Here is a 125,624-nt window from a genome sequence, read left to right as displayed (position 1 = left end):
CTCTGGCTGAAATCCGCCTGAACTTGCTTACTCTGGGTATGTCGGTTCCAAAAGACCGGATATGAGTTGGCGTAATTACGCTCGATTTGGTAACCCTGGGTTAACGCACGGTACATAAAGACATTCTGAATAGATCGCCGATTTCTGGAATCACCATGGAAACGCGTGGAGAAAAAAAAAAGCGCGACATTTGAGACGGAAGTGAGACGGAGTCTGAGATTTTAATGACGGCGGATAGAAATTATAAATCCATCAAAAAAGTAACACAGCTGAAAGATAATTTAGTTAAATTTATTCAAACTCAATAATTGTTTATACAACTCAAATTTACGTATTTATCTAACTAAATGTCACATTACTTCATTAATCTTTTTTTCCATCTTAATTACTTATATTTCTTGAACTTTCATATGTCTAAGTTTGAGCCGGCAGATATGCTCATTTTTATAACAATAAAAAGAACGGAAAGTTTGAGCCGGCAGATATGCTCATTTTTATAACAATAAAAAGAACGGAAAGTTTGAGCCGGCAGATATGCTCATTTTTATAACAAAAAAAAGAACGGAAAAAAATGCACGGAGTGCAAAAATTCATCACAGAATATTCCATCACTGTCATAACAGATATAGGTGGTAGAGGTGCTATTTAAACTCATCATCCTCTCCTTTACTCTCACTCATGGTGCATCTCCTTTACTCTCACTCATGGTGCAGAGACTTAAGCATAGTAGGACAAAATAGCTCGGCAAAACACAGTGAAACACGGTAAAACAGCTATACAACCAAACACATTTTGTAAAAAACCCACACTTAAACCCAAATCCGTCCAGACAGGCAAAGGGAATGATATCCCAGAATCCCTTGCGGTGCCGCTCTAACAGCAGCATCAAAGTTACACCTACTTAATTGAATTAATTTGAACGAAAGGAAAATAATTGTCTGAAAACTACCTGTTATTTTTAAGGTGACCTAACAAAAAAAATGATTTATCTTAACTGAAGCAAATAATTAAGTTAGATCAAAGTAAAAAAGTTTATCTTTCCAACATCCATATGTGGTCTTATCACCCTCTCATGGTGGAAAAAGTATTATCTGAGCTTTTTCATCCACTAAATCATCTTCAAATGGACACGCCATGCTGTTTCACCTCTCTGTAAACAAACTAATCTTCAACTAAACCTGCTCCAGACCAGGTTATGTTCAGAGCATGAGTTGCCATGGTAACTTGACCTACCCTGAAACATACCTCCATTTCTGGAACCGAAAGCTGAGGTTATCAACTTCCTTAGCCTCAAACTTATCGTGGGAGCTAGCATAACCTGCTTTCTGGAATACCCCCCTGGAATACCCCCCTGGTCTGTATTCAGACTGCCATCACGTGGACTTTCCTGTTTTGAACTAAAGCTTGGAAACAAAACCATATGACTAAAGATCTCTTCACTCGTTGGTCAGGAATTACGAGGGCAGGGCTAAGCAACTGGAGGCAGAAATGATTGGAGTTTTGCTTTTTTAGTTCCTTCAAACTTTACATTTCGCTCAGAGGTTTTGAACGTAGGTACAAACTTCAGGCTCAACACCGTTTACTCGCTTTTTTGGTCCGGTGGAGGCGTGCTACAAGGCGGTTAGTGGCAGGAAGACAGCTAAGAAGGTTCACTGATAAGTGTTTGTGACATATAGATTGTTGGGAAAACAGTCAAAAGCAACGTTCATGTTAAAAACTGTTTGGATGAGTCTGAATTCATCCGATCACATTTCAGTGAGATGCTGTGTCTCGTCGTCATGGCATTATTTTAGAATATTCTGTTGGGAACTAAAAGGTAGTTTTTAGAATGACGTCACAGCAGCGGCTAACGACGCTTGTCGCATAACGAGACACAGAAAAGCATGTAAGAAGTGTTTTCAGGGGTGTTAAAATAAACGTTCAAACTGTGACGAAGCAGCGTCACAGGTTGCAGGACAGCGCCTGAACACCAGCCTAAACTGTTTTGTCTCTTTTCTCAAAGCTCATTAGGAGTTTATAGACTTCACAAGTGTTTGGTTGATTGGTCTGTGGGAGGGGCTAAACTTTTATGATGGGTGAACTTTTCCCAGTTGAGAGAGAGCAGTCTTGGTTGCAGTGGTGGCAACAGGCTCTCCCAGAATCAGTTGAATTTACTCTTTGGGATCAATATAATCCCATTGTTTTAAATTTGAAGTCTGCTGGCTTGGTCATCTTATTTTAGAGTGATTTATTTATTCGCTGCTAAGAAGAATCCCGTCGCACTAACAGATTAACAGTTAGACTCTTTTTTTCTGTCTGACAACACGTCAATCGTTGCTTTGCATTTGTCTGTGGCTCATCTGTTGCTTCATTCCTACTCTGTTTACGTTGACTATGGTGGCCGTTTTGGTCCAGTTGTTCTTCTCCGAGAACGGATTTATTCAGACAGCGAACAGAAGTTGAACTAAGACCACCTTAAAAGATGTTCATGGTCCTGGACAAGTTCCGTTTGGGTGTATTCAGACCGAACATTTGTTCCAGATTATTGGGGAAAAAACTGGTTCACTTTAAGCGAACCAAATGTGTCCAGTCTGAATGTACTCTTAGATTAGGATTTCTATATCTCAAGTGTCTTTCTGACTCTGTGTTAAAGCTTCAAACTAACTGTGTTGTATTTATGTCTGTTGTTAAAAAAAATCTTAATCTTAAGACAATCTATATACATATTTTTTTGGGGGAACAAAGGTTGAGACAAACACAAATACGGAGAGGTAGTTTTCATATTTTTGGAGAATCCAGTTGTGAAACATTGGAAGAGCGTAAAGCTGATTGGAACATGAGAACCAGAGAAACAAAGAACTCTACAGACCAGGGGGGTATTCCAGAAAGCACGTTTAAACTACCCTGACTTTAACCCTGAACTCTGGCTGAAGTCCGCCTGAACTTGCTTACTTGGGTATGTCGGTTCCAAAAGACCGGATATAATTTAGCCTAACTACGCTCGACTTGGTAACCCTGGGTTTATGCGCGTGCATGGCAAGTAAACTAACTAACAACAAACTTACCTTCAACTAAACCTGCTCCAGACCAGGTTATGTTCAGAGCATAAGTTGCCATGGCAACTTGCCATACCCTGAAACATACCTCCATTTCTGGAACCGAAAGCTGAGGTTATCCACTTCCTTAGCCTCAAGCTTACCGTGGGAGCTAGCATAACCTGCTTTCTGGAATACCCCCCAGGACAGCCTGGGGACTATGTTCTCATGCTTGTACAAGCCTGTGTTTGATTCTGATGAAAGAGTATTGGGGTTCACTGAAACAGAACTACAGACCTGAGTGGGACAGCATCCCACGGTGACTGCACATACCTGTTAAAAGATCGCAGGGCCTTCTAAATTCAGCCTTTCCTGTAAAAATACACTCTTATTGGTTATTTTTTGCTAAACATCTGCTATGTTCTACTTTAATTTAATCATTTGACACCAGCTTTGCACGCTAATTGGAGCAAAAGAAAGGTGAAAAGTGCAGCTGCACGAATATCTTTTCATGGCCAGGAGGAGATGGACCTCCTGGGCGTTTTACCGAGTCATTCCTGCAGATTCACTGACAAACATGAAGCACAATGAGTTACCAACATATATTGTGTGTTGTAATCAATGCATTTCTGGTATCCGTCTGATGTAATGAACTGAAGAGGTATTTTATTGACATGTTATGTCGGACAGAAGCCTGGCAGCAGCAGCAGGAGCAGGAAGATTATGCTAGTGTCACCTCCTTCCAGTTATTTAAATCTTAACAAGTCCAGAAATACCAGTCGAGGAGGAGGTGTTGCTGTAGTTTACCGCTCAGATCTTCTTCTCAGTCACCGAGCAGCATGAGGTCTAGATCATCTGAATGTCTCACATTCACTTTCTCACTCCAAAGAGAAAAAACAAATCAAAAACATCATGCTTTCTTTGTGTACCATCCTCCTGGTCCTTAATCTGAATTTTTGCGTGATGTATCAGATAAACATTTAGTGTTAAACACATATATAATCATTGACATTTGATATTTAGAATTTAAAATTGAACACATAGCACCACACAGAACTCTTCAATCGTTGGACAGGAATTACAAGGGTGGGGGAAAGCGATGAGAGAAAGAGTAATGGAAGTCCTATACGCTTTGCAATCCTTGTCGAGATAGTTTACTTATTCTAACTTTATAATTCTCTGACCAGTTTTGAACGTCTGTAGCAACGTCAGGTACAACAATATTTAACTGCTACTTTGGCATCAGAGATTCACTTGGTAACGATATAATCCCACTGGAAGTAATGAATTTAGTCTCCAGTCCTTTGGCCTCTGAGTGATTCAGCTTTGTTACTTTAGGCTTAGACTAGTGGGGGGGTGTCAAGAGTATTCCTTACCTTGCAGTGACTGATAAGTATCTCCTTTCTCTTGACAAATGTGTCATTGATTCTGTGTTTGCTTTGGCTTCCAACTCGTAAGAGATGTTCCAGTATGTCTGAACACTTCTGTCTCGTTCCTGTCCTCTCGGACCATAAAACTTCACAGCAGATGGTCGTCAGGTATTGCTGGATGTTTCTTGCTTTTTTTTTTGGTTTCTCCGTTGGTTACATGTACGCTCCAAATAGAAATAAGTCAAAAATGCTTGACGCATTATTTTGTTACTGAATAATGTTCTTGATAAGATTATTTTTCTTGCAAGACAGAAAATAAGACAATTTTTCTTGAAATGATGATCTTTTTACCTTTTTAGGATTGTTTTTGCAGTGTAGTGTAGCATTATAATCTAATCCACAACATTACAATCTGCTAATCTGTCAGGCGATTGCTCACTCTGACATTTCGTTCTTTAGTGTACAGCAGTGAGACAACTGGTGTTTAATGAACAAACTGAATTGAAAAACTAAATGAGTATAACAAAACCTGCAGGGAGAAGTTTTCAGACCTCCTGTAATCCAAATGCAGTTTGTTTGCTGCCCAGAATCTCCGAGGTTCACCGAGACTTGAACAAACACAGGAACCTTTCAGAGAAGCCAGCAGGAGTTGATGCTCACTTGATCGGTGAACACAGACAACAATGCATTGCGTCTAAACGATTTTTTGATGGAAAAAAAAACGTTTTAAGTAATTTCTTATAAAGCATTTCATTTTCAGAACACAGTACATTCAAAAATGTTCATAAAATGCTCATATTTAGTACGTTGGGAAATTGGTGACGTCTAATTTGCTGCTAAAACCCCCCAAAAACAAGTGAAATTGTTTTTAAACTCCAGGGTACTGGTCAGTCTTGCACTCTAGTTTTTTTGTGGTCAGGGAGTAGTGAGGAAATTTCACCTTTCAGCATATCCTTCATGGGTCGCCTAAGCCAATCAGCTTCCTCCATCTGTCTTTTGCTTCCTCTCCTTTAACACCAGCCGCCATCATGTCTTCCTTCACTGCATCCAGAAACCTCCTCTTTGGTCTTCCTCTGTAGACCAATCCTTTTTTTACGGGTCATAATTTGGCAAAAATGTATCAAATCTGTGGTTGTGCCAGAATTCCTTCAATACTCACTACTTTGTGCACTGTATAGTCCGTTCCCCATTTTCTAGAACTGTCCCAATCTACAATTTCAAAATTCAGTGCCCTAGAAATTTCCCAGAAGTCTCTGCGAAAAACCAGTGTGCATCCGTTTGCCATAAGTCTGACTCGTTTCGGGTGAGATTGGACTTCAAAACAAAACCGGTGAAGTTCAACCCCACCAGAAACGGTAATAATTTGTAATCAAAAGGCAAATGCTGTGGCTTCTGGAGCCTTTGCATTCTCCTGGAATCAGTTTGCTCCAATTTTAGGCCTTGATTCTTAGCCAGAAATAGGTGGGATGCCCCCTTTGGGATCAGAAAGGTCATTCCACTCGTTAGTGGATGATAGGTTTCTTGGTGTTGTAATGCAGACTTTGCACAAACCCATGGTGGTAAAAAGTCAGATGAAAAGAGTTCTTTGTTCCTACCCTCACCTCCGGCCACCATGACTGTCTTGTAAAGAAATGCATAGATACTTGCGGGGGAACTGAGATTCCTACAGCTTGGCTGCGGTCTCCTTTAGAGATAAGGTGTGAAATTCAAATATCGGAGAGGAATTCGAAGAAGAAGTTCTACTCCTCCACATCCAGAGGATCCTGCTCTAGTGGTTTAGACGTCTGGCGAGAATGCCATCCGGACATTCTGCTAGTGAGGCGTCATGGGCATGTCCAACCTTGTGGGAGACCCACAACACCCTGCATGGACGTCATATCTCTCTGCCAGGCTGGGAATGCTTTGGAATCCTCCCGGAATAACAGAAAGAAGTGGGAGAGGGATGTGTGGGCATCCAGACAGAGACTGCAGTCACTGCGACCCGAACAAGCAGGGAAAAATAGATGGTAAAGAGCTTCACGAGCCTTTAGTTAATTCAGCTGGATCTCCGAACTGGACTCTGGTTCTCAAACATGGATCATGTATAGAGAAAACCGAAAATCTGTGCTAACAATTAGCTTAATAATATACACATAAATAGATTCTGGCACAAGGTTTGATTGAAAGGTCATTGATGTAAGCTGTCATTTTAAAACAAGAACTTCTTCTTTGTCTGTGTCCCGTACTGACTGACACTCCAGCTATGATGTTCCCTCAAGCTTTGCTTTTTAACAGATAAGCTGCATTTTCTTCCTGTTTTATCTGCCTCTATCAAACCCTCTCATCTCTTTCTCACTGTCATCATCGCCCTCATGTCCTCCTTCTCCACATCCATGAACCTCCTCTTTGGTCCTCCTCGTTCCTGGTAGCTCCAGCCTCAGCATCCTTTTGCCAGCATCATCACTGTTCCTCCTCTCAATGTGTTCAAACATCTCCATCTGCTTCACTGCATTGATCTCCAGAACATCTACCATGATCTGGTGTTCAGGACAAACGTCCTCCACCATGAGGGTCTCAGTGCTGGATGCTCTTCCTTCTCAGTGGTAGATTGTATCAGCTCAAAGGTTTTACAACACACAAATGATCAAAGTTACTTTTTCCAGTCAGGGATCAGTCTATGCCCCCATCCTGGACACCAGACCATCTTTACCCGTTTTTGACTCCTGCAGGTCCACAAACCAGCACAGTGCTGCACCAAACAGGATGCAATGTCCTTGCAGAACATTTTGAGCTGCAGATGTGCACTACGGTTGTTGTGTTTCTATTTGAGATGTTAAAATGTTGAAAGAACTGTTTGTTTATATTGCATATGTACAGAAAAAGTCAAAAGCTTTAAAACAACCCAACTATGCAAGTTCAAGTGTTAAAGCCCAATGAATAGTTTGACATTGAACAAAAGTAAGTTCTGAATTGCCAGAAGCAAGAATCTTTCCATGGAACATGACATGGATTGAAAATGTAAAGCTGTTTATGTGCAACAGAGGTTGATTGAGCTTTAAGTCATTCTTCCCGGTGTTCTGACTTTTGTAGACGACTAAGGCCGTGACACACAGCCACTCCGGTCATTTTGGCATTTTGAGGGAAGGAAAATTGGTCATATGTGAAAATATGTGGGAAAAGTGATAAAGTCGTGGTCTTTACGTTAAATTTTCACAGATGTACAGTGGGGCAAAAACACATTCAATCAGCCACCAATTCCCCATTTAAAAAGATGAGGGAGGCCATTACCACCATATTTTGCTAAATAAATCAGACAATGTGTTTTTCTGGATTATTTTTTCCATTTTGTCTGTCATAGTTGAAGTATTCCTATGATGAAAATTACAGGCCTCTCTCCTCTTTTTAAGTGGGAAACTTGCACCATTGGTGGCTGACTACATTTTTTCCCCCACTGCATCACGAATGAACCACGTTAAAACCACGGAAGAAGTACGTATAAACCACGCAAAGAACATGCAAATCAATGTAGAACACGAACCTTGCGTGATTATTGCGCTCTTTATATGCAATTTATTAATGATTTCTGCATCAATTATGTAATTTTAATGTGATATGTGCGCAGTACACGCCATATAAGTTATACATTGGTGATACATGCATGAAGTCTGTCAGACATACGTGGAACGGTCATGGAAAGCCACAAATTTGTGTATGCATGCCACAAAAATCACACACAATTGGATACGATTTACGTAATAATTGCGTTAAAAACTACATAAAATACGTGTAAACGGCATAATTCTCAATCAATTTTGAACAGCTTGAAACCAAATTCCTGTAAAGACCCCTTTGCCGAAACCTTCGAGAGACATCGACGAAAGACGAACGCAAGAAACACTTATAAATTACGTATGTCATGCATGTATCACAAAAGACAGACATTTAATATGTGGAAAAAGAGTAAAATGTACATGGTGGCTGTGTGACACGGCCTTCAAATCCTTCTCTGTCTGCGTGAAGCAATGAAGCAGTGCTTTAAACTCTACGGTACCAAACCCTCCTCAGCTTTAGTGGAACAATGTTCTCTGGCTGAAAAGCGACAAACACCAGAAGAGACACAGGAAAATCCATCCATCCATCCATCCATCCATCCATCCATCCATCCATCCATCCATCCATCCATCCATCCATCCATCCATCCATCCATCCATCCATCCATCCATCCATCCACAAAACCAGCTGAATCCCTTTTGGGGTCACTGAGTTGCTGGAGCCTATCCCAGCTACTGTTGGGCAAACACGGGGTACACCCTGAACAGGTCGCCGGTCCATTCCAAGGCCACACAACAACACACCCTCGCATTCACAATAGGGACAATTGCAGCGACCAGTTGACCAACAGACTGTAGGAGGAAGGTGGAGAAAACCCATGTGCAAATCACACAGAAAAGTCCAGCCGGGATTTGAACCATAGTGAGGCAAAAGTACTAACCACTACATCACCATGCAGCCCTCTTCAACAAGACAATGGCCGAAAACACACTTTCAGCTATGCCAGAACTACTAGATGACAAAAGAACAAGATGGTGGTTGTTAAAAACATGGATAGTCCCCAAAACGGAACCCTAGGAAGTTGGTTTGGCGTGAACTGAACCCAAGAGCGAAAGCAAAACGTCAAAGTTCTGCAGGAAACCTGGAACCGACTTTTCAAAGAAGATTCCAATTCTTTTATGGAAGAGATGCAGCAACTGTTTTCTGTTACACCTGTAAAAAGGTGGATCCTTTGATGAATAAAAGCTTAAAAAAGTGATTTGACTGGATTACAGGATTTCTCTATCTTCCGGTAGTTGTTCTATCCCTACACTTTAGAGCAAAACAAGACACTAAACTGAATAATTTTCAATGATAGGAATGAATAAGACAAACCAAAAACTGCAGAAACTCTGAAAGAATGACAAAGGAACGTAGTCCGGAAGTGAAAATAAATAGATTTTAATAAATCTATCATGCCTCACTCACAAACTGCATGTGAGGACTTTGCTGACCACTTCAGGAGTAAAGTCAATGCTATTAGATCCAACCTTCAACCGGTACATGACAGTAATCCTAGCAGGTCAGTGGCATTGTCTTTACCTGAGGAAACACTGGAGAGTTTTGTCCTGGTTGATGCAGAGATGCTTGGTCGAGTTTTTTCCCAAGCAAACACTACAACCTGCCTTTTAGACCCTATTCCCACTTCTCTTTTTAAAACATTTTATAAATTCTTTGAGTCCGAGATTTTAAACATAGCTAACTGCTCTCTTCAGACAGGGGTCTTCCCCTCTGCCTGTAAGACGGCGGTGGTGAGGCCCCTTCTGAAGAAGAGTAACTTGGACCCAAAGATCATGGACAATTACAGACCTGTATCCAACTAACCATTTTTAGGAAAAATTATTGAAAAACTTGTTTTTATTCAATCACATGATTTTTTAAATGAAAAGTGTCAGTCTGGTTTTAGGACAAATCACAGTACTGAGACGGCCCTTTTAAAAATTTTAAATGATCTCAGAAATACTTATGACTCGCAGAAACTTTCTGTTCTGGTGCTGCAAGATCTTAGTGCCGCCTTTGATACGGTAGATCACCAGATTTTACTTGACAGACTAAGGAGTCAGGTCGGCCTCTCAGGAACTGCTCTTAACTGGTTTCACTCCTATCTCACAGATCGCCATTTTTTTGTAAGTATGGATACTCGGTCCTCAGGAGTCTATGAAATAAGTTGCGGGGTTCCCCAGGGTTCAATCTTGGGTCCAATACTTTTTAACTTGTATATGTTGCCTCTTGGGGATGTCATCAGGAGACACGGCGTTGACTTTCACAGCTATGCTGATGATACAAAGCTTTACATCGCCGTGTCTCCTGATGACCTTGTACCTGTCAAGACTCTTTTAAAATGCATTTTAGATATAAGGCTGTGGATGGCAGAAAACTTCTTACAGCTCAACCAGGACAAAACTGAAGTTTTAATCATTGGTCCTGAAGACAAGAGAGAGATGATTTTACCCAAACTTAGGAATTTTAAATCTTCTCAATGTGTGAGAAACCTGGGCGTTCTTTTTGACTCTGAGCTGAATTTTATTCCCCACATCAGAAACGTTGTGAAAACAGGATTTTACCATCTTAAAAACATTGCCAGAGTCCGCCTGTTCCTCTCTCTTGCCAGCACAGAGGTGCTAATGCATGCTTTTATTTTTAGTCGTTTAGATTATTGTAATGCCCTGCTCTCTGGTTTACCGAAAAAGTCGATCTCAAATCTGCAACTATTACAGAACTCTGCGGCACGAGTTCTGACGAGGACCAGAGGGCGGGAACACATTACACCGATTTTAAAATCGCTGCATTGGCTCCCTGTGCGTTTCAGGATTGATTTCAAAATTCTTTTAATGGTTTATAAATGTTTTAATGGTCTTGGGCCTTCTTTTTTAAATGATGTTATTTTAAAATACCAACCCTCGCGGACCCTGAGGTCCCCTGGCACTGGCCTCTTGGTTGTCCCTAAGGTGAGGACCAAGACACACGGTGAGGCTTCGTTCCACCATTACGGCCCTCGCCTGTGGAACGGCCTGCCAGGGAGCCTCAGGGCCGCAGAGACTGTAGAGGTTTTTAAGAAGAGGCTCAAGACCCACCTTTTTAGTCTGGCTTTTAAATGACTTTGAACATTTCCTATGTCTTTTTATTTTTTATCTATCTATTTATTGATTTATTTATTTATTTACGTATTTATTCATTTATTTATTTGTAAGGACTATTATTATCTCTGTTTTTAATATGCTATTCTTTTTATTGTTATTTTACCAATGATACGTAGGTTATGCTTTAATCAGTTTACGTATTTTATTTTTTAATTACTAAAATTGTTAAATCTTATTTTATTTATTTATTTATCTTTTTTTCTATTTTTTTTGTTGTTATTTTATGATAATTTTTATTCTGATATTTTACTCCAGTGTTTCCTCTTGGGGATCAATTTTTCTGGGGCACCACCAGCTTGACCTGTAGGGGGTGCTGTTGCTGCAGTGCCCGTTCTGCCGTTTTGCCCCGTTGGGCGGGCTGAGGTCCCGCTCTGTGGTCTGATAGCCATGGAGTGGGCCCTGGGCTGCCCTGTGTTGGATGGGCGCTGTGGTACTGACCCCTGTGGTCGGGCTGGGCCTTGGAATAAATGGATCCCCATCATATCGTTTCCTCGCAGCAGTACCAAGCCAGACCTTCTTTAAGCTGCAGTTCTTTGGTTCTATTCAGGGTTCTACAGGGGGAACTGGGTAGGTGGGGTGTGGGTGGGTGGGTTGGGGGGTTGGGGGGTGAGGGAGGGGTACCATCTTTGTGTGATTGTCCTTTGGCTGCTGTTTTTAACTATCTTCGGTTTTTATGACTGTTTTATCTGCTTTTATGTGAAGCGCTTTGTGTTTTTAATTGAAATGAAAGGCGCTATATAAATAAATAAAGTTTGAGTTTGAGTTTGAGATGGACAGAGAAGAGCTGAGTCATTAACACCAGAGTTATTATTAAAAGTACACAAACATATGCTCCAATAAATACATTTTGTACATTTAGAATTGGATTTATTGCTTCTTCTGTCTCCTTTTTATTTCCCTTTTTTCCTGTCATTTATTGCTATCCATCCAATCCACTTCAGATGGGAGGGGGGGCAGTTTACTGGGTCAGCGAGGTGATACAGCTGGAACAAACACGTACAATCCTGCAGGAGAGTCCAGACAGCTCACAATGAGGCCTGAGGATGGATGGATCTCCGTCATCCTGATGGAGGCGTGGTCTTCTTGGCTGTCTTCTTCATCAGTCTCTCTGACTTTCAGTGTCTGTGCTGAGAGGCTGAAGTTGAAGCTCATGTTGGTTTGGAAACGTGGGTGGTTTCAGGAACTTCAGTTTAACCCAGAAAAGCAGGAAAGTGAAAACATCCCAGGCAAGTGAGACGTCAGATCGTTCATGTCCTTCACAGCCAGCCGTGCTGGAGCTCCAGACTCAGTGGGCCGACTGTACACGACAAAGACCCATGGGGCTGCTGCAGTCTTTGGTCGCAGCGAAACCTTACAGGCTGGAGTCTGTCACTGAGGCATCAAGAACGCTCAAGCTCTTTGCCAAGCGTGCGCCGCTAAATGATAGTCCTGCAGCTTTTTCCTGCAACAGAGAAGGGCATGTCAAATGTTTTTGTCTTTGCACACTCTGACACCATTCGCAGGCAGACGGAGGAGCAACAGCCTTGATTTTCCTTGTTTAATGAACCTGACTCAAGCTGGCTTCTCACTTTGTAACAGACAACGCTGGATTTCATAAACAGACAACGCGGGGTTTCACCTGACCACAATTTGGAGGTGAATTTCTAGTGATCTTTTGCCGCTCTGCAGAAATTATGTCCTAGAAAACAACCCAGGTTTTTTACCCCTTTAAAAATCAAACAAAAAAACAGCATAATCTCAGTTAAAAGACCACCGGGAAAGTTTTTACAGTAGAGCAAAAGAGGATCGGAAAGGGACAAACAATCGTATTCGTCATAACCTTTAAAAAAGGAAAGATTTGGTTTTAAATTTCAGGTATAAAACAAAAGGCAGTGGTTGTTAAATCTGTTGGCACATTGGATGTTGACAAAAGTTCCATGTTATATTTTTTTCACACATTTTCCCAGTTTCACAGAAATACAACCGTCTATCTTTGAAGTAATTCTGGGAAAACCTGTCCTAAGCTGGTTTAAGATGAGATAGGATAAGATATGCCTTTATTGTCCCTGTGATATTGAATGAAATTACATTCAATTTCAGTTAAATGAATTAATCTGACTGTTTCCAGTTAGTTTAAGTAAATGATGAGTCTTTCTCACACCAGAGTGGATTGTGCTGAACCACAGAACTCAAGGCTTAGTTCAATCATTTTAGTCCTTACGTTAGCATCCAATTAAACATGTTTTTATTGATTCCTTTTAATCCTTTAGTTATTCATTTTTTCCCTATGTATTTTTGCACACCTTGGAGGCGTGATTACGATAATGGACATTATCACTGCTTATGCCATGCTCACTTACAAAGGATATGAATATAAAATCCATTAATAGAACTTTAATCTTGCTCATTTTTAGTATTTAACTCACAAGAAGCAAACAATTTTTTAAGGCTCTGTGATGCGTTGTCATGGTAACAACTGCAGGACCTGCAGCTCGTTCTACTGCAGCTGTTGTATGTTGGGGTACTAGCCAGCGGCGGAAAGTGGTATAAGGGCCGTGTTCAGTCATGTAGACTATCATTTTAGAGGGAAAGTTTACCTCATGCTGCTTTTTTCTTATCCAAACGGTGAAGCAAAAAAATTTCCAAAGTAGTTTCCTACATCGCTTTGACTGAAGAAACATCCTCCATTAATTCTGGTAATTCAATAAGCAATAAGTGAAGCGAGACAGAAATAAAGACAGCAACTTGTTTAACCCTTGTGCTATCCTAGGCACGTTAACATTGGGAGTTGGGTCATCTAGACCCACTAGACAGTGCTCTGAAGCTTTTTTTCTTCAATGATTTGTGATCTTCACTGGTGTCCATGGATTACATGAAATCTTTCCACCTTTATCCACCTTTGTCATGGTAGGGAGAACACGTCAATGTAAGGGCGGGGGGGGGGGGGTCATCTAAGATAGCACAAGGGTTAAAACGAAAGCCAACATTGCTGTTGATGGTAGAATTTGATTGACATCCCGGTAAGTCCGTCATAGAGACATTTGAAGGAGAGAGGGCGACCCGTCCAGGATGTCCCCCAGCTTTGCCAACGAGTGGCCAGGATTGGCTCCGGCAGCCCAGTGACCCCAAAAGGGACAAATCGGAGTTCCAAGATGAATGAATGAAGATCTTTTCCACTGTTTTGCTGCTACGATTAACTTTGGAACATCGTAGTTCCAGATGTGTTTTCGATGTTCCATTTACCAACTGCTGTTTTGGTCAGAGAAGTAACGTGGAACAGTCAGGCTATGTGACCGGAACTTCTCTCTAGGTGTCCATTATGAATGTTTAATGAACACCCCGCAGCCAATCAGAATTGAGAATTCACCCAGACAATGTTATGAAGAAATAATAAAATGACCTGATTGTACATTCAGGATGTTTCTGTCTAAATTACTTGCTTTACATATTTGGGACTGACTTGGCGGTTGTGTTTAGTTTGAACGATGGAACTGCTGGATTCATCATGATTTCACCTGAAAAAGTTGAAGGCAACGAGCATCCCCGCCCCCAGAACAGCACCAACTATGACTCCGGTCAAAGCCGACACTCCAAGTCCACCTGTGAGGGACAGAGGAACCAGGACAGCATGTGCTCTGTTATTTTTAGTCCAGGTTCCAGTCTCTGCTTTAATCTGACAGTTAGAACCATTTACATGACTTTTCCGGCGGCAGAGGGCTCGCTTCATGTCGTTCTTTCAGGGTGAAGTGCTCAGCTCTGAAGGACGGCAGCAGCTCCAGAGTTCTGTTCACGCCAAAGTAGTTGGCGACCACCTGAAAATCAGAGCAGCTCCTCAGCACATGTTTTGGTTAGGAAGGATGCTGACGCCAAAGCTGGTTTACCTCAAAGGTTCCTGTTTCCACGTCGGTCATGGCCATCACAGAGAAATCGCCGTTTCTGTCACCATTGGTGTCAATGGATATCTGACCCGCAATTCCTGCATCAAACACAACAGCTTCCTGCGTTATCGGTCACATGCTTTGTATGCTCTGCTGCAGCATTTTCAGCAGAACACATAGACATTTTTGTGTTGTGCATTGACTTTTTAAATATAAAAAAGTAGATCTGATAATGTAATGCAATGAAAATGGTGTTTTTGACATGTTTCCTGTCATTTTTCTGATGATGGAGGACAGAGAGACAGACAGACAGATAGACAGATAGACAGACAGACAGACGGACGGACGGACGGACGGACGGACGGACGGACGGACGGACAGACAGACAGACAGACAGACAGACAGACAGATAGATAGATAGATAGATAGATAGATAGATAGATAGATAGATAGATAGATAGATAGATAGATAGATAGATAGATAGATAGATAGATAGATAGATAGATAGATAGACATTGAGTTGTTACAGCAGCCAAACAGGAACTATGACAGTTACAGAAACAAATTGCAAGAGTAAGAATAAAAATAGCAGTAAAACTAGTAGGAAAGTACACGTCATAACTAAATAAGTAAATACAGCAGCAGTTTTAGCATTCCTATACCTTGTTATTGTACAGTCTAACTGCCTTTGGGACAAAGGACCTCCTGTAGCATTCCTTTTTCCGCTGAGGGTGCAGCAGTCTGCCTCACCGTCTCACACAGAGGGTTAGAGGGGTTGTTCCGGATGGCTGACAGCATGGTCAGCATCCTCCTCTCACCCTCAGAGTCCACTGAGTCCAGGGGACAGCCCAGGACAGAGCTAACCCTCTTGACCAGCTTGTCCAGTTTCTTCTTGTCCCTGTCTATTATCCCACCAGTCCAGCAGACCACTGCATAGAAAGTTGCTGATGCAACCACAGTTTTATAAAAGGTCCTGAGCAGTGACCTACACACACCAAAGGACCTGTGTCTCCTCAGGAGAGGGAGGCGCCTCTGACCCTTTTTGTGTAGGACCCTTGTGTTGACTGACTAGTCCAGTTTCTTATTCATGTGAACACCCATGCAGGTACCTGTACACATCCACCCTCTCAGTGTCCAGTCCCTGGACGACCACTGGTGGAGAATAAGAGGCCTTTTTTCGACAGTCCACCACCATCTCCTTAGTTTCGTTGGCATTGATAAATATACACAGAAAATTAACATCTAAACTGTGCTTTCAAGTATTTCTTTATTCAATTGTGATAAATCAGGAGTAAAGGGAACAAATGCAATTTTACAAAGGTTGTGGTTGTTATGGAAAAACTTCAGTCAGCGCGCCACAAGCTCCCTGCTCTGCACCTTTCTGATGCATCCACCTGCAGACAAACGGATCCATGAACGTCTTTGTTTTCCTATTCTGAGCTGGAATCTGGATCTAAACTGCACGACTGGATAGCTCCAAATTTGATCGCCATTTTTCTGCACTGCTAATGTTGGTTTGGGGTTGTGAGGGGTTGTAAGGTAGCAGGAACCAGTGTAAACAAAGGAATGACGGGAAATGAGTGCAGGCTTACCGCCAGCAAACAGTCCCGCCCACAGAGGTGATTTTATTATGAATTCTTGCAGAAACTATGATCTAGAAAACGACACAGGTATTTTGAGTTTGTCTGAAAACAGCATAACCATAGTTAAAAGACCACTGTCTACTTTGAAAATAGATCAAAAGATGATCAGAGCCAGACTTTACTAATTACTGAACTCCTCAGAGCTGTTTTGGAACATCACTTTATGACACTTCCTGTTTGCACTGAATGGCACTGGATGACTGTCATCACCTACATGTCAATGACAGCGTGAAATTTGACTGGACCAAAGCAAAGAAATTTAATTACAGTCAGAGGAAACATCAGTGGTTAAATATGAGCTTTGTAATGATTTTACAACTGTCATCAAAGCCATGAAAATTTGGGTTAAAGGGCCTATATCATGCAAAATCCTTTTTTAAGTGTATTAGTATGTTAGTTCCTTACAAAAAAACAACAAGTCCCATAGCGGCGTGTCACATTGTGACATCACCAAGTGAGAACCAGCCCCTTGTAGGAAGAGTCTGTGCTGCCAGCTCCGCCCCCAGGCTAACAGACACACCCACTTTCTCAGTGGAGCTAGCATTTTATTTTATATGAATGTGCACATCCATCTGTGCAAAAGTTCAGATGTTTGTTTTTGTGGGCGAAAAGCAGACAAGCTGCAGAGGTCGACTCTAGGTTGACGTCATAATATAGGCGGCACCCACACAAAGCAAAAGGCGGGGCCTCAGAGATGAAGTCGTCTTACTTCTGAGTAGGAATAAGAGCTGAGAAAGTCAGTAATATTTCATTAATTAAAAATCATTCTTCAGTGTGCCAGAGGTAATATCTTGTCATATACATGCATATCTGAAAGGCTTAGAAAAAAAAAGCATGATACAAGCGCTTTATAGTCAAAGAAGAGAGATGGAGACTCTTTCAGCTTGTGCCGATTGCTGGAATTAGTTGGTCAACCGTTCCTACACTATACAATGTCACTGTGGGGGGCAGATAATACCACAGGGGGAATAACTGAATGAGAAGCAGCTCACTGGCATTTTGTTGAAACTAGTGGACCGATGTCTGAGTGTGTGAACATTGGGGTGGGAAAAAGAAAACAGAAGAGTGCTCCCCCCCCAAAAATAAAGATAGCTTATTCACTCCACCCATGGAAGTTGATGTTTGTTTAGTGCCTTTAAGCTGAATGTGATCTGCTGACATCGTAACGCACTTTAAATAAGACAAGCAGCTCTTCACATCAAGGTTGATGAAATCAATGTAAAAGTTGTAAAGGACTTTGTAAAACTGTTTTCTTCCATCATTAGAAAAATGGCTCAAGAACAAGGTCAAAACACCAAAAACACTTGGAGTGGGTCAAATGTTTGTTGAGACACTTGTACCATGCCAACTGCTTAGCTCAGCGCATACCGGCTGCAAAGTTGGAGCCTGCTGGGTTCTGGTCTTACCTTCAATGGTTCTGTTCCACATGCGTGACGTCACCTCTGTCCCGTTCTTCTTGCTGTAGCCGTGTTTCATGGCCTCGTGTAAGGCAATGGCGTACAGCAGCATGGCATCGTGGAACCCCTCCACAAACATGTTGACCTGCAACAGACAGACTCGGCTGTCACCTTCTTCAAAGTTTTAGGTTAAAGAGTAACATGCATACAAACATCCAGTACATGGAACCATACTTCAAAAGTGATGGATGCATAAATAGATCTATAGATCTGTTATGTGGGCGGAGCTACGTACACTTCCACAGTCTTTGCAGTCGTAGATGCCCTCCTTCTCTGCAGAACTCTTCATCTCCAAGGAGAAGTTTTCAAACTCCGGTTTGACCGTCCTCAGCAGCGTGATGGTGTTCAGAGAAGCGTAGGCTTGCTTTGCCTCACTGTCATGCTCATCATCTCTTCTCCACGAACCATCGCCTGGAACCATGATTTTGCAACGAAAATGTGAGTCCATCCAAATTATTTTGATTCAATGTGTCAGAAATTCAAAGGTCCACATAGAGGAAGAGTACAAAGCTTAAAGTTTACAATACGTTTTTGTTTATTAGTTCTCAGTGGATGTGAGTTCTAGGTTTTCTGTCAGTCATTTTCAGACCATCGATATTTTTGCTCTCGTCACCCAGTAGGGATGCAGAATCAATGAATGAGTTCTGACAGCTCCTAATGACCAAAGCCTGAAAGAGCCGAGAGACAGCCAGCTGTCTGACGGAAGAACCCCAGCATCAGCACCAGAAGCAGACGTCCTGTCCTTCCAGGTAAACAACAGCTATCTGGAACCTCCAGCTTCCTCTTGTTCTTTTGCAACTGTTAACTCCGCATGTCCGCCACAGTTGAAGTGTCAAAGTGGTGTAAATGTCAGGACTCTTGCTTCAGGCTTTGGCTTTCACAGCTCTATTCCGCTATAGTAAAGAACTGAAAGGGACACCGCTCATACATCACAACCAAAACTGAGTCTGCGATTAGTCAAAGCTTGACCTGGTTTGACTTTCAAGGTGCGTTCAGTGTCTGCTTATTTTGTATGTAGAGCCCGAAAACAGTCTTAGAAGGGTTAGGGTGAATGCAAGAGTTTTGAATGAAGAAGCCTTAAACGCGCATCTACGCATGTTTACATAGACTTTTCCTTCAGTGTGGCTGGAAATGGGGATGGAAACACTTTAAAGGGACTATGGAATCTGTTCGTGACCCATCCTGAAGAAAGAACGTCATGTAAAGCCCCAAACTTTAGACAGAGCTGAACCATAAATTCCCAGGATAAGATGCTGAAGTCAGCTGTGTAAAGGTTCTATGCATGGTCCAGCTGGAACAGAACAAGAACCGTTGTACTGCTGGCGATGCAAACACTTCTAAACTAACACGCAGAGTCTTCTGCCTCCAAACGTAACTCTGCTAAACAAAGTCAAATATAGAAGAAAAAGTGTTGTTACCCCCCAGTTAAAGAAAAATCCAGAAAGATCAGAGGGCTTACAACTAAAAGTCAATCTGCAGATGAGCTCTTGGATGTGGCTTGAAGAAGAGGATGTGCTCCATAATTTCAAAATCCTGTCTGAGGAGCAGGTCTCTCCACAAAATAATGACACAAAATACAAAAAATAGAAACAACAGGGAATGGCAAAGTGTCCTGAAATACTCTGTCTGTCTGAAAACCGTCTGTGGAGGAAACACGTCGTCCGGAAAAGACGAGCTTCAAATGTCAGGCAGAGGATGAAGATTGTTCTTAAGGACTGAGCATTCATACCTGCTGACGTCTGCAGAAGCCTCCCTACACCTACAGAAACTACTGCAGTAATACACATTACGTCGTGTCACACAGTCACTATGTACACTTGACACTTTTTCTATGTATGACATTTTGGTCTTTCGTGGTCCATGCATGACAGACGTAATTCATAAGTGTTTCTTGCGTTCGTCATTTGTCGTCGAGGGTTTCGTTGGATTGGGTCTGTTGTTGGATTGGGTTTTGTGCTGTTCAAAAATTTTAATTGGTTCAGGATTATGTAGTTTATGCGTATTTTACGTAGTTTATACACAAATATTATGTAAACCTTACGCAACTGTGCGTAATTTTTGCAAGATAAAAATTGTTGGTTTTCCATGACCATTCCACGTATTTCTAACAGACTTTTAACACATGAACCAGCAATCTTGTATGTCACCAAATGAATGCACACATTTTGGGTCAGATTTAGGTTTCACAGTGATTCACATGTTCTTTACGCTGTATATTCTTAATTCTTCTATGGTTTTGGTTCATTCATGATACACCTGTGAAAATTCACGTGAAAAGCACAAATTTTCTCTCCTTTACCTCGTATATTCACATACAACCAATTTACACATACAACCAATTTTCATTCGACACAGTGACTGTGTGACACGGTCTTCTCAAAGGTTTTCCAACATAAACACAAGCTAAGGGTTACGGTATTTTGGTCTGGATAGTTCACTTTTTAAAATAATTTTGTTGAACATTTCAAAAACGTCTGATTGTCAGTAAACTTTCATTCATCATCATTTTTCATCAACAGAAAGAAAACCAAATCCTTTTGTTCTTGTCCGTACATTTCTGGAGAATACTTACCATAACTGGAAGCGTTGAAAAGTTCAATGCTAAAAAAGATCTTCCTGCCCCTGGTCAGCTGGTGTCTGTGTGCGGCCAGCATGATGCCTCGGATTCGCTCTGCTCCCATGCACATGATCACCACTGCGGAGGAGAGCATCAGTCATCAGCTGGAGGCCACACTCGCAGACACGTGAGCAAACAACGCCGAAACACTCACAGCCGAGACTACAGGAAAACACAACCGGAGATTTCAAGGGTTACGTTGCACCTCACAAGAAACATAGCTGTTCAAGAAAAAATAAAAAACAAATGTTGGAAAGGAGATTTAAAGCACAGCTGAAACGGCTACGAATGTCAAGAGGAAACCTTTAGAACACTGAGGTGGAAGAACCGTGCATGTTCTTGTATTCTTGTATGTGAGGCATTTTGAGGGTTAGGGTTAGGTTTGACTTAAACTGCCTAAAACTGATCAACATCGACTGAATTCCACCAAAATCAAACGTTCAGCTTTACCGTCAACATCAGCACTTTGTTCTGGATAGATTTAGTCTCCAGAATTCCTCTTTGTCTCCGCAAGCCCATTAGGGCAAAGTGCATTTGCAGCCCTGACCCTCTCCGTGTTTGAAAATTGGGATGGATGGATGGATGGATGGATGAATGGATGCATGGATGGATGGATGGATGGATGGATGCATGGATGGATGGATGGATGCATGGATGGATGGATGGATGGATGGATAGGATTCAGGACTGAGATGACATTAGGAGGTTAGCTGTCCTTCATGGAGGGGTTTGGTCTCACAGTGATTTAAAAACCTGCAGAAACTTCTTGTTGAATCAGTTATCGAGCAACTTTAAATCGAACAAACAAAACAAAACGAGAAAAGTTTGAAAGTTCTTGACTTTGAACAAAGGTGTTTTCTAGTTCCTGTAATAAGTTCAGCCTCGGCTGGCCTCTTGTTTCATTTGGCTATTCTGACCTCGAGTCACGCAGTGATGGGGAAGCAATCGACACAAAAAACTATCTATCTTTATAGTGTGTTCCAAAATTTCTAATCATTTCTTTATTCTAATCATGGTGTATCAGGAACAGACGAACAGAAGCGTTTTGTTAAGTAGGAGCTACAATCGGCAGACCACAAGCTCCCCGCTCCGCTCCATTCTCATGCACCCACCTGCAGACCCATAGATCCATGAACATCTTTGTTTTCCTCGTCTGACCTGTAATCTGGGTCCAAACTGTACGGCTGATAGCTTCAATAATTTTGTTGCACCGGTGATGTTAGCTTGGGATTGTGAGGAGTTGTAGGCTAAACAGAGAGCTGTCAGCTACGGGTGACAATAAAGAGGGGCGGGGTTGCTCTGCACCAACAGTCCCACTCTTAACTCAGAAGTGATTTTCTGATAAACTCCCGCTGCTCTGCAGAAACTATGTCCAAGAAAACGACTCTGAATTTTTGATTTTGTCTAAAATCGGCATAGTCGCAATTAAAAGAAAACTGGGAACGCTTTGACAATACATCAAAAGATGATCGAAGTGGGGTTTTAAAGACAGCCAGAAGTCCAAGAGTTTGAGGGTAAAACTGTCCTAATGGAGGAAAATGTCTCATTTGGGATTTCTATGGTGTCCATCGTACTCAGAGCGTGTGACAAATGCAGAATCTCTGGGAGATTGAAAGGTCCTCATGAAAAGCAGGACCCGCGTCACACCAAACGAGGAAGAATGAACCAGACTTTCATTGTTTCTGGGTTTCAGTTTCCGGTCCCTGTCGCTCTTACCGACTCTGGCTTTGCAGATTCTCTCCCCATCCTTTTCCACAATCCCATAATCGCATGCAAGACAAAACAAAATCCAGACTGACATGGACAAACACAAATGATTTTTGCTTCAATTCAATTCAGTTTTGTTTATATAGCCCAATATTATAACAATAGTCGTCTCAGTGGGCTTCATACAGGTAATTGTATGATAAACATGAATCATAAAGAACATAAAGTCATAGAATTCAATAGATTTTGGCTAAACTAAACTAAACAGACTAATCTAAACTGTGCATTCCTGTCTTTAGACCCTCCTTCTTGTTAAGGGAAAACTCTTAAAAAAAAACCATAATAAACCTCAGGGGTGTCCACATGAAGGAGGGATCCTCCCCAAGGATGGACAGGCGATGTACCAGAACTCATAGAGAGTAATTCGCTTATCTAACGCTACAACTGCATGTTTGAATAGTCCAGCAGATGGGCTTCATCCAGATGGAGTGGGGGGACGGCTGGGGGCGCGAGACGAGCCTGAGGTAAGGATCCACAACCTGTTTGGTTTGTTGTAGCTCTTGACTTAAGGGAACTGGTGAATTAGTGCCTCCTAAACTGAACTAAGTCATATTGGAGGAACTCGGTAGGAATTTCAACACACTTGCAATAAAAAAATTGCCAGCACTGGGCTGTTTGTTGGATCTCAGTTGTGTTTTGTCATCCTCTGTTCTCAGGTTTTGAGTTTTTCCTCCTGTAACAACCTCATTTATTTACTAAGTATCCACAGCTGTCTTCATTAAAGTCAATCCTCAGCAGTATATTTAACGTTGGAATTCCCTCACTACTTAGTGCACTATATAGGGCGTTCGCCATCTTTTTGGGGTGTCTGAATCCACAATTCCAAAATCCAGAACCCTGAAAATTTCCAATAACTTTCTGCCAAAAAAACAAGTATGCATCAAGGATCACTAGATTGCCAAATATAGACCACAATGCACTTGGTCTGAACAATTTTCATGTGAAAAAAACGTGTGTACATTTATTTTTATGAATCATTGAAGTTTTCCTCATCAGACCACAGAAGTTCATATTTTTAGGTTTTTACTCTAAACGGGTGACGTCATATTTAGTGTTTATCCCTTGTGCTATCCTAAAGGCACTTTAACATTGGGAGTTGGGTCATCTAGACCCACTAGACAGTGCTCTGAACCTTTTTTCTTCAATGATTTGTGATCTTCACTGGTGTCCATGGATTACATGAAATCTTTCCACCTTTATCCACCTTTGTCATGGCAGGGAGAACACGTCAATGGAAGGGGGGGGGGGGTCATCTAAGATAGCACAAGGGATAAAAATAAACTAAAAGTGGTGAAATGCATTTAAATCCAGGGCTCTGGACAGTCTTTCACAGGAATTCTTACAACGCTTTCGTGTCAGATGTTCACTTCAGTCTGATCAGGTCATCTGCTGCTTTGTTTCTCGGTTGTTTCCACTTGAGTGACTTTATTTAAATTTCCCGTCCCGAGCCTGATCTCCTGCATTTTTGGCCCTGACTCTTGGTAAAACCCACCAACCACACATCAGGGCAGATGTTCTTAAGGATTGGGGCAGCGTGTGATGGAGGTGATACATGGAATCACCTCAAGCGGTAAGGTTTTAGAAGACCGACCTCCAGAGGGAGGTTCGATTCCTGCTCCACCTGGCTATCTGGACTTCTCACCGAACCTGATGTTGGGCCTTGGTGGTTTTGTGAGCACGCTGTACACATTTTTGGGAGGGTGGGAGAAGGTTTTGTGAAGGCAGGAAAATAGGATTTACCATTCCTGTAGACACACAAACACATCTTTGCACAGAAAAGAAAAAGACAGGATTGTGGTCTATGGACAGATGCTGGGCTTTAAGCTGTCAAATATCTCCCTGAATTATATATTTCTTGAACAGAAGCCGCAGTGAGACACTCAGCATTCCTGAGAGAAAGCTGAGGTGAGAACTGTCATTGCAGCACACAACGTTCTTCAGTCAAAGCCACACACATGCATACTGGACCGATGCTCTCTGGGCTCACTCTCAAGAAGTGAGGCCAGAGATCACCCACAGTGAAAATGAAATCTAGAGCGGAACCTTTCAGCCCACCTCAACATTGTCCCAAAAAAGGGCGATTGGGCGTGAACATCTCTTTTTTGGCTGACCTACCGCCCACTCATTGGTCCAGCTGCCTGTCAATTAAAATGATGCATCTACAAATTTTCACTCTAAGTTAAAAAACAACCAATCAGCTGCTTTCATCCCCCTCCCACACACACATACACATTGCCATAGATGTTATTTTTGACAGTAGGCTGTAAATGAGCTTTTTTTACGTTAGATAACAGTTCAACATGGGAGTCTGTGTGAAACTGAATCCTTTTTGAAACCTGCCTCTTCACGTCTTTTGCACTTTAAACTTTAAAATCAGGGGATCGGAAGAGCCCGAAGAGCTCTGGCATCTTTGAAATGTGGCATTTCCAGAAAACCACAGAATATACATGCACCTCTACGGGGGTTGACCTGTACGGATCCTGCAGATTTTTGGGTTGTCCAGGCCCATGGAGGGTTGTAGAGAGGTGTGTCTTGCTTGAGGCTTGAGCGGCTATATGTCACAAGAACAGGTTCCAATGGCAGCAGGTTTATTAACCCAGCTAAAAGTCCACAAGGCTAAATCAGGGTCAGGCAGGCAGGGGTCAATAGCGAACAAGAGAACATTAGAGGGGAAACAGGGTAGTCAGGATCCAGGCCAGATTCAGGGCAAGCGGCAGGCAAACGGAGTCAGAGACAAAACGGGGTCAGGAAACACCAGATCAGGTCCTAAATTAACGCTCGGTAATAGAATGGCAAAAACAATCCTTAACTATGAGTGAGGCTCAGTGCAGTGCTTAAGTGTACATTGAGTGAATGCACATAAGAGTACGGCATCCAGGAACTGTGCGCCGGGGTTGCTGGAAGATGTAGTGTGTTTATCCCTTGTGCTATCTTAGTTGACCCCCCCCCCCCCCTTCCATTGACGTGTTCTCCCTACCATGACAAAGGTGGATAAAGGTGGAAAGATTTCATGTAATCCATGGACACCAGTGAAGATCACAAATCATTGAAGAAAAAAGGTTCAGAGCACTGTCTAGTGGGTCTAGATGACCCAACTCCCAACGTTAACGTGCCTAGGATAGAACAAGGGTTAAAACTCTGGAGATGGCTCCCGTCGATGACCAGAGGCCGAAGACAGAGCTCTGACTTCTGACACTATCTGTGTGCCCCCGTATAGGTTTGCCCATTTTTCCTCCTGTATCCACCCGTGACCAGGGTAGTTGAGACGCACCCCCCCCCCCACACACACACACACTGCCACAGAAAGTACTCATTCTGTTCTAATGCAGGAGATAAGGACACTTCATGCAGGGTTCTGTTCACAAATCAAACATCTGACTTTCATTCGCTGTCTGTAGTCTGACTCTTAGCAGCATCCAGACCGAAGAGCGCCTCCGGCGGAGACTGGTTTGAGTCTAATCTTTAGAGACACGCGTTTGTTCAGGGACTGGAAAACATCCCAAAAGGAGCGGAATGGAAACGCCAGGAGAATTCTGACAAATGAACATCTGAGATCACAGGACAGAAGGATCTTCCAGCTTCATGCTGTCAGCCTGGAGGAACACTCCTCTCACTGGTTCTGCTTGGGACTGGGGTCGCTATAGCTGCTTCAAACATGCTCCGAAGGCAGGAGAGCAGGGAAGTTCAGAACCATTTTGGACCTGCAGTTCCATGAGCTGATGAGGAGGCCTGAGGCTTCTGAGAACTGCTGCTCCTTAAACACGTGTCTTAGATCCCGCTGGGCCTCACGGTTTCTCCTCTTTGGTGTCTTTTGGTTTCAGCTTCCTCCACAGCCGCAAGCATGTCTGATGTGATGACTCATCACAGGTGTACTGCTGAGTCAGCACAGAAATCATTTCTAAATACCAAAATCCTGAATGACAAAGACATCAAAGATGAAACTAATGAAAGTATACATTTTTTTAAATGCTGATTTTCTTTCATTTTACCTCACAAGGGAAGAAGAAATGACAACCTGTGCTTAAGCGGTGACTGCAATCCTTTCTAGAACTACTACTAAAAATAATGAATTATAATATATTATAATTCATTGATACTATAGTATCAATGAATTATAATATATTATAATTCATTGATACTATAGTATCAATAATAATGAGGAAGCAGAGGTCGGGAATGTTGGCTGCAGCGTTTGCCCGGCATCCCTGTGATGTAACAAAACCAAACAAGGCAGCATTTAAAGTGGGGGCTTCTGTTTGCAGGTCTCCCTGGAACATTCCTCACAGCTCTGTCACCTCTACGCCCCCCAGAGAACTCCCCCGGGTCAGAGGGACAAACTTGGGCTCAGTCCTGCAGCACTGTAGCCGCCTTTAATTGCAGCGATCTGCACACACTGCTGGCTGTGTGCTGGGGGAGCCGCTCGGCGGGGCAGAACTCGCAGCCAGTGGCTTTCAGAAAGTCTGGGTTTTCCTTTCTGCTGCTGGTGGTGGTGGTGGTGGTGGTGGTGGTGGTGGTGGGGGGGGGGGTCCAAAGTAATGGGGGGAGGCACCCTTGGTGACCAGTTCAGAGTGGGAGCTGCTGCAAACGGGTTCACGGACTGACCAAGAGAATTAACTCTGCAGACTTTCACCAAAACTTTGAAATAAGTCCCTGCTGAGTCTCCTGCTGTGAGGGAGGGGGGCTCTGCTTCAGGATCGGCTCGCTGAAGCCTCCTGCTCCTTCCTTCCGTGGTTTGTGTTTTTGTTCTGCATGTGCTCCCGTGCAAACACTGAAACCTTCTCCCACGTTTGTTTGCATGTTTAGCTCCTGGACTGATCCGCTTCTTATTAGGGCAAATTTTAACGTCTGTTCTATTGTTAGTGTTGTCTCAAAAAAAAGGATAAAAAACGGTCTGATTGTAGTAGAGGTTGAAGGAAAACACAGCGTTGCTTTGATATAGATGAACAAGAGAATAAAATTCTCTAAAGTTTCTATTATTTTAAAGACTTAACTATAGCTTCATCTGTTTTCAAAGTGTTCCCAGTTGTCTTTTATTCATAATTTTACTGTTTCTAGCCAAAATCAAAAAAACTTTTTGTAGGACATAGTCTCTACTATATAGTCTCGCTATGAAGCATGTTTTTGGACAGTGGGAGGAAGCCCCAGAGAAAACCCACAAATGCACGGGGAGAACATGCAAACCCCACACAGAAAGGCCCCCCATTGATGTTCTGTTTCAGGTCCCCAAGCTGGGACTTGAACCGGGGGGCCTTCTTGCTGTGAGGCAACCAATGCACCACCGTGCAGCCCGCGCAACAATTTAAATAAAGAAATATTCAGAAGTGCAGTTTGAAGCGTAATTTTTATGTGTGTCCTCTATCATTAGACAAATGTCACTAGAACATAGTAAAAGACACCAAAACACAATTTTTCTTTTGACTTTAAAAGGCCAGTATTTAACCCTGAACTGAAAGAATAATCTCCTTTGCAGTCAGAGTTTTGTAAAGTGAATCTGTGTACATCTGCAGCTTAGATGAGCTGACACACAGACAACCCCGTAAAGGAACTAACAAATACTTCTGTCACATAGCGGACCCTTTCAAAGAAGGATAATATTGGGAAAATATCACAGTTTTGAGTGAAGATCCAGTTTTGGGCGTCTATCTTTCTGCTTACTCATGAACAGTCATCTTCCTTAAAACCAAACTTCCAAACATCCTCTTGACTCTGAAGCACGTTGGTGGCAGCATCATACTGTGGGGGAGATTTGATGTCATGGTGGGCGGGTCTCACAGACTCACACCTCCAGGTTAGCAGAAAGTCCAGAGAAGGAGGGGTAGTCTTCATCGGACACTGCAGCAGCCCCATATGAGCGTAGCGTGCCTCGTGCTGGAGTTTGATCTCCGTCTCTGAGTGATTGACAGCTGTGATGAACGCAGAAAGCATTGCTCCTGAACTTCAGAGGCTGCTGTGCATCAAATTAGGTTTGCAGAGCGGCTGCTCTGCCACTAAATGCTGCTGTTTTGTATTATGGTGTTTATTCAACAGGCCTTTCATGTGTAACACGATTATACCTGCAGAGCCTCGGGCGTGTGTTGGGTCAGAGCGTCCTCGGCGGTGCCTGCTGTTGGCTGTGAGCGTGCTCAGTGGAGCCCATGTGTGTCCATCTCCATCCTTGGAGAGCTTCTCAAATTGACATGGAGGCCCTGAGAACAGCTCGCATGCCTCGACGCCCCTCAACCTGACACCTTCTGCATTCCTCCTCTTGGCCGGAGGATCCTCTCATGCGTGCTAACATCCATTTCCAAATCCAGCACCACATTCTTTTCCACTGGTAACATCTTTCTTTTGTCTTTTCCTCTGCGTGCTGGAACACTTTCTTCTGTCTTCAGGATGTTGATGGCATCCACATTTGTTTTGGGGTTACCTCATCTTGGTCTGCTTTCAGACTCCTTCTAGGTGTTTTTGTGGCCACTTTGACTCTTCTGTTCTGTGTTCCAGTTTTTGGTTGTTCCTTTTAAAAAAAATAAAAATTAAGAAAAGGTCTGATGAGGGGCTAAATTTCTTATTCAAGGTGGCAAAATTCACACTCAAACTATTCCACTGGTATAGTGGTGCCCAGGTCAAGCTCTGGGCGGCCGTGGTGCAGCGGTAGGGCGGTCGACCCATGATCATAATATTGCAGGTTCGATTCCCGCCTTGCATGCCCATGTGTCAAAGTGCCCTTGGGCAAGACACTGAACCCCACCTTGCCTCTGGTGGGGGGTTGGCACCAGTGTTCGGCAGCAGAGCCGCCACCAGTGTGTGAATGGGACTGTGACTATAAAGCGCTTTGGGCCTCCATAAGAAGGTAAAAAGGGCTATATAAGTATACGCCATTTACCATTTAGATCCTGTGAGTCTAAACCTGGGGATCCTCTAAAGCACATGTGTCAAACTTAAGGCCCGGGGGCCAAATGTGGCCCGCGAGAACATAAAGGTTTTTAATTTCTAAAAATTAAAAATTGGTGTGTATTTATTTATATATAGGGGAAATCAAACTTGAAATATCCGATTGGGCAACTATACATTAGGACTTAAACACTGTCCATATAACCTAACCTGACAGAATAGAATTTTAAAGGATTTATGCTAGAGTAAACAAATGTTTTCCATGCAACTGTCACTTCAAAAAAGTTATAATAAATAAATAACGAGTTATGAAACATTAAGAAGTAGTTGCATTTATTTTTCATTAAATTTAGTTACATGTATAAGTTATATCTAGCCCTTTGAGGACAGACACTATGCTGATGTGGCCCTCGGTGAAAATGAGTTTGACACCCCTGATCTAAAGCAAAGAAAACATCAAACACAGAGAGCAGATCAACAGTCAATCACACTACTCTAATGACTTGTGGGGATTAAGTATTCAAGACTGACAACAAAAACACATTGTTTGTTTTGTAATGCTTAGATATCCCTTGTGCTATCCTATGGGGTCAATATGACCACTGACATGTTCTCCCTACCATGACAAAGGTGGATAAAGGTGGAAAGATTTCATTTAATCCACGGACACCAGTGAAGATCACAAATCATTGAAGAAAAAAGGTTCAGAGCACTGTCTAGTGGGTCTAGATGACCCCACTCCCAATGTTAAAGTGCCTAGTACAAGGGTTAAGGTGGCCTTACGAGCCTTGAGGGAACTGCAAGACACACCTTTAAGATGCAGTCTCTCCCCTCTACGGCCCTCCACAGACCCAAGCAACCCAAAAACCCATGGCACCTGAATGAGTCAAACCCCACTCAGGTGCCTGTGACCGAGGCTTTCATTTACCTCCTTAGGTTAATCCTTTCCAGGGCCAATTCGTTGGTCTTTACCTGCCCGTTAAAATTCACTACATGTTATATCAATTATGTTTCTGTCTTCTACCATCTGTTCACATCACTGATCCGGTTTCTGTCCCAGAACACATTCCAAGGGAAGTCCGAGCACCGGAAAAGTATTCATCTCAAGCTCTGAGTGTTCTGACATGCTTTTATGTGTATCTCTGTAAGACCTAAACTATTTAGAATTAATGTTTGGATTATCTTTTTAAACCGTTGGTCACCACTGAACTATGGGGTGGATATGAGCTGTCTGCGGGCGGAAAATGGGTAAATCTGTGCGGGGCAGGAACTTTTAAGATCTTAAACAACCCAGTGACTCCTAAAGATGGAAATGTTCATTTTCAACAGTTTTTTTCTTCTGTTGGTTCTCTTCACGGTCATTCTGCGGGTGACAGGTTGTAGTTAAATCTGCTCACTGAGCACGGGTCTCGTTAGTGCTGTTCAAGTGACAGGTGTGACATGCCTGACTGTTAGAAAAGCAGATATTAGACATAGTGTAGTTTCTGTGGGCATCCTATTGGCACTTTCATCTTGTGAAAAGCACTTGTGGAGTAAGGAGCCAGTATTTGCACCTAACTAATGACTAAAGGGTAGGATATGGGAACCATATGACAGCATCACCCATCCGTCATAAGTGCGTTTTCATTGTCCTTACAAATACTGATCCCCTTACCACACATGACAATGGTTCCAATTTTCTCAACGTCCCTTAAGGTGGCCGCGCCACCCAAAGGGGACCTACACCTGCATTCTCTCCTCGGACAACCTCAAAACTCACAGCAGCCACACGGGCGACTGTGACTAAGGCTTAGCATTGCCTCCCTGCATGGTTGAAGACCAGCTTCTGTCTAATTTTTTTTTTACACTTCTTGCAGGTTCTTTTAGTTAAGTCCTTAAAGTCTTAGAATTTTTCTCATGGATTGCATCTTTTGGTTATGTTTTGCAGACACAGTAAGTTGTTTGTCTTATAAAATATTCAAAATGAGTTTGAACACTTGAACACAAATGAGTAGAGATACAACATATAGTTCAGTTCAGGCTGAAGTTTCAAACATCACTGTCAGACAGATCCATGCCTGCAACAGTTCTATAAAGAGTCTCCAAACAGCTTCAAAGTAGTTCTTTTTTTCTTTTTACCAAAAATGTTCTACGTTCCATCGGTAGTACAGTTAACATTTTTTGATTTGATTTGAAATGGTTTATTTCAAGCAATCAAATAGGAGTAATACACACAAAAGCAATATAATCATCAGTTATACATTCATACAGTAACTAATCAAACTTAGGATAATTAGACATAATTAATAAAAATTGCTTGAAAGGGAGTGGAAAGAAGCGAACTTATATAATCCCACCCCGTTATACTATAACCATTTTATTACATGATTTATCAATATCCGGTTCCTAGGTTTTATCAGACAGAATTAATAATCATAAGGTATCAATAAAGCAGATGCCAAAGATGAAATTACTTAAGTACTACGTCAAAAATAACTTTAGAAATCAACATGGCAAATGCAGCATCTGAAATATATGCAAATTATGTTACTTTTAAAAGTCATTCATATGCTTTAAAACATAATACTATATCAGTAAAATAGACACAACACTGTTTCAGGAATTTTCATAGCAAAATTTCATCAAGTATCAAAAGTTAAAAACATGTGCAAAATTATGCTACATTAGGAAAGATTTTTGAATCAATTTATCAATTTTAGGAGCTAGTGAAGTACTATCATCAAAAGTCAATCAATTTAACAATTTTCAATAAGTGATTAATCATTTGTTTTACTTTTTTAATTTTTTTTTTCTTTTTTTTTTTATAATAAGGTAATGCTTTAAGGAAAAAAATTTAAAAGGGTCCACAATCTGTCGATTGTCCAAGGTTGGTATTTCTTCTTTTACTGATAACAGCTGATCTTCTGGGTTCAAAACAGTTAATAGTTCTCTTCGATATTATGTCTGCAGACATTAGATTCAGGTCCATATCCTTCTTCAGCTGATATCAGCTGCGGTGAAAGTTGAGGTCAAATTGTCTGCAGGTCAGAACTCTCTGCTGTTATTCAGGTGACGTCAGACTTATGGAGAAAGTGAAGATTCCAGGTGTCATATTTCTTGAAATTATTTGGCTCTTTGATTTATTACTCCACGTTGATTCAGACGACCGTGATCAAACACTTCTCAAAGTCCTTCATGGTGTTCACAACCATAACCTTGGCTCGGTCCTCTGGACCGAGCGGTTTGACATAAATCCTGCAGCCTTTAACCCAAGTGTTCTCAATCTGCTTACGCTTCCTGAGAAGCCGTGCATGTTTTGAGATTTCAGCATTCCTTCTTGTCAGATGGTCGTTCAGATAAGCAGCCGAACCTTTCAGGTTTTTGCGTTGATTCATCAGAGCTAGCTTGTGTTTGTGATTCACAAACCTGATGAGGATCGCTGGTTTATCCGTCTCCTTTCTCCTGGGGAGCAGGTGGCAGGTCTCGATGGTATTGAGATCCAGGGAAATCCCTTTAGATGTGAGAAATGAATGTATTTGCTGCTCCAGCGACGCGTCGATCTCCGTATTAGCACTGCTAGCTACGCTAGCGCTAGCATTAGCAGTGCTAGCTCCTGCTGAATTCAGCTTCGCTCGAGGCTTGATTGGTACTCCAGTGAGAATGACATTATTCATCCTTACTTGCTGTTCCACATCGTCCAGTCTTTTCTCCAGAATCTCGACCCGGTTTTCTCCCTGCTCGTTTTGAGCCCGAAATCTTCGGAACTCTTCCATCATCTCCCAGAGTGGCGTTAGTTTAGCCGACACTTGATCCATAAAACTTTTCAGCGTTTCTTGAATAATGTCAAGAGATTTTTTGAGCTCTTCATATTCCTGGGGTTTCTTCGGGGGCATGGTCAGCTCTCTTTTTGGAGAAAATCAACTTCTTAAGTAATTTGAAGATAGTATCCGCAGAGAGCCGCGACCACGCGTCCTGCCTTAACCCCGGAACCGGAAGTTAACATCAGTTAAGTCCATTGTTTTAGTGTTGGTCCTGTGCAGTTTTTCCAGGTAATTGCTATTGACCTTTTAGCCTGCAATAAACACATGTCTATAAGTGATTTTTCTGTTCTAGTATATCTATTATTTTTGGCATAGATTGCCAAAATAAAAAAGACTGGTTCCAGTGTTATTTCTGTTGAGATAATTTGTTTGATAGTTTCTCTGATTACAGACCAGAACTGTCTTATTATTCTACAGTCCCATATAAAGTGAAAAAGTGTTCCCTTTTCCTCATTGCATTTTGAGCAAGTATCTGGAATGTTGACATTGAATTTATTTAATTTAATAGGCGTAATGTAAACTCACATCAACCACTTAGACTGTAAAAGCCTCAATCTTGAGTTAATTGTTTGTTTTTGTGCCTTTGTGCAGGCTACTCGCCATTCTTCTACTGATATGTCTGTTCCTAGGTCTTTTCTCCATGCATCAAGTTTTATATTTGCATTTTCTTTTGAGTTTGTAAGTAACAAATTATAGAATTCGGAAATAGCTCCTCTCCTACTGTCTTTGGTAACCAGTTCTTCAAGACTTTTGTGGTTTTAAAAGAGATTTTTTGTTGTGTTTTTAATAAAGTTTCTTAATTGTAGGTATTTGTAAAATTGTTTTCTGTTAATGTATTATCTTGATTGTAGCATTTAGAAAGACATCATGTCTGAGGCTCTTACTGGATACAGATCTTGAATTTTTTCCAAACCATTCATTGCCCATTGTTTGAACACTGCACCAAACGGCATTATGGAAATGCGTTAGCTGGAGCGGGTGCTGGTGTGTAGCACAGAAGAGAACCTACAAAAAATTAAAGAGACTTAAGAAAATAGAAAGTCAGTTCTAGTCAGCTTTAACTACCATGACAGGCTCCATATCCCTCCCAAGGGTACGCCAGTCTGGATAAGGGTCTAAATAATCTCTGGTGATCCAATCACATCTACAGGAGCAGAAAGGGCGCACTCTCTCTATTGTAACGTTTCCTCGTGAACACAAAGCCTCTAGTCCTTTGTGTGTTTGTTAACCCCTTTAACAGTTCCCTACCTCATGTGTGATAATTAACACTGAGTGAGTTATGTTGTTTAACTTGCTTGCACTCATCCTGATTTAATTGCATTTTGCATTGAAGACAAACTGAATGGAATGAGCGTAACGTTCTGTTAGTTTAGCAACAAAGTCCTTGATCATCGTGGTTTTATCAAGTGGATCAGGTTTTTGTGGATGGGAAGGTTGGACTTTCTACTCAAGCTGTTCCTAAAACTACTTCAGATTTTATTCAAATTATATTGGATCGTTTTCTTAAACAATCAAGGAGACATTATTTGTGTTATCCCTTGTCCAGTATGTTCTTATATCACTGAAACAGGTTTAAAACACCATGTTCTAAAGATTACACCCAGAGGAACCTCACATGAAAACAGACGTGGTTAACAGTAGCAGATGCCTGCTCTTATTGTGTGGTTTCTGGTGCAGAATCTAAGGTTTGATTCTCCCTTTGCCCGAGTTTCAAAGTGTCCTTTGGCAGGACCCTGATCCCTTCATTACATTCATGTACAGCCATTGCTGTAAAGGGTTTCAAGCTTGAAGGAGGTGGAAATGGGCTTTTAAAGTAGATGTCTTCTATTGCAGAAGCATCTCAATCGAACTCTTTCAACCTGCATTAAGCCAGGGAACGGCAGCACCAAGCTGAGAGGAAACGAAGGGAGGAGACTGCTCTTCCTCAGGAAACAGCTTTCCTTCAGAGCGGGAGACTCCTGCAGGATGTCTTATCTGCACCGAGGCGCTGATGCAGCCTGGGCACCGGTGAGGAGTGAAGCCTGACAGCCTGAAAGCTCTGGACGGGGCTGAGGTGTGTGGTTATTGTTTCTGCTTTCATGATGATGATATGAATCTCCCACTTTGGACAGGGGGGGAGCAGAAAGCAGCAGATGGACCGACACAGGTGGAAACACTGAAAAACTAGAGATTTGTTTTCCAACAGCAGAATTTCTGTGAATTGAAAAAGCAGCATCAGTGACGTGAGAAACAAGATGGAAAGTTCCAAAACTCTCCTCTAGAACTGAGATTTCTCAGAGGTTTTCCCTCAGCCAGAGGAGCAGCAGCCTGACGCTCAGACTGCAAACCGTCCCTTCTGCGGGTGTCAACTGAGAATAAAACTGACGTTTCATGCTTCGGTCTTGAGATAGAAGCTCCAGAGCAGCTTTGATGAATTATTAGGACTTTCAGCTTCACTGAGATGCTGGTTCTTCTGATTTTGGCTTCTGACTAGAAAATTCCACATTTATCAGAGGTCTCAAACAGAGGCTGGTGTGCGTACATGTTTGTGTGTGAGTCTGTGTGTCTGTGTTTGCATGTATGCGTGTGTGCTTGTGTGTGTCTATATGTGTACTGGTGTTCTTCAGCTGTAAGAACATCATTTTGTATAGACGGTCACAGCACAGGGACCTCAAACAATACAGGGACAAAACAATCGCGTTTGCATGTGGGTGTGCATTGGGGTGTGCGCCTATGTGTGTGTGGGTGTGTGTGTGTTTGTGTGTGTGTGAACTGGTGTCTGACAGCTGTGAGAACATAGTTTTGTATACACAGTCACAGCACGGGGACCTCAAACAGTACGGGGACAAAAAATGTGTGTTTGAACACATTTGTACGTGGGTGTGCATTGGTGTGTGTCTATGCATGTGTGCAGTAAGTTGGCGCTTCATTAGTACTCAAACTGAATCTGAAAGGTTCAGGTTTGAAACGTTCTGAGGAGGAAGAGGAAGAGGAGGAGGAGGAGGAGGAGGAGGAGGAGGAGGAGGTCTACAAAAAAGGAGAGTTTGATGCAAAACATGAAAAAGATCAGAAAGGCAGAACGACTGAAACACACTTGCAGCTCCATCAAGAACAGATCAGCTGATGGTTGGCTGAGTGAAATTGAAAAATCTTTCTGGAAACAGCGGAAAATTCTCATCAAAAGAACAAAACAAGAAACAGATTTCTTAGAAAGAGATATTTGAAGGCTGGCTGATCCACTTTAGTGAGGATGGAGGGGGAGGTGAGGTGGGAGGGTAAAATAATGATTAAAGCACGTGAAGAGCAAAGATCAACAATTCAAAATAAAACAGAATAAAAGAATAAAGAAAAACCAAACAACTTAGATCAAGAAAACAGAAAAATAAGTAAAAGAGGTGAAAAATAAACAAATAGAACAAACAACAGAAAAGACAAAATATTTGAAAAACCAAGAATGAAAAAAAGCAAAAGAAATAAAGTGAAGAAATAATAAAAAATAAATTTGTATACTAAAAGAATACATAAGAACAAACGAGAGGTTAATTTTTTCTAATTATTTCAAAGAAATCGAATATAAATTGGATAAAGAGATTAAAAAGAATGACGCAGAAAACAAAAATTCAACATGAAAACTAAGAAATAAAAACGTATTAGAATAATTGAAAATATATGTGATACTAAAAATACGATGAAAAAAATAAAAAGGTGTAAAAGTAGTACATTAATAATGTACAAAAGACCCCCAGAAAAATAATAAATAAAGTAAATAAAGTATTAAGAAAAGAACAAGGAAAGAGAAAAATATGAAAAGAAACTCCGTCTTCAGTCGGACACCATCTAACATTTTCATCGGTGCGTTTGGAGGCTGCAGAGTCTGGTTTCCACACATTAACCAGATCTGACTGATATCTGTGTCTTGTGAGGGGACTCTGGATGGACTAATCTGGTCTGTTTGAGCCGACAAGACTAGAAACAGTCCGGGGGGGGGGGGGGGGGGGGTGTTCAGGACTGCATCAAATAATGTCTGATTGGACCTAAATGCGCCTTCAGTCCTAAAAGACACCTAAAAGACAGATCCTCTCATTCCAGCTGCTGCGTTCAGTCACCTGGACTGCACCTGTCCGACAGGTGAGGGGGGCCGACACAGCAGAGGACAAAGGAAGCGACAGTAGCTGGAAACAAAGACAACATGTGACCACGTCCTCTTCTGGGAGACCTCCAAATCAAGATCCCAGGCTCGGGGAGTCAGGGAAGGACAGACTTTGAAAGGATCGAGGATCTGAGGTTGATGCTGAAGCTAAGCTCCTGATGGGAATGGAGATACTTCTAGAGCTCTTCCTCTGACCACTTCACACTCCTGTTTTCCTCCTTTGGTCAGTGCTGAATGTGCAGATCAGAGTGTTCTTCGTCGTTTTGAAGTCCTCACTGACTGATTTCTATCTCAGGACAGACATGAGGCCCCCCAAGCTCCCTGAGTGTTTCTGGTGTGAGAGCAGAAGCTGAAGCTGCTGCAAACACGCGTGTCGGCGGGCTCTCGCAAGGTAAATGTTAGAGTCACCTGAGGAGACTCGTTCCCCACGAGTCCATCCTCTGTTGCCCTCCATCAGCTCAGATGGACCTGTACTTCAAAGCTCAAAAACATCAGAACCATAACATTAATTCAGCCTACTTTGTGATGACAGCAGCCGCTAATCACTGACCCACAGCGCCCACTGCAGGCCAGATGGAGTAAAGACATCTCTATTTGCATGTAATGCTCATTCTGATCATTAAAATGTGACTCCAATCATCCTGACTTCTTTGTTTCTTTGCTCTTCATCTTTTCCTCTTATATACCCCCCTCCATCTAGATCTTTATGAACTGCCCCTTCTCAGTGATTTGGATTTTTTAATTCATTTATAAATTTAATTTATTTATAAATTTAATGTATAAATTTACTTATAATTTACTTACTATTATCCCAATACATCCTATTGTTTATTGCCCTTTTGGGTTTAATTTTTATTTGTATAACTACAGCAATATTTGTTTCTAACTTGCGATGTGATGATTAAAAGGGATTGATGGTTTAGGAGAGATATTTTGGGGATTCACTGTTAAAGCTTAAATGTCAGTTTGTTTTGTTTGTATAGGAACTGGAGTGGGCAGGATCACACAGTGTATTGTTTTCTGTTTGTTTTATTACCAGAATAAAGGGAGGCTTCTCTCCAAGAGGTAACACTGTCATACCATATATTAACCAGCACAACCGGTTACACTCAGATCAGCGAGGAGGCTGAAAAGAATCTGCTTCATGCAGAGGACTGATGAAAGTCCTTCAGAGAGTTTGGAGAAGTGGAGGTGTGGAGCTCTGCCGAGGAAGATAGGAGTCTGGAGGAGAGAAGAAAACTGAGACCACCGAGAACAGAAATGTCTCATCTGTGGATTCTGGTTGGATTCCAGCTCAGGTTCCTGTCTGACTGACAGACTGAGCATGAAATGATGGAGTGTGTGTGTGTGTGTGTGGTCCCTCCACAGGACACGGTTTCTCCCTCAGCATCTGATGGTGAACTTTGTAAAAACCTTTCTTTTTTAAACACCAACACCTGTGCCACTGAAGCTGCTCAAATGGGTGGAGGTGGGACGCGTCAGGGAGTGAGGATGGGGGTGAGTAGGGGGCACGGTACCTTCAGAGTCGTTCATGCTGTGGATGATCTCGTCCACGTGAAGGGGATCCCCCTCCAGGACGGGGTACTGACTGACGGGGTAGTCGGACATCAGGTGGTAGACCCCCTCCAGAGTGAAGTAGCAGTTCCGCTCCTGCTTGTCCTCCTCGTACAGCAGCAGCGCGCTCCTCCAGCCGAAGCGCTCGAACAGCGCGCTGAAGGTCTCTGCCATCTTCACGTAGTGCGGGGCGATGCGGGTCAGCTGCGAGAACTCGGAGTTCTTGTTCCCGAAGCCGGCCGCCAGCGCACCTGCCGAAATCATCGGGATGTCCCAGTGGGACGCCAGCCGCGCCACCCCCGCCGCCTCGTACTCGCGCACGGGACCGAGAATCAAGTCCGGCTTCCGCGCGCAGGACCGGTCCACCAGCGCGAACAGGGCTTCGTTCGGAGAGTCGGAGCTCTGGAAGTGAAGGTTGAAGTGAAAGCCCGAGAAGTTGCCCTCCCCCGCCTGCAGCCTCCGCTGCGCGTAACGGAGGGCTGGAGCCACTCTGGCGGAGGAGAAGAGAAAGGAGTTGTTCTGTGGCAGGAACACCAGAACATCGATGTCCTCCGTTCTGCCGGACAGAACCGGGTCCAAGAGTGTCAGCAGGAGCGCGCACAGCCGCGTGCAGATCGGCATGGTGTCGGGGGAGTCTCTTCTCCTCAAGTTGGAGCGCAGCTCTGGAAGTGGAAAAAGGCTCCGCGAGTTTGATTCTGCGCACAGACCTGCTGCACGAGCGGATCCAGGCTGCAGAGTGCGCAGCCCGCACGCGCGCTCAGCCTGGAGTTTGAAGCATCTTTCAGGCTCGCTCCTGCGTCATCGAAGACCCCCACCCACCCACACACCCCCAGTCTTAAAGCTACACCGCCGCGAGCGCACAATGAGTTACTTCAGCGCGGCGCGTGGCTCAGGCGCGAGCCGCTTACCCAACTTTCCTGGGTAACTTCCAAACGTGCGCTTGGCGCGCATGCACGTGCGCTGTTGCACGATGAGAGGTGATAGATGGTGAGTTGGACTTTGGGTTTTTTTTTTTCTGGAGGCTCCCCAGACAGAAATTGTTCACAAGTTCATGTCAAATATGTCAAACGTGCGTGAAGACGCACAGACCTTTACCTGCACAGGCTGCTCTGACAGGAACCTAGCGGGGGCATAGCGGGGGCCCCTGGAACCATGAACATGATTGATAGAGCGTCGCAAGTTAAAACCTCCAGAAATTATAAATGAGAGCAAAATGGAGCTCATAACATAAACGTAGAAGACATAAAGGGTTGCAGAGAAATCATAAAATATTTGCTTATATTTAATTAAAAACTATTTACTTGTTATTAACATTGTTTAAAACTAACACCCAGCCTAACCGTGACCCACACACAGCACGACCCCAGTCTCAGAAAAGCAGGAAAAGCAGAGGTGAGCAGAGAGGCAACGTCTCCTTATCAGCATCAACGTCCATTTATTGGAACACACACAAACAGCCAAACACCATGGACACGTGTGTCATCCAAACACTCCAACTCTGACTATAGAGTCAACCCATCAGAAATACCATTCATGTTTTCAATATCTGCGAGCTGTTGGCATCTTTTTCTTTTGACAAACCACAGATCTCACTCAGCTTTCTGTGTTCATGCTCTCCCACCAGCTTACAGCCCCTCACAGAGCCAACATTACAGAAATGGCGAGCAATAATGGAGCTGTTCAGCCGTACAGACGAGCAAAACCAATTTGTCGGTCGGTTGATGCATCAGAATGGAGCAGGAAGCTTGTGGCCCCGCCCAGCGTATTTTCTATGTGACAAATAAGCTCTGCATTCAAAATTATTTCAATAAAGAAATACGCAGAGATGCAATTTTAGGTGTAATTCTATCCTCTTTCATCAGAAATAGGCAACAAAAACACATTTAAAACACAATTTTCAGTAGAGCGGGTCATTCCACTGTGCTTTCTCTGCACAATACTGTTAAAAAACAAGAGGTCATTTCTGTGAATGTAAAACAAAGAGAAGTAATATTACAGAAATATAGATGTTAGAAAAAAATCACCTCATTCATGGTTTAACCCTCAGTTGGAAACGTTTTAACCTAAACCTCTATATTTCAAGGCATTTCATTTCGTTATTATGCCACAAAGGCTTTACTTCTGCAACCGCTTCTTTTCTGTGCACAGCGATCCCAGTCTGTCCAAGCCCATCAGCTTCCTGTTTCCAGAAAGGCCAAAGCATTTGAACCTACGGCAGCGGCGCTGACAGCAGACGGCGCCTCTCCAGCAGGAGACAGGAGCTTTGACAACAGGACATCAGCAGCTGCAGCCTCAGCTTCTGCAGGACAGAACCTGCATGGAGGTCCTCTGCTGTTCCTCAGGGCCAAACCTCAGCTGCTCTCCTCTGTGCAGCAGAACAGCTTTTTCCAGCAGATGCTGCACAAAAACATTCTCCCCACCTGTTGATGGTCAGGCCAAGCCCTCATGCTGACCGAGGAGTTCGGAGACCTGCTGTGATGGAGATGATCCACAGCTGTTCCTCGTCACTCATCCTGCAGAGAGGTGAGGTCAAACAGACATCCAGACTCCTGTCCACATCCAGAAATAAAACACAAACAAGCGTCCTCGCTCAGAAATGGAGGATTTTCACGTCTCTGATGATTCTCCTGTAAAGGAAATCTGTTCTGTGGCTCCTGCTCACACTGGAGCCCCTGTTCCTGTAATCGCTCCATCGTTCCAGCAGAGCCTTAGACTCAAAGTGAACCGTGGTTTTGTGCTATCTTCATCGGACACGCATGAGCTCTGCCAGACTGCAGCCCCCACAGTGGGGGGGGGGTCTGGGCCCTGCTGATTCTCAGACCCTTTCTTTTTAATCAGCTTACAGTTTGATGAGAGGGTGCCCAGACCCCCCCCCCCCCCATTCCAAGGCACGTATCAGAGCAAATGACTGCAGAAAACATCATTTTGTTTCTTCTCTATGGTTTAGTCAGGATTAAGGACCCCTAATAGAAGCGCTCAGAGCAGAAACCTTTGGCTTTGCTGCCTCCTGCTGGTCACTCTCAGTTCCGGCGTCAACAACGCCATCTCAGTGATGTTTTGAAGGTGGATCTAATGAGCTTCTGTGTGAGGCAATCTGTCATTCATGGCTGCAGAGTTCTGTTTTAACTCCACACCTGCTGATGTGCCCCTGAGCAAGACGCAAACCCCCCCAAGCTCAGAGGCTTTCATCAGTGCAACCAATCAGATGTTCAGCCTTTCCTTAGGTAAACCAGCAAAACACTTCAGCGCCCTGAATGATTCATAAAAACGGATCAAAAGCAAAAGGGGAAGAATGAACCCTTTAAAAGGGATTGTGCAAAAATAAGAACGACCAAAGCCGAATCGTTTTGTCTAGATCACTTCAGTCAAGCTCTGAATCACTACACAGTCAGAATTATTGTATCGTCTGGATCCTTTTAGCGAAAGTCTACACAATTTACTCCCAAAATCTGGATAATCTCAGTGAAAGTCTGGATTATTTTAGTAAAGGTCTGGATTATTCCAATAAAGGTCTGGATCGTTTCAGTCTATATTATTCTTAAATCTGGACCATTGCAGCTAAAACCTGGATTATATCAATGAAGGTCTGGATTGATTCAGTCTATATTATTCTAAAATCTAGATCTGAAGTCTGGATTATTTTAGTAAAGCTCAGAATTACTCCAATCAAGGTCTGGATTGATTCAGTCAAGAGTTTTCTAAAACCTAGATTATAAATATCAGTGAAAGTTCAGATTTTTTAAAGTAAAAGTCTGGATTATTTTAGTGTAAATCTGGATTTACACGGGTCCGACGGACGGCTGGTCGTATAGCTGCAGACCCCGCCCACCCGGGACATCAACTGTTTGTACCGCTTCCCTCTGGAAAGAGATACAGGAGCATCAGAACCCAACCGAGTAAACTGAGAAACAGCTTCTTCCCTAGAGCTGTGAGATCCCCCCCCCCCCCCCCCCCGCCACACACAGTCTTAACATAGGCATCTGATCCCCTGTCACCACACAGTTGACAGTTGACTATGCTCTGGTTGCACTTTTAATCATGTATGCAATACTCATTCCATGTGTACAATGTTCATCTTTTTCTTACTGTACAGTCTTCTGTATTATTTATGTTTAATATTAATTAGAAAAGAGCTGCTGGGAAAATGTCATTGTGCACTGCATGATGACAATAAAAGATTCTGATTCTGATCATTTCAAAGTCTAGATTACTCTTAAATCTGGACTAATGCAATTGAAGCCTGAATTATATCAGTGAAAGTCTGGATTGTTTCAAAGTTTATATTAATCTGAAAACTTGATTATTGTAGCTAAAGCCTGGATTACTTGAGCAGAGGTTGTACTTCCTGCGACAAGAAGTTCAACCTGCCTCAGGAGCTGCTGACCATCTTCTACACGGCAATAATCCAGTCTGTCGTGACCGCATCCATCACGGTCTGGTTTGGTTCAGCTTCCAGACACGACAGGAACAGACTACAGAGAATCATCAGATCCGCTGAGAGGATTATTGGTTCCAGCCTTCCCTCCATTCAGGACCTGTACCGATCCAGAGCCTGGAAGCGGGCTCTGGATCGTAAAAGACCCCTCTCATCCTGGACACTGCCTTTTCAGCCTCCTCCCATCAGGACGGCGCTTTAGGACACTGCGAACCAAAACCACTCACCACAAAGACAGCTTCTTCCCCCGAGCTGTCACTCTGATGAACTCCTGACTCCGGACTGCTCAGGGACACTGTACAACCACAAACTGGAACTACTGCTGCTGCATTTTTTGGACTTTTTTAATTTAATCCATTCCTTTATTTAGTTATGTTTATTTATTCATACAGCTACCTTACATCTACCTTCTTTTTATCATTTATCTTTTTATTATTTATCCTTTCACCTTGCTAGTTTGCACGAAAGCACAAGTAACCGAAGACAAATTCCCTGTACATGCGCTCGCTTGGCAAATAAAGTGATTCTGATTCTTCAGTGACAGTCTGGATTACTTCAGTCAGCTGCTGCATGTTTTCTCAGAAGTCGTTTATTTAAAAAAAAAAGTCCTTTGTGTGTACATGCTTGTCACACAGACCTGTCAGGCAGGATCCACACAGCACAGTTCAACATAAGTCCTTTATCAGAAGGTGCAGAGCCCCCCCCTCTGCTGCTGGCTCATGTCGTGTTGTGGGGGGGGCTTTACAGAGGATCCTCTGAGCAGGGGCGTCTTTCATGGGTCTGCGGAGGAGAAGCTGGCTGAGACCTTCGTCTGCGTTTTTGATGATCTTCCAGGCGTCGTGGTGCATGAGCCCCTCCAGAGAGCAGCCGTTGATGGACAGAACCTCATCCCCCACGGAAATGAGCCCAGACTGCTCTGCAGCGCCCCCTGAGGTGGAGGAATGCAACGGTTCAGAGTCACAAAGGAATTTTGTTGGGGAGTAAATCACACACGTGTTGTAACGTCCCGGTCAACAGCTGAATGGACGAAGCTCCTCCTACTAACACGGCCGTGTGGGAGAGTTTTCCACACCAAACAGCTGAAACAACCAGTCATGTTTAGCATGTTGAAGCGTCAGCGTTCTGTAGCTTTGGGTTTGTAATGCCGTCTGTGTGTGATGACAGAGACGCTGAGGTCAGCCTTGTTTACGAGGTCAAAATAATCCCAAAAACCATATGGAAAGGAAAGCCAAGGTGGGAGAATGTTGTGAGAATGTTTGACAGCGTTTCCTCGTTTAAGCATTCAAGATTTAGACCATGTGAATGCTTGTGTGTGTAGATGTGTGCGAGTGGAATTGTATGGGAAGTGAGGGAATGAATGTGTCACTAGCTGTGTTTCCATGACACGTATGCCCAAAACGTTATCGACATTCTAGAAATGTCAAAAAACACAATTTTGCAATGACACTGTTTCCGTTAAATCCTGATTATGCAAATAAACCCAAACCAACACACACGATAAGTCACTTTGATTGACAGCAGATACATTCACATTTCTGCCACGGCACTAGCGCCCAAAGTAGATGTCGGCGTCTTATTCAGGCCGTGGAGCGGTGAGCTCCTCACACGTAGGAGGGCCTACAGATGAAGCCATGTTGGGAAATGGTGGTCGGTGATTTTCCAGAGGAGCTGTGGATCCAACAACTCCACATGACACATGACACGCCTAACAAAGGTGACCTGAGTGTGCACGTGTTAACATCTCTGTAAACATTTGTGTAACTGTGTCACTGTTTGAGTGTGAATGTTATTGTGTAACGTATTGCTTGGTGTATAAGTCATACATAGTTTGGCTGGGGGTGCAACTTATACTCAGGTGCGACTTATATGTGATTTTTAAAAATAAATTGCCACAACCACTAGAGGGCAACACAGAGATTAAGGGATTTCAAGTGATATACCGACCAAGGGAGCCGGTTTAGCTCGTGCTGGTTTGCGGCGCCTTCCGTCCGTGAAACCAGGGTTTGACTCCGGGCTGCTCCCTGTTCCTTTCTCTACCCCTGTGCCAGTTCCAAGCCCGGCTTGAGAAGGTTGCGTCAGGAAGGGCATCCGGCGTAAAACATTGCCAAATTTACCATGCGACTTGTTCGCTGTGGCGACCCCTGATGGGAGAAGCCGAAAGAGGAAGAAGTGATATACCGACGAGGCACAGGATCTCAATTAGATGCCTGGTATACATCTACTGTAGATGTCTACAGGACTTCTCTGACATCCCTATTTTGTTACTATATTAGTTGTCTACCAATGGCGTTCTGCATATAGAGGTCTCCTACACATCTATCTGAAGACCTCTAATCTTGGGATGGCAGTTAGTTTCAGAAAACTTTCGGTAGACATCTAATAGAGTAACAAAATAGAGTTGTCTAAGATGTCCAGTAGACCTCTACAATAGATGTCTATTAGTTATCTAATAGACGTCTAGTCTAAAGATATCAAATGATTAGATGTCTACAGATAGATGTTTAGGAGACCTCTATATGCAGATTTCATGTAGAACACTAAACACTATTGGTACACAACTAGAGTAACAAAATAGAGATGTTCTGTAGACATCTACAGTAGATGTATATCAGGTCTCTAATAGAGATCCTGTGCCTGGTGGGTATATCACTTGAAATCCCTAAATCTGTCAAATTTAGGGATTTCATATATTTTGTAACTCTATTTTGTTACTCTAATCTAATAGAGTAACAAAATAGAGTTGCCTAAGACGTCCAGTAGACATCTACAATAAATGCCTGTTAGAAAACTCATAGACATCCAGTGTCCGGTGGGCAGAAACTACCCAAATGGCTTGTTTACAACGCGCAAGGCTTGATGGCACAACAACGCAATTAACTGTAGGAAAGTTGTTTGCTAGAGATCTAAACCCCAATATGCAATAGACCTCTATGAATAAATGTCTATCAGATGCATAATGCATATCTACAGCTGTAAGCTTTGAATTAGTCATGGTTTAGATATCTAATAGATGTGTCCATGCCCAGTGGGTAAAGAGTTAATCTAGTTTTATCTGAATAACTGTTCATATGTTGCACTTATACACTAGATTCCTGTTTCCAAGCGTCAATGGTTTACTGCATATACTCAGTCTATTAATGCTATTTATTTCATTAATATCTTTTTTCCCCCTGAAATTTCTCCCAAAAGTACAGTGTGATTTTTCTTATTTATGCATTTGGACTTATAGTCTGAAAAAGACGGTATGTGTGAGGTTCTGATGTGTAAATGTTTGAGAGTGTTTAAAGTTCAGCCTGAACTCAACAGACCGGCGGTCACCTGGAAAGATGCGTTTGATGGTGAGGGGCCTGTCCCCCTGGCAGGAAGACTTGCCCCCCTCCAGACTGAAGCCCAGGCCGGCACTGCTCTTCTGAAGCTCCACGGTAAACGCACCGTCGGCTCCTGTGAGACAAAAGGCTTAATGTCAGCTCGCTGGACTGAACAGGACTAACGAGACGCAGGAATAAAAAACACAAAATAAGATATCATCTAAGTGGAAAAATGGCAAAAAGCTGTGGTTATGATTAAGTCATAACTTTTTGGTGTAGGTGTACACCGACAGGCCTTCATTTGCCCATCTGTGATTGTCATTCTGTCATTCTAGTGTAACTCTACTGATATTATAGTCTCATTCTACTGTCAATTGGAAGAAGATCTCCCAAATGAGACTGGTTGTAATTTTCTAAATTTTTATGCACAACCCGGGTTAGACTTAAGCAGCAGCACACTTACGGTCCGGCCAGATCACGGTGTGGCGAGCCGGCTCCACGTTGTTCCTCCAAATAACGACCACAGCTTGGCTGGACGGTTTGGCTTGATGAAGGCACGACACCGCCTCCCGATGGGTTTTCCCCTCCAGACTTGTTCCATTGATGGACAATACGCTGTCGCCTCTTTGGATCGAGCCCTCCAGGCTGGCTGCCCCCTTGGAGAAGACCCTGTGAACCTGGACACACAGCACATCTAAAGGCCGCGTCACACTGCCGCTACCTACATTTTTGCCCAGAGGAAAATTGAACACGTGAACATACGGGGAATAAAATGAGAAAAGTTGAGGTCTTTACATGAACCGTTCACAGATCTATCATAAATGAACCGCGTCAAAACCACGGAAGAAGTTTGAATAAAACATGCAGAGAACACATAAATCCGCGCTTTGTTGAATTTCTTTACTTTGACATTCAGAGCATTGAACAGAAATCACATCTCGCCAGCACCATGGTCAGCCCCCGCCGTGGGCCCTCGCCATGCTGTGTTTTAAGTCAACAGTCAGATTCTCCTGGTCCGCACCAGTTCTAAGTCGGCCGCTGAGATCGGGGACCTCCAGCAGGAGCATCAGCCGGGGAGATCAGTGAGAAGGGCCAAGCAAGCGTCCACAGTCGCATCGGCGCCCGCTGTACTCGGCCACCTCCCTTGCGGCGTTGGAGACCCCATGAGAGACCCCCACTCGGTATAGACTGCTGGAGGGGTGAAAGTTCGGACGATTTATATACCTGTCACACAAAATGCCAATCGTGCAAGAACCGTGTGTGATTATTGCTCTGTTTCTATGCAATTTGTTAGTGTTTTGAATGTCAATTACGCATTTTAACCGTGATATGTGCACCACCGTATGCATGATGTAAAGGTTACCCATCAATGGTACATGACTGAAAAGTCCGTTACATTTCCGTGGATCGGTCATGCAAAGACACAAATTAGCATCTCGCAAAATCAAGCACAATTGTGTGAGATTTACATAATAATTGTGCATAAACTACGTAAAACAGGGATAATCGGCGTAATTGTCATCCGACCACAAATTTTGAACAGCTCAAAACTAAAGTCACGTGATCGGCTGAAACCCTCGACGGACATCTGCACACATCGACCAATGATCGCAAGAAACACTTGAGAATTATGTATATCACAGACGTATGATGAAAGACCGAAATTACACACGTGGACAATGCACAGATTGTACATAAAGCCTGTGTGACACGGCCTTTACATTCTGTAGAAGCATCATCTCCACATTTTCAGCTTTTTCTTGTCTCTTTTTAAAGCCAGAAATGTTAAGGTGCATTTCTCAGCTTTCGGTTTGAATGTTCTGGAACATCAACCACAGTTTTTACTCACAATGACTTTCTTTTGCTCCAGGTCGGCGCCACCGGCAATACTGAACCCGAGTCCGGAGCCTTCGCCTTTGTTGAGGACGACAAGCAGCGAGCCGCGGTCAGCCTGCAGAGTTTAGCGACCACAGTGGGAAGAAAAGTCAAGGCAGCGTGACGGAGACCATGTGTCCATGGAAATGCTTTGTAACATCCAATTCTCTGCTTGCAGCCAAAAATAATCCTGTAAATGTTTCAGCACATTTAAAAACGATTGTTGTACTTCTGAACAATTCAGATGAAGTTTATTACAGAAAAAACTCTGAATAATAATTTGAAGAAAAAGACAAAATAAAATGGAAAGACACGTCTCTGATTCCATCATCACTGCCAAATGTCACCCGATGGTGGCGCCACTAACAAAGATGAAAAATCCATTTTGACCCGATTTCTGTGTTTTAAATGTCACTTCAGATGATCATGAACCGGGCAGAACCTCAGACCTTTACCTGGGCTAGGCTCTGGTGCAGCGGGCTCGCCACCGAGGATCCGCTGGAGGGCGAGGACAGCAGCGCCCGCAGCTTCTGCTGCTTCACAGAGGAGGCTGCCAGCTCGTCCAGCCTGCAGGTGACAGACAGACCTGCACAGGTGAGTCAAGAAACGTGATCTTTTTGATCCTCGCTCTGAAGCTTCACTGGATAAACCTCCGATTGAGGGGGAGTTCAGCACAGCGCCTCCTAGTGGCCGTCGGGGGTTATGCTTCTCATGCATTCTCTGGTTCTGACTGAACCCCGATGACAGAGAACTTCTCTAATTTTACATCTAAGCCTAATCTGATTACAGTTGAAAAGCTGCAGATTAGGATGCAGTGGCCCCCACCTGATGGACCATCCAGGGTCTTTGCTGTTTGTGGTCTCTGGGGGGGCGTGCACGGGGGATCCAGGGTCTGCATGGATGATCCGGATCACCTTGGTCAGACTCACAGATGGAGGGGGGCGCTCAGTCCCTCCGGCTTTGGCGGGAATCACAGCAGCGTCACCCCCCCTGGAGGTCACTGTGCACAGCTGGTCCAGCTCAGGCATGCTCAGGGCTTGGAGCTGCCGCAGCCTGCCAGGGGGGGGTCTGCCGTGTCTGCGCCGCAGAAATGCTTGGGTGTGCGCTGTGGGTCCATCCGGAGAGCCGTTATTAGCAATGTGAGCGTGGTTAGGGAGGGGGGAGCAGGTCTGGGGAGCGAGCACACCCCCCTCTTGAGATCTGGTGCTGTTGGGACCCCCGCAGGCAGATTCCTTGTGGTGAAGCGAGGGGAACGTCAGGGCGAAGCTTCTGCTCACAGGTCTGTCCAGACTAGCCAGGCTTTCAAACGACTTGATTCGGTGGCGGACCGAGAAGGGGCGGCAGTCTGAGAGGACATTTGTGGGGGGGCCGTGACACTCCCAGCTCCTCGTGGACTTCAAGCCCCCCCCTGTCCCTACAGCAGCACTTATCACGGAGCCGCTCTTTGCTCCCGTTTGCTCGGCTGCAGAAGAAACGCCCCCCGCCTTACCTTCTGCTGCAGAGGAGCCGGGGGAGATCAGCTCGGACACTCTGGTGTCTTCAGGCGGAGCCGCTCCGGTTCTGGTTCCTGACAAATGTCCAGGTTCCGATTTCTGGGAGGCCGATGGAGGAGGTGTTGCAGACCGAGAGGCATTTTCCTTCTCAAAATGTGAGGCCCGTGGGGAGGGCCCCGGAGGCCCTTGTTCAGAGCCGTTCATGTTCTCGTTCATGTTGGAATCCTGACAGGAGTTCAGGAAACTGGACTCCAGCGTCACCGGCTGAAACCAACGCTTCATCCGAGCCGTGGAGTGTGAAAAGGCTCCAGCGTCATTTCTGAATCCTGCATGCATGTCAGCATGGCCCCCATTGTGCACGTCATTATGGGCATCAGCGTGACAGTCATTGTGCACAACAGCGTGCACGTCTGCAGAAACCCCCTGACTGACGCTGTCCGTCGGGGGGCGGCAGATGTTTCCATGGATGGGCTCTGGACTCTCCTCAGTTCTGGTTCCGTTCCTGGGACTCTCCTGGTCTGGGACCGTCATGCTGGAGGCTGGGCGGGGTGGGGCTGCGGGGGGCTGCTGACAGAAGTTCGTTACAGAATTGTCTGTGCTCATCTGAGAAGCAGCAGAAGAAACCTGGGGGGTGTGGGGAAGTGAAGACGGCCCTCCCCTCACAGACGGATGAAGAGCACAGGAACCGAACTCCTCATCCTCCCGACTAGAGGCAGAATTCTGAAAGACGCTCGTTTCTCCCATCGCCCGGCTGAGGTCAGTGCTCAAGTCCTCATCAGGTAGTCCAGCACCAGAACTCGTGGACTGACTCTGGATCTGGCCTGCAGCCTCAGAGAGAGCCACAGTTGACGGGTCCAGACGGCAGGACGCAGGGTCAGGGGGGCACGCCGGTAAAGGTGACTCCACATTCAAACCAACATCGTCATCTGTTTGCGGGTGGACGGTTTCACAGTCAAAGTTTGATGGTTGGTTGTCATGGAGATCCTCCAAATCTGAACTTCGTCCTTCAGGGATTGACTTCAGGACAGCCCCCTCCAGGTTTGGTCCACCCCTGCTGCCCGAGACTGTCCTCGGGGATGACCGGTCTTGAGGGTCCATCTTTGGAGCGGACTGTTCCTCTACAGCTGTGGGAGAAAAGAGAAGAGGCCAAGGAGGTTGATGAAGGCGAGTGAAGGACGGCACTAAAGCTACCCCTAAGATCATACTGCTGCTCAGCCTGGGCTTTAAAGTCCCACTCCAAAGCATTCCCAGGGGTCTTTAATGACCATGATGATGTCGTTTTTAGCTCAAATCTAAAAGCCTGTGTCGTTTTTTAGGACATAGTTTCTGCAGAGCGGCAGGAGTTCTTCAGAAATTCACCTCTGAGTTGTGGGCGGGAACTGTTGGGGCGGAGCAACCCCGCCCCTTCTTTCCTGTCACCCATAACTGAGAGATCTCTGTTTACACTCTCTTCTTGAATAAAGAATATAAAACTGTTCAAAACACCTTTTTTTTAGCGGAATGGGTCTTTAACTGAAGGTACCTAAACAAAACACGCAGGAGAAATTCTACAATCTAAACATGACTATGCCTTTCTGGGGAACTAAAACCACTGAGAGAGGTCAACCAATCCCAGCGGGCCCCTCGTTTGTGTCAGGGGTCATCTGAGGACGTCAGGGTCGTCGGAGACATTCAGACATGTTGGGGAATCTGAAGGTGTTCAGTCTGAGCGACAGGGAGAACGCTACGACTACCAGGAGAGACTGACGAATAATCACCATGGAGAGGAAGCCAGCCGCCTGCAGGTTACTGTGGGGGGGCGGGCGGGGGCGGGCTGAGCCTGCATCTGAGCCCAGCATGAAGGGAGCAGACGGGGGGGGGTTAAACAGCTGGTGGTTTATGTCTCACGATGAAGCATGAAATCAAACACAGCTGACATCACAACTACACAAAGTTTGCTGAAGCAAAACCGTTCAGAGTCAAAGTTTCTCCAGAACCAGAACCTTGGGTCAGAACAGAAACCTCAGAGACATTCTGACTGAAACATCTTCTATCATGGGGGGGCGCGGGTCTCACCTGCGGCTCGCCTGACCTCCAGCTCCAGAGTCAGAGGAAGGGTGTGCATGAGCTCACAGACCTCCTGGTAGCTGCAGGAGTGGACCCAGGTGTCCCCCACCCTCAGCACCTGATCTCCGGCACGGAGCCTCCCTGCAGACTCCTGGAAAAACACAAAGGCGGGGCTCAGCATGTGGATGTGCCCCCCCACACAACGCGGGGCAAAGGTCTTAAAGCGCACCCATGCTGCTGCACTGCCAGGCTTTATTCCTGCCACCGTGACGATCAGGGGGGACGATGTGATCTCCAGGTCTAAGCCGAAGGACTCTTCCTCACTTCTCCTCAGAGTCACACGTTCCGACGGCTGCTCCTCCTCGGCTCTCCCGTCTGCAGCTCCCGGTACGGACCTGAGGAGCACCTGGAAGGGGCCTACAGCCGGCTGATCACATGCAGGCATGAACGGCCCTGGGGAGGCAGCACCCGCTGCCTTCTCCTCATCCTCACTTAGCTCTTCGTCCAAGCACAGAACCCGGAGCTGGCGCAGGAGTGGGCTTCTCGCCGAGGCGGGGCTGGAGGAGGGCAGAGTTCGGATCAGGGGCTCTCTGTGATGGTTGGGGCAGGGAGGGGGGTCCTCTGCTGCTGACAGGGAGCGGCTGATTGCTGCAGGCAGACACGCAGAGGTCACCAGCAGGTCACGGACACTTTCCTGCATCAACGTCCTAATGTTACCATGAGGGGAGTCCCCATCGGCACAGGGGGAGGCGCTCCGCCGGTGCAACACCTCCTCACTGTTGGAGCTCCTCAGGATGAACTCAGAGTGGAAGGAGGAGTCCTGGGACAGAAACTGGGACAGCTCCACCTCCGAACTGAGCGATCCCTACAAACGACACGAGTGAGGGGCCAGTTCAGACGGATGAACTCTGGACAAGTCCACTACTGCCAGCAAGAAGAACCAAACCCTGCCGAACCAATCCAGTGGTTCTGGCTCAAGTTTTACCTGGTTTGAATCAGTGCTTTAAACCCGAGTAGGCAATCTATGGCCCGGGTGGCATAGGCAGCCAATTGAACTTTTGAATCTGACCCACCAAACTGAAATATATTGTAGTGATAATCCTTACAAATGGTTTATTGTCCCTGAAATTCTGGTGTGTCACCATTGATAAAAGGATAAAACATTTAGTACATATAAAAGCCACACTTGTCTATAAGCCGCATGTGCCCACATTGAAACATGTGTTGTAGAATGAGGATGTGCTGAAACCTTGCGCTGCGTGTGTAAGAAAGAGGAGGGAGCGGGTGCAGCGGAGGGAGGGGAGAGCGGGTGCAGCGCAAAGGGAGGCTCTCACTCACTGTTGCTCTGCTCCGGCCCCTTCCTCCTACATACACAGCTCGCCGACACACACACACATAGTTATTCTACAACACTTATAGTTAGTTCATTAGTTAGATAGGTAGTAGTTAGTTATTACTGTTATTTGTTAATAAAGAATACTGCGTTGTAATTATTACTTGTACCGGTATTCATTTGCGGGATTTTGTGTGTGTGTGTGTGTGTGTGTGTGTGTGGGGTTAAACCGTGACACCACAACTCGTGCTGCTTCATCACAGCGGTGATCAAAAATCCCACACCGTCACAGCTCTATTCCAAACAGTGCATGTGACGCGGCAGTAATATGGTAGTAACAGGGCTGGTTAAAAAAACATGAACGTAAAGGTCAATGAGAGCTTTCTTCATCTTCCTCATGTGCACTGAAACCATGGAAGTCTTCCTCCTCAGTGTTGGATTGGACTAGCGTCAGATATTCTTCAACATTTTCTCTCAGTTTCTCCTTCGTTATCGCTGTCAGAGTCACCCTGAGGTAAATTCTCTCCTGAGCTTGCGCTGTCCTCTCCGTCACGCAGCAGACCGGCTTTTCCAAACCCGTTGGTGATGGTGGATTTTTTCACACTGCTTTTAACCTGAAAGCTGTCATCTGCATTTCTTCCTGCATTTCCCATGATGAGGGTCTGTTCCTGCTATTCATTCACAAAGCAGGAATTTACATTAAACTTGCATCTTCCTCGACACATTTACCGTATTCCCCCTGTCTCACTCTTACCCTTTCTGCTCGAGCGCCCCTAGCGGTTGTTAGAAAAAATGAAATCAAAAAAGAAAAAAATGCATGAATTAGCCGCATCATTGAAAATGCCGCAGGGTTGAAGGCGTGTGACAAAAGTAGCAGCTTATAATCCGGAAATTACGGTATGTTTTCTGAGTTGGACAGTCATTTTTCATATCATTCATTCAACACCACATGAACGCAGCATTTCTCTAAGTTTGCGTTTTTCCCTCAGGGACACCCATCTGCGTCTGAACAATTTATGCCAAAAAACTGTATTTAAATGTATTTTTGGCATAAATTGTCAACAATTTTATCTTCAGAAGACAGAGGCAAAACGCTCATATTATCAGGTTTTAACTCTGTGAAATCCATGACGTTATATCCGCCATTTAAAAAAAAAGAAAAGTAGTGAGCATGGCGTCTGATTTGCTTTTAAAATTCAGGGCACTACATAGTTTTTCAGTTGTTAGTGGTTAGGACGGGCACAGCATTAGACAGCGGAAAGCCAGAGAACTGTTGCTAATTGACGCTCCGGTTCCAAACCAGCATCGGAAACAAAGTTATAGGTAAAAGAGTTTTAGGAGAGACCCTTCATGCAGGAGGAACAGTGGTCGGGGTCTGTGAAGTCTGAGATACAGCTTCTGGTATTTCACACTGAAACAAGGTGCCTCAGACAGACACGTCTTTTTGGCATTTTATTCTTTCATAAATGAAAAAACAAATTAAAAGATGGTGTTATCTTAAGGCTAATTTCAAATCCTTCAGATGTTTTTAATTGCACACGATTGCACAGTAAAAACAAAATGCCTAAAAATCCCATCTTTGTTTCTAAATCTTGACTATGAGAGCATCATTACAGATGAACAAGTACGCACCCTGCTGGCAGGCTCCAGGAACCTCTTCATGGTCCAGCTGAGAAGCGGGGATGTTTCTCCTTGCTGGTCCCTTCCAGTCGGGTGGGGGCTTGTCCGGGATGCACCTTGAGATAGCAAGGCAGTTAACGTTTAAGCAAGATCAAATACTCCTACTCCATGGCGGTAATTGTAATTAATTAAATGCATTAATGACCTCTACGAAAAAAAGAAAAGGAAAGAAACCATCAGACCTGGGGAGGACAGTCGGCCTCGATTCAGTTTGTCCTTGGATGTGGATCTGGAGATGGTCTGATCCATCTCTTGTTCGGATATCTAAAATGTTGACGCAGTCATGAGTAGAGCACTAGAGCAAAGACCCGCCCTGCGACAGAATGCTTCATCTTTCCCGTCAGCGGGGGGCGCTGCTCTCACCTTGGGGTCAGGGTGTCTGCTGATGATGAGACTGACGGGTCCCGGGCCGCACTCGCTGAGGATGGCGTAGGCCTCGCTGAGAGCAGCATGACGGAGGCTGACAGAGTCCACTTCCAGGATCTGGTCACCACGGCTGCGCAGACAGGGTGGGGGTGGGGTCAGATCAAAGATCACCTGTGAACGGATCCAGCTGATACGGTTCTTTACCTGAGCCTGCCGTCCATCCGAGCCACTGATCCCAGAGCCAGACTGTGGATGTAGATCCCAGAGGGGGCGTTCTCCGGGCTCAGACAGCAGACCCCGACCCCCAGGCCGACGCCGGGCTCTGAAGCAGCAGATCCCTCAGTCAGCATGGCGTGTTCTCCTCTGGTGAGGAGGCCGCCCTGAGCCAGCTCACCTTTATCCAGGGTCACCTCCATGATGATGCAGTCCTTTGGACCCAGACCCGGTCCAGGAACCTGGCCCAGACCACGACTCCTAAAGACGTCACAATCTGCTGGGCTTGAGGGAGGGGGCACGCCTGCGTTGGCATTAGAGTTGGGGGAGCCAGAGCGGCTCGGGAGGGTGGGGGTGGGACATGGCGTGAGGCTGGGACTGCGCAAGCGAGTCCTGATGGTGAGGGTCACCACCCCTTTTTTGAGTTGCTGACGGAGGAAGAAGAAATGAAAATGACGAATACGGAGTCAGGCTTGTTAGAAAATGTGGTCAACACTGACGCGTTTTGACATCTTTAATGTCTGACTGAGGGACGGGGTCCACCTTGAAGGTGTGGATGGCCTGCTGGTGGGTCAGTCCCTGCAGAGACTCTCCGTTCACCTCCAGGATCTCATCCCCTACAAAGACAAAACCATTGTTGGTCCTCCCCGTTTACAGGCTCTTTGGCGTCCAGCCCCCCCCCCCCGAGACACAGAAACCCCACACCTGGCTAAGGTGAAAGACTGTCTGACTCAGACACACGCTGAGCATGCTGGGATCATTTCACTGAGATGAGAGGACTTGTTAGAAAAGACACTCGGTACAAACGATTTCCAGTTGTTCTGTTAGGAAGTATTATTATCGTCTTACAAGAAAAATATTCACCAAACTTAATTTCTATTTTAAAACAAGTATTTTGATATTATTGACATGTTCCCATAAATGGTCTTTGTGTTTCTAATAAGTCATTTGAACTAGAAATTGGACAAATTGACTTTGTATGATCTCAATTTTCTGCAGTTCAGGACTATGAAAACTGCAAAAACTGAATGTTAAGGAAGTAAAAAGACCCTGGTATTTAGGAAATAGTGTTTTATTTTCTGTCACAATTCTTATCTAGAAAGATTAGTATTGGATCAAATTAGGATAAAGTGAAGGAAAAACTGAAACATTTGAAAACTTCAAAAGTTAACTTGAAGGGAAATAAAATTGTAGATTAGAAATAAAGTTACACTTGATAGAAATATTTAAAAAAGTAATTAAACCTTAGATCAAACAAAAAATGTTTATGTATTTTCAACTTTTTCTCGCATTTCTCCCTCTTTGTTTTCAGTTCTCAGTTTTAATTCCGTTTTCGCTGCAGCAATGATCCTGTTATTTACGTGGGGGCGGAGCTTTGAGCTGATTGGCTACCAGGACATGATTTCCTATCTGGTGACAGAGGAGACTCCGCCCCACTACACGATTTCTACACATTTCTCAGACAGATTTGAACATCGTCACACTTTTCTTTCTTGTTTAAACTCTGAAAGTGAATAGAAAAATAAGTCCAGCATTAGCATGAAAACAGGAATAACAAAAATCGTTTCCTGAATTAAAAACTGTACACGGCGGCCTTAATTTCATCAGCCCAGGAAACTATTTATTTAGTATCATCAGATCCAAATTTGCAAAATAATCTTAGCTTGATAAGTGTGACTAGAATTTTTTTCTAAAAATAATAATTTTACTCTTCTGCCACCAATCTGCGACCAAGGTGGTAAACATTTTGGACTTCTTTTGGACGGGGGGGGGGACTCACCCTCCTGCAGCCGGCCGTCCGCTGCTGCTGCACCGTTAGAGAAGATGGTTTTTACAAATATTCCCATTTGTCCTCGAGCGGAGTCCTGCCCCCCCACAATGCTGAATCCGAGACCCTGCAGACGCCACAGTCAGTATAGATTTAAACTTCATAAACCCCCCCCCCCCACACACACACACACATCTATACATCCAGCCCCCCAGGTCTGTTATCTACTAGCTAAGAACTTCTCCGGTCTGCAGATCTTTTTACTGTTTTCCTGTCAGAACCATTTTAAACAGAAAGTTTGTTTTACAGAAAATTAGAACGAAAGCTCATTATGTTCAGCTTTTTTCAGACAGAAAAAGAAGAAAACCTTTTCATTTAAAATCCAAAAAGAAAAAAATGTTTGTTTGTTTGGTTTTTTTGAGAATGTGAGCTGAAAATATTTATACACTCTGTTCCCAAAAGTATTCAGTCACACATCCAAACGATCAGAATCAGGTGTCCTAATCACTTCACCTGGCTACAGGTGTATAAAATCCAGCTCTCCGCCACAAACATTTGTGAAAGAATGGGAATGAATGGGAAAGAATGGGTTTTCAGGAGCTCAGTGAATTCCAGCGTGGAACAGTCACAGGACGCCACCTGTGCAACAAATCCAGTCCTGAATATTCCAGTCAACTGTCAGCTCTAAGAGGTCGCCGACTTTCTGTACAGTCAATTGCTGCAGAGCTCCAAATGTCATGTGACCTTCAGATTAGTCCAAGTACAGAACATAGAGCTTCATGGAATGGCTTTCCATGGCCGAGCAGCTGCATCCAAGACACACATCACCAAGTGCAATGCAAAGCGTCGGATGCAGCCGTGTAAAGCACTGGACCGCCACTGGACTCTAGAGCAGTGGAGACGCCTTCTCTGAAGTGATGAATCACACTTTTCCATCAGGAAATCTGATGGATGAGTCTATGTTTGGAGGTTGCAAGAGAACAGTACATTTGGGACGGCATTGTGCAGAGTGTGAAAATTGGTAGAGGAGGAATCATGGTGTGGGTCTGTTTTTCAGGACTTGGCCCCTTATTTCCAGTGAAAGGAACTCTGAATGCTTCAGGGCACCAAAACATTTTGGAAAATCCATGCTCCCAAGCGGCCCCTTCCTCTTCCAACGTGACTGAGCACCAGAGCACAAAGTCAAAGTCCATGAAGACATGAATGACAGAGTCTGGTGTGGATGGACTGGACTGGCCTGCTCAGAGTCCTGACCTGAACCCCATAGAACACCTTTGGGATGAATTAGAGCGCAGACTGAGACCCAGGCCTTCTCCACCAACATCAGTGTGAGACATCATTGATGCACTTTTGGAAGAATGGTCCAAAATTCCTAAAAACACTCCTGAACCTTGTGGACAGCCTTCCCAGAAGAGTTGAAGCTGTAACAGCTGCACAACTCCATCATATTGAAGTCTATGGGTTTGGAATGGGACGACACTTCAGTTTATATGTGAGTCAAGGCAGATGAGCCAATACTTTTGGGAATATAGTGTATACATTTCCTCTGTTTATGTTATATCCATGTTAGATGAGGTTGCTAACAACACGTTTTTTTACTTTTTAAATTCCAATCTTTCAGGATTTGACGCCGTTTTCCAGGTCTAACTTGCATGTATTAAGAAATGACGAAAAAATGTAAATTTAGTTCTGCTGGTGTTTTTAGTTTTAACCTGAGGTCAAATATAATGTACCTTTTTATTTTTAAATATCATGTTGACAAAACAAAAAACAGTGATTTTTTTTTTAAAGTATTGAGTAAATAAATAAATCTTGAGCCGATTGAGGTCCTGTGACAAAGATAAAGTGATTGAGATCATGACAAAGTGCATCTTTGACAGAAATAACCGTTTTGTTTTTTGCTCTGAACCCTCCAGAGTACAGGATGGAGACGGAAACCGTACGAGGATCAAACCTCCCTGTCCGAGCTTTGTTGGTGCACGTGAGTCGGGAGAGCGCCCACCTTTCCTCGGCCTTTCATCAGCACGATGGTGGAAATAATGGACGGCTGAGCTAGTCGCCATGGAGACTCCACTTGAACGGTGCTCAGGGAGCGTGCTGCTTTCTTAATGAGCGGATAATCCTGAGAGGGGATGAAGAAGAAAGACCAGAACTTTCTGATTCATATTTACAGCGCTTACACAGCTTTCTTTGTTCTGAAGAGACACTTGTGCTTTCAGGAACACATCTGTGCTCCTCCGCTGGAGAGAGGAGCATAAAGGAGAGCTGAGGGCTTTAAGGAAGCCCACGTTCACCTGCCTCGTCCTCAAGCGAGCGTCTGCGCAACTTTCAGACCCATGATGAAGGCCAGCTCTAGAGAATCAAGCTGAGTTTAAACTGAATCACCTGAGAGTCCATCCTTCTGCAGCAGGTTTATGTTCTGCTGCAGATCAAAGACGTTTTACAGCTTCATGGTTTGGATCACTTCAGACAGAAACAGAGAATGTCTGCCAGCACCGATACAAATGAGAAAAACCCTCAAGCTGCTTCTCTGACTTCAGTTTCTTCAGAGGAGATGAAGACATCCAGGAGCATCTTTGGACTTTTCCGGACATCGGAATCTGAACTCTATTCCAGATTAATGACTAAGATGGGAGGCTTTTTAATCCCTCATGAAGGAGAACCGTGGAGGCTGAAAATCATCAGACGAGGAAAACAAAGACGTCCGTAGATCAATTTGCCTAACGTGGATGCATCAGAATGGAGCGCAGCAGGGAGCCCATGGCCCCCCCCCAGTGTATTTTCTACTTAACAAATACAATATTGTACCTGATTCACAACAATATGAATACATAAATCCTCAGAATGATTTTCTTTATCGTGAGTGAAGGCAGAACACATCCTGGACAGGTCGCCAGTTTTTCGCAGGGCTACAAATCACAGACCCATGCACACTCACATTCATACGGGACAATTTAGAGTAACCAATTCACCTGTGAAGCATGGTTTTGGACAGTGGGTGGACGCTGGAGAAAACCCACGCATGCAGGGGGAGAACATGCAAACTCCACACAGAAAGGTCCCCCATTGATGCTCTGATTCAGTTCCCCCTGCCGGGACTTGAACCTTCTTGCTGTGAGGCAAGAGTGCTAACCACTGTGCCACTGGGCAGCCCCGTCGTAGCCGGGATAGGCTCCGGCACCCTCGTGACCCCGAAAGGGATAAAACGAGTTTAGAAGATGAGTGAATGGATTTTCTTTATATCTGTCCTCCATCACAAAGACCTGACTTTTATCAGAAAGAGTCTTCACAGATATTTGGCGGTGAGACGTTCACTGACCTGCCTGACTCCAGCGGCGTACAGCTGTTGAGGTAGTGAGTGTTTACGGCGACCGGCCAGGGGCTTTGCTGCCACTTCAACCCCCCCGCCGTCCATAAACAGCTCGTCATCCTCGCCCACTGACTCCAGGCGGGTGCCGCCCCCTGAGCCACAACACACAGTTACTGCAGACGTGAAGTTCACCTTTGACTCGTTCAACTCAAATTATTAACAGGATTTACTCTAAACTGCAGCAGCATTCAGGAAGAAGACTCAGCAGGAGCATTCAAACAGTTGGAACTTAAAAATGGTGTCATTCTTTTATAAAATCTAAAACTTTTCCAAAAAGAGTATTTGACAGTTTGAAGCGTGTAGAGTTTAACACCAACATCTACCAGCTCCTCTGAAATAGAGTTTGCATCGAAGTGTGGTCGGATTCCTGGGTTTTGTTCTGGTCCTGGGTCTTTTGCAGCAGAACATCTGTGAACCTGAGTCTTTGGATGCTTTTTTTTTTTACCATCTTCTACACCAACCTTGAGATTGGCTGCACAGCTTCATGGGCGGGGGGCTACATTTCCATGTTTTTAAGTCCTCCTCACTGTGTTTGTCAAGTTTCTCCAAACTCTCAGCCTGAAATGACATTTTTTAATCTTTATTACTCATCCATCCAGAGACAGCTGCCATTCTGAATTGAGTCACGTTTCCACATCGCAAATCACAGTTTTAGAAAAATGACGGAAACATGCAACAAAAATGCTGCTGATTTAAAAAAACAAAACACAGCAACAACTTGAACTGAACCGTCAACACCTCAACGCACAGATTAAGCCTGTGTACCGTTCTCTGGTTCTCCAGAGCGGAGCAGCTGCTGGGGGGCTGGAAGAAGCTCGCTGGAGACGCTAAGGACAAGGAGGAGGAGGATCTGCAGGTGCTGGAGATGTCCGGAAGACTGGTGGATGGGAAGTGTTTGAAATCTACGTCTGACTCCTCCTGCAGGAACAACAGAGGCTCATGTTTGTGTCGCCAGGGGGCTGGGAGTTACTCCCCACCCTCTCTTAGGGTCTGAAATAGAGGAGTGTGATGAAAGACGGCCTCAGAAGCTGCTCTAAAAGCCAAATGTTGTTGTTCTCTGCACTCCATTTGAGTCCAAAGATTCTCCAAAAGTGCACACGTCTCATGTCAAAAGCGTTTATAATCCGCCTACTACGTAACTGTTGTTTGAAGAAATCTTGAGGCTGTCAAACATATGTTTACATGCAATAATATGCAGGAAGGACGACCTAAAGGCGATAAAAAAATGACTGTATCTTTCAATTATTACAGACTCCACAAAGACAGAAACCTGCTGGTCTTTAAGTTCAGTGACTGTATTCTAGAAACATGAAAACAGATTTCTTACAAATATTAAATGTAATGTCTTTAAATCATCTGCTTTAGATTTTGATGACTTAAAAAACTATATTTCTTAATGTGTTTTGAATCAGTTTCTGTAAAAAAAAAAAATTGAGTGATATTTTAAAAAGTTAACACATTTTGACAGTCTAAATGTTAATAGAGAAGAAGTACACACCTATTATCTGAGATATCCTACTAAAGTTTTCTATAGATCCTAAAATTATACGGCCTGTAAAAAGTTCCCATCAGGAAATTTTCATTTTCGGGTCAAATCCGACCGGAATAGTACTGAATTTCAGATGTTTACTATCTTCAGTTTATGGAGTCTAGTTCGGATTGACAGCTATCAAACCCTGATCAGAAACTGTATTCCCCACCACAACTCTGTACTGAGATATGCATTTACGTCAGTGTTTTTCAACCTTTTTTGAGCCACTTCACACTTTATCCTAGACAGAAATGCCGCGGCACACCAGCATCCGAAAATTAAAAAAGGAGAACTTCATAGTTTGTATTGACGTTCAGTCCCTCCATGATCTCACGTGCATTTTTGTGATAATTGTGGCAGAAAAAGCTGGAAGTTGCAGCTGTTTTTTCTAAAAGTTGTAATAAAAGTTGAGTTATTTTTAGTAACAATATTTAACTAAATTATTTGACATTTTACCCTGGTAGCTGTATTTCTCTCCAGTTTATTAACATATAATTTTATTTAACCTCACAAAACAATAAATATATTCTTTCTAAACAGTGATTTATTTTTTAAATATTATTTTTAATGTTAGTGCAAAGGCAACTGTAATTTTTGAACAATTATATGATCAAAATATGTTTGATAAATTTTACACAAAAAGACTAACATTATATGTTTGTTTTCTGTAGCTCCACAAAAAGTGAACATATTGAAGTTTTATTAGTTTTTCTTTTGTCTTAATCAAAGATGAAGTCTTTGAAAACTTTAACAAAAACGTTTTATTTCCTTTTAGATGATTAAATTGTTTGAATTTAGTTTAATTTTGTCTGTTGGCCACTTCACCTTCATCCTGTTTCTTAAATGTTGTTATTACTTCTTCTTAAGTTTAACATATAAAATAATCCAGACGTTCTTAGAAAAGTGTTTCAGTTAGAAAGATGACTTGGACCAAACTCTGGGATGTTTGGCTGTTAAGAAACACAAACCTGGAAGAAGAACTACGGTAAACTGTTGACCTCTGACCTCTGATTTCATCAAAAAGATGGAAAAACCGTTTGACGTGTTCGTTGTGATTTCAAGACGTTTAACAGGGAAGACTCGTTGTACGCTGAGACACTGTCATTTTAACCCAATGCATCATGGGAGATGTAGTGATGCCAGAAAGACTTCCCTCTCTGAGCTTAATTATTTTGCTCACTTGTTCCCGGATCCCGCGGAAAGCTACACCGCTAAAGACGAGCTTTAGCTGGTATTTTAGTTGGAACTGAGAGATTTATGAGCAGAATCACAACAAGGAAGTGAAGACTTTAACCACTTCTGATTGGTCAGACTGATGATGCATAATTAAGCCTCCAAGAATGATTGGCAGAGACAGTTGAAGGGGCGGGACTTTTCCGAAAACAGAGCTGAAGCTATGGCTGAGTCGCGATACCGTCATTCTTATCAAAGTGTCTTTAAAAGAATCAAATAAACTCTGAGAAAACAGTATTTTATGATCTTTCATGTTCCTAACTACTCAGTGTTTTATCAGGACCTTTTTGGATGAACACAGAGCTGAAATCCTGGAGATGTTAACTGTTCAGTGATCAGTGAAAATTGATAATTTCTCACGGCACAGTAGTGTGTCGCGCTACACTGGTTGAAAAACACTGGTTGACTTACACTGCTGGACACCACCAACTGGACTAAGCCTGAGGTGGAGCGGAGGATTGCAACGGCCTCCTGATGAGTGAGACCCACCAGAGACTGACAATTGACCATCAGCAGCTCATCGCCAGCATGAAGACGCCCGTCTCTGAAACAGGTTCAAGCAAAAACAGTTGAAGCTCTGTGGCAACAACCTGCTCTAGATTCTCCAAACACACAAAAGCCATTCAAATCCACATGTGCTAAAAGTCCACACAATCCCTCTGAAGGTCCAGATCTGCGTCTAAATCCAGTTGATGAGTGGATGTTGACTGGATGATTACACTTCTCTTTGTCTTCATGTAGTTGTAGATCTACTGCTGTCCTTGGATGCTGGTTCTATTCAAGACCTATTTTGAGTTTCTTCACCACGCCTTACAGTTGGTTACACTTTGGTCAATCATCTTCTTGGTTCCAGAAATGTTAGAAGTGAGAAAAGTTGTGGTCTGTACGTAAAGTTTTCATAGATGTATCACGACAGTAAAAACAAGGAAGACATGCGAATAAACCACTCAAAGAACATAAAAACCAACATAAAACAGGAACCGTGTGTGATTATTGTGCTGTTTATATGCAATTCGTTAGTGATTTGTGCGTCAATGACGTCATTTTAACGTACTATGTGCACCCTACGCACGATATAATCTGTTAGACATAAAAAGCCACATATTTCCGTATACACCTCACAAAAATCACGCACAATTGTGTGAGATTTACATAAACATTGCGCATAAACTATGTAAAATACACGTAAACTGCATAAATCTCAACTGATGAAAAATTTGGAACAGCTCCAACCGAATTCACGTAAAGACCCGTCGGCCGAAACCCTCGACGGACACCTGTGCACATCGACGGACGAAGAACGCAAGAAACACTTAAGAATGATGTAGATCACGCATGTATCATAAAGCAGCGTTATTGCGCCACAGACCGGTTTCATGTCTGACTAAATTCTCACGGGCCGGTATGTTACATGTGGTGGACACACGCTGCAGCAACGCTGCAATAAAGGTAAAGACACGTGATATGGCGTACTCTGCCCTTTTATTTTGACACGCTAAACATTGTACATCGCACAGGTGTCATCATCCTCTCCCCTTCCCACACTCATGGTGCTACAAAGAAGTAAACACAACAGGAGGAAATAACTAAAGGTGAAACAACATAAGCCAGATGAAAGGACCTGCAGGCAAAAAGAAACACCCGTGCTCAACCCTATTTTGACCAAAGCAGGCAAAGGGGATTGATCACCATAATTCCCTATGCTGCCAGCCCAGAGAGTATCCCCTGGCTGCAGCCTGCGGAACTCCGACAGCAGACCAAACGTGCACGTAACAGACACTACAGTACAACAAAATAATGTCTTGCATGAAAACTGTGGTATTTTCTAAACATAACAATAAACACGAATTATGATATGAGCAACGTCTTCTCTGCCTGCAACGCTTCCTGGTCGCTATTATTATAACATCTAAACATGCCTTTAAAATAAGTGCATGGAAAATCCAACTCACCACAATGCTGAATGGTTCGTGGGAATCTCCCGTTGGGATAAATCCGTATTTTAAGTAGGACTCCTGATTCTGACTATTAAATGTAGCTTTCTTTTTCTGGAAGTGGAAGGCTCCTCTTCTGTCTCCTGTCTGGGCCTTTTCCACATGGCAAAGAAACTTTCCAAAGACGTTTGTTCTTTATTCATTTTGCTAGTTCCTGGGTTTTATTTTAGCGGTATCCTATAACGTGACCAAGATAAGCGAATTGGCCTGCTTCAAGAGTTACATAGACGGATGGAACAGAGAAATGGGCAATTTTTCAAAAATAAAACATCTTTCAGATTCCAAAATAAATAAAACGGAAGTCATGTACGTTATTTTATTTTTGCTGTGCGGCCCGGTACCAAATGACCCACGGACCGGTACCGGTCAGCGGTCCGGGGGTTGGGGACCACTGTCATAAAGGACCGAAATTGAAATTCATCTGTGGAAAATGTACGTAGTGGCTGTGTGACACGACCTTAACTAAACCCTCATGGACTTAAACACACTCAGACCTGCAGAGATAGAGTTCAGTTTCTCTGGTCTTCATCAGCCTCGGTAGGGCTTTCATTGCTGGAGGTTCATTTTTCCTAAAGGTTTTTATTTAGGAATAATGTTTCTCTGGATGGTGGACTTTTAGTGGGCTCTCTGTACCTGTGAATGGCGCCGCCCTCCTCTATGCGAGCAATGATGATGCCGTGAGGACACCTCTTGGAGCCACGCCCCCCTGTGATATGTATGCCCAGTCCTTCCTGACCCTTCACCATGTGCATCTTCCAGATGTGGCTGCCTTCTCTGTGCTAAGAAACAGAACAAACACAGTGACAATGAAAGGAAACATCGCAAAGATCCATGTGCAATGGTCCATGACAATACTGAAAATGAAAATTGTATTTCTGATCCTGTGAACCAAAGCAACAGTTTACGTGTCCCTGACCTCCTTCATCACTCAGATGCTGTCGTCAGACGGCTGGCTCTCTGTTAAATTAACAATAACCTGGAAGCATTGTTTTATCTGTTATACAAAACGGAACAAATAATTCTGGCTTTTTTTTTGAAAGCAACATTTTTCTGAGGCGGCGAACTGAAAAAGACCATATTGGAGACAGTGAAAGAAATACGTTTTTGATCCCTTGCTGATTTTTTAAGTTTGTCCTCTTAAAAAAATGGTAAAGGTAGGTGCATTTGAAAAGTGGGATACAGAAAATCAAGAAATTTACTTTAAAGAATTGATATACATTCATTTGCACTTCATTGAGGGGAAATAAGTATTTGATCCCCAAGTAACCACTGAGAGTTCTGCCTCACACAGACCAGTTAGACTCTCCTAACCAACCTGTCACCTGAACTGAAGACACCTGTTTGAACTGATCACCTGGAGAAACGACACCTGTCCACAGAATCAGTCCATCAGACTCCAGACTCTCCAACAGGGAGAAGATTGTAGACCTGCACAAGACCAGACTGGAATGGACTACAAAACCATCAGCCAGTAGCTGGGGGTTACCATGGCAACAGTTGGTGCAACATGACCATCAGTCCACCTGCAGGTCTGGGGCTCCAAACCAGATCTGACCTGGTGGGGTTTCTGTGATCATGAGAACATTGAGCAATGGGCCTAAAACAACACGGCAGGAGTTAGCTGATGATCTCAAAGCAGCTGGAAGCACAGTCACCAAGAAAACCATCGGTGATACTTTACACAGCAACGGTTTAACATCCTGCAGAGCTCACAAAGTCCCCCTGATTAAGAAGAGACATGTGCAGACCCACCTGATGTTTGTCAGTGGACACCATCATGATTTAGAGAGTGATTGGTTGAAGGTGCAGATGAGACCAAAACTGATTTTTGGACTCAACTCAACTTGTGTTTGAGGAAGAGAAATGCTGCCCAAACCCCAAGAACACCATCCACACTGTCAAGCATGGAGGTGGAAACATTATGGTTTGGGGGTGTTTTCCTGCACAGGGCGACGTCACCCTGTTGATGGGAGGATGGACAGAGCCATGTTCCATCAAATCATGAGTGAGAACCTCCTTTCCTCCACCAGGAGGCTTAAAACAGGTGGTGGATGGTTCTTCCAACAGGATAATGACCCAAAACATTCAACCGACACAACCAATGAACGGCAGAAGGCAGCATCAAGTTGAGGTTAGTACAGATCGTTTTGTTCTTGTCTCCACAGAGAAAAAGGTTTACCTGTCCTGACGGCTCACTGACGAATGAACTCATTCTGCATTCTGACAGTTGTCGGCAAGACTTTGCTGGCAGCGTTGCAGCAACGCCGTTGTGGGAACGAGCTGCTGACAACTGAGTTGGGAAGTTGGATTTCTCTGTGGATGCAACACAGTCCAAGAGCTCTGGGTCAGAACCATCCTGCTGGTCTCGGTGAAATGAAGAGCGTGAAATAACGCCAAACTTTCTCGTGCGTTTGCAGTTTGCTGACGTGTTGGAGACTTCAGAGGCATCGCTGCCATGATGCAGGGCCTGCTGGTTCTGATTTGGGTCTTGCTGCTTGCCCCTCTGCAAGTCCCAATGCAGATCCTCTATGAGGCTCGGATGGGGGTCCTGATGCTGGTCTTGATGTATATCCTGACAAGGGTCCTGATGCAGATACTCATGCTGGTTTTGATGCAGATCCTGATTGGGGTCCAGATGCAGATCCTGATGCTGGTTTTGATGCAGATCCTGATGCTGGTTTTGATGGGGATCCTGATGCTGGTTTTGATGCAGATCCTGATTGGGGTCCAGATGCAGATCCTGATGCTGGTTTACATGCAGATCCTGATTGGGGTCCAGATGCAGATCCTGATGCTGGTTTTGATGCAGATCCTGATTGGGGTCCAGATGCAGATCCTGATGCTGGTTTTGATGTGGATTCTGATTGGGGTCCTGATTTAGATCTTCACATGAGATGCTGTTCAAAGGAATGCTGACATCAGAGGGAGGGGGCGGAGCTTTCTTCTTGACCCGGCGCAGCAGGATCAGGTAAATGCAGCCTCTGTTCCAGCACTGGTCAGCAAGGTAACTGCAGAAAAGCAACATGCTGACATCATTGCAGTAAATAGTGCAAATAGTGGACATTACACATGTCCACTATTTAGCATTTTTTGACAGAAGGCATTTCCAACATTATGCCTTAGTCTCATGCACTCGTTCAAGGGTTGACCTTGCATAATCTGTGCCACGTGCCTGTGTCTCACCTACTTTACCCTTACGTGTTTTTTTAGTGTTCACTACAACCTGGTGGTCAACGACCTTAAAACTTCCCATGTTCCTCGTACAGCTTCGACCATTTGTCGCCAGCGGACAGCCTGTATCCACCCCTAAGGGCAGCGGTAACTAAGGGTGTATTGAGACTAGAAAAATCGCTTTGGTCTGGATCGAGTCCCGAACCTCCCGTTTGGTCTGTATACAGACTGGCATCAGGCGGACCATCCTATTATGAGCCAAAGCTTGTCAACAAAACCACATGACTTAAGATGCCTTCAGTTATTGGCCAGGAACTACGAGGGCGGGTCAAAACAACAATAGAAGGACGTTCGTCCTGCTTTACAAACTTTATCAAGACCATTAACTTTTCGATGGCCAGTTTTGAACGTGGGGAACAACACTTTTTACCAATGACTTTGGTACGGCGGAGGCGTGCTGCAAGGCGGTTAGTGGCAAGGAGTCACTAACCAAGGAGACGTGCAGTGTGTGCTTTACGTCAGAGAACGCTAGGAACTGCAAAGATGAGCAGACTACGTGTATGAAGCTACGCTGATAAGTGTTTAGGACATATAGATTGTGGGGAAACCAGTTAAAAGGAATGTGTATCATGTTCAAAGTTGTTTAAATGAGTCCAAATTCATTCAAACACATTTCAATGAGTTGCTGTCTCATTGTTGTGATGTTATGGCATTATTTTAGAAAAAGTTTCATAAGCAACTACAAGGTAGTTTTTAGAGTGACGTCACAGCAGCGCCGGTAGGTGCTGTGTATCGAGACACAAAAGCGTTTTCAGCGGTTTTCGAATAAACGTTCTAACAAATAAACAGTTTTTTGTTGGATAACGCGACAATCGTTGCTTCACATTTGTCCACGGATCAATGGTTGCTTCATTCCTACTCTGTTTACGTCACTACGGTGGCCTTTTTGGTCCAGTTTCTCCAAGGGCGGGTTTTATCAAGACTGAGGAATATCAGAGCAAACTGAAGCTCATTCCGGTTGGAAACAAACCAAGACGACCTCCAAAGATGGGTCAGAGAGCGGTTCCTGGTCCTGGACCAGGGTCCGCTTGGGTGAATTCAGACTTTTCCGGATTGTCTGCTGGTTCACTTAAAAGGGACCAAATGTGTCCCGTCTGAATACACAATCAGGCTTAAGGATGGAAAAAATGTTTTATTAATTGGAATTTATCCTAAGTTTTAAAGTTAGACTTAATTCATAAATTCCATAAATCGGTTTTTAATGCAGATTCTTTAATCTTTGATTAGTTTAGTTTTAATTCACATATTAGTCTGTCTTTACTATGTTTGGATCCCAAAGGATCATAAAACTGATGAATATAAAACAAATAAATTTTGAATCATTCAGCTGAAGAAGAAAACTTCAGCTGTACAGATCCACAGCTTCAAGATTTCCTGAAACAATCATTTCCTGTGATCTGATCTGATCAACATAGATCAGATCAGATCCATGCACTCGATTCATTTTAAAGAAGGACAGAACATCTGTAATTTGATGGCGTTTCTTTCTTCGTCCATTAAAAACCTCCAGCTGACTGTGAAAACTCCAAACCACATTTAGCCAGAGGTTTGAAGCTGTTGCTGGACTTGCTTTGCTCAGCGACACTTCAGCAGACCTTCACCAGCGTGTTCTTGCTTCAAACAAGATGAACTTTTATTTGGACATAACTTTATTTTCTTTAGTGAAAGATGTGAACCGTTCTTCTTCGTACCTGGCGCCACTGACGTCCACGCCCACCATCAGCTGCCCGTTCACTGACAGCACTTCGTCTCTCAGTTTGATGCGGCCACAGGAGCACGCCGGGCTCCTCTTCCTCACCTCCGTCACCCAAATGCAGCCCACATCTATGACTGGGCCCTGGTCCCTCCTCCTCCGTTGAACCCCCTTCTTCCTAGCTTCAGGGTCCCCGAAAATGGGGATGTTCCCAAAGCTGAGGCCAAGCTCTTCGCCGTCCGCCTCGCCTTTTCTGAGGAAGACCGCATGCAGCTCCATGTCCACGGCCTCCGTGCCCCACAGGCTGCTGGGTGGATTCGCTTCACCCTCCACGAAGTTAAAGTTGATGTACTCCCCCAGCTTCTGACAGGCAGCCAGGCACAGGGACAGGCCCTCGTCCGGACTGCAGCAGGCCCCATCCTCTTCTCCAGTCTGGGAGGAGGAAGAGGAAGAATAATTCCAGTCGGTGAATCTCTTGTTGTGTTTTGGTTGATATAACAGAATAACTGCTGTAAGAAGTTGAGTTTAGATTAGGTGGTATGGCTAGAAAAACTGGATTAGAGTAGAAGAAAGATGATGCAGTGATGGTGAGCATCCCTCCTGACGAAACAGGAGAGCACTTTGTTGTGAGGCTCAGGAGACAGATGGAGGTTGGGGAGCAGGGAGACGTACCTTAGACCCCGAACCGTTTTCCTTCAGGCCATCCGTTTGCTGCGATCTCTCGATGTGGGCCCGGTGCCAGTCCCCCAGCAGCAGGAGGATGCTGCGGGCGTTGTCTTGAGTGATGGGCATCCTGGCATTTTGAACCTTTCAAAAACCCTCACTTAGAGCCACCGGAACAGGCATAGGAACTGGACTGGGTAGACGTCCACCAGTCCATTTGAAGATGTGGGCCATCGCCTATAGAAAGAAGAGGAAAACACTTAAATTTAAAAGAATTAAATTAGTTCTGCACGATACATCAGCATGTGTGATGCGCTTATCACAAAAGACTGCGTAAAAATTCCAAAAATAGTTACTTTAAATGCTAAAAAAATCTTATGGCAGTTTGAAGTATTTAATGTGTCAAATAGAGCCCTTTAGGCATTTGACCAATCGGATGGAACCATTTTAAACCCTTGTGCTATCTTGTGGGGTCCATATGACCCCACTCTCCACGTTAACCTGGAGGTCACCTTGCACCTAACATAACAAGGGTTATGTTAGATGAGGATCGTAAGTTATGTTGACCTTTATTTAAACAATAAAAAAAAAGGTTGCAGTGAAATGGAAATGATTTGTTTTGCTATTTGTTCATGTATTGCAAATCATATCGTCATCGCAAACTTGATCACTAATATCCCACATCATGACTTTTCTTCACACCAGTTGTCTCATTCATCATTACACTTTCTGCTGTTCTGCTCTCTGTTCTGATAGTTTATCAATATCTTTGAGTCCCAGAATCTTACTGGTTGTTTTCTAGTTTGAGTTTCTGGGACGATAAATATATTCAACAAAAAGCAGCCACCTATTCCAACTACTTTTCCCCCCATCTCAGTGGAAGGTAGTTACGGTGGCACAGTGGTTAGCGCTCTTGTCTCACAGTGAGAACCCCCAATTCAAGTCAAACAGACCAAGGATCTGAAAACATTAATGGGGGAGCTTTCTCACGAATTCTCCAGGACTCCAGCTTCCCCATCGTCCAAAAACATGCTTCATAGGTTACTCTGGATGACTGTGAGTGTGTGTGATTGTGGCCCTGTGACAGACTGGCGACCTGTCCAGAATGACTGGGACAGGCCCGTGACCCCAAAAGTGAACAAAAGGCTTTGAAGATGAATGATAGTTATTGTAGAGTTTATCTACAAAAGGAATCAATCAAATCCTGTCTTCCCTGAGCCACTTGATTGTTGAACTGCCTATTTATTACTGATGCAAATTAGAGTTTATCTTTATAATATTTTCATTTCTTTCTTTGTACATTTTTTTCTTTGAGCATGCTGCGAGTCAGGAGGTTTTAGTGAACACTTATACGCCATACAAGGGTAGGTAAGGTTGGAGTAAGTGGGACCCAGACATGTTGTATGGATTTTTTATTTTTTCGATCCCTTCGATCCTTGTGATGGAAATACGGAAACTAGACAAACAGAGTGTAGGTTGTGTGAGCATCCTACGGACACTTAGGTATTAGCTTTCGTGCAGGAGCAATAAGGAACCAGTACTTGCACTGTACCAACACCAAAAGAGTGGTGCGAGGGCATTGTGCCATAGCATCACCTGTATGTCATAGGAGCGTATAACTTACATGATCCTTGTTGATGACCCCACTCCTGGGAGTGGGGTCATCTGGTCATCCACAAGATATAACAAGGGTTAACACACACATGACAATGGTACGTTTCATTTTTATGATGTCCCTTGAGGTGTTCGCGTCAAGGGAACTGCAAGACACACTGTCAAACAGCCAATACATACATTTTGCGCATTTTCCACGTATGACGTGTTGTGTCTATCCACGACCGTTCTGAGCATTTCTATTGGGATTTTCAAGCATGTACCACCCACTGGGGGGGGCCCAGCGGCGCCGGATGGGCTGCCCATCTGCACCTGGGGCTGGGATCGGCCCTTCCCTGGCTCTGGGACGGGACGGGACAACCCTCTCGGGGCCCCCGGTCGCTCTGGGTGTCACCCGCTTCGGCTGCGGGGTCTGGGGGGGGGGGGGGGGGGGGGGCATTATTAGTACGGGTCGGGGGGGCTAACGGGTCGGGGTCTCCGCTGAGGCAATCAGTGGTTGCCTCGGCCGGTTGGCCTCCTCGGTCCCGTCGAGGCCTGACCAGAGCTCTTCTAGGGCCGGCGTCTGGGGGTGGGGGCCTGGGCTTGCTCCGGGGGGGGGGCGACGCTTTCTGGCTCCTCTCTCTCTGTGTGGGGTGGGTGGTGCCGGGCCTGGGGTGTCGGCGCCTCCGGGGGTGGGCCCCTGGGCTGGGTGGCCCTGGCCCCTTTGCTGGGGGTGGGCTGGGGGACGGCTGTTTGACCACCGGGGGACAGTCTACCAGCTGTCCCCAACTTACCCCCTTCCTTATATAACCTCATATTAGGGTGAGGGGGTGGGGGGTCTAGCCTGCGATGCGCCTTGGGGGGGGGCTACTTGGGAGTGGCCCCCCTCCTATGGTTGCCGTATGGAGTGGGCCCCCCCTCTTTCGGTTTTATTTGCACCTTAGACATGTAGGGTCCTTGGTAGGGGGGGTGCTTGGACATCACTGCAAGCAAGTAGCAGATGTCCTCCTGGCACCCTACCCGCCAATTTTAACCGCACCTTAGACATTTAGGGCCCCTTGGTGTGGAGGGTGGGGGGGCATCACTGTGAGTAATCAGGAGATGTCCCCTTAGTGCCCTACTCGCCAATTTTAACTGCACCCCCCTTAGTACACACACCCCTCCCCCTTCAATATATACATTCAAACATAAACACACACACATGCACACAAACACCCTCTCAAGCACCCATACACGCACACACATTTTACAAGGAAGGTGGGACCTGGGTCCATCTGTCCCCTACCCCTTCCCTGGTGGGGGGTGTGGGCCCCTTGGCGATGGCGGCCGTGTCCCTTGGGTGCCGGCTCCCTGGGCCCGGCGGTGCTCTCTCCGCGCGGTGGGGGGGTTCATATTACACCTGAGCCGGGGGTGTTCGTGTCCCTGGGGGGTGGGTCCTGGTCCTTGCCCCTGGGCGCTGGGCCCCGCCAAACTTCCAACATGGCCGAGCCTGGTCGGGCCATATTTATAACACCCCTTGTGGGCCGCCCTTTTTTCCCCGGGGTTCCCCCCTCCTGGGCGGAGGCGGCGGGCCCCTGCCTTGCTCCTACCTGGACCAACCGTGGGCCGGGTGGGTGGCTGCCTGGAGTGCGGAGCGGGTCTCCCTTGGGGGGTCCTGGCTCGTACCTGGGGTCGGGGCGGGGGGATGCCCGGAACTCCTGGGTGGTCGTGGGGTGCTCGTCTGGGGCTGTGGGCGTCCCTCTCCGGTGGGGCCCTGCGTTGGGCTCTTCCGGCGCGGCGGGGGGCTGCTTTCCTGGCTGGGCTGGGGCGGCGCTCTCTTTCCCTCTGCGCCTCCCTGCTCTCTGGGGGCCTCGCGGCGGTCCTGCTGGCCCTGGCCTGGGTGGATGTCTTGGTCGCCCGGGGGGCGGTTGTTCCCTGCCTGTTCCCGTGTGGCGTTGGGGGAATTCCGGCTGCTGCTGCGGCGGGGGTATGGGTGTGGGGGTGGCTGGGCGCTCCTCCTCCTTCTTTTCACATTCCACCATCCATTTACAGAACATAAACACTCACCTGAGCACAGGTGTTAGCTCACCTTTGCACTAATAGTTTGCATGATTGAATGAATGAAAGATTTCACACTAGTTGGTTTAAAGGCATAGGTATGCGTTCGTGAACACTATCTGTTTTGTGTGCATGTTGACATGTGGACATTTTTGCGGCTAGCAGGTGTGTTGATAATATTTGAGTGTGTGTGAACAGGCCCCGCCCTTTTTGTACTACATTTGAACCGTACCGTAACGATAAACAACCAGGAAGCCTGTCTGCTCTATGCTGCTTCATGGTCTTACCCCCTTTCCCCTCCGATTATCACCCCCCCCCCCCCCCCTCTCTCTAACGTCCCTCTCTCTTCTTCCCCTCTTTCCTTTTCCGTCCGGTCCAACACCAAAGATTTTCAAACATGATTGAAATTAATAAAGTTTGGCCTCAATTACAAAAGGGGTTTATTCAGACATACCTTTGGTTTGTCTGAAGATGAATAACCCCTCTTGTTAAAATAAAATATGTCCAACACAAGAGGCCCTCAGCTCTCATCTGTTTGCCTAGCTGTTGGACAGGACAAGTTAAAAAAAAAAAAAAAAAAAAAAAAAGCATGTACCACCCATGGATAACTTTTATATCGCGTACACGGTGCACACATCATGTTAGATTTGATTTGATTTATTTCAAGCATTATAGTCAAAGCAATTAAGAATTCACACCTATTTATCAAACTCATTACAGAAATGTTGAAATGCATAGATTAAAAAGAAAAAAAAGTAACTTAAACCACACGTGCTTAATGAAACATAGTGCTTATTAACTAAAGTCAGGTTAAAATTACATGATAGACGAACGAATCATTAATGAATGGCATTTATTTAAAAAAATAATAATTAAAAAAAGAATCAAACACAGTTCATGTTCTACGTTGGTTTACGTGTTCTTTGTGTGGTTTATTCGTACTTACATCGTTGAAAATGTTGTCACTTTTTCCACGTACATTCTCGTCTGACAAATTTTCATCCGCCAAACAACGCAGAGGCTGTGTGACGCGCCCTTTATGTCATGATCGGACTACTAGGTAGACCCAGATGCTGGAACCCGGAAGAAACTCAGGAGGCGAGGTAGAATCAAGAAGTTTAATGTTAGAGCCGGTCCAGGATCGAAGGGCCAGAGTCAGGGTCCGTGAGCAATCCAACGTAGTCTGAGCCGAGGACGGCGAAACCAACTTGAGACGGAGCGGACGTCGTGGATGATGGAACTGCTGGAGGCGAGATGGAGCACCGAGGACGGTGTAACCAGCTTGAGGCGAGGGGAAACGCCTAGGACGGCGTAACAGGAACGGAGCAAGGAACCAGCGTGACCAGAGAGGAGATGACCGGAGTGAGTACAACGGACTGGCGTAGTATGCTGGGATGGATCTCCTTAAGAAGATCTGCCAGGTGATGAGGAGATGAAGGCCAGCTGGTTCCAATGAGAGAGCAGGGAGGGGGAGGTAGCAGCCGGAGGCACCGTGACACTTTACTAACTAAACTGTGGCGTAAGGGCCCTGTACCAAAGCATCGCCTGTACCTTACAGGTGCATATAACTTGAATTATTCTTTACAGTACATTTACCACACACATGACAATGGTACTTTCCATTTTTATGACATCCCTTGATGTGTTTGTATGAGCCACAAGGAAACTATATGACACACCTGTGCTTAGGGGGTGTTACGATAACCGCATCACCGCGGTGATGAGGTCATCACCGCGGTGATGAGGTCATCACCGCATTACGGCACGATTTCTTTTTTTTTTTTTTGAATTTCTCTTTTGGAAAGTTCTGCATGTGGTGTGTGAATGGAACTATAATAAACACATTAAACACATTCATCTTTGCTGATAATTTACTTTTTCTGCTAGTCCTGTGTTCAGACTTCAAGGGTTTCTGGGGGAAACCTTTTAATCCTGTTCTCCTTCACTCCCTCTACGCTACACACACTCCCTCTACTCACACACGCACGGTTTCAGCAGCACACATCCTCATTCTACAACAGAAATTTCCGTCTTGCGAGGAAATACGACAAATTTACTGCATTCTAATCATTAATTTCCATTGTATTCATTTCCATTACAAGCTGTGTGCGTTCCTGAGTGCACGACACGGCCGCCCGCCAGAGGATTTTGTGTGTGTGTGTGTGTGTGTGGGATGGTGGTGGTGGTGGGGGGGGTTATTACTGTTCTCCTTAACTCTGTAACACCAAACATGAACGCGCACTGTTAGATTTCGATGAATATCACTACATGTTTTGTTTGGGAACTATTTTGTGCAGCGCAACGTTTCGTGTCTGCATAAACAAAGGCGGAGCCTCCTTTCCCCCGCTTTCTTCATGGGTGTCAGGCTTCATGGCTACCGGAAAGGTGACAAAGTGTCTGCAGTCTGTTTATTACTGGGCAATATAATATTCTGAGATGATGTCTGTACCGGAGAGCACAGGTGAAACTCGCATGCAGCTAGAGAGCGGTCCACTGCAGAAGAATCAACACGCACCCCAACACACGTGTGCGCTCCTTCCTCCTAGTCCAACACATGCAGTGCGCTGACACACATGGTCATTCTACAACACCTCTATAGTTGGTTCATTAGTTAGATAGTTAGTTGTTACAGTTATTTAATAATAAAGAATCCCAAAATTTTTTGTTTGGCGGGGGGGATTAACCGTGACACCGCGCCCCCTGCTGGTTCATCACCTCTGTGATCAAAAATCCCACACCGTCACAGCTCTACCTGTGTTCCCCTTAAGGGGCAGCCGCTCCTCTATGACCCTCCACAGCACTGGACAATTTAAAAAGCCACAGCACCCATGCGGGTCGACCCCCGTATGGGTGCATGTGACTAAGACAGGTCAAGAATGGGGTACTCATTGGGGCCTCACCCAACTATAAGGTGAAAAGAGGGTGGGTGGTGGAAAAGTCACCATTTTAACACCAAAATATTTCTTTATTTATCCACCATCTATCCAGTGTTTTTGAACCAATGGGACAGTCTCATCTCCATGTCTCTCTGCCTCAGGTGAGGACACGCCTCGTCTTTTCAGTGAAGGGAGCGTTGGCCAACACAATTATACTGCCTCCAACAATGTGTTTTTATGAGTTGCTCTCCACATATACCGCCCCGCCCCGCCCTCCCTTTTAAATCTGGTCTTCAGTTTGCTGATGGTACCAAGACTCACACCAAATAACAACCCAGACTGGCCACACCTGGATGCTGGCGCAAAAGAGACCTGTGCACAGCAGCAGGGCTCTGCTTGGGTGGGTGGGGGGCGACAACATCCAGCATCAGCAGCAAACACTGCTGTTTGTGTTTGGCAGAGAAGGTCTGAGTAATTCCAACTCTACAACTCTCCTTACAGCAGATGTGATCTTGTTTCTTCTGAGAAGCTTTAAGTAAAAGCATCTGCTCTATGGAAAAAGGCCGATGGACAAACAAAACACACCTGCTCGTGAGGTGAAAGCGACCTTTTTTGCTCCAGGAAAACAGATTTAATCTTTGAGCCTGTAAACGTGCAGCTCTGAGCTCCGCTCCAAAAACAGCCTGGAAACACGCTGAGGCAGCAGATGCCTTCAGAGCCCCTCCCAGGAAAAGGCCTGCAGAAGAATCTGGTTGAGCCGGACCTGGGAGCTGCCAGGAGACCGCACTGTAATCAGCGTGCAGCTCTGCTTCAAATAAACTTCGTGGTTCCGAGCTGCTCTGCTGCTCGCCCACCCTCAGCTGCGGGCTCAGCCCAGTTCTGACCAGAACCGAACCACGAGGAAAAAGGCTGCAGCCTAACGAGAAAATTCTTGGGTTTTCTGGGAAAGCCGAATGTAAAAGTCTGGGTCGCTGCTTCAAACCCAAACCCCAAAGGAAGCAAAGAGAAGGTTCACATTTGATCAAATCATTCTGACCGTCCAGTCAGAACATGGTTCTGAAGCAGCTTGAACTCCTTGTATGGACACTGAACCTGGACTGATGGACGTAAGAAGACTCTCCCACAAGACAATGGAAGTTCCTCAGAGCTGCATCCCTGTCCAAGTTCTGAGCAGCTGCTGAGGGCATTTTTAGAAAACCCAGGAGGGAATAATCTGCCCCCCCAAAACACAGACGGGGAGGGCAGGAAACAAGTCAAAGGAGCCTGATCTTTACTCTATCATTACAATCCAGCGACACCCAGAACTGAGGCTGTTGCGTTCTGGGAACATGTGATGGCGCTCTGTTGAACTTTGAGAGGAGACCCAGGCACTGTCTGGAGCCTCTGCTGGTGGCCGGCGTCCACCGTCCCAGTAGGGTGGTCGGTTTCTTCCACTCCCCACAGTTTGTCCTCGGCAGAGCTGGCGAGCATCTCCCCCATTTTAACCCCTTATCCCCCATCTCTACCATCCCACTCTCTCCCTTTCTCCTATTTTCTTCTGTCCGGTCAAACAAGGAAAGCATACAAACATAATTATTATAAATAAACCTTAGCCTCAAATACAAAAGAGGTTTATACAAATATACTCTCTGTGTGTCTGAAGACCCTTAAACCTCTATTGTCACAGTAAAATCTGTCCACCACAAGAGGCCTTCAACTCTGATCTGCTCGCACAGCCGTCTGACAGGACAAGTTAAAAAATACAAACGTCATCGTCAACATCCTTAGAACTATTTTAGGGAGGTTAGAGCGCCCCCCCCCTCCCCCCCACACACACACATCCTGTTCTCTGGAGAGGCAAACACATCCTCACTAAGAAACAGAGGACTTCTGCTGCCTCTTCTTTCATTTGCATGCTGGAGAGCCCCCCCTCCTGTTTTATACTATTAATATTCTCCTGGATGGGTTTGTTTGAAAAGTACCGACACTTTCCAAAGACTAATACTCTAGATAATATCTTGGAATTTGTATTCATTTCCATAATTCCATTGAAAAAATAACTTTCGTAGAATATAGATCCAGGGTCCACTGTTTAATGGATTTGTTCATTCTTACATAAATGGGGGTTCCAGCTCATAAAACTCACGAAAGCAGGATTTCAGATCATTTGCCATCATGAAACACAGATTTACTCCCTGGTAACAATTTAAGATCAACATCTGCTTGGACCAAAAACCCAAAATTGTTTATGGGAGCATCAGAAAATGACCTCCTTCAGTTCTACAATCATCCACAGGGAAACTGTTTTATTGGAAGCCCCAAGAAGAAAAACCAAAGAAAAACTCATCTGCAATCTGGCAGTTCAACCAAGTTCCCGAAGCTGCAGCCACCCCTCGTCATCAAATACGCATGCTTCTGCACGATGAAGACATGTTTAAAGACTCACTCTGATGAAAATTGAGTTTTTAACATGTTCTCGTTGCATTTTCCTGATGACAGAGGACATAATGCCATTTTTCAGAACTGTACTTTTGGAGTGTAAGTTTTGAATTTTTTCACAATTTGGCTGGTGGTGCGACCTATACTCAGGTTTGACTTGTATGTAATTACTGAAAAAATAAATAGCAACAACCACTAGAGGGCACTGTAGATGTGTGCATCTGTATTTGTTACCATAGAAGAAGAAGCGGCGCTCATTCAAACGCCGTACTTGATGAAGTTGTTCCAAAGCGACACAGAGGATGAAAAATTCCACGGATTTAGTGATTTTAATTAATACAAGAGTTATGGTGACTTGCTAGCTTGCTGTGGTTATCAGAATAATTGTTTATTGTTGTGGTAATAAACAATAATCCTCTGATGTTTTATTCATTCAGCATTAATGTAGGCCTGCACAATATACCGCAAATTTATCGTTATCTCAATATCCAGCTCTGCAATATGCATATCTCAAAAGACGGCAAAAATTAATGCAATAAATTGTAAACCTTAAATGTGCTAAAACAGTCTTATGCAAGCTTGAGGCATTTAACAAAAAGAAATAAATCCCTTTATGCATTTGACCAATCGGATGGATGCCTTCGCGTTGTTGACCAATCGGCTGGAGGCCTATTATGTCTGATGTTTGTCACCTATATCGACATTTGGAGTATAATTTTTAAACTGTTGCAATGAAATGGGAATGATGTTTTTGTTTTTTTTGCTATTGGTTTATGTACCGCAAAATATATCGTTACCGCAACATTAATCACCAAAATCGCGAGTTTTCCTCATATTGTGCAGCCCTACATCAATGTGTTTCGGTAGTGAAGCGTGTAAATATATTTTCCGCCTATTGTTATCTATTCTGTTTTTATGATTTGCAGTTTTAGGTTTGTCTTATTCCTGTATTTTGTTAAATAAATTTCTTCCAACAGTGCGACATCTTAATTACTTTTTTATTCTTTATTATGCTTTGTCTTTGGCTGCTGCAGCTTGTACTCAGAAGCGTCTTAAAATCCAAAGTATATGATATTTCTTTATTCAAATTGCCGTGAATTGAGAGCATAGAAAGTACGCTGGGCGGATCACAAGCTCCCTTCTCCAAGCTCCCAGCAATGAGGAGGGGAAGGGGGCGGAGTTGCTCCACGCTTACAGTCCCGCCCACAACTCGGAGGTGAATTTACAATGATCTGCTGCTGCCCTGCAGAAATTAGGTCCCAGAAAACAGCATAGGCTTTTTGATTTTGCTTAATAAGATGGGAGTGGGAGTCCCTAGAGTCCCACTCCAATCTTCTTTTGATCTGGTGAGGAGTAAGTCTGCCTTTATTTCCCATCATCCATCTGTCTATACTCTCTCCCTCATGTTTACAAACCCTCACAATCCCAACGTGACATTACCGGTGCAACAAAAATGGCGAGCAATATCAGAGCTATCCAGTCGTACAGTTTAAATCCAGATTCCAGCTCAGACGAGGAAAACAAAGAAGTCGTGGATCTATGTGTCTGATGGTGGATGATCAGAAGGGAGCAGAGCAGGGAGCTCATGTCCTACAGCCTAGCAGCTAGGCCACAACCACAATTTTTTTCCAACCGCGTTTTTCGGCTGTTCCTCATTCACAATAATTTGAGTAGAGAAATACTCAGAAATGCAGTTTTAATCTTAATTTTCTGTATACATGTCCTCCATCATGAGAAAAATGTTACAAAAACATGTTAAAAACACCACACACACACAAAAAAAAAAAACATTTTTCATTGTAGTGGATCTTTAAGGGAACCTTCAGAAGAAAGGAATCATCCGAGTTTCGGACCGAGTTTCGGTCATCTCAGACTCCCCCTGCTTTCACGCACAGACATCACACTCACAGCAAATCCAGGAAAGAACCAAGGAGAAGAGTGCCTGGAAAAGTCCCATGGTCCCCACAGAAAGACTAAAGCACATAGAAAAAAGCCAGCTTGACCTCTTATGCATGAGCAATTGCCTGTATATGAGAACTGGACCGAGTGGATGTGATGCCAACCATTTTTCAACCATATGGACGCCGCCACGTTGGAGCCAGATGACGTCAGAAAGCAGTGACTGGTCCGAGACAATTTGAGTTAACGTTTCTATGGCAACCTCCCTCGCCAATCAGGAGTGAGCTTGTTGGAAGGCCACACACATATCACTTGCGTTCGGGAGAATCTGTCAATCCCATGAAACCTCCTACTTTCATTGAGGCGCATGATTGGTCAGTTTATTACTTCAATAACCTGAACTACAGAAAAAAAATACAAAACAATTAAGATTATCTGCACATGTTAAATAGTATCAGAGCAAGAATGGTTGTTCTGCGCAATAGAATGACAGCTGTTTATTTCTCTATAGTCTACGGGAATTTGGCTTCTTGCAGCCAGCAAGCACTTCCTGTTTGGAACACCAGGGGGAGGGGCCACTCAGTCCTGTTCTCATATACAGTCAATGGTATGAACACCAGTCTTTTACTAGCATACATTTACCCAGCAGACATTTTTACAATGCAATGCTTGATCAGATTCACGGTGTGGAATTTTTTTTTGTGGCTCTGTTCTCAGCCTATTCCTCTCTTTGGTCCAGGGAAAGTCCATCTGCATTCACACTGAAGTGAACCGCACCAGAGTTCGTCTGCAAGTGAACAAAAGCTCTTCAGAGGATCAGATGTTTGTTCCAAACCAGAGGTAAGCTTTCTCTGCTGTCAAACTGAGAGGAACCTTAAGGCAGCGTACAAACCGGAGTCTGGGGATGGGGGTGGGGGGGCCTGTTGTGCAGATGAATGGACACGTCTCTTTTCTGCTGCAGGTGAGCACACTGATGGTTGTCACCCACAGAGGAAGTCCACACACAGCTGACAGAGGAACACAGTACAATGGGGGGGCTCTGTCAGCACAGGCTGCAACAATGCTGAACAGCTGACCCTGCAACATACTTTCTGCAGTCGACTTAGAACGAGGTGTGATAAAAGCGGCACCTCTCGCTGAACCCCCCCCACCATGCATGCACACACACTGGCCTCCCCGGCTTTTTGCCGTAGACTTCTGACGGAAACTTTGGGGGAACGTTAAAACTCCTGTGGCCGATTAGAGGCTGGACAGGAGACTGTGAGACCCCCACGGGGAGTGTGTGTGGGGGGGGTGTCCTTTTCATGAAGATCAGGTTCATCTGAACAGTTGTGAGCAGAGCCGTCGCTTCGCTCTGCTGCTCTCAGGTGTTCGGTTTATCAGAAAGAACAGAGGAAAAATGCAGATGAGCTTCTGGTTGGAGCCCAACCTGACCCGACCCCCCCCATGACAATATCTCTTAAAACTACCAACAAACAGAGCACCCCTCCCCCCATCTTCCCTATAATCCCTGAATGGGAATTTAAGAACTGCCCACGCTAGGACGAAAAATTACTAGTGATCCATTTTGCCATGATGGTGGGAAGAAAGAAACCCCCCAAAAACTAAAACATTGTTTCTATTTCCCAGCAAAGGTTTTATGTAAATAAAAGTAAATTAAGCTTCAACTGACCCACGTCTACATAGGAGGCGGTGTAAGTACCATACACATGCGGCCTGCAATAACTGTCCTTTCGACTGAGGATGACATCACGCTACGGTGGCCCCACTTGGACAAACTACGTAGCGTGGAGATCTGCTCGGGCTCTACATATTTTCATTTCTTGTTTCCTTTTATAGCCTAAAGTTCTTTTCCCTCATAAATTGTGTCTGACATTATTCTTTGTAGTGTTTATAGAGATTTTGCCACAACCCACTTTGTAAAAACATCTGTGGCTGTTAGAATGAAGCTGCTGCTCCACACAGAGAACCGAGTCTCTGAGCAGAGCAGCTGGAGTCTCGTAGCTTCGTGTTTGCAGGCAGAGAAGCTGCTTTGTTATAAAGTGCGGTCCGGAGAAGGGTTCGGAACGCTGTCCACTTGGCTGCAAATGCACTTAATAATAATCATAACAATAATAAGACCACCTTTAGAAAATAATCTCGCTCTATGTCGGAGCTCTGTTTGTCACATAATGTGACGTCAGCACTAGTCCCAGGACCCCGAACGGTTGTTGCAGGCCGAACGGTTGTGGCACCTACAGCGGCATTTAACACAAGAGTCCATCCTGTTGGTCAAATGCATAACTGGCTCTGTTTAATTTGGTGAATGCTTTAAGCTACCATAAGAATGTTTTAGTGCGCGTGTTAACATTTAAGGTAACCATTTATCGCAATTCCCGTGTGCCAGTCCTACACTTAACCAACTTCCCCATTCAGCCGCTCTTCTTTTTCTTCACGGCTAAAGACGTGATGTCACAGAATTCCAGGCCGGACACAAACCGCACTTATTCATTGATTCATTTTCAAATAGTTGGCATTTCCGTGAATTACAAAGGACGTCATCCTACCGTCACTACCAGATCCAAGAGGTCAAAGTTCAGCTTGTCCACCCTTCAGCAAGCGTTCAGTGGACCCGCGTTTTGAATGTAGAGTCAATGAACGCACTTCAAAACGTGCACGGCGACAGGTGAACGTGGAAGCCTGACATGCGCCTTTCTATTGGAAGTGGGGGCTTGAACGTGTGTCGCTGAGGCCGGCGTTACACAGGAGGAAGCACATGCTGCTGCATATCCAGCAGGAGGATGTGCAGCGGTGAACTTAATCCATAAAAAAAACATGTCAGTTCCACGTTTCTACTTATCTAATCGTCTGTCCCCTTGTGTGTCTTCCATGGAGGGATAAATATGTACGAGCAGATCAAAAGCTGCACTGTGAGCTACAGTCATATCATCATCATCATCATCATCATCATCATCACAGATGGCCCTCCATCAGGACATTTAACCCTTTCATTCCGTCATTCCACTGTTTTTTTGCTTTTTGGATACTGACCACATAAAGATGGTGAACAACTCTGGTCATTTGACCAAATATGGTTTTTAAAGCCCCCCACTCATCCCAACACCACCTGATACTGCAAAACGCCCCCTTGTGTCAAACCAGGGTGACTTCATCCATCTCTCCTCCAGTGTCTGCATGCATCATGGCCCCCACTTCAGTCAGGAGGGGGGGGGGGCTGTGCTCGCCACATTCATCTTTCTCCTGCCTCTCCCGCGGAACGTGAAGGATTAGTTGGGTCTTTGTTCCACACTGACCTACATGTACACCCTCCACCCCCCCTCACCAGCCCCTGTCCTCAACGCCATATGGCCAAAGATTACTAAAGCCCCATTTCAGTAGATCCACCCCCACCCCCATGTACATTAATCTGAAGACAAAGCTCAGCACAATGACCATAACGAGTGGTTCTGTCATGACTGAGGTTCTGGGGTTGTTTGGGGGCATTTAAGCAACAATAACATGCCATAAACCCCCACCGCCCACTCATGACCTTATTAACTGAATCAGGTGTGCCAGAATGTGGAAGATACCATTTTACGTTGGAGTGCTTAGAATATTCAAGCACATTCCATGGTTCTCCAGAACCTTCAGACACCACAGACAGAACGCCTCCATTTTTATTCTGAAACTATTAGAACTGTGCTGGGGGGGGGGCAGCAGCTCCACAGACGCCCCCATCTTCCCCCCAGATGTGGTGCTGCTCCAGCTTCAACAGGTTCTTCACAACTGGACCACTGGAGGAGGAGCTCTACCAGGTCTGAGGAATCCTGATCGTTGGCAGCTGAGGTCAGAACTGCAGCAGAACCTGGATTCAGCATGTTCCCATTTCTGGTCTGAATCCACGGTTCACTTTTTCATTCGGCTTCTGAATGCAGGAAACTCTGCATGCTGGTGCACAGGTCCGTGGTTCTGAAAGCCAGAACCAGCGTTCAGAATCCATAAGCAGGTACAAGAGTCAGAACTGAAGTGTCTAGACCAGGAGTCTTTAGCCTGAGACTCCAGAAAACCAAACGCCGGCTTGTAGTTTGGTTTAATTTGGTTTATGGTTCAGGTTTGTCATTTAGATTTTAACTCTAAATATACTATCAGAGTGGTTTATTTATTTAAATAAACCTAAAACACATATTCTCAATTCAGCTGTACAAGTTCTTAATGTATAGAATTGCATTTAAACGTACAGATTTTTTTAATAACCAATGTCACTTTGATAAAAAAAAAACATGTTTAATTGGCTTCCACGTATTTTTAATGCAAATAAATCTGCTGCAGCTGGAGCATCTGTTGTCACACAGGATGCATTTTATTTTGAAAGGAACTTGTATTTGCTGCTGTCAAAAGTAAAATAGATTGAAATAGTTTTGGAGAAATATGACACTATAATAATTTCATTATTGTACATATTTAAAATCTACACTTTATAATTGAATGGTCTCAAAATCCTATATAAGCAGTAAAGTGGGACTCTGTGGCTCTCTCTGGCCCAGTTGGCTATTTTAGTGTTAAAGGTTTCAGACTCCTGCTCTGCATATTAACAGTGAAATAAGAACTAGACTGAGCAACGCTGTCCTACTGGCGTTCCAAACAGGAAGTACTCGCTGGTTCCAAAAAAAAAACTTCTATAGAGAAATAAACAGCTGTTGCTCAGTCATTCTATGTTCTAACATATTTTTCCCGTGGCGCAAGTTATCCAAGTTATAAACAGACCAATCAGATGCCTCAATTAAAGTAGACGGGCTGGCATCGGACGTTCGACGAGTTTGACAGATTCTCCGCTTTAAGTGGAAGGGGTGTGGCCTTCTGACATGCTCACTCCTGATTGGAGAGAGTGGTTGCCAAACAAATGTGGACCGACCTACTGAGGACGTCTGGTTCCAACGTGGCGACGGACATGTCGCGGAAAAATGGCGACAGAATTGACGTAAATTGGTTCGGAACCGGAGGCGAGGCATTTTCTATGGGTGACGTCACACGCCATTCGTCCAGTTTCCACTCAATCGATCAGGTGCGGAAGGCCAGCCGGGCTCAGCAGAATCTGCCCATCAAATGTTTTGACTGTTTGACGTGAGACCGCCTACTTTTATCGAGGCATCTGATTGGTCAGTGTATAACTTGGATGACTTGCACTAAAATCGGTTGAAAAAAGATCCAGAATGCTTCTTCTGACCAATACAATGACTGAGCAACAGCTGTTTATATCCCTATGAGGGTCAATGGGATTCTGGCTTCTTGGAACCAGCGGGTACTTCCTGTTTGGAATGTGGCGTGAGTGGGGGTGGGGGTCACTCAGTCCAGTACTTATATACAGTCACTGATCCAGAACTGAAATGTTTCCTTTTCTAACTCCATGTGTTTTAGCTTAGTCGTTTGTTTTTCCCTCCTGGGTTTTAATTTAGTTTTAAACTAAGTTATATTTTCTGTTTAAATGGTAAATATTGGATCCTCCTTGTCTTGATAAAAGAACCTCTGAAGAACTGTGGTTCCAGTAGGGTTCTGTCAGGTTCTAACGCTGCTGTGGTAAAGGTTTGGGCTTCTACTCTACAGCTCTGGTTCTTCATTGGGCCTCAGCTGTTTGGACCAGAACTTACAACAAACGCAGCAGCAGGATTCTGACCCGATCAGAGTGGACCGATCGGTTCGGTTCTTCCAGTTCCTTTGGATGTGTGGTACTGAGACCAGTACTGGTTCTGACAAATGGGAAACCAAGAACTTATCCTGCAAACTGGACCAAGTCTTTTTGCTGACTCGGGGGGATTGTGCACTAAAAGCTCCGTGCGCGCACAGCTCTGAGTGTGTGCGCGTTTCCGTGCGCGACAGTCTGCAGAAGTACTCCACAGAAGTGCGGACGTGTGCCCTGAACGCATCACGGTAAAGCCACAGGTCCGGTAAATGTAAAGAAGAAGTACCTGAACGCCCCCGTCTAGAACCAGGCTCCGTCTCACTGTGGTTGTTGCCCCCCCCCCCCAGCTCACGCGCCTCTTCTCACTTTAACGACCCTTTAGAAGCACGAAGCTGCATTAACGTCCGGCTCGGAAAAACCGCCTACTCACACGTGCTGGAGAAACTATCTTCCAACGCCGGTCATTGGAGCTGCGCCGCCGCCGTTTTCCTCTGCAGGTAAGAAGTCATCCCGCGCGCTCCTGGTCACTCATCCCCGCGCGGCCCGGCTCTCCTCAACGGGAGGGGGTGGAGCCCTGATCGTAGCCAGCCAGGCTCCTCCCCCTGTCAGCACAGACGGCAGATCCCAGACAGTTGAGAGCAGATCGCAGACATTTAGATGTAAGCAGATTGACCGAGAGAAAAAAACACTCCACGCCCCTAAAGGGTTCAATGATCACACGAGAAACTTAAATATTAAATCAATAAAAATCACAATCTCCTAATAAAGTTACCATCTGTAAATACGTAAAAATACTTTTGCCATTCATAAACATCAAGAACTCTTCGATGACACTGGAGCGCCATCTGCAGGACAAACACAGATCGAAGACTGTAAGAATGGAAAAAAGTTCAGAAACAAACATTTTAAAATTGTGTTGTTGTTCTTTTTAAAATTCAAAATGTTTTAAAATCTTGTTGTAAATTACCACCAAAAATTTTTGTTGTATGAAAGTAAGCAGTGTCTATTTCAGGGGTCACCAAACACATTTATTTAAAATTAAAACTTGAAAGTACCAAATTTACAACAAAAGGGTCACATGTTAAATTGTGAGGAAAAGTTGTAATTCTACGAGATTTAAAGTCGTAAATTGACTTTTCTTGTGGCCTTAATTGCCTTCTCGGTCGTTAAAAACAATGGGAATATTTCAAGTTTTTCTTTAATGTATTACTTCCAATTAGCAGACCTCTATTTTAAATTATTTTCTCTTATACCAAATATTCTGTTTGAACTAATGTAGTAGACCTGGGCATGTGTGCCCTGCCTTCACCCAACAGTAGGACAGGGAACTGTTTCATTCTTTGATTTGTTTGAGGAAAGCGTCTTTACAACTATGTTGAATATTACACTGAGGCGTGTTTATTTCATTGACGGTAAGGCTTTATTTAAAAAAAAAAAAAAAAAAAAAAAAAGAGGTTTCCATCCTGACTTCCGCCTGCGGTCTGTCGCCACCTGCTGGTCTCGTCGGGTACTGCAGAATCCGCGGGGCGCCATGTTGGCCTGAGCTCAGACAGCAGTGAAGCGGATTACCGGATGGTCCGGAGCCTGTAACCGGGACCCGAGAGCGCCACTGCCGGCCCCACATGGTTGAGCAGTTACCGGCGGACCTCCTAGGGCAGAGCGGACCGCGGCGGGCGGTTCCGGCTGTGTTGGAGCCATGACTTCGTTGACTCAGAGAGGTTCGGGCCTCGTGCAGAGGCGGACCGAAGCTTCGCGCAGTGCCGCAGACAAAGAGCGCTCGTTGGCCGAGGAGGATGAACACGCGACCGAGTGCGCGGACGCGCGGGACGACACTGGAGACTCCAAAGAAGCCCGGCTGACCTTGATGGAGGAGGTGCTGTTGCTGGGGCTAAAGGACCGAGAGGTAAACAGGCTACGAACCGCACACGAGCCTGTCTGCCTTGAACGGCGACCAGCCGCCGAAGGCGGGAGACGAGAAGACATAGAGGTGGCAAAAGAGTTGGGAAAACTCTTGTGGTCACGTGTCTTTTTCTTTTTAAAGTTCTGTTGTTATTGTGATTTTGACCGGATGTGACGACATCCAACTCCTTGCGTTAGGAACATGGACAACAGGCGGTGGTTAAAGAGGCGTGTCATGTTTTGGCCACGCCCACTGTAATGTCAGCGTCACAATTTTAGCAACTTGTTGTTCAGCATGAGGAATTTCCCCGCAGGAACATTTTTAGCGAGCAGGTCAGGAGGTGGAACAGGCGATGAGGCACATTTCTGATGAACTCCTGCCGCTCTGCAGAAAATATGTTTGAGAAAACAGCACAGATTTTTGGCTATGCTTTGACGGGGCCTCTAGCGGCTCATGCACTCTTGTTTTTTTTCTCAGCCTCGTCGAAGTAGCTCCTCTTTGCTCGCTGCTGTTTTCAGCTGCAGCTCTCCGAGAACAACGGAAGCGCAAGAGAGCTGTGAAAAGAAACTCTTGTTTCCCCCCAAAATAGTCTAAAATTGGAGTTAATCGATTAATCGTCCAGCCCTAAGCGATGTAAACATTCTGGTTGATTAATGACCGTTCTAATTTTTTGTGTCAACACAACCGGACCATCAGAAATCAGCCTTTAGAAAGGTAGAGGAAAGAGACCAGAACCCTGTGGAACTCCAGTGAGAGCTGGGATTCATTCTTCTGATGTCATCTGAGCTTTAGATGTCTCATTTTTGCTGACTTGAGGTTTTTCCAGCTCCAGACTGTAGAGTTTCAGGTTGGCCCCGCCCGCCTCCAGAGCAGGAAGTCAGCTTGTGTCTTCTTGTTGCAGGGCTACACCTCCTTCTGGAACGACTGCATCTCGTCGGGCCTGCGGGGCTGCATGCTGATCGAGCTGGCTCTGAGGGGACGCCTCCAGTTGGAAGCCTGTGGCATGAGACGGAAAGGCCTCCTGGCCCGGAAGGTAGGGCTGTCTGTTGGCGAGCGTCTCCCGGTGTTGCAGTCGGGGCCGGGGCGTCATGACTTATCTCATGTCTCATCTCTGTTCTGCAGCAGAGCTGTAGTCTAAGAAGGTTTTAGCACCCTTATCCCCCCTTCTGATCGACCGGCTCATGTTTCCGCTCTTTCATCCAAACTCGTCGGAAGGAATGTTTTGATCCCGAAACATTCCAAAGCACGAGTGGATGTGACCAGGAAGTGATGGTCTGTTCGTCTCCTCAGGTGATCTGCAAGTCCGACGCTCCGACAGGCGACGTCCTCCTGGACGAGGCCTTGAAGCACATCAAGGACACTCAGCCTGCGGAGACGGTGCAGAGCTGGATCGAGCTGCTGAGTGGTGAGCCCCCCCCCCCCCCCCCCCCCCCCCCCCCCCACCAGAGAGAACATGATTCAAATCTGCAGCTTTTCAATCTCAAAGACCCTTAGAGACGTCTTGTGTCTGGAAGTGTGCACCTGTTCGCTGCGAGTCAATGATCAGACAGTCAGGAGTCATTTCAGACACTTTATTTGAAATAAAAGAAACCAATCAGTGCAGCACGATATGAACAATTAGGCCTACGGCGCTCTGATGGATGCGTACGTTCGAGAAACTAATGTAGTGTTTGTGAGAGAAGCTAGCTTTCTATTATAAGAATAGCGTGTCATGGACTTAAAGTCAAATTCTGTTTTTCCAATATTAGTCCATTTTCTACTTCAGTTAAATCTTTACACTTGTTGATGAAGCTGGAGCGCAGTCATCGTCTATAACGGTCCTTCATTCCGGGCGTTCTCGCTTTTGTATCAACGTCCTGTGAACACAAGAGCACAGTCAGGTTAGCAGCTACCGGACCAGAACAACTGGTGGTTCTGAAAGTCAAAGGGGAGAATGCAAAGCCGATCGCACAACCGTCTGCACAACTCCACTACCAGCACAGCTTCTTGGCGTTTGTAAACCTTGACACAGGTGTTCAATAGAGATATTCAGTCAGTAATCAGAACTGCCCTCAGGTGTAATATAGTCTTTAGTTATGCAGCTAGAAAACCTTTTAGAAAATCTGTCTCAAACTGTTTCAGACGACAACAATCTTTTTCGGGGTTTTTAGTAATTTTTTGTTCAAATACGTTTTACATAGTGGTGCACGTTAATAAGACCAAGAGTAACCTCATCTCAGACCAGACCTTTGGTTTCTTTCTGACAGAAAAACAAATGATCCACATGCAACTAACTCTTTCTTTCTCAAATTATGTCAATAAAAAGCGTCCTGTAAGGGCGTTATCTAGGCTACATCACTAACTTCATGTACGTGCAGCAAAAAAACACGGACAGCACCTTCCTGCTCTGCATTTGCAAACTTTATTCATCATGTCAGGGAAAATATTACATACCAAGAAACAAAATCCATCAGAGTTGATCTGAATGGGGTCCCAAGCCCACGCTCTCCCGGAGTTGAGATCAAAGGGCCCCTTGCAGTAAAGCCTAACCCCGTAAGTGCTTAGAACACGATTGTAGCAGTGGTTAGTCCAGAACTGAACCTCTCCTGAGGCTAAACGAATTCAACGAGACTTCAAATCAATCTGAAAAGCTCCACCGTTTATAAGTCTTAAAGTCCCACCAAGATCATCTATAAATTTGTTCCCAGTGGTCTTTTAATTAGGATTTTGCCGTTTTTGGCCAAAATCACAAAACCTCTCATTTTATTGGACATAGTTTCTGCAGAGCGACAGGTATCCCTCAGAAATCCTTTGCTAATTTGTGGGCGGGACTGTTGGCACAGAGCAAGCCCGCCCCCACTTGACATCCATTTGTTTATACTCTCTTCTGCTAGCTTATACGGCTCCTCATACTCCCAGCCTAACATTAACGGTTCTACCGGTTGGAGCTATCCAGCCGTACCGTTTTTAGCCAGATACCCGTTCAGAGACGTACAAAGATGAACATGGATCTGGAGTCCTCTACAAGTGGATGCCTCAAGCTAGATTCACGGTGGCTGTGTTGACTCGCGTTTAAGCGTCCACTTTCAATGAGAGGTCTATGTAAAGGCTGGAGTTCATGCGTCGCTACGATAGTTTTCTAGTCTGACGGCGGGCTCTACGGAACGGTTGTTCATTGAATGTATGCTGAAAGTTCAACTTGAAGTCTTGGCCGCTTAAAATTGACGACGCTGAATTATGTCCAGTCAGGGACTCGGATTTGGTAGTGACGGTTGTGTAGTGTCCAACCGCTGTAGACATGATCACGAAGGAGAAACGAGAAGTTTGTATATCAGAACAGAGCTGTGAACGAAAAAGCCTGGAGCAAGATTTGCGAGATTTGCAACGCTTCAACATTTGGCATTAAGCCTCATCCCACTGTAGGTGGCAAACATGGGCTAGTAAACAGTTAATAAACCAAAGAAATGGCATCTTTCCCAAGGACACTTCGACACATGGGCGTGCAAAGCGGGAATCAAACCTGCAATCTTACGATCATGGGTCGACCGCCCTGCCGCTGCACCACGGCCGCCACTGAAGAAGAAGAGTACCCCCTCCCTGCTCGTCTGGTGTGAACACCATGAGCTGAATGTGTGTTCATGAATGCGTTAGAGTTAACAAATGGCCAGTGTGTAGGCACCATCGGAATTTTTCATCTGCTCCTGATTCACACTGATTTGAATACCCAGAAATGTAATATCTATCCTAATTTTCCTTAAACATGCCCTCCATCAGAGAACATGTTAAAAACACTAAGAACACAATTTTCATCAGAGTGGGTCTTTCAAAGTAGATCAAATACATTGTACACACAGTACACAGAGGATAAAACGCTGCGTGTTAACTGGGTTAGGCGGCATGGATCAGTTACTGAGCCGTACTCCGTGTGGTTTCGGTCAGGGTGACCTGAAATTGTCTCTTTTGTACAGGAGAGACGTGGAACCCGTTGAAGCTACACTACCAGCTGAGAAACGTCCGTGAGCGTCTGGCCAAGAACCTGGTGGAGAAAGGCGTACTCACCACAGAGAAGCAGAACTTCCTGCTCTTCGACATGACCACGCACCCGCTCACCAACGGCAACATCAAGCAGCGCCTCATCAAGAAGGTCCAGGAGGCGGTTCTAGACAAGTGGGTCAATGACCCCAACCGCATGGACAAGCGCCTGCTTGCGCTTATTTTCTTGGCCCACTCGTCGGATGTTCTGGAAAACGCCTTTGCCCCGCTGCTGGACGACCAGTATGAGCTGGCCATGAAGAGGGTGAGGCAGCTGCTGGAGCTGCAGCCCGAAGGCGAGAGCGCCAAGCCCAACGCCAACGAGCTGCTCTGGGCCGTGATCGCCGCCTTCACCAAGTGAGCCTCGGCGCCACGGCGGTTCTGACGGTCTGCAGCCGCCTCTTATATTAGGATGCGACCGACACTCACACCCACCTGGATGTTTTCTCTTTCTGCATCGTTCCTCTTCTGTTTCTGGGCCTAACTTTCCGATCTGCCATAACTTAAACTCACAGAGGGGGGGCACAGATCAGTGTCCTGGCTGCCCCCATACCAGTGCCTTTTAGTTTCAAAAGATCAGTCTTCACTGAGCACGTGCAACTGCGTCTGTCCCCACAGCAGCTTAACCAATCAGGTAGGCCCGGCTGAGGCGTAAGGTTTGCTGACGGGGCATGTTTCTGCACTTCCCTTTGAAAATCACCCAAAAATCTTCAGGAGATCCAGTTTAAGGAGATGTTTGTTAGTCATGAAAGTCTGCAGCAGACCGTTTAGAAATGGTTTGCAGAGTCGGGTTCTGATTTTCTAAAATCGCGCTTTCGTTAGATCGATTCACAAGTGAATTGGATTCCATTCAATATTAATTCCTTTTTTCGGATTTCCATTCCTAAACCGACGTTGCTTGATTCTATTTTCTGAACTTGTGCTTTAAACTTGACGTTGCATTTTTGCACGGTTTCTACAAGGGCCCATCGACATTAAAGCTAGCCATGCGGCATCTCACGCACCGAGATAAGACCCTCCATCAGGCTCCCGAGCACCGATGCTCCTGTCAGGCTCTAATGTAGCACAACTTAAACCAAAATGTTCTTTCCAAAAGTAGAAGTGAGCGCCTGTAACCTGCGGGCGAAGGGGGCAGTGAGTATCTGGACCGGGGAGGCTCTGCTAGGGCCAGAAACCAACCAGAGGGTCCCTGCCAGCCCTGTCCAGACTTTTCTCACACTTCTCTCCACGGAGCCCATTTTCTTACGCTGGGGAGGGAAGCGGCACGCTCCTTAAGACATAGACGACTCCTCGTTGCTCTGAACGGACCCATAGGGGGCGCTGTCGGAGCAGGAACCCGTCCACGGATGGGAGAACCGAGCCAGACTTCCTCAGCCGGAATGAAGGGAATCTTTCATGTTCTACCTGCATTATTTTTGTAATTCATGATGAAATATATGTTTTGATGGAATATCAAAATGCTCCATTAATGTTTGTTGAATAAACCAGAATTAAGTGAAAACAAAATCACTTTATGAACACTTTTTTAACAACGTCTGATGAAGCAAAGGTGCCGCCTAGATCTCTGCTGTCTCTAAAAACTATGCAGGTTGACCAACACTTAGGCTAAATGCAGGATCGGTGTATTTGCCGAAATCGGCAGAAATACATGGGAAAGTATTTCTGCAAAACCCATTCGTGCGAACTCCAGAGTGCGAACTCTAGAGGGGGCATCGGACCGCAGTCCGGCAGCTCTGTGTGAGCAAACTGCCCGGTTACAGAGAACCGGGTCTCCGAGCAGAGGAGCGGCTTCGGGATGTCGTGTGTGTTTTTGGATGCAAAATGCATGAAAACTGCAAACAATCATGAATTTGTGTTCAGAAAAAAAGGGCTGATGTTATTTGCATCCATTTCCTCATCTGGGTCTGTGCCGCCAACAAAAGAATTCAGCACTGGTCGCACGCATTTAGAAAGCTATGTGCGAAGAGTCACTTTAAAAAAATGATATAATAAGAACAAAAGCACGCTCAGAAGATCATCTCGTGGATGCTAACCTCGGCCATGTTTGCTTACAACAGAACTTTGCTACTTCTCTTTCTAGGCCCGTTTCCGGTCTTTTAGGTGGTCCTGGTCATGTCCGAATGATTTATGCCGACCAAAAGTGTGGCGTATGTAGACGTTTGTTATAATCGGATAAAGTTTTCCTAGGCCCATTGACACAGTTTAATTCTAGTCTGATCTTTAAACCGTTCAAAGACATTTTGCACGTGGAACCGCAGCTACTGTTAGTCTTGGATCACGGTAGATTACAGATCAGGGAAGAACCTGGATCCGTGTGATCATGGATGGAGGCAGACTTCTAATCTGGGTAGATCAGGATACATCCTGGATCCTGTCTAAATCCTGGAGTAGATTCTCTGACAGACTCCCTTAATAGAAACTGAATAGGTTCATTGGAGGTGACCTGTATGCAGCACTGGAGGGGCTGGAAATTCATACTCATTTCTTGGTCATTAGCAGTAAATTCTTATGTATAAAAATAATAAATGTAATGTCTGACTCAGCAATTATTTATCTACATTAGTTTGCAAAGTTTTTTTATTACTGTATATTTTACATAGAATTTTAAAAAAAGGAACCTCATTACTAAAAAATAGTGTTTGTGAAACAATTTCTCAGCTTAATGACAATATTTCTACATTTATTAGAAAAATATTTCAATTTTGTAGATCTGAACATTTTTTTCCCCGTTTTTCTCAGCAGCATTTTAGATTTCCTAAAGTTTTACCTTCTCCATTTAGCTTCAGTGTGACACCTTGTGGCTTTCAGCAGAGAGAGAAAGAAGTAAACTCCTTGGATGTAGTAAACGGCTTTCTAATCGGTTGCCATCTGATCAGATCTCTGTTTAATTGACACAAACGTGATTACGCACCTCAGACTTTCTCATTTGATTCCTTTGACCTTCAGCTCTTCTCGTACTCGGCTCAGATAAGCAGGATCGGGGTATCCGTAGCTATAAACACAGAAATCAGAGTTTCCTTTGAGCGTTGGTGAAGGTCTAGAAAGAGCTTGAAGAACAGCTTTTCAGACGACAAGAAGATATCCAGAGTCTGAACTGATCAGACAAAAAGATCAAACATGATTAAATGTTGCAAAGCTCACTGAGAAGGTCCTCCGTGCTTGGACGTCTTATGATGGATGTCGTTCCATGTGACCACATTGCTCCTGCCGCTGGTGGTGGAGCGCCCAATGGTGAAGATGAGCCTCTGGTCAAAGGCCCGCTGCAGCAGCTTCAGGATGGCTTGGCCCTCGGGGGAGTCTGGCAGGTATGCTGTCCGTGACACACCTTGATACGGCTGACCTGGGTTTGGGTGTTCCTCCTGCAAAAACACCAGGTTCAATTGACTGTTGGTTTTAGAGATCCTTTATTCTTGTGGTTTTTATAGAATATGACATTAGCAAAACCCCTGCTTTTCAAAATGTCTGGGCGGCTGGCTAGCCGGCACACAGAGCTGCTGCCGCAGACCCAGCGAGTTAAGATATGCATGGAAGTTCAGGAAGACAACCCTTGCATTGATCAGCCATATTGGATATGGATTCTACCCACTGAAGACGTCAAGGCCTCAAAGCTGGGTCCCAGATTGGTTAACACGATGCGTCAATCTCGCCAAACTTCAGATTTCTTAATTGAACTCTCGACGCGCTGAGTCTGACATCCAAATTGCACCGGGATCCTAAAAGCACGCTGCTGCAGGACCGACGCGCCACAGGACCTCAGATTCTGTACATTGACTTAGCATTGAAACAGGACGCCCTTGACGTTTAAATTGCGTTCATTGTGAATGCAGAATGAGGCAAAGGAAAGCAGTAACATTTGGGGAACCGGTGGGGAATAGCCCTTCAATAGTGTTTCATCCAATAGAGGATGAGGGGATCTTACCTTCTGAATGCCATCTGGGATGTAGTACTTGATGACTATAGTTTTATATTTCTCATATCCCTGTAAAGGTATTGGATCTTTACTGATGTCCATATAACCTCCGTCAGGTTGTGTCCCCTTTAGGACACCATAGAGCTCCCCACAGACGGGACAAACTTTTTTATAGCTGAAAGCTTGTTTGAGACAGTCTTTGCAGAAGGAATGCTTGCATCGCAGCTGTTCTGTGTCTTTGGCTGCCATCGGCTCCATGCAGATGGGACACATCTCCTCTGAACGTTGTCTGGGGGAAGAATTAGACAATCTGCCACTCGCTGGGACAGGTTCTGAGCCCCTCCTGCTGCGTGGACTTGGGTGCAGAAACTTATCTAGTTTGGCAACATGACTGTAAGGTCCGATCACAGTCACCGGCTTGGTCTTCTTAAAGAGCAGGAGAGGAAAGCGCTGCTTCAGCTCAGATAAATCCCTTGAGCCCAGATCCAGATTCATCCGCTTAAGATCAGAAGCTGTCCTCTGGTAAAAGGTGATAAATCTCTGTCTCACAAAGTTCTGTTCCCAGCTGCTCACAGCTGAGCCTTGGAGATGTTTGAACATCACCTGGGTGGTGCCGTTACGCTCCGGCCCAGTTTTCAGATCAAAATTCTCACCCAGGATTCTCTCCAGTTTTTCTTTGCACTTAGATTCCACGTACTCCAGTACAATCAAACGCACAACCACAGGTGGAGTTTCTGGAAGATCATTCTTCTCAACAAGTTTTTGCGGACTCTTTAGAGGATAATGCTTCTCAACAAGTTTTTGCGGACTCTTTAGAGGATAATGCTTCTCAACAAGTTTTTGCGGACTCTCTGCAAGATAATGCTTCTCAACAAGTTTTTGCGGACTCTTTAGAGGATAATGCTTCTCAACAAGTTTTTGCGGACTCTCTGGAAGATAATGCTTCTCAACAAGTTTTTCCAAGTCTTTAAAAGTTCCCGTCACCACACAAAAGGCATCTCCTTTCTTCAATATACGAATCCTTGGCGGCTTGGGGTCCTTCAGCAAAGACTGTGGGACAGTGAGGTGGATGTCTGTGATCTGCAACACAAAGACAGAACAAGCTGACTCATCTGTAGCCACCAAATGACACACTTTTGTGAAAAATCAGATCCCAAAATCCCCATCATCATCATCATCATCATCATCATCAGTGAATCAAAGAACAACAGAGGAAGTTGGATCAGCAAAGTTTGAGGATGCAGCAATCAAGTCCACCAGGGACCAGACTTGGACGCTGTTCCATAACATCTCCATTTTACCGCTGTTTATTTTTCTCTTAACAGATTTGTATATGATATTGTCCATATCTTTTTTTCCTTTGTGAATTAACAGGATAGTTTTGAGAAAATTGTATGTTGAGGTTATTAACGAGCTCGCACATCCGAATTAAAACAAAGATGGGAAATAAAGGCGAACCCAAACAAAGGCTTTTGCTAAATTTAGCAGGTTTTCCTATTTTAACCCTATTTTAGCCATTTACCCCTATCTCAGTAGCATTATGCAAAATGTCCTTAAAGGGTCTCTATCATGTTTTTCTTAATCCTCTTAGAGTAAACTATATCGCTTGCCTTGCAAAAGTATTTGGCCCTCTTGAAGTTTTCAACCTTTCGCCACATTTCAGGCTTCAAACATGAGATATAAAACTGTTGTTTAATGTGAAGAATCAACAAGTCACAGGGTGTTGGTCAAATCCCAGCTGGGACCTTCTCCACGTGCCCAAAAACATGTTTCATAGGTTAATTACAGATTCAAAATAGTTCCTTAGGAGTTAACAGTGTTGTCAGATTTTCCTGCCCAACTGGGCAGATTAAATTCTGATTTTGTGGGCAGAAATGTCTTTGGGTGGGTGGCTGTAGTGTGTCGTTCATTTAGTGTTCAGATCTGACATAAAGCTGCACTGAAAAGACACAACGTGAGGCAAGCAGGCAGACAACTGTGTGTGTGGCATACGTGTAAGATCATTTGCTTTCTGAATCCACATACAGTACATTTTTGGAGGGATTATTTTCTGTTGGTGTTGCACAAAACTTCCTGTTTCTACACAATTACAAAAACAACAAATAGCCTACTTTTTGGAGTAATCGCAATTATTTAATTTAATTCTAAAAGTTTTATTAACACTTGGAAACATTTTCAATTGTAAAAAGAGGTTTTTAAACACTAAACCACACTTTAATGCTTTTTGCAAGGAGATTTGCTCATATTTTTGGATTTGGATTTGACCCTTCGATCATTATAAGAAGCTATACCAGAACCTCTAGTACCGGTATTTACACATTTGTGTGTTGTTCTTGATGTTTGATTGAAAGAGCGGCAAATGAGCTCACGTTTCTTCTTTGGTGTTTGATAAAGAACCTGTTTTTAATGTTTTGCTCTGACTGACTGGAAAAATGGTGGATGAATTACCATAAGAAATGTCTGAAAAAATACTTTCAATCAGGTATTAATTAATGGACAACTAATTAATGCTAATTATCATTGATTGACTTTTTGGGCGGTTCTTTTGGAGGGTCTGGTAGCTTTTAGATGACTTTTGGACTGGAAACTGGACTCGATCTAGATGCATGTTTGTGTATTACTGTGTGTAGGTGAGTGTGTGTATTTATGTGTGTGAAGGCGAGTGTGTGTTTGTGTATTATTGTGTGTGAAGGTGAGAGTGTGGTTGTCTATTACTGTGTGTGAAAACGTGTGTGTTTGTGTATTACTGTGTGTGAAGGCGTGTGTGTGTTTGTGTATTACTGTGTGTGAAAACGTGTGTGTGTTTGTGTATTACTGTGTGTGAAGGCATATGTGTGTTTGTGTATTAATGTGTGTGAAGGTGAGTGTGTGTATTTGTGTATTACTGTGTGTGAAGGCGAGTGTGTGGTTGTGTATTCCTGTGTGTGAAGGTGAGAGTGTGGTTGTGTATTACTGTGTGTGTGTTTGTCTATTACTGTGTGTGAAAACGTGTGCGTGTTTGTGTATTACTGTGTGTGAAGGCATATGTGTGTTTGTGTATTAATGTGTGTGAAAGTGAGTGTGTGTATTTGTGTATTACTGGGTGTGAAGGCGAGTGTGTGTTTGTGTATTACTGTATGTAAAGGCGAGTGTGTGTTTGTGTATCACTGTATGTAAAGGCGAGTGTGTGGTTGTGTATTCCTGTGTGTGAAGGTGAGAGTGTGGTTGTGTATTACTGTGTGTGTTTGTCTATTACTGTGTGTGAAAACGTGTGTGTGTTTGTGTATTACTGTGTGTGAAGGCATATGTGTGTTTGTGTATTAATGTGTGTGAAGGTGAGTGTGTGTATTTGTGTATTACTGTGTGTGAAGGCGAGTGTGTGGTTGTGTATTCCTGTGTGTGAAAGTGTGTGTGTATTTGTGTATTTCTGGGTCCCTCGGTCACCCTGATCAGGAACAAGCGGGTAAATAGATGACGTCATACGGCTCGCTATGTGGATTTCCCCGCATGTTCGAGCCACGCTTTCGCAGATTTCCCAAAGTTGCTTCCCGCGCAAACACCGGCAGAACGTGACCTAAAACGACGCGTCACGGTGACTGTTCGCGCGTGTATCAGCTGTGAAGCTCACCTCCACCCCGCTCGGTTCGTGTGGTTCTGGTTCGGTGGTTCTGGTTTTGTAGGCCATCGAACAGCGTTCCTCCAGAAACTCTGACGGAGATCCGCGGTTGCTTTCACTTTCACTAACCTGCAATTCCTCATGTATGGCAAGCCGCTAAGGCCACAAATGTCATGAAATGGCAATTAAGAATTGTTTTAAATTCGGCGGTTTTTACTGCTCTAAATGTAGAAAGCCAATAACAAAATAACAAAAATAAAACAATAAGTACAAAGATCCCTCGTTTATTGTCTGGGATACATTCCATACATGACACGTGAGAGGTGAAATCCGTAGAAATGATTTAATGCTGTAAAACTCTTTTCTCTCTTTTTAAACTCTCAAAGTTCAAACCTTCATTTAAAGAAGAAGTCCAGTGTCATAGAATGAATACAATAATCTGATCGTTATCGTAGATTTGTGTAAATATTTTGCGTAAACTTGGTTTTATTTGAATCTTCCTTCTCCGTAAAATATTTGAAGTTGGTAAAAACCGACAAAGTGGAGACTAATAAAGAGGCCAACTTCAGTCTCACCCAAGTTTCAAGGTGTAATGATACATAAAACAAAATAAAATGTTACAATCGTCCTAAAATTGGTATTTCGTAAATATAATAATCCTGAATTCACCATAGGCAACGTTGTTAGCAGTGTATTTGTTAGAGTCAGTCGCTGCATATTATGCAAAGTAAGGATGGTACGTGGAGACGACTGTTGTATTAAATCCATATTTTGAGGGCAAATGTCTGCTAAAAAGCAGCTTTCTTTCTCTTTGAAATCAAAGGCTCATCCTCGGTTTCTTCACTGGCTCCTTTCTCCTCAAAGAAACTTTCCAGAGACTTTTGTCATCAGCTTTTGTCATCATCAGAGCTGAGCAAAGGGCTTTTATTTGAGCGGCCATGCAGAGCAGCTGCTTCCGATGTATTTAAGACACTTTATGGAGGCCAACAATTTGGCGTTGGTCTGTCGTGGTGGACAGGATCTTGTTTTACTGACAAAACTTTAATTCAGAATCAGAAAATAACCGGGGTGTAACCATTAACAATTAATTGATACATTGATTGGTCCTGCAATTCAACCAGATCGATCTGTCTGAGGCAAGTTAGTAATGGAATCGACCAATACCATTATGAAATCATTTTGAAATTAAATAAACATGGTAGGTTTATTTGACTCTATGTAGCGCCTGCATGTAGACTTGACTTCTTCCAGCTCAGGTCAAACATGTTTGACTGACTCACTTGTTTGCAGTGAGTCTAAAGTTCTGCTGCACAGACTCATCCAAACAGAAAGTTATTGAACCCTCGCAAACTGCTTTAAAGAGATGCGATCTCATCTGCATTTTGTCTGAAAAAGACACAGCTGTTTCATAACTCTGTCAAACTGAAGATTAAATTACGTTGAGATCAAAGTAGTGTCTTCATCCACTGTCCGTTTCTGCGGTTGCTGCAGTGTCGGCGTTTGTCCAGCAGAGGCCGCTGGAGCTCCACGCTCTGACGTGTCAGCGCGGCCAATGACGTAAGCAGCGGCAGTGGTCGCAGAAAAAAGGAATAAAAGCTCAAAAAACTTACATTTTTAGAATTTGATTAAAATGGCAATATTCAAGAAGTCTATATACGTGTATATCGACACGTGCGCGCATTTAGAATGAAATAGGCATAAACGGATACCAACATAAATCAATGATATAAACATAATGGGGAAGATTAAAATAAAACAATGAAGGTAGGCGCTACAGAAAAGACGCACGAGCTAGCGGCTGCGTGAGTGTGATGATCAGGGAAGGAAAAGCGCACGCGCCGCGCAGACTTCACCGTGCAGGGCCTCCTTTCTCCTCCTCTTCTCTGATTTGTCCAAGCACGCGCTATTCAGGCCTATTCACGCGCGTGTTCGGTAGTGCCACCACCGGCAAAGGGGTTTTCAGACTGTGCACGCGCGTTTCTACTTCTTCTTTAATTTCTTTTAATTTTCAGAGTGGACGCGCACCGGGAGCCAGCCCGGTCCGTGACCCACTTTAACGGGGCTCCGGTGCTCGGGCCTGTCGGGGGGCTCAGATTGAGCAGGTTTTGACATCTGTCCCATTTTGAGCCAATAGATGAAGTCACATTAGGAATATTAAAGGCCGCCGCAGGATTAAAGCCTAATCTGAGCTCACGAACCCCACACGCGCACAAAATCTTCAAATCTCAGGGCGCTGCCCCCGCGTGCACAGTGACCTGTCCGGTTTCTGCGCCCCCTCACTTCAACATGCCGTCGCGTGACAACTGGGTCAGACTCCCTGCCGCCCCCACCCCCCGCAGCGGAGCCGCAGCAAGCACGGGGCCGCACGTGCGCGCCGGTCCGGTCCAAAGACTGCAAGCAAAAACAAGTCAAGGCGGGGGAAAATCAAACAAAAAACGGTGTTTCTGTCATCAGAAAATGTGTTTTTTTAAGTCTTGGATCAAATTTATTTATTTATTTAAATATTTCTTTCTTTATTTATTTAAATATTTAGCTATTTATTTAAATATTCAGTTATTTTTTAGACTTGTTTAATTTCGAATTTAACTAAATTTTGTTTATTTTATTTCGAAAGTAATTTTATAACTAAAAACTAACCCGCGTGCGAAAGATTGGATTCTATTTTAATGTTTTATTTCCAACATTTATTTGTTAACCTACATTTATTCAAAGTATTTTTCGCCATGAAACTGGACCATTTCTAATAGCATTTATTTTTAGTCTCCCGCACAGCTTCAGTTTTTGCTTCATTCTTTCTTGTTTTACGCTGAAAAAAGCAAGTGAAACATTACGAACCTTAAAAATAATAATTTAGAGCCAGACGCGTCAGTTTCCCTCCTGGATTCTTTCCTCCAGCGTTTCTCTGAGCTGCAGATGTCAGTGTTTTCCTGTCATCACTCCGACTGCATGCTGCCTAATTAGGGATGAAGATGAACGCACAGTCTTCCTCCGCTGCTCCAGAATCCTCACAGTCTGTGAAATAACAACAAATGAAAATGCCAACAAATAAATATGTGGTTTTTCAAGTTGTAAATATTTTATCAAATTAAAATTTCTCTGAATGGTAATGGAACAAAAACACTACAGAATCATCAATTTGGCTGAATTGATTTTTTTAACCAAAATATTTATCATTTAATAATGGGATACCTTAAAGGAAAATAATTTCATATACTCTTCATTAGAATTTGAAACGTTTTTGTCTTATCAAACAGCATATTTATTCTACGTCTTCTTTGTCTGTCAGCCAGAGGAAGAGGGGGGGGGGGTCTGCAGCCTTATTGGCTGGTCACTGACATTGGGTTGATGTTTGTTACTTTTAATTAATTCTGATAATTATAGCATGTATTTTGTCACCTTTTTGGGGTGGGAGTGGACGGAATGACACACACAACTAAACTGAGAAAGCGACTAAATGTATTTGTGTTCATGCAAACAGCAGGATGGAAAATAATAGTGTAAATTTATGAAACCACGAATGGTAAACTCGTAAGATAGAAATGTCTGAACAGAAGCGAATCAGTGGGACCTCCCATCAACCTAAAGGACAATCACCACGGGGTCACGTCACACAGCCTCTTTCGGTTTTTCATGATACATAAATATGTAATTCACGAGTGTTTCTTGCGTTTGTTGATGTGCACAGATGTCCGGGTTTCAGCTGAAGGGTCTCATACATGAGTTTGGTTTTGAGCTGTTAAAACTCTTTGGTTGGTTGAGAATTACACAGTTTACGCGTATTTTATGTAGTTTCTACGCAACTGTCACGTAAATCTTGTGCATGATTTTTGCTAACGACCTTTCCACATATGTCCACGTATGACCCGTTTTCATCCATGCAACGTGTGCAAAATGTACGTAGTGGCTGTGGGACACGGCCTTTACATGGTCACCAGAAACTCTAGAAGGAACGCTGTAACCTCCACGAATGAACTAAAAAAATATGTAAAGACCAACTACTGGACAAAGGAGAAAGACAAAGAGTCTTACTAAAATGTTTATCTTCAATCCTTCACCCCAGGCTTCTATCATCGGTTTGATCACATTCTTCCTTTTATAAGCTTTATCCTCCTCTTTTCCTTAAATGATGTTTGACATTTTTCATCTCGTCCTTTGATCTTCGTCAAGTTCCTGCTCAGATTTGTGGTCTCAAACTTCCTGATGAGCCTCATCACATCTTCGTCATGTCGCGTTCTTCATCGGGGAGAAGCAGCAGATCTGTTTCAGACAAACACAGTTCAGCATCATCTTCATCATACAAACAAACACCACAGGCTGACACAGATTGTCTTGAAGACCCTCCTGAGGCCGGGCTCCTCGTGTGGTCGGACAACCAACCCCCCCCCCCCCCCCACCACCACCACCACCACCACCCGCCCCGCCCCCCCATCTGGCTTTAGATCCAATGACCCGCTGGAGGGTGTCTGATATCAGTATCTGCTGACTCTGTGGAGATCTTCGATGGCCTCTTCACATGGAGGAAAAAAGTTCAAAAGCTTTTTCATCTCTCGAGTCGAAGAAGGAATTTACAGACGCGACCTTGAAGACCTCCGCCTTATCATGGGGTGTATTTTTGATCAGGTTTTCATTATCTACATTTGATCAGATCTCGCTTTACTCTAAAAACATCAGGAACGTCTCTTTTTTTTCTTTGCATCTCAACGGAACTAAACTTTGCTTCGTCTCTCAGAAATTAAATTAACATTTCTGTTTTTCATGTTTCCCCGTCTGCAGATCCTGAGGATCAAACACCTCCACCCCCTGCGCTTCTTGAGTTCCAGAGTCACTGCAGCTGAAGTGACATCACAGTTTTAGATCCTGCAAACACAATTCCAGGAGATTTGGGGGGAATTTTCATTAAAGAAATGCTTCCACGTCTGTCGGATCGGAAGGACGTGAATTTCCGGGCCTTCAAATCCACTCCATTCCAGAGTTTAACGGTGGAAGCTGGGTTCATGGCTTTGTGATGCCACCACCAAACAGAAGCACAGTCTGAAACATCGCGTTGTAGCTGGAACTGATGTAGCATGTCTCCTTTCATGGTAACGTCTCCGGTTGAATGTAAACTTCTGAGTCTGTTGATCTTTTGAGGACATTCAAATCCTTGAACATCAGGGGAGTGTGTGTGTGTTTTTGTGTGTATGATTTATTATTATATTAATATACAAACAGTATTTCAATGTCAATCAATATATATTAGTTTATCATTATATCAAATCCAGCTGACAGGAATCCAACGTCAACAATTAAATACAGTCTGTCTGTTGAGAAGAAAAGCTTTAATTAGTAAAGTCAAAAACTGTACTGAGACAAAGGTAGCTTTAAGAGATTAAGGAAGAATCTTTCTTCTCACTGTTGCGTCTTTCGACTCAAGTCAAAGTGAAAAGTATTGCACACAAAGACCTTTATTTTACCTGGATGATCAGTTGAGACCAGTTCCTCATTTACAACGATGACCTGACAGGAGAGCCCAGCAGAAGCTTTGGAAAAAGGTTCTTCAGTAAGTAACTGAGTTTCAGTTATGTTCTCATTTTACAAATATAGCCTCAACTTTTCATAAAACATTCTGAACAAAGTTCTGAAGAAAGAAGAACGATTTTGATGCCACAAGTTGAAGCAAAAAAATTCCACAAAATCATTTTCCTGAATTCTAAATATGTTCGTAAACCTGTTTGTAATTTGGATTAGACACGTTGTGAGTTTTGGAAGAAAAAAGTAAGAGTTTGAACATCATTTTACTCTCTGCCTCCACACACATCTATGCCCTTATTTTATGTCAGAATTTGGGTTTCTTTCAGTGTTTTGTCTTTGTTTTCTCCTTGATTGTTGCGTTTCACTTCATCATTTCTTTTTCTTTTTCACTTTAAGAGGAAGTCTGCATGCCCTCATCTCAACTCTTGATTTTCCATGTAGGTGTTTAGCTTGAAGCAGCATTTCTTGAGCGCCGTGAAAGTTTGACTCTTGAGGTGAGTTTTAACAAAGGCAGACTCAGGATCACCAAAGATGTGGCCCTGCAACAGTTACTTGCCACAAACCTGCAGCCGTCTGTCAGCAAGCCGTAAGTCAGAGCACAGCCAGTCTTAATGAAGCGGAGCCTCTGAAGGCGGAGACTAAAGGCATCACTTAAAGGTGACCAAATGACAGCCTGACAGATTTAGACTGCAAGTCTCCCTGCACTAATACACATGCAGTTCGTGCAGGCAGCACATTCACTCACTAATGGACCTCTGTCAGGTGACTGCTTTAGCAAAGACCAAGGAGATAGTTGCCATGGAAACAGGAATAAATTAAAGTCCTTAAACGAGCAGGAGGGGGCCCGTGTCCTTTATGCTCTACCAGTTTCCCTCATAAAAGCTGCAACAATTTATGAGGGTCTAACAGAGGAAGCAACTTTGAAAGCAACGTTTGACATTTTGGACCTGGCCGGTGTACAAAGATGCCAAGAAGATGAAGTGAGGCAAGAGCCGTGGAGACCTTGAAGGGGGGGGGGACATTAAAGACGACACACACTCTCCAAGCCATTTTTCATCCCTGAGAGCTTCAGGGCCCTGATGGACTCTGTGGATGAAACTGTGAGCAGCTCTGTTTGAGAAAAATGTTTGCTCTCCAGGATGGACACATTTGACTGTGTAGGTGTTGACCACAATGCGGCCGACGGATGACCCCCCCCCCCTCCAAAGTACATGGAGAGGAGGACAGGAGTGAGGACAGCAAAGTTTTTTATGGCTCAGTAAACCAGTCAGGTCAAAGTGATGAAGAAGATGCTGGTGTCAGTCAAAAACATTCACCTAAAAGGACCATAAAGGTCAGGAATATCCACGGAGACAAAGACGGTGGGTATTGGGTCTGCTACCAGCAGACGGCGCTGTGAGTCTGAGCTCTGGCTCTTGATATCCTGAAGCCTGTCCCCTCGGGTATGAGGGCTCAGCCAGCTTCAGACCTCTAATGCAAAATGTTCAGATTGTTTGCAGATGACTCACTGCTCTATGCAGAGGAAGTAAGTTGTGCACACACTCTGTTTGATGGCTAACAGTGCTGGAGCGCTGTTCTTCAATACTATGACCTGAGTTATGTGAGTTATGAAACACCCCATTTAAAAGCTCAGCCTACAAGCAAAATGCAAGCAACATTATTTTTAAAAAGAACTATTAAAAAGAAGACATAAACTTCCCTTTTCATATCGTTTGACGCTTTTTCCACGCACCCTGATGCTCTGCTTCTTTCCCATTTTTGATGGATGGTAAACAAAACTAAAAATAGAATTGTCTTAAAATTTCTTTCTTTAAATATTTTTGCCAAAATTGATCTTTAACTGGCGATAACTTTAATATTTTACCTCATTGGCAACTCCAAAGAAAAGACTTCTTAATTTCAAAGCGTGAAGGTTCGTATGGTTGGTTCACAAAGGGCGTGGAAATGCGCATTTAAGCGACCAATTCCAACGAAAAGTCAATGTAAACACAAGTATACCAGTGTTTAAGGCTTCTGCGTACAATTTCACGTGTTGCTAGGCACATTTTTTAGTCCGTTTTTGGACTCTATGTACAAAACCCGTAGCCATTAAAGGTTAAACCAGTTGAACTTTGACCAGTCAGAGACTCAGATGGTGTTGACGTATGAATGTGTCCCCTTTAATTCATTGACATTTTACACTAAGCCACTTCCAACTGCAATACGTGCGTTTGCATCGGGTTGCAAAAGTCCAGTGTGAACACGTCTACTAAAAGCTTAACGGGCTGAACACGGGCATCACATCCCCAGTGTGTGCGTAGCATTACCCGACATCAATGTTTTGTACAGTGATGAAGTATAACAAAAAATGTGCTCATAAAATGGTTTAAATTGGGCATTTTGTATGAAAACCAAAGTAATCCTGTAGTAACTGGATTTGTCCTCCCAAAATAGCAATAACAGGTAAACAAAGATTCTTTTTTTGTGCTTAGCCAGACAATTTTTAAGAAGGGTTGTTTGTGCACAAGCATCAACATGCATGCAGGTCATTTCTTGCAAGAATTGCTAACACCTGCTGAGCAGCGCTGGCATGATGCCTTTATTAGATTAAAGAGCTGATTTTTACGTGGATTACAGCAAAGAAAACGTTTCTTCCTAAAAGCCCCCACTCTTGTATTCAGCAGTTTGCACCTCGGCGGATGGGATCTCAGAGAGAGGCATTCTCTTTTTAATTGAGAAAGAAATGTCAGGTTGCCTCTCAGATTGACTGAATAATATCACAGAGGCTCCTGCAGAGGCTCTGCTGGAGATCCTTCTGCGGTTCAGCTGCGCCTCCTTCAGAGATGAGGCGACGTTCTGCGCTTCTGCAGTGAGTCCAGGCAGAACAGAGGGTGAACTCTGCTTTCTCCAGGCTTTGTTTGGAAGCTGGACCCGCAGGTCAGCCATTCCGCCTGCAGTCTTCCAACAGCAGGACCAGACTCTATTCAGCAGCAGACGGGCTTTGATTTGGTTCACAGTGAACAGCTCTGCCTGCAGAGAGGCATTAACGCTGAGCGGGTCATCATCTTTGACTTGATCAACCAGTGATAGGGGGGCACGAGTGGTGTGGCCTTACAATGAGCCCACACGGAAAATCAAAAACAGGGTTTGTGTGCCACCAGTGGCCTCTGAATCAAAATGTTGTCTTTTATTCCGAACCCATTTGCAACCTCCCGACACTCGCTGGAATAAAAATACACATTTATTTTGGTCAAAATGGAATGGAAACAGCACTTCAAAGCTCTCAGAGGCTCGAGAAGCAATTTGCTGGTTTCATTTTTTCTGCCCCTTTTGTTGCATTGATTTGGTTCTGGTCATAGGGAGATCTGTTCATGATGAGCAGGATCATCCATTCAGAAAACTTTGATGAAGAGACTCAAACCCATCCGTTAATGTACACACTGTGGGTGTGGTGGTGGGGGGTGAGTGTGTGTGTGTGTGTGTGGGGGGGGGGGGGGGGGGGGGGGGGTTGGTGGTCAGAAAATATGATCAACAGAGCAACAATGTGAGCATCTGTCCAGCATTAGAACCTGTGTATGCACGGGAGAATCATGGTACAGCTGAGCGGAGCAGACTATGACATTTCTGCCCCAAATTCTGGACATCTTTGCCTTAAACGAAACCAAACTGGACCGTTCTGAACCAGACTGTCCGGTTCTGAACAACCCCAATTCATATCAGACTGAACCATTCTGATGCAAATCCAAACAGACCATTCTGAACCATTGTTCTAAACCAATTTGGACTGTTGGGATTCATAACAAATAGTTCTAAACAATAACCAAATTCATATCCGACCATTTCATTCTGTTGCAAACCAAACCAGACCATCCTAAACCAATCTGTAATGATCTAAACCAAACTGAACTGTTCTGAACCAGACTGTACAATTCTGAACTACACTTACCCAATTCATTTCAGACCGTACCCTTCTGATGCAAATCCAACCAGACCATTCTGACCCATTTTTTATTAATCTAAACCAAACTGAACTGTTCTGAACCAGACTGTCCGGTTCTAAACTAACATAAGCTATATCAGACTGTGCCATTCTGATGTGAACCAAACCAGACCATTCTGTATTGTTTTAAAATAAACTTAGCTATTTGTGTGGTTCTAAACCCGCCCTACTTCTATCAGACTGTGCCATTCTGATGTGAACCGAACCAAAACATCTGGAACCATTGGTCCAAATTAGGGCTGCACAATATGAGGAAAACTCGACATTAGTGATCAATATTGCGATGACAATTTAACTTGCGATAGATGAACAAATAGCGAAACAACCAAAATTTAAATAATTTAAATAACAGTTTAATTTAAATAAGATTCAACATAACTGAAATTATACTCCAAATGACCCTCGTCTACATAGGAGGCAAACATCAACATGAAAGGGCTCCATCTGATTGGTCAATGATATAAAGGGATTTATTTGATTTGTTGAATACTGCCATAAGATTGTTTTACCACATTTAAGGTAAGCATCTGTTGCAGTTTCCAACACAGCTTGATATCGCGATAACGATAAATCTGGTTCTGCTATCCAGAACCAGATTTTGCTATTTTTAACCGATTTGAACCATTCTAACTCACACTGTACAGTCTACATTTGAGACAGACCAGATTGTTCCGAACCATTCCAAACCAGACCGTACCATCCTGATCTGAACAGAACAGAACCACCTGAGATCTGGACCCCTCCATGACCGTGTTTCCACATTGTGCCATTGCCTGCAGCTCAGATCAGCAGCTCCAGGCGGGTGGTTCTGGTCTTTTCCTGGTTCTCCGGCTAATGTTCTTGTTCTGTTTGGAGTCTGTGTTCAGTACCTCAGCGTGTCTGGTCCTTGAGCTGGAGTTTAATGAATGTGGACGCTCTGCCCCCGCGCCGGAGCACCTCTGAGTCCCGGTGTACGACAGCCATTTTAACAGCGCCGGGCGATGTTAGCGTATGTAGCGCCGGCTCCCCGTGGGTCTGCTGCAACACTTGTTTGTGGCGCCGCGGCGCCTGGTGGCCGGCGGCCCGATGTCTGACATGCTGTCGCCCATGGCTGCTTTCCAGCTGCAGCCGCGTTCAGCAGGCCCACGCTAACTAAAACTTTAATGTCCACACCAGAACAACGAGGACCCCCCCTCCCATCCGGATGTGCTGTGGGACTTTTCATCAGCATCCAGGCCTTTGGTGGCACGTGAGGAGGAGGAGGATCCCACCTTCATCACAGACTCGGTGGTGAACACAAGGGACTAATTTTCTGATGTCGCAACAAGTACACCATGTGAAGGGGGGGTTCCCGAGCCCCCATCTCACACACACCCATAGCAGACGCACAAACACTCGGTGAGAGTTTCTGCATGACTTCCTGCGACTCTTCAGCATTGCGCTCTCAATTATTGAGCACCTGAAGAGCAGCGCGGCCCCCGGCCTGCTGCTATGTGCCCGCCTGCTTAAGAGAGCTGTCGGTGAGGGTGGGGGGCGGACGCTGTTTACACCAGGTCACATGTCACGCTGCCTCTCCACGAGCTGCACCTCGCGGCGCCGACCAGAGGAACCAGAACCACCGTGGATCTCATGGTGACTCCAGCAGATGTGGGTAGACATGGGAGGGGGGGGGACGCTCCTCAAAGACTTCATAATTATCATGACACCCAATGAAAAATTCATGCTGTTGATGAACATCTGAACATGCAGAATTCATCCAAATGCTTTTATCTTCAACAGGAACCATGAAGTTTAATATCGGTGTCCTGCAGAAGTTGCATTTCAGCGATCATTGTGATCGATGATGACAGCGTCAGAATATGATCTATTTTTCTTAGAACATAAAAAAACCTGAAAAATAACAACAAATTGAAAAAAGTACAAAGAAAAATCTTAAAAGGTTGGAACACAAAGGTTGGATTATTTCTCAGTAACAGCTACACTTTTAAAGTGTTTGAGACTTGGAAAGATTTACAACCTTGTTTTTCGACATTGGTGATAATTTACCTGGTTTGAAGTTAACCTTCAAGTTAACTTCTTGTCACACGCCCACTTTCTCCGTGGATCTAGTGGTGATCGGCTAAACACGAACAATATGCACATCCATGTTTGCAAAAGTTCAGATGTTGTTGGTTTTTTGTGGGTGAAACGCAGACACGCTGCCAAGGCCGGCTCTGGGATGACATCATGAAATGGGCGGCACCCACAAGGAGGGAAAAAAGGCGGAGCCTCAGAGATCGAGTCGTCTTACTTCCGGGTAAGATATGAGCAGTGAAAATAACTCATATATAATTTAAAAAAATCCTTCTTTAGTGTGGCGAAGGTAATATATTAACATATATATATATATATATATATATATATATATATATATATATATATATATATACTCTGAAAAGCTTAAGATATTTTTAGATGACTTCTTTTTGCAGTATAGGGCATCCTAAAAAACCTTTACTGCATCACACCTTTTGTAATTGAATAATAGTTTATCCACTTATTCAGAAAATGTGGACATTTTCTGTGCCAGCAAGCTCCATTTTATGTTTTCAGGTCACAGGGAAGCTTGTGACCTCGGGAAAAGTACAAACTGGGGTTGTCTTCTGTTGTTTTTGTCTCGTATCAGTTGGAGACAAACAGATCAGCTCCTGATGTGTTCTTGCATGACTCATGCCACCCAAAATATCCTTTAAAATGACTTAAAATGTGTCAGTTTCTTTCTTCTGAAGACTGCAAAAAAATGTTGAGGTCTTTCTGATTTTAAAAGAATGCAGGTGCAGCGGGAAGCAGAAAGCTTGATGGAAGCAACAGTAGGAAACTTAAAAACGTCCTAAAAAAAGAAATGGACCAAATTGAGGCAAAACAAGGAAGGAACTTTGATCTCCACACAGAAACAGAGAGAAAAACCCAAAAGAACCAAGCAAGTAAAAACTTTTTGATGAGAAAACGGAAGCGCAGATCCTCACGTCTTAGTTTTCACTTGCTAAAGAAATCAGAAAAGAATGATTGACAGGTTGATTTAGTGTGGGGTTGTTGGGTGTCCTCACCTGGTGGGTGTGTCAGTGTGGAGCTCTGAAATGGTGCAGAGATGCTTGAACCACTCTGATCTGGAGCTGCTGCATGGTTATCTTCATGGCGGTGAAGATAAGGAGGTCCTCCGGATCAATTTGGTCCCTTTTCTTTAAAGGAGTCAGTTGGAGTCATGACCGCGGCGATGCTGACAGGAGCTGTTTACTGTGGCTCTGTGTGTGCGCGTCCTTGTTTGTGTAATTGTGTGTGTGTTTGTCTCACAGGGAGGGGTCGTCTGTTCCGAGCTTTAACAGGAGATGACACCCAGTCTGTTTGAATCAGTGTTGGCAGCTGCTGCAGAACAACACAATCTTTCTGCTGAGCGGCTTTGTGTGGATTCTCTCCCAACGTGTGTGTGTGTGTGTGTGCGTGTGTTTTCTCCGTGGCAAGCCCTCCATGTGAGCGTTGGAAAATATAACACCCCGCAGACGGAAACACAATCATTAATGTTGCATTTAGAGTAAATCAGGCAGGCAGAGGAGCGGGCAGAGGCTCCCCTGTGGCCTGAATGTGGAGTCTCAGGAGAATTCCCACATGAGCCGCTCTCTGCTAAATGCACTCTCATATTAATATTTTAAAACCATCCCATAATGCTGCTGGAAAAAAAGAAGGGAGGGCAAAGAGACATCCATCAATTTACCCGAAGGTCTTCGCCACAAAAACCAAGAGCAGAGGAGTCTTCTTGAGAGGTTTGAAGCTCTGCAGAAAACGTTCCAGAACAAAAACAATCAGACGTAAATGCAGACAGTAGCTTCAGCTAAAAGACGCTGGTTGGCAATCCTTTTGTTTTGAAGAGGATATGACTTTGAACTCCCGCATTAGACGAGAAACTTACAGTAGATAATACAGAAATCTAAAGGCTGGAGAAATACATTTCTAGAGGAAATCATACTTTTTTTTCCCACAAAAAGCAACAAATTTAAAGTGAGAAATGTCTGAGGTGAAACCAAATGTTGTCCAAATATTGCTGCAATGATCACAATGTACAGCTGACATTTAGGGTGGAGTTCTGAGGGTCTGCAAACTCACATTCATTCATTCATTCATTCATTCATTCATTCATTCATTCATTCATTCATTCATTCATTCATTCATTCATTCATTCATTCATTCATTCATTCATTCATTCATTCCCTTAAGGATGCTCAAATGTCCGGATTCATTAAACTTAATTATTTTACAGTTCAAGCTCAGATACATATAGATAATTAAAAGACAGCCCTAAAAAAAGGGTTAAAAAAACAAAAAATCAAAAAGTCGGGAGAATAAATGCCAAATGAACTACAGCTGTTCTAAAGCTGTTTGCCAAAGTGAATTTTGATATTTTTATTTAACTCTTTTGGTTCTACACGTCTTTAAAATGTTTGTGTAAATGTAACTAAATACATTTATTATTTTGCAGTACTCTTCGATTTAGGGAAGGGGTTACACAACACTCGAGTAGAACACTAAGAATGTTTATTTTGTGGGATTCTGTAGCTGATTCTATAAAAGCATGCTTTACAACAGTTAGTCAGTTCCTTCTGTTGAGTTTTTTTGGATTTGATGTTGTGAAGTAAAATCAGAATCCGTCTGAAAATTTTCATTTCAAACTCATGAATAAAAAAACACAAGTTTTACATCACAAAAATCTCGATTTAATCTAATTTACACTTTACTTTCCAGTTGTCTAGTATTTTTTTCTTTAACCCAAAAACCTATTTTTTCACGTAAGCATTGAATTTTTTTTCTTATACCATGGTCTGGGTAAAGACTTAATTCTGATTGGCTGCTGGGTGTGCGTTAAAAAGTGATAACCGCACGCCCCAAAAAGAAGTTCCGGTCACCTAACTTAGATCGTCTGTACCACTGCGCCGTGTTCTTTAAAACAACCTTTTGCTTCATCATTTGGACAAAAACAAGCGGTAAGAGGTGAACTTTCTCTCTGAACTGATGCTTTATTTAACCCATCGGGACGATCAGCATAATTATATCGCTTTATATCGCCGAATTTTGACTGCAGCGGTGGTGCGGCGTCTTGTCACGTTACCGTGGCAACGCGCCGCACCACGTAACAAATAGTCCGCTTTTCGGGAAAAAAAAGCAATCAAAAACTAAAAACTAGTTAATTTTTATTTCTTTTGTAAGTGACCATGGTATAAGCGGGTTAATGGCCGACGAAATGTGCATTATCACTTTTTAACGCACTTCGCGGAGGCAGCCTCTGCTTCGAGTTGGACGGTTCAGGCTTCCACGGCGTGCGTTAAAAAGTAATAATGCACACTTCCTCGGACATTAACCCTAGCCTCATAAATAGTTATTAAAATGATTGAAGGTGGAACTTCTTCGCTTGTATTTACACGCTCAACCAAACAGGTACCAGTTTTCAGCTTCAACAGAAAGACCATCGAAGTAAACCGAGGACTACATTTTCGGATTTTAAATGTCACTTTCCAAATGAATTTGATTAAAAAAACAACGACCCCTACGCTGTGTAAATACATTTGGCAAAATGACAAAGTTGTTAATTGATTTCTCAGTACCACGATAACAGGATTGGCTACTGCAGAGGCAATACATGAAACAATGACTCGTACAAGACAATGTACCAGTTAATATAAATGTAAAAGGAATTAAAAAAAAGATTTAGGGGAAATTAATGAAATAAATTGAATTCAAATTTTTTTCATTCAAATCGTTGCATCAAAATGAAAAAGACAAAGTGAGTTGTTGAAACCAAACTGCATTAGTCACTTTCTTCAGGATCATCTTCTCAGAGAACCAGAAGTTTCCACCAAAAAAAGTCAGGATTAGGGCTGACTCAGGGTCATCCGGGCCCCAAAGTACGGCTTTTGGAGCTGCTGTGATGGCAGCATCCCCGGGCTGCTGGCCCGCCTAGCACAGGTGTGCCACATCACCGGCCCCTCCACCTGAGGACAGGAGAACGGTGCTCCGAGTGGAAGACCAAGACCGGACAGAAACCATCGTCCCTCCCCTGCACTGCTGGAACTGGGGAGCTGAGTGGACCCAAAGACACACACAGAGCGTCGGCTGAACCATCAATTGTTTTCCTGACATTTGAAGCTTTAAATGGATAAAAACAAACAGGACGGCATTTATTAGAACAGAGTTTTTTTTTTCTATATTCATATTGAACATTTTCACAATCAAAACAGACCTTCAGGCTCCTTTCAGGGTTTTTTGAAATGAAGACGACAGGTGAGGACAGGCAGGTGAGCCTATAAAAAGGAACTTCATCTGAACTTGACAGAAAAAAGACAGGAAGTCCAAACAACTAGAAACCCAAACAGGAAACACCCCCCCCCCCCCCCTCCTCCTCCTCAGAGACTCCAGGTAAGCAGGTACCAGACAGGAAAAACTGGCTCAAGAGGACAAAAGAGTGGAAGATCACACAGAGTTCAGGTACAAAGAGTCTGACGGTCCCGAATGAAAACGACACAGCAGCTGAAAATGCTCAATGGAAGACGAGGATGGAGGCAAAATACTGTCCTTTCAAAATAAAGGGTGTCACATCATCAAAGACCAACCTGACAAAGGTTGGTCTTTTATTTAGAAAATCCTCACAACAAGTTTCAAGTGAAGAGACGAATTAGTAAGCAATCCAAAAAAATGAAAATCATTTGAATCATTGCACATCAGCAACTTCACAGAGATGAGCGGCGTCACTAACACCTCGCCACAGAAAGAAGCTGAAAAACGGCGGCAGGGCGGAACCACGGCCCTGGCAGCTCCGCCCCCATCAGTGCGTGAATGCGAGTGTGCATAGGTGAATGGGACTGGGACTAGGACCAATTCTTGGTCTAAAATCCAACCGTTTGTTCCATCGTTGAACCAAATCGTGGTGAAAGTGAACCGTTACGTCCCTTCAGCATTCATTTGTTCATCTGCATATGTTTACGTTCAAAGTGTCAAATGGGCACACTGACTTTATTTAAATGCATGACACCAGGCTTAATATAATACAAGTTTTTTTTTTAATCATTGTTAATTTCTAATTAGTAAATGAAAAAAAAAAAATATTTTTCTGAACTTTTTTGTTGTCGTTTTATTATATAAGTATGTATTGAGCTAAAGCAAAACTGTCATCCAAAAATTGAGGTTTGAAACAAATCGTGGGGAAATCGCTGCATCTCTAGTCTTACTAAAGGTAGAAATGCATTATTCGAGTTTGGGCTTTTAAGAGGAATGGACCAACGTGCTGGCTTGTTTTGGACACATTTGGAGCCAATTTTTCCAATTCAAAGTCACCTGAACTGGATATGAAACTCTGTAGTACCCCCCCCCCGTTGGTGGTTAAAACACATATCGATCAAATGACCAAGCACCTCTTTTAGCCCAGTTCTTAAAGTCCCACTCGATCATCTTTTAATCTACTTTCAAAGTGTTTCCAGTGGTCTGTGTTGTTTTCTAGGACATAGTTTCTGCAGAGCGGCAAATGGTTCATCAAAATTTCCACTGACGTGGAGTAAGTCCGCCCCCAATTCACGTCACCCATCTGTTTACACACTGAGTGAGTCTTTAAATCTTGTTATTTTATTTAATTATTGACAGATTTATCATTTTATCATTTAAACCTGATCGCTTAACTGTAGATCTTAGATGGAGGTGATGGAAATATTGTAGCGCGGGCCTTTTGGGCTTGATGGTGATCATGCAGTGAGAAACAGCAGGTTCTGTGGATGCAGTATGTCACAAAAATGTTGTTGCTTTTCTGAAAAATGTTACTGTGGAAGTCTGAATAGTAGTAAACGAGAGGTGAAGTGCAGAACCAGTCCACGTTGAAACACGTCTGAGGGTTATACTTCGTTACCGTGGTGACGTCCCAGTCTCAGCAGCCATGTGAGCGCAGCTCCACCCTTGCAGCACCTCTTCTCCCAGATGCTGAACTTTTGCTTCACGCTGTCTTCATCGCTGCTCCATCACTGCGCAGTCATGTGGACTGCAAAAACAGAAACCCAAAATAATTAAACGGAGACTTAAATGTCAAAGAAGGTGGTTTATTGGTGAGGCTCCTCCGTCAGCTGCTTCGCCTTCATGTGAAGAGGAGGAGGAGCAGCGATGAAGCACGCTGCTCCATCCCCTCACCGCAAGCTTATTTCCACATGCTCCATGTGAAATTCATTAGCATATCATTGCTGCTGACCGTAATTGCTTAATGAGTTGTTAATAAGTAACATGGTAATTAGCATCAGTGGCATAATTATGTGTAGTGGCTGCAGCATTTTGTTTGCAATAATTATCACCATTTGCAGATTTTCCACAAACAAGCGGAGCTGGAGTGTACAAACTGCTGCGGGACGCACAAACAGCTCACTTCAGCTGATAAACAACAACACGGGTGATGGGGTGGGGGGGGGGTGCAGCCTGCTTTCGAGAATAAATCCTTCATTACCTGATCTCTCAAATGCATTCTGTGGCTGTTGTTAAACTACGTGTTGTAAAAATGCCTCCTGCACACTACAGGAGCTCTGCAGCTACATCTTCCTCGTGCTCCTCATCCTCTGCAGTGTGAGGGATGAAGCAGCCGGGGCTGCTGGGGCGGAGAGCCCGGTTTGCCCGGTCCAGCCTGTAAACGGACACGCACGGACTGTCTGGGAAACACAAAGGGCGTTTATTTTGAGGCACAGATAAAGCCTCTGGAAGGATGGTCTAAACGCGAGCACTTGAGCGCCTGTGTCTGATATGGGCCTCCTCTCCTCTGATACACAATTATGTGAGCGTGGACAAACACTGGTGCCAAACACAGCCATTTTGCCTCCTTGCCACCAGATGGTTGCATTGAAAATAGAAGCAGAGCTGCTGTTTGTCTTCTCCTCAGAGCGGCCGTAATGGACGGGCTAATGATTATAAAACACCTGCTCTGTGCAGAAAACAAACACACTCGCTGCTAAATACCTATGTGATCAGGCTGAAAGGGCCCGGGCTGGTGCTCGGCCCGCACTTATCCGGGGACACAAACCCTCAGCAGATGTCCCACCTATAGAGGTAAGAGGCTGCAGCCTCGTGCACAAAAAAGCAGCCACACGCACGTGCTCACAGTCAATCTCCATAATAGCTAATTGGCTCTTTGCTCAATGGAGAGAAAGGCTTGTTTCCACAAAGAAACAAACCTGCGGTCTGCTCCCGGGCTTTGGTTTCATGTGGTTTGAGCTAATCTGGGCTCCGAGCCGGATCACAATGGACCAGAGGAACTGTTGCAGGACAGGAGCACGCTAACCCCTACACCCGGGCCGCTGCATGCACAGGGAGGGGGGGGTTGCTGAAGGCCAACTCCAGGGTTATTATTCCAGCCTGTCTTTATGACAGAAGGACAAAAGGACCGAAACATCCACAGCAGCAGAGATGTGAGGCAGGCAGGTGGATCTGCTGGTTCCAGGGACACCGGCTCACGCACAGAACCCGGACAGCACCACTCCGCAATAACAGCTTTTCATTTTTCTGTATCGTGATCAATGCTGTAACCCCCCTCTGGAAAGAAACGACCATTTTCATAACTGATGTTCTTCACATCCTAAACATTATTTTGACACCCGTTACTGTTTTAATATGTTGCCTCCACTCATGTGACTGAAAAGGAAATAGCTTTAATTCGGATTAATCCTAATCTTTACCAATCCTGATTATCGTCTGGTTCACAAAAACAAAATGAAAAAACAAAACATGTGTTGATGTTTATTCAAAAATAATTACATAGAAACATTTATAACATTTAAATAATTTTGCATTTAAAGGAAAACTCATCTTTGCATTAAATGAACCTCAATGGAAATAGTTCAAGTAATTTCAAAATAAAACACATTTCAACAAAGAAAAATAAATCAGTTAAATCTCAGATTTCTTGTTTTGTAATAAATATGAGAAAAGCTATACTGACACCACACTATGATTATTTAGAAAAAATTAATTTTTAACAAATATTTTTACAAATAAATCAATGTTAAGCTTTAGTTTTTGCTCTGTTCCCTTTGGGATGAAGTGCATCCTGAGGGTTTGTGGGTGTTCATCTGTTTGAAAGCGATCCAGAGGTGAAACATCTGCGAAAACAAGATGCATGTAAAAATGAAAGTCTTTCACCGTTTGTACCTCTGTTCTTCACACTTCAGTTCCCTCACAGCTCCATAAAAACTGAGTTAAATGATCTGTTCCAGGAGGAAGGGACCAAACCTGCTTGGAAACATCCACCTTTTGAAATCAGGCCTTTTTTGACTTCATCCACAGAAACACAGTAAACAACATTTGCGATTTGTACAAATCAGAGAAGCAGCCGACGTAATGTCTGAATGTTACAGCTCACTCCAGCAGTTTAGATTTGAAGCAATGACACAAACCCTTTTGGGTCTCTTTGATACGGTGGCCTTGAAGTTCATAATAATAGATCACAACAACACTTAAAAGAGCTGAACAAATAATAAAACAACATTACATTTTTTAAATCAAAACATGAAATGAAAAGAAATAAAAATGAAAAGTTATTTTCCAGGCATCAAAGGGAAATGTTTAAAAATGAAAACACAACGACAAACTGGAAGAGGTAGGTACTATGGGACGTCAGGGATTGGATGGAGACGTTTGTTGACCTTTCCAACTGAAAGTTATTTGGCGGGATATCCACATGCTCTACAGGAGGCCTTCACCAACAGGAGGGGTACAGTCAGCAATAGACTGCTGTCCCAGCGCTGCTCCACAGACAGAATGAAGACATCTTTTGTTCCTCGTGCCATCAGGCAATACAACTCTCTGGGAGGGCATCAAAGAAGAAATAGCTTTTGATTCATTTTACCCACTGATTTTCTTTTTAATTATTCAATTTATTATTATTAATTTTAATCTCGTCCATTGATTTTTTTTATCCATTGATTTTTAAACCATTGACCTTTATTGTTGTAATGTGTGTGTGTTTGTATGATATCAGCAGATGGCCATTTTAAAATTTCCTCAGGGATTATCAAAGACCCAATCTATCTATCTATCTATCTATCTATCTATCTATCTATCTATCTATCTATCTATCTATCTATCTATCTATCTATCTATCTATCTATCTATCTATCTATCTATCTATCTATCTATCTATCTATCTATCTATCTATCTATCTATCTATCTATCTATCTATCTATCTATCTATCTATCTATCTATCTATCTATCTATCTATCTATCTATCTATCTATCTATCTATCTATCTATCTATCTATCTATCTATCTATCTATCTATCTATCTATCTATCTATCTATCTATCTATCTATCTATCTATTTATATATCTATCTAGCCAATTAACTGGAGCCCATAAAAGGGAAGGAGCGCCGTGTGAAGGGAGATTGAGCGGGTGTGAGCAGTGAATAAAAAACTGTTCCTGAACTTCAAGGTCGTCTGCCTCCTGCGTTGACCAAGTCCCTCCAGTCACACCACACTGTGACACTGCTCCTAATTCACAATGATTAAAGTTTTTCTCAGTCGCTTTAGTACAATACTCAGATCAGAATGAAATTCCCAAAACTATTTGTTCAATCTTCACATCATGATGTCCCTTGTGCACATCATATAAGCAGTTTCTCACTTCTTTGAACAAGTTGCAATTGCTTTGGTACATCCATGCAAATGATTATGTACAATTCTCTGCTCTTTGCTACATTATCAATTGTTTATGTCATGTTGATCAAAATGCATTATATAGTTCACTGTGCAATAGTCTTACTCCTCAAAACACCTAGTCATTAGTTCATCGTATAAGTCATTAACTGCAAAATGTTTGACCAAGTTGTCATAATGTGACAAACATATTTCGCTGGATTGCAAGAAAGGATATTCGATGATGTGGATGAGAATTTGTGGCCTAACATACAGGAACGACAAGAGGTGTAGGAAGACCACACCAATTCCTACTGCACTGCCTGTACTGTTGGACAGAATATTGTCCTATTTTTTTTCCCCTTTGTGTTACTGTTTGCAGTGGGTTTTTTCTATGTTGGTATGACATGGTCTGTCAACAAATTACAATATGAACAATAAAAGTGTAAATGTGAATCTTGTCCAGTCTCTTGCAATCAAACAAAAAAGGTGTAACTTACATTTTACAATAATTGTCATCAAAACTTTAGCCATAGTTTACATCAAAACCTCCCTCTAAAGTACACAGTTATATTGACAACATGACTAAGTCATTTCACTGTTCGTAGACAATGACACAAAGACTTGAGATTCTGATGGCACTGACATGTTCAATGACATAAAGACTTAGTTTTGAGAGATAACCTAATGATTTTGAGCAAGTTACAGGCTTTTGCAAGAAATCCATAGTGTTTTGCTGTTTGTAGAAATTGTTTTGAGAAATGCAAACACGTATTTGCAAACTTCAATTCTGATCTGAGAATTGTACTAATTCTCAGATCAGAACAGAATTTACAGTTTTTCTCAGATGTGAGAAAAACTGTAAATTCTGTTATTCCATGTAACGGGTAAATACTTGATCCTGATTGGCTGCTGGGTGTGCATTAAAAAGTGATAATGTACACCTAAAAAATAAGTTCCGGTCACATACCTTAAATGTTTTGTATTACTGCGCCAACTTCTTTGAAACAAACTTTAGCTTCATCATCTGGATAAAAACAAGCAGTAAAAGGTGAAAAATAAGAAGAATTAAGGACTAAAAACTGGCTAAATATTTATTTCTTTTGTAAATGACCATGCGGGTTAATAGCCTTCAAAGTATGGATTATCAGAAATTACTGTAATGCACGCTGAGGTGTCAGCCCTTAACCCTTATTTAGTTTTGTCCTCCATCATGAAAAAAATGCTACAAAGTAAAAAAACAACTTAAAAAACTTATTTCATCAGAGTAGGTCTAAAACAAGTTCATCTACAGTTTTTATTTAAGCAAAACATCAACATTCATGTTTTCTATAGTTGTGAAAATCAGTCAGACGTGCAGATGAAGCACCTTCAGATCTACGTAGGTGCTGCTGCCCCCCCCTTGTTCCACTACAACTTAATCATGTCTCCCAGGCTCCGCCCCCTTGTAACTCCTTTCAGGGTCTGCCTGACCTCTAGTAATCCTGTTTTCCACCCCCCCACACCCAACACTGAAGCGAGCACAAAGGCGACTCGGCCCCCTCACAGTCGATACTTGGCAGAAATTAGGATCCTTTGGCGGGAGGGGAGGGGTAGGCTGAGCCCCCGCCAGCACAATCAATACAGGTCACTGAATGCTGCACCCCCAGCCCCCCTCAGTTTCAGAGTCTAACTCCATCCATGGTTCAGGATCCAGGCTGGGCTGCACACTGTCTGCCCCCCCCCCCCACTCCTCTTGTGGCATCATAGGTTAAAGTGGCCTCTGGTCAGCGTGGAATCAGGATTTTGCCCCCCACCCCCCATGAAAATGTGTAAGTGTCAGTTATAAAAGGAACAGTTATCAGCTCTCCACTAAACAGGAACAGTTTTAGCTTTTAGTTTGGGTTTTAAAAGCAGAAGCACAACCGACTGGGACAACGTTCAGTGGAAAAGTATCAGTTAGGATTATTTTCAAGATGAGCTTCTGTGTGTGATTGTTGAAACCAGAAGAACTTTGAGTTGGAGCTCTGAGAAATTCTGGATTCATCACAGTTTGTTAGTTTGATAAACAGAATTAGCAGAGAATGAAAACATGATGGATGGGCATCATATTTAGAGAATAATGACAACATACAGTCAACTACAGATTAATGTGACTCCATCCATCCATCCATCCATCCATCCATCCATCCATCCATCCATGCATCCATCCATCCATCCATCCATCCATCCATCCATCCATCCATCCATCCATCCATCCATTCATCCATGCATCCATCCATCCATCCATCCATCCATCCATCCATCCATCCATCCATCCATCCATCCATCCATCCATCCATGCATCCATCCATCCATCCATCCATCCATCCATCCATCCATCCATCCATCCATCCATCCATCCATCCATCCATCCATCCATCCATCCATGCATCCATCCATCCATCCATCCATCCATCCATGCATCCATCCATCCATCCATCCATGCATCCATCCATCCATCCATCCATCCATCCATCCATCCATCCATCCATCCATCCATGCATCCATCCATCCATCCATCCATCCATCCATCCATCCATGCATCCATCCATCCAACCATCATCCATCCATCCATCCATCCATCCATGCATCCATCCATCCATCCATCATCCATCCATCCATCAGTCCATCCATCCATCCATCATCCATCCATCCATCCATCCAGTAGGTCTTCACAAAATGCTCCTATCAATTAGATCTTAACTTTGTGAAATCTATGACGTCATATTCACCGTAAAAAAAAAAAGAAAAACAGTAGTGAGGATGGTGTCCATGAAATCCAAGGCACTACATAGTTTTCTAGTAGGGGTCTCTTTTGATTGACTGCGTCTGTTAACTGAGCTCAAAGAGACATAAGTGTCAAAGTAGATATTAAGAAAATACGCTTTTTTTTCCACTTTGAAAACTGGTTGTGATGTCTGAACTGCCACCAAATGTTTAAACACTGGAGAGAATTTGAGCCAGTAGACAGTCTATTTCCTTTTTTCGATGGGGGAAGATCGAGTTTTACTTTGAACAGTGTAAGGTGCTCATGTCTGATGATCCTCTATGTGTCTTTGTGTGATAAACTGCTCTGAAGCAGCAGTCTTCTGTAATTATTCGGACTCATTGACTCCTCTGACAAGTCGATGCAGTTTTATCAAGCAGAATCCCAAAAGCAACAAACACAAGTGTGGATGATAGCTATGGTATTGTACAAGTGTAGTTAGCAAACGCTCAGGTTGAGTCTGCCTCTGTACCCCCCCGCACCGGCAATGGGACAGTCCATGGTGACCTAACTTGTGACAGACAAATGTTACCCTGCAGAAATTTTCTGTGCCCTCACGTTATTTTTCTTTCCATTTCCCTTGGCAGTGGTTTGTCCCTCCCGTGTTTTAGGTAACATTAATTATGACAAGCGAACGCAGCAAACCCGCCCCCCCCCCCAACATGAGCAGCAGCTGTAATTGTAGATTTTATCGCGGAAGGCATGCATAATTTCACTCACCCGGGTGTTTTAGGACTGAGAGGGAAGATCACTGCAAACAGGTTTCACTCATCG

The 125,624-nt window shown here is 44.1% G+C and overlaps 4 protein-coding genes and 1 long non-coding RNA gene across 6 annotated transcripts; 2 read left to right on the top strand and 3 right to left on the bottom strand.

The window, feature by feature from the left end:
* Positions 1 to 11,881: 11,881 nt before the first annotated feature.
* npr3 (natriuretic peptide receptor 3) lies at positions 11,882 to 39,500 on the bottom strand. The gene is given in 8 exon segments (NM_001104713.1): positions 11,882 to 12,535; positions 14,589 to 14,673; positions 14,768 to 14,885; positions 14,955 to 15,049; positions 18,002 to 18,137; positions 18,288 to 18,463; positions 20,625 to 20,747; positions 38,753 to 39,500. Coding segments are annotated over 8 exon segments (1,443 nt in total). The 5' UTR covers positions 39,411 to 39,500; the 3' UTR covers positions 11,882 to 12,483.
* LOC110015667 lies at positions 33,130 to 38,304 on the top strand. The gene is made up of 3 exons (XR_002290920.2): positions 33,130 to 35,159; positions 37,175 to 37,458; positions 37,531 to 38,304. It is a non-coding gene; the product is annotated as an uncharacterized LOC110015667 (long non-coding RNA).
* Positions 39,501 to 43,791: 4,291 nt separating the features above from the next.
* On the bottom strand, positions 43,792 to 88,398 carry pdzd2 (PDZ domain containing 2). Of its 2 annotated transcripts, XM_011479699.3 has the most exons (26): positions 87,931 to 88,385; positions 71,031 to 71,258; positions 70,357 to 70,790; positions 67,614 to 68,442; positions 66,068 to 66,213; positions 63,852 to 63,984; positions 61,442 to 61,594; positions 61,138 to 61,234; positions 60,626 to 60,768; positions 59,309 to 59,428; positions 57,319 to 57,433; positions 56,082 to 56,155; positions 55,720 to 55,966; positions 55,530 to 55,647; positions 55,323 to 55,455; positions 55,142 to 55,223; positions 54,912 to 55,015; positions 52,664 to 52,811; positions 52,176 to 52,594; positions 51,956 to 52,097; positions 49,233 to 51,024; positions 48,863 to 48,974; positions 48,382 to 48,483; positions 46,996 to 47,209; positions 46,543 to 46,665; positions 43,792 to 44,152 (listed from the first exon to the last, which is right to left on the bottom strand). In XM_011479699.3, the coding sequence occupies exons 2-26, from the start codon at positions 71,148 to 71,150 to the stop codon at positions 43,890 to 43,892; spliced, it is 6,363 nt and encodes a 2,120-aa protein (XP_011478001.1). In that variant the 5' UTR covers positions 71,151 to 71,258; positions 87,931 to 88,385; the 3' UTR covers positions 43,792 to 43,889. The 2 variants fall into 2 exon arrangements, 1 of the variants encoding a protein (XP_011478001.1); XR_002290919.2 differs by lacking the exons at positions 43,792 to 44,152; positions 46,543 to 46,665; positions 46,996 to 47,209 and having other exon boundaries at positions 49,897 to 51,024; positions 87,931 to 88,398.
* Positions 88,399 to 88,983: 585 nt separating this feature from the next.
* golph3 (golgi phosphoprotein 3) lies at positions 88,984 to 94,920 on the top strand. The gene is made up of 4 exons (XM_023958823.1): positions 88,984 to 89,403; positions 90,302 to 90,433; positions 90,691 to 90,805; positions 93,348 to 94,920. The coding sequence occupies exons 1-4, from the start codon at positions 89,197 to 89,199 to the stop codon at positions 93,770 to 93,772; spliced, it is 879 nt and encodes a 292-aa protein (XP_023814591.1). The 5' UTR covers positions 88,984 to 89,196; the 3' UTR covers positions 93,773 to 94,920.
* On the bottom strand, positions 90,957 to 101,159 carry LOC101166230. The gene is made up of 5 exons (XM_011479700.3): positions 100,929 to 101,159; positions 97,331 to 98,401; positions 96,553 to 96,770; positions 96,323 to 96,403; positions 90,957 to 91,256 (listed from the first exon to the last, which is right to left on the bottom strand). Exons 1-4 carry the CDS (start codon positions 100,983 to 100,985, stop codon positions 96,334 to 96,336), a joined length of 1,416 nt encoding a protein of 471 aa, XP_011478002.1. The 5' UTR covers positions 100,986 to 101,159; the 3' UTR covers positions 90,957 to 91,256; positions 96,323 to 96,333.
* Positions 101,160 to 125,624: the final 24,465 nt, after the last annotated feature.

The sequence above is a fragment of the Oryzias latipes genome, chromosome 9, assembly GCF_002234675.1.
Source record: "Oryzias latipes chromosome 9, ASM223467v1".
Classification (NCBI taxonomy): Eukaryota; Metazoa; Chordata; class Actinopteri; order Beloniformes; family Adrianichthyidae; genus Oryzias; species Oryzias latipes.
This window is presented reverse-complemented; position numbering and strand designations above follow the sequence as displayed.

Excerpts from the sequence above, each read along its gene's own strand:
- pdzd2 (XM_011479699.3), bottom strand. The coding sequence starts at position 71,150 with ATGCCCATCACTCAAGACAACGCCCGCAGCATCCTCCTGCTGCTGGGG. Across the intron at positions 61,235-61,441 it reads CTCTGGAGAACCAGAGAACG|GCTGAGAGTTTGGAGAAACT; the intron begins GTACACAGGCTT and ends ATGTCATTTCAG. Across the intron at positions 55,456-55,529 it reads CGGATGGACGGCAGGCTCAG|CCGTGGTGACCAGATCCTGG; the intron begins GTAAAGAACCGT and ends CTGTCTGCGCAG.
- golph3 (XM_023958823.1), top strand. The coding sequence starts at position 89,197 with ATGACTTCGTTGACTCAGAGAGGTTCGGGCCTCGTGCAGAGGCGGACC. Across the intron at positions 89,404-90,301 it reads TGGGGCTAAAGGACCGAGAG|GGCTACACCTCCTTCTGGAA; the intron begins GTAAACAGGCTA and ends TTCTTGTTGCAG. Across the intron at positions 90,434-90,690 it reads AAGGCCTCCTGGCCCGGAAG|GTGATCTGCAAGTCCGACGC; the intron begins GTAGGGCTGTCT and ends TCGTCTCCTCAG.
- LOC101166230 (XM_011479700.3), bottom strand. The coding sequence starts at position 100,985 with ATGGCCTACAAAACCAGAACCACCGAACCAGAACCACACGAACCGAGC. Across the intron at positions 96,771-97,330 it reads TCCCAGATGGCATTCAGAAG|GAGGAACACCCAAACCCAGG; the intron begins GTAAGATCCCCT and ends GTGTTTTTGCAG. Across the intron at positions 96,404-96,552 it reads AAGCACGGAGGACCTTCTCA|CTACGGATACCCCGATCCTG; the intron begins GTGAGCTTTGCA and ends CTGTGTTTATAG.